This window comes from Cyclopterus lumpus, chromosome 17 (assembly GCF_009769545.1).
Source record: "Cyclopterus lumpus isolate fCycLum1 chromosome 17, fCycLum1.pri, whole genome shotgun sequence".
NCBI lineage: Eukaryota > Metazoa > Chordata > Actinopteri > Perciformes > Cyclopteridae > Cyclopterus > Cyclopterus lumpus.
The window spans coordinates 13,692,888-13,813,290 of NC_046982.1; the positions used below are offsets into that span (position 1 = coordinate 13,692,888).

The 120,403-nt window shown below is 41.0% G+C and overlaps 4 protein-coding genes across 8 annotated transcripts; 1 reads left to right on the top strand and 3 right to left on the bottom strand.

Annotated features, from left to right (window-relative positions):
• Window positions 1–10,110: 10,110 nt before the first annotated feature.
• On the top strand, window positions 10,111–21,987 carry LOC117746639 (noelin-3-like). The gene is made up of 6 exons (XM_034555906.1): window positions 10,111–10,179; window positions 12,914–13,057; window positions 14,249–14,404; window positions 15,912–16,131; window positions 20,071–20,177; window positions 21,310–21,987. The coding sequence occupies exons 1-6, from the start codon at window positions 10,111–10,113 to the stop codon at window positions 21,985–21,987; spliced, it is 1,374 nt and encodes a 457-aa protein (XP_034411797.1).
• An 18,166-nt stretch (window positions 21,988–40,153) lies between these two features.
• abca4b (ATP-binding cassette, sub-family A (ABC1), member 4b) lies at window positions 40,154–72,839 on the bottom strand. The gene is made up of 49 exons (XM_034556212.1): window positions 72,774–72,839; window positions 72,455–72,548; window positions 71,976–72,117; window positions 71,617–71,756; window positions 70,744–70,871; window positions 70,371–70,568; window positions 67,367–67,456; window positions 65,084–65,321; window positions 63,978–64,117; window positions 63,342–63,458; window positions 62,607–62,804; window positions 60,333–60,538; window positions 59,021–59,197; window positions 57,948–58,170; window positions 57,469–57,690; window positions 56,992–57,196; window positions 56,804–56,896; window positions 55,941–56,132; window positions 55,214–55,391; window positions 54,799–54,930; window positions 54,241–54,380; window positions 53,996–54,133; window positions 53,257–53,438; window positions 53,052–53,157; window positions 51,782–51,987; window positions 51,203–51,257; window positions 50,891–50,950; window positions 50,268–50,440; window positions 49,920–50,044; window positions 49,649–49,747; window positions 49,100–49,381; window positions 48,832–48,864; window positions 48,648–48,753; window positions 48,500–48,574; window positions 48,025–48,194; window positions 47,530–47,707; window positions 47,186–47,301; window positions 46,702–46,849; window positions 45,426–45,549; window positions 44,914–45,043; window positions 44,596–44,716; window positions 44,114–44,176; window positions 43,580–43,686; window positions 42,805–42,946; window positions 42,460–42,594; window positions 42,062–42,165; window positions 41,766–41,858; window positions 41,243–41,492; window positions 40,154–40,839 (listed from the first exon to the last, which is right to left on the bottom strand). The coding sequence occupies exons 1-49, from the start codon at window positions 72,837–72,839 to the stop codon at window positions 40,723–40,725; spliced, it is 6,957 nt and encodes a 2,318-aa protein (XP_034412103.1). The 3' UTR covers window positions 40,154–40,722.
• Window positions 72,840–75,464: 2,625 nt separating this feature from the next.
• Window positions 75,465–105,057, bottom strand: LOC117746163 (rho GTPase-activating protein 29-like). 5 transcript variants are annotated; one of them, XM_034555092.1, is made up of 22 exons: window positions 104,842–105,057; window positions 103,665–104,038; window positions 92,371–92,514; window positions 88,721–88,817; window positions 88,395–88,467; window positions 88,077–88,137; window positions 87,314–87,457; window positions 86,299–86,363; window positions 86,041–86,151; window positions 85,450–85,530; window positions 85,089–85,256; window positions 84,708–84,845; window positions 83,859–84,046; window positions 82,372–82,541; window positions 81,799–81,933; window positions 81,205–81,297; window positions 80,357–80,520; window positions 79,629–79,817; window positions 79,308–79,445; window positions 78,789–79,021; window positions 77,911–78,211; window positions 75,465–77,348 (listed from the first exon to the last, which is right to left on the bottom strand). In XM_034555092.1, exons 2-22 carry the CDS (start codon window positions 103,945–103,947, stop codon window positions 76,203–76,205), a joined length of 4,122 nt encoding a protein of 1,373 aa, XP_034410983.1. In that variant the 5' UTR covers window positions 103,948–104,038; window positions 104,842–105,057; the 3' UTR covers window positions 75,465–76,202. The 5 variants fall into 5 exon arrangements, with proteins under 5 accessions (XP_034410983.1, XP_034410987.1, XP_034410985.1 ...); XM_034555096.1 differs by lacking the exons at window positions 92,371–92,514; window positions 103,665–104,038; window positions 104,842–105,057 and adding an exon at window positions 91,331–91,349 and having other exon boundaries at window positions 75,984–77,348; XM_034555094.1 differs by lacking the exons at window positions 92,371–92,514; window positions 103,665–104,038; window positions 104,842–105,057 and adding an exon at window positions 89,453–89,787 and having other exon boundaries at window positions 75,984–77,348.
• Window positions 105,058–106,859: 1,802 nt separating this feature from the next.
• On the bottom strand, window positions 106,860–118,931 carry LOC117746634 (activin receptor type-2B-like). The gene is made up of 11 exons (XM_034555899.1): window positions 118,230–118,931; window positions 115,905–116,112; window positions 114,305–114,420; window positions 113,648–113,799; window positions 113,273–113,416; window positions 112,262–112,405; window positions 111,476–111,624; window positions 111,189–111,303; window positions 110,060–110,198; window positions 109,678–109,808; window positions 106,860–109,408 (listed from the first exon to the last, which is right to left on the bottom strand). The coding sequence occupies exons 1-11, from the start codon at window positions 118,279–118,281 to the stop codon at window positions 109,214–109,216; spliced, it is 1,545 nt and encodes a 514-aa protein (XP_034411790.1). The 5' UTR covers window positions 118,282–118,931; the 3' UTR covers window positions 106,860–109,213.
• Window positions 118,932–120,403: the final 1,472 nt, after the last annotated feature.

Here is a 120,403-nt window from a genome sequence, read left to right on the forward strand (position 1 = left end):
ATTCCTATTCTTCAAGTTGAGATGAGATACTTACAGGTGTCCAACATGGATTGATTCCAATATACTGTCCTCTGACCTTCTATGACATGTTTTTTGACTTCCAATACTATTACTTTTGTAGCACCTTTATTTGACATACTATACATATTGATTGGACATGCTATACTGATTTTTACCATGACATTTCACATTTTTTGACACATTTTTTTCAGACATTCTCTACTATGAATTAACACACTGTGCTATTACTTTTTTCAATATACTATGCTATGAATTTTGTCAACATACTATACTATGAAAATTCATAGTATAGTATGTTAATAGTATGTCAAATATCGTATGTTAATGTCATGGTATACCATGACATTAACATACGATATTTGACCATTTAGTACTGTACTCTGACTTTCTATGACATGTTATGCTATCACTTTTCATTTAAAAAACTACTTTTTCAGATTTTTCTTAACATTACTTTTTTTTTGCACCCTTTTTCGACATTTTTCATGAAATGTTTTAATATTCAATACAATGCTATTTTTTTACATAAAAGTATGTATGCTCTATGACTTTGTTATTGACATTTTTATGACATCTTCCAACAAACTGTACCCTGTACCGCGGTCTGGGTCCAGAGCCAGATGCCGTTGTATCTGGACCTATAACTGATAGATAATTGAGAATTTTTTCTAATTCTATTTTAACCGGTGCAGCTTTTCAAGCCTTTATGAGACTTGTTCAGCGACATTTTCACATTATATTTTTCGGCATACAGTACTTATACATTTGAGATAGTATACCATGACATTTTTAGGACATCTTCTTCAAACTGTACTAGATAACTATTTATGACATGTTATGCTTTCACTTTTCAAGACATTTATCGACATTCTTTACTATATTTTTCATGATAATTGTTTTGACTATGACTTCTTACGACTATTTTCATGACATCTTTCGACATACTATGCCTTTTTTGTCATACTATTCTATGACTGTTTATGAAATTTCTTGACATACTATACAATTACTTTGTTCGTGATATTTCTTGGCAATATCTGACCATTTACAACTTTTCCATATTTTTCTTGACATACAAATTTTTCATGGTGTTTTTTAACATACTTTACTATGACCTTTTTTCAACATGCTATACTATGGATAAGATAAGAGATACTCCTTTATTAGTCCCGGAGTGGAGAGATCTAGAGGATTACAGCAACATACAGAAAAGTGCAAACAAGAGACATAGTAAAAGAAATCAAAACAAGTATTATAAATAATTAATAAACAGTTAAGAATATTAACTAAGTAAAAAGGTAAAAGAAATTCCACAATATCTCAAATATAACTACAAATATTTTATGTACAGACAGAATTCTTTTTTTCATTGCACGGGGCATTGCGTATTTATATTGCACAGCTGGTCGTGCAGCCTGACAGCGGCAGGAAGGAAGGACCTGCGGTACCTCACCTTCACACACCGGGGGGGAAGCAGCCGGTGGCTGAAGGAGCTGCACGGAACGGGAGGTGTTGTTCATCAGGGGAGATAGCTTAACCATCATCCTCCTGTATCTTCCACCGCATCCAGTGGACACCCCGACACTCTGCTGGCCTTTACGACAAGTTTGTTCAGTCTCTTCCTGTCAGCTGACGAGATGCAGATGCTCCAGCAGACCACTCATAAAAGATGGCTGATGCAACCCCAGAGTCGAAAAAGGTCCTCAGTCTCCTCAGCAGATAGTCTGCTCTGTCCCTTTTCAGTATATTGGTCAAATGAACACCCAGGTACAGGTTTACAATCTCAATGTCCATTCCCTGGATGTTCACTGGTTCCAGAGGAGAGTGTTTACCCTGGCAGAAGTCCACCACCAGCTCTTTGGTTTTACAAGAGTTGATCTGAAGGCGGTTCTGCTGGCCACCATCCTATGAAGTCCTGGTTCAGTTCCTTGTATTCCTTGTCATCACCGGCGGAAATGAGGCCGACGATTGCAGAGTCGTCAGAGAACTTTTGCAGGTGGCAGTTAGCAGAGTTGTATTTGAAGTCTGAGGTGTATATGGAGAAGAGGAATGAAGCCATAACGGTTCCTTGTGGGCCCCCTTACCCTCATGCTGCAGGACACCAGGTCTGACCCACACTACCGTATCCGCACATACTGTGGACGGTTGGTGACGTGGATGGGGGGAGGGGTGGAAGGTTGATCAAATCTGTTGAAGAATAAGTTCAGATCATTCACCCACTTGTGGTCCCCCCATGTCGGTCGGGCCCCTTGTGACCAGACATTGCCGGCCTTGAGGCCCTTCCAGACCCCTGGTCTTCCTCCTCAGATCCCTCTGCACTCCTCCTTGTTTCCTGATCTAAAAACCCTCTTCTTCTCCTTGAGGAGGGTCTTTATTAGTGATTCAGAATTTGCAGTTTGAAAAACACATACAGTTCTGGGGGGTACGGTGTTCTCAACACAGACGTTTATGTAGATTCAGAAGTGTATGTGTATCTATAATTAACTAACAAAACCATTACTTTTTTCACTTCTTTTTTTAACACACTATACCGTTTTAGGACTTGAAAATAAAATAATTGACAATCTTCGACATACTGTTTTCGAAAACACAATACTATGACTATTTTAATTGTTTTAATTTTTGTAGATACTCTGCCATTACTTTTGTATGACATATTCCAACAAACTGTACTCTGACATTCTATATATAATATTTTTCAGGATAATTTTTTCCGATGCCTTTTTTGACATACTATGACATATATTTAATACTTTACTTACATACTATACCAAGACTTTTTACGACATTTTTGTATTACATTTTTTATTACATTTTTTATTACACAATGTATATTTTTTACATAGTATATTATGACTTTATTGTGATTTTTATACGATTAATTTCTATACGATTAATTTTTCATTCGATTTTTTGACACACTTTGTCGTGTGCACAGCTGAAGCACAGCTATTCGAACACAGCGATGGAAAACAACACTCCCCATATCATCGAGTAGCCCATCGTCAACGTCATGCTGAATGACTTTGGGGAATCCAACCACAGGTTAGGCTTTGACACACACTCCCCGCTGAAGGACAGGGGATCTCATGCTGAGATCCAACATCCTAACTAATCTCCCCGCCAAAACAAAAAAACAGTGTTTTCTTTTGTTGGTGAGAAGATCCACTCAAACCCGGAGAAGAAGAGTGCCTCTGGGCCCTCTCATGAAAGCACTAAGGGGAAATTACTCCTCGCCCTTGTAGGGCCAGAATCACATGACTTTAACTTACGTCTAGCAATTGGAGTGACAGGAAAAGGACATTTGATGCCGTGGTGTACAGTGGCACACTTTCAGCAAAAGAGAGTGGCTGTATATAGTAAAGTATACAGAAATAAAACCAATGAATACATTTGATGTGTGGTACATTTTTTTTACCAAGAACATGTCTTTTGAAAACAACCCAATTTGTAAGTTGTTATTTTTTTATGACACACCTGTTCGGATGTCCCTCAGGATATAGTAATGTAAATATTGTAAAAAGGGCCAGTTTTTCCTAACTTCATTTAACCAGATGTTATATTGTACCTCAATTTCTGTTTTTAAAAAGTGGAGATATTTGGCTCGTCTTTAACTGTGTTTATATTGAACACAATCAAGATTGAACAATATGTGTGGTGGCTGTGTCATGGTCCCTGCTGTGCCTCTCCCTCCTCCTAGTACCCTGCCTGTGTTTCCTTTAGTGTATGTCCTGTTGGTTCCCCGTTTGTCCTGTGTGTGTGTGTGTGTGTGTGTGTGTGTGTGTGTGTGTGTGTGTGTGTGTGTGTGTGTGTGTGTGTGTGTGTGTGTGTGTCTGCCTGTTCGTGGCCTTCCCTTCCTGCTGCCAATTAACCTGCACACATAAACCCATTCCTCATCGAGCCCCACAGTTTATCTACCCCAGTTCTCCCTCCACTCCTTGCCAGATTGTCAGTCTTCTCACACTGAACTACTTCCACGGCCAAACTTGATACCTGACAAATAGTTTGTTTCAACCTTCTGTCTAACCTGAGCTTCCCTCAGCCTCAGTCCCACTGCTTCCCCTTGGAAGCACCTGGTCTCAGCCTTGCCGACCCAGTGGACCACCAGGCCTCACGGATTATTCCTGTCCAGCCCGCATAGGACGCCAATCCCCGATCCCTTACCTTTTCCCAACTCTGGTTCAGTTAAATAAAGATAACTGAACTACTCTTGCTCTGTTGTTTTTGCTCTTGGGTCCAGCCCAGCAAAACCATGACAGGGAACAAAAAAGTTTAAATGTTACGTTAGTTAGTTCTTAATAGACAAGAAAGCCAGGTTTATATTCATATTTGAAACGATGAACAAAATGGTTCCATGTGCCTTGAATTCTTCATTCAAAAACATCAAAACTGGATTCTGCGATTTTGTGATTCTGCGCTGGCGTAAAAATATTATCTTCCTTCACCATGATAATTTAAAATTAAGAGGATTAGTGGCTCAAAGTGTTCATGTGATTTATTCTGCTGACCTCAGTTGCTATGAGCTCTTATAGTTTATTTCTCTCGCTCTTTATTCTGATATCCACTTCTTTAACTTGAAGCTATACACTTGAGAGCCACTTTCAAACCTGTGTACAGTATGTTGACAACCAATGTAGACATGAAATAAATACTCTGGTTTGTTAAATACACACTGCAATCTTTTGCATTCACTTACAGATTATCCTATATTTATTTATAGAAAATGTAGTCCGTAGGACCACTGTATCAAGACATGTGCTGAGATCTTATGTGACAAAAACATGTGACAAAAACAGTCCCGGGCTGTTTAGTCTTCCTAACTGCACCACTGTACACCACAATACCTATTCTTCACATTCAAATGAGTCGCTGCATCACGTGACATAACATAACCATATAATGTTGATTTAACTATGACTATGCGGTTTATGAGTCTACAGCCAATGCAAATTGACAGTAATTAATGTTCACTTTCCTCTCGATGTGTGGAGGGAAATGTAATAGTTTTGACAAAAACTAAAATATCTGGTTTAATTCTTGGATGTGTCTTATGTTTTATGATTAGGTTTTAATATTAAATAAAAATAAAGAAGCAAATCTATAAATTAAAGTTTGCATTTGTTAAGAACATATTCAGAATTATGATAAAAAGGCTTGTTCTAATGCTCAAACACCTTTTAAATGTTTATGACCATTATTGGATTTACAATGTCCGAGACACTCCTCTAGAAATCTCATAAACATGTCACGGCAGGCTTTAGTAATAAAGTGTCATTACAGTGACGAACATAACAACATACTGTTGCTGCCGACTATGAAATATGTCCCCTTGGTTAATGTGAAGTTGTTAGAACAGGTATCCTTACAACATTTTCAAACAATGCTATTTGGAAGCAGAGGCACAATAATGTCATAACCATACATGAATGGTGTTCATTTATGCAGTATTACACCATGACTTATTATACTTTGGATCAAATCAGTAAAGCATAAAAAAGGCTATATTGTGCTCTCAACATTCATGGTGAAAAACATCAAAATCTCAAATTATTTTCATAAGTACATCAGTGGATGCACATATGGCTCCGAGTGTGTTACACCTCACCTGTTTTTCATCTCTGAAGGCATAATGGCATGGTTTGCTGTTCGGTGAAAACGGATTCAGAATCCAACAAATTAAAGGATGTTTGCAATGTAAAATTGCTGCTTGCTTACTCTAAACGCTCCAAACTCACCCCTAAACCAAAGCTAGTCACAGCCGATCTGTTAGCACACCCAGTTTAGTCAACATGCCTAAATTTGCTCTATCAAAATTCCAGAGCAGTCGTGGTTTGTAAGTCGCATTTGATGAGTCCGTTTTTGAAGAAAGGAGAATCGTTATTCCATTATTCACATTCTTTCTACCCAATATTAAATGTCATGAAGAACTGGGCCCTACTACCACAGCATGAATTAAGCCGGGGGACAAGAAAGCACCCTGGAAAGTTGCATCTTTGTTTGAGGACTAACATGCAGAGACAGACAATCACATCTAAGGCAACGAACAATTCAGAGTTTCTGTTTCATCTTAGTTAAAGCGAGAGAAACGCCAAAAGAAGCCCACAAAACAAAACAAGAAACAAAACAAAGACTGAGCCACCACAGCTCACTTATTCTGTAAGTTATTGATTTTATTTAATGTCTCGAAAAACATCCATACTTTCCTGTGCTATCTTGATATACCTAATTTTCATTATTTTCATATGAATGCATTGCATGGTAAAGTGCCTCTTAATCACCTACTAAACCAATATTTTGGAATTTCAACATATGCAGTATTTTAGTAAATACTTTATATATTTTTTTTAACTTTCAGCCTAGTTGGTTTTGTTTGATAAAATATTAAAGTCTGAATCTGTAGCTATTAATAGCTAGAGGTGGTATTTGATAAGGTATGTAATCAAAAAGTAAAGGAATGTGGAGTGGTGATTATCGCTTTATAACATTCATAAATGGAGTAAACTAGTTAGGATGGCACGAGTCAGGACTTATCCATCAGTAGAGCTGATGTAAGGTGCAGGGACAATCCTATTATGTTAGCTAGAAGATGCCGCGAGCTTAGAGCACAGTATTGCAGCTCATCGAGAAAGTTGACTATTTGATATAAACACATTTTCATTACATAAAAAATGTTCTGCGTACTTGTCATTGGTCAAATCTCTGAGTCTTGGACATCGTAGTCGACCGAACAACAACAGATTTTCAAACTCATTGCTCATCAGCCGGTCAGAGGTGCGTCTTCTCACCACTGTTATACATTATACACCAAAGACTCCATTTCACACGGACACCGTAAAGATGACCACGTTTGCGGACATTACAACTCTGGTGGCACTGATTTCTTGGCATGTTGAGACATCTTTTAAGAATGAGCTCTCCTCTCCGGTCAACTGGTGCAAAACAAAGTGTGCTCACCTTCTCAATAACTGTGTGGTATGACAAGTCAGCATCCGCACAGCTTCTGCAATAATTGTCTGGTTACTCCCCAGCCTTTCTGGATTATACCACATTGTCAATTCAGCAAAAAGATTTGAACATTTTAAAAGGACTCCACACTCTAAAACCCCTCTATTCAGTCGACTACCTTCAGGTAAAATACCCAGTGTTAAGACGGAACATCTCACTTCCACAATCACGCTTATTCGTAAGCCATTGGTGTCTTAATTGCTTCCCTGGTTGTATCAATAAGCACATGCATTTTAAATTGTCACTGTAAGAGCATAGGCGATCTAGTTGGCCTACACTGCATTTATTGTATGGTTACTGTATTGTAATTGTGGCAGGATGGTTTTGTTGTGTTTAATGCACCCAAACTAATTACAAAATCACCTGTGGTGGATATGGCAATACATTATATAATCTTGTTCTAAATTACAAGAACAGGTCAAAAACAGCAATTTAGTAATTACAAATATAACATGAACTAAAAACCAGCACAATGGTGAAACTGAGGGAAAAGACAAGATCCAGATTGTATGGCAGTGATATTACTGATCAACAACATTTCTCTCTTAGTTGCCAATATTGGTACGGTAAATAATTTCCCCTTGTTATGAGAAATAGTGTTACATTTAACTCTTATTGTCAATTTTATTGTAAAAGATACCTCTGGCTCATCATATGTCATAACAAATTTAAATTGGATTGAGACACAAAGCAAGCAGCAGCCACTGTTATTGCTAGAGAGAATCTCATCAAGAATGCGAGCCATGGCTTATGAAAAAACCTTTTGTTCAAGTGCGCCAAGAAACTTCGGTCTCCTCCTGTCAGAGACACTTCTTGAGTTCAAGTGTTCTCTGTTCAAACAGTTTCACTGGGAAACACTCCAACAGTACTGTGAGTCATTGCCCAAACCATCACCTCATCCCAACCTGCTGCTGACGCCCTATTGGGAGACAGCCCTACTCCTCAGGTCTACAGTGTATCTGTTCTCACATTAGCATCGTTTGACGTGCCCAGAGAAGGCTAAAATGTCTGAAATCAAACGTGTGTCCCTAACCTGACAGAGCGTTACGTCCTCCTGTCTCATTTGCTGCCTTTCCACTGTCTAAACAAAGAAAAGATTAACAATGTGTCCATTTATTTAGAAAAGGGGAAACATTGATTGGCAAACCAAAGTGAAAAGGCTCCTAATCAGGGTGAAGGTGACTGCAGCCTGTGAGCACATCCTCGGAGGGGAAGGTATAAATGCCAATCAAAGTATATAGAAGCCATGGATCGAGTTCAAGTAGGTGAAGAATGTTCCAGGCATATATTAAAAGACTGGAAAAAAAGGATATATCTGTTTTTACTTGTCTATTTTAGCAGCATGCATGTCACAACTAATGATGAATGTTTTTAAGACTCTTAGTCGATGCAATGATGTTTTTACAGATGGGGTCATTTCATCCTCATGAAAGGTAAACATATACGACGCTGATGATTTGTTCCCTGTATAATCAAAGCCATTTCTTCAAATGCTGCTGAAAACATTCCTGAACAACTGTGGGGAAACTGGTAAGAAGAAACAAGATACATGTCAAACCAAAGTAGCCTGGAGCACTTTTTTTCCAAACATGTTTCCAGTCTTACTACAAAAAACAGAAAATATCTGAAGGTTTACGTTCAGACAAAACATTGCCAGTGGTCTATTATAGTAGGTCTTAACTGAAGTACACCTTGAGATCCAAAGCTGAATGAACAACTGTGCATCTTCCCCCTCCACAAACTGAACTCTATTTGAATGCATAATAAGCACTCCACGCATTATTTAATACCATGTCGCAATTATTTCATGCGCTGAAAATATTGTGCCATAGGAGTGTATGTGACTAATGGCTTTGGCCGGAGAGGAACATTATAGCAGCACTACGCCACAGAAACCTTTGTGTTATTTGTTTCAGTCATATGACAGATTTTAGATTCATATATGGAAATGAGGTCTGAGTAATCAGGAGTGTTTCCCCTGTTTAAATGGTTGGTTCATTCAAAATGCAAAAGGTATGTTGTTTGTTGTGGTCACAAATGTCACATAAAACATTAACTGCAAACTCTTGTTTCCAGACACAGTGTCCCTCTTACCCTGGACTAACCACATACCTTACTATAATAGAGCAGCTCCAATATAAACAAACAAAGTTGTTGTTATTTCATTGACTTACAGTATGTCTGACCGCCATTTCATGATTGCTTCAATTTAAAGCTGTAAGCATCCTTCTGCTTAAAAGTTAAAAATGAAATCCTACCCACAAAGAAAAAGAAGGAGCTCTGATTGGCCAGACTCTGGTTAACGCACGGCAGTTAGCCAATTGGAGCTCCAGCTGTGGTTTGGGTAAAACTACAATTGATTTTGACATAATACTAATGCATTTATTTTATCTATTTGTTTTTTGGTACATCATATACTTTTTTTAATTAATTCGTTTTGGCGTAATATAGCCTGCCATATAGTAGACCTACCATTAGTAAGTAAGCGTGACAATGTGTTGGGGTAACTTCGGTGAACTGAACCACATTTGCACTTTAACACTAAAGTAGTTTTATCAAAATGAAACAATAGCAATCATTGGCATACAAGAGTATATGTTACTATTTTGTTGCGATCATAGTATCCTCTCGCGCTCTCTCCCTTTGCGCGTGCATTCTTGTACAAAAACGCAGCAGCGGCTCTAAGCTCGCGTTTCTCTCTCCTATTCTGGTGAATACTGCCAGCTGCAACTTTTGTCACCACACAGCTGCGGGTGGTTCTTCCTCACGAGCACACACACGTTGGATTCATTAAAAGTCGAGAGAGAGGCAGCTGGATGATCTCATATCCGTGAAGAAGAGTCCCTGTAACCTAAACTTTTTGTTCACTTTCTTACAGTAAGGAGGTTTCTCCCCGCTGCACACATGGCACGCGTGACGGGGGCGAGTGGTTGGATGTGCCCCCCTCCTCCTCCTCAGGAAGCCGTGTTTTTTACCAGCGCGTAGTGGACGAGGTGACGCGAGCCCACGGTCAGAAACCTGCGAGAAAACTGCTGTACCCGTCGCGGAGGAGGGGAGGAGAGCAACGTTAAAGCATCCGACAGAATGTGGTCGCTGTCCGTGGTCCTGAACCCGCTGCTGTTTCTGCTGCTGATCGGATACTGCCCTTCAGTGGTGAGTTTCACTGCCTTCACATATTCTCTCAAAAAGAACTCCAACACGAGCTAATAATGCCACGTAAACTCCTCGTTTTAAAAGTTCCGTTGAATAATTAGGGTGGAGCATTGCACAATGGTTGGTGAATGACCAACAACAGAGAACATTAGTCAGCTCAGGTTCCTGGCATTTGTGCACGTTTGGCTGCTTCTTTGCTGCAGTCGCTGGTGCCTGTATGCACTCCAGCATTGGCAGTAATGAACAAGAACAAGCCAGAAATGTTTGGAAAATAAAAAATCTGAAATAACAAAGATCAAAATAAAGTGGTGGTAGAGGAAGATGCAGCCTCACAGCACTGATGTGTATTGCCTACATCAACCAAATAGCATTGATATTGATCCTGGAGTACTGCCAGGCATATAACTCACATTTAAGGGAGATTGTAAACGTAGATGCATAAATAAAACATATTGCTGCTATGAATTATCTCTAAATGTCCTCCCAGACAGAGGAAGCTGCACTAAACATCTTGATACAGGAATATTATTACTTTCACTGAAATGTGTGTGTTGTCTCATGTCATGTATGTTTTAGTGCTACCTTACTCTATTATTTTAAAACATCTTGCTTGATAGGGAAATGTATCCTGCTTTTTTTTTACGAAATGGAAATGCATTTGGGAGCATCATAACACATTAGGGAGAGCAGCTTGTAGATCACCAAGCCATTTGGGCGAGAACAATGGTCTATTCGGTTCATCCCACAGTGCAGAGTACACTCCCTGTGCCAGTGTGTCGATTGCAAAGCAGTGTCCTCACATACTATATCACCTTGCCATGATTGAAAGTGGTGAGCAGAATTAATGCTGCTCAATTGTTCACACAAACAGGAAACGTTTACAGATTACTGACAACTGAATAGAAGATCTGTCAGAAAGTCTAAATGAACAGAAAAAAGCAGAGAGAACCAGCTGTCTGAATAAGAAAAAAAACTCTTTGTGCAGAGTTATAGAGCGCATCTGGCGTGACTGAGCTACAGACTCATTTTAATATGAGGACATGCGTGTGGGATGTGCATCACTCGAGACAGTGGAGACATAGTAGTGAAACTGGCTTCTTTTTCAGAAAGTAAGGAAAAGAAGAGCCGAGTGAGTTTTTTCTATCCCTCTTTTATTCCATCCAGCTATGATGATATGAGCGAGGCAGATTGCAGCTACATTCATGGTGCACCAAGCCATCCAGCATCTCTCACACTACTGCAACATATCACACCTGACCTCCAGACATTTCAATGCAATATCACTATTGTTGAGCATGAGTTCAGAGGTGGCACATGTCAAAAATAATATTGTAATGGTGAGACTATGATATTCTACCTTCATGCCTTTTATCTCACAATCATAAAATGAGCTATTTATAAAAAAGGAATCATGAAAGGAGCAATCATTAGAATAAGCTTTAATTCCAAAATCATAAACTTTACCAGCAGCCAATAGCAAGGGGTACAAAGATCGTACCTCTAGTGTTCTGATAATACCTGCAACCATTTTCTTACAATCTGATTACAGTAACATAAGAGAGGTGAGCTCAGGAGATCGATAGTGCAGAAGGTATTTTTGTATTCTTTTTTTTTTTTGTTACTTCAAAATAAGAAAGCAAAAAGATGTGGCACAGGTGGTGTTAAAACCTAAATTAGAGAATAACATAAATTACCTATCCATGGCTTGATCATCCATTTCATTATTAAAAACACAGGACTTTTCCATGGCTTTAATACAATAGAACAACAAAGTGATCATGATGAATAAAATGCTGAGTTTTTTTCCTTTGTGTGACGTCTCTGCCTGCTCAGAGGGTCCATGAGCTTTCATGGCTGAAACCAAACGCTCTTTACATAGCTCAGACTGACAGGTAAGGGTGGATGGGAGAAGGAAAAGGACGCCTGATCTTTGAAAACAGGGCACTCCTCTTTTATATCCACAAGTTTCACATGTTATTCTCCAGCCAGACTGAGTTTTAGAAAGCAGAACAAAATCCAAATAATGTCTGTTTGTCTGCCAAAGATGCTAGTAGTGCAGACAAATGTACTATCCGTAGTCAAAGGGTGCCAATATTTGGCTGGAGGCTGTGTTAATTTCCCATGCCGACAATAAACAGCAGTATTGTTCAAATAATATTGATGCTGTTTGTGTGTTTGCTAGCCATCATCCTTTCCAACACTTCAGGACACTTTGATCAATATTTGGAGGTGAACTAATTTTTATTGTGTACACATTAGTTGATGGTGGTGCTTTTAAATATGTTCCATTGGCTGATAATACATACCTTGGTTTTTTAAGCTTTTTACTCTTGGAACATATTGAATGTAATGAATATATCCGAGTCTCTCAGCAGGACTTCCAGTTAAGGCCTGTTGGGGAGAAACAGAGGAATTTCCACACTTGGGTTATTCATCAAGGCCAAGAAACACTATTTATTGTTTAAGAGGAAATTCACTGGCGACCATATACTGTGGAGTGATATATTAAAACAAAAGCAATGGATTCCTGCAAAGCCCAGACTTTTTATAAGACTTCAGTGGAATCGGTTGCTGTTAAAGAAAAATGGATGACCCGAGAGAAAAAATAAGAAAACCTAATAGTTGTGTGCCATCATTTTATGACTAATATTCTCAGGGTTAAATCTCTTTAGTGCATCTGCCTGTAGATGTGTGTGCTGTGCATTTACAACTGTACCTGTGTTTCCGCATGCAGACCATCAGGCCAAAAGAGGGGTGGCAGGTGTACAGCTCAGCTCAAGATGCAGATGGGCGTTGCATCTGCACGGTGGTGGCACCTGAACAGAATCTGTGCTCCAGAGATGCCAAAGGCAGACAGCTCCGCCAGCTCCTGGAGAAGGTATGTGCACATGGCCACACACACGTCTGCGACAACGCACATTCTTTAAACACACATTTACTGTAAGCAACCAGCACACCTAACACATCACAAGAGGCTTTCTATCTTTATTCATGCTTCTTTGTTGCACTAATCCTCTGAGAGATTGCACCAGCCAGGACCATAACCCTGTTTTCCACTTCTGCATATATTACATGGAAGACATCAGCCGAATGGCTGCTCTCCATCCCACCTAGACAGAACAGGAATGTTCCCATTTGTTTTGCTAACATACATTGAAGGCTATTGGTTGATTAGTATCAGGCTTTAAGCTTTTGATTAGCAACATTATTTGTGGAAAAATGTGGAAAATCAGCCATTGGAAAGAGTTGAATTTGCAATGAATCACACAAAAGTAGCTCTGAATAACCAACATTGTGAATTGAATAGAAACATGACTTAAATTCAAATGAAATATTTTTTTTAATGTGTAATCTACAAACACACACACATTGTCTTTTCCTCAATCACTATGCATCATAAGGAAACATTGGCCTAGCCTACATTTTAATGTTGTAAGCCAAAGGGTGTTTTCTGTCATTCACTGGGCCCTTTGATACTAATGTACTAAGCTGCCTCAGGGCTTCAGTGAGGCCATTTCAGGATCCCTTTACCAGAGCCAGAAAAGTATGCAGAACACAATGTATGAGTGTAGTGCCACTTTGCTTGTGATGCGCTCCAGTAGTGTCGGTTAGTTAAAATTAGAGCCAAAGAGAAAAGAGAGAGAGGCCCACATTTATTCCTGTTCACATGCCCCAAAAACCAACTGAGCCTTTGTCAAACAAGAGAGACACTAACATTTTTCTGTGTCAAATATCTACTCTGAAATGTGTTATCATACCCAGCAGATTCAATAGTTTATCCATGACACTTAAAAAACAGACAATTGTAACTGAATATATGTTTAAAAGCTAAGAGAAAACAGAGCAAGAATATTGCCGTGTCACAGTTACAGGTCCCTGTAAAATCCATTTCAAAGCTCTAATCAGACTACACATGGATGGTTAAAAAAATAATCCTGTTGGAGGTTAAAATGTTGATTGGTTCCTTGGGAAGTTAGAGCATTGCAGGCTAACAGCTGAACATGGAGGACATTTTAATCTTGCAGTGGATGGAAAAATCAATGCTGCACTGTTTCATTCTTTTCAAAAGGTGCAGAACATGTCGCAGTCAATTGAGGTTCTGAACCTGCGGACGCAGAGGGACTTTCAGTATATCATGAGGATGGAAAACCAGATCAAAGGATTGCGGTCAAAGTTTCGACAGATCGAATCGGACAGGAAGACGCTCGTCAACAAAAACTTTCAGGTATATTTTTGTTTGAGGTTTAACTTTGTGAGAAACATCACAGGAGAGGCTTTGAAAGGATCTCTTCTGTATATAAACACCTCAGAAGCATCAGAATAGATTCACTTTAATTCCTGACTAGATCAATACATGTCTACCAATGCCCAGCAGAGGACACAATGGTCTTAAAACGTAGACAGGCTGGGAATAAAGCATCCAGTATGGATTTTTTTAAACTTGTTACAAGATCCTGATGGTTACATGAAGAATTTCCATTTTTTACAATGTGTTTAAAAACTTTTAAAATATATTGTTACATCCCCTTCTCGGTCTAGGGGATACGTGGGGAGACAAACACATGGCAGTCAAAGAATAAGTGAGAAGAGGTCAAAAGTAGGCGTAACGGTTTCAAATAACATTGATTATTTTGCGGTTAACACACAAACCAAAAGGTTCTATTAAGTGGGAGAGGTTGGGACAGTTGTGGTTGTGCCAAACAAAATAAATCAAGATAACAAAACTAGGCTAGGTTAACTACCTCAAGGAAAGAAACAAACAAAATGGCTTCACCCTAAACTTACCTCAACCTCCCACCACAAACCTGCACACCTAGCAGTGCCAGTGTATACATCACACAAAAAGACCCCCCTGATCTCTTCAGGCTTCCTCCCTTTTAAAACGAGGCCCACTCAGCTGATTGGCTATAGCTGGCCTTCTGGAAACCAGGTGCAGCCGGATTGGCCTTTACAGGTGGCAACTGATTGGCACCGGAAGGGAAAACAAGGAGGGAGGGGAAAACACACAACACTGACACGTACCATATATACTGTTTTAAAATACAATATTTTAGTTTTTCAGTGTAGTTTTCACTTTCATAAACTCATCTGTTGCATTATGTTATACATGCTGCTGCCGCCTCTTCCTGTGAACCTCTGAACACAATACTGTAAAAAAAAAATACATCAGGTTTTGAACAAGTAAGTAACAAGTTATACCAAGGTACAAATCACCAATACTGATGCCTCATGGAGAAGAACCTTTACCAGAAAAGAGAGCGGATGGCATTACAGTATACTATATAACTATAACTATAATGATTATTATCATCCATCAGTGAAATGTGTGTGGGTCTTACTAGAGTTTCCCCTTCCTCCTGATACAGACAATCTTTTCTGCAATAATTACAAAATTGTTTTTCATTTAAATTTTTATTTTTTTACAGTTTTCTGTAATAATTAATCTGTAAGAAGACTCTTTTGTGTAAAACAGAGGATGCAGTAGAAAATCATAGTACCAAATACATTTTGCAATAATATGTCTATCTTTAGATATCAAGTCTTAAACATCATAGTTTCTGAAACCAAAAAACAAGCGAAACAAAGGAAGTAGAAAATGTGCTTCATGTTTCTTGAATCATTTGTTCTGCCTTGGTTAAAGATGCATAAGAAACAAACTGAACTGTCTTTCGTGGATTGAGAGATTTGCAAAAACAGGTACTTTGCAGTGGTGTATTTTTGCTTTTTTCTAGGAGCTAAAGGGAAAGATGGAGTCCCTGCAACCGCTAATACCGGTCCTGGAGCAATACAAGACAGATGCCCAGCTCATCTCCCAGTTCAAAGAGGAGATCAGGAACCTGTCTGCTGTGTTGATGGGCATCCAGGAGGAAATGGGAGCGTACGACTACGAGGAGCTGCAACAGAGGGTCCTAAACCTGGAAAGTCGGCTCCGCAACTGCATGAGCAAACTCAGTAAGTCCATCGCAGAACAAGCAGATTTAGGCACGGTGAGCCCAGATTATTTGATGGCAAAGGAATCAGCACATTTCTTGCAGCAATCATCAGATTGGTATTTTAGATAAAGAGAAGGAGGAGTAGAACTGCTACTGGAGGCAGAAATAATCTCACAGAACAATTTCCCCAGACACAAGTAAACGGTGGTAGTTGCTAAATAACACTAGTGCAATCGAGGCTTATACAGGGCAAAATCCTGATTGCTAAGTAAATGTCTATGTTTTATTTTGAATCATTCTGGTTCCTTCTTTGTCGTTTGAAGTTTGGAACTGAAGCTGTAGTTCCTTTTGATGTGTAACTCAGCTACAATCAACCAGTAGGCTTTAGTGAGCCATCAAGGTTGCCGCAAAGGTAATGCCATCCATCCATCCATCCATTATCACCCGCTTATCCGGGGTCGGGTCGCGGTGGCAGCAGGTTCAGCAGGCCGACCCAGGCTTCCCTCTCACCCGCAGCACTTTCCAGCTCATTCTGGGGGATCCCGAGGCGTTCCAAGGCCAGCCGGGAGATATAATCCCTCCAGCGTGTCCTCGGTCTTCCCCGGGGCCTCCTACCAGTTGGACGTGCCCGGAAAACCTCTAATGGGAGGCGTCCAGGAGGCATCCTAACTAGATGCCCGAACCACCTCAGCTGACTCCTTTCGACACGAAGGAGCAGCGACTCGACTCCAAGCTCCCCCCTGATGTCCGAGCTCCTTACCCTATCTCTAAGGCTGAGCCCGGCCACCCTACGGAGGAAGCTCATTTCGGCCGCTTGTATCCGAGATCTCGTTCTTTCGGTCACGACCCAGAGTTCGTGACCATAGGTGAGGGTTGGAACGTAGACCGACCAGTAAATGGAGAGCTTTGCCTTCCGGCTCAGCTCCCTCTTCACTAAGACGGACCGGTACAGCGCCTGTTTTACTGCTGCAGCCGCACCGATCCGCCTATCGATCTCCCGCTCCACCTTACCCTCACTCGTGAACAAGACCCCGAGATACTTGAACTCCTTCGCTTGGGGTAGGCAGTTTGCCCCCACCTGGAGGGAGCAATCCGCCGGTTTCCGGCAGAGCACCATGGCCTCAGATTTGGAGGTGCTAACTCTCATCCCTGCCGCTTCGCACTCGGCTGCAAAACGCCCCAGTGAATGCTGGAGGTCACGGTCCGAGGAGGCAAACAGGACCACATCATCCGCAAACAGCAGAGAGGCGATCCCGAGACTCCCGAACCGGATCCTCTCCGCCCCCTGGCTGCGCCTAGATATCCTGTCCATGAAGGTCACGAACAGGACCGGTGATAAAGGGCAGCCCTGGCGGAGGCCAACACCCACCGGGAACGTGTCTGACTTACTACCGAGGAGACGAACACAGCTCCTACTGCAGGCATACAGAGACCGGATGGCCCGTGCCAACGGGTCCGGCACCCCATACTCCCGCAGCACCCCCCACAAAAACCCCCGAGGGACCCGGTCGAAAGCCTTCTCCAGGTCCACAAAGCACATGTAAACTGGTTGGGCAAACTCCCAGGACCCCTCCAGTAATCTTGCGAGGGTAAAGAGCTGGTCCACTGTTCCACGACCGGGACGGAATCCGCACTGTTCGTCCTGAATCTGAGGTTCGACAAGCGGTCGGAGCCTCCTCTCCAGCACCCTGGCATAAGCTTTTCCCGGGAGGCTGAGCAGTGTGATACCACGATAGTTCGAGCACACTCTCCGGTCCCCCTTCTTGAAGATGGGAACCACCACCCCGGTCTGCCAGTCCATGGGCACTGTTCCCGACCCCCATGCGACACTGAAAAGGCGTGTCAACCAAGACAGCCCAACAATGTCCAGCGCTTTCAGCATCTCAGGGCGGATCTCATCCACCCCTGGCGCCTTGCCACCAAGGAGCTTTTTGACTACCTTAGCGACCTCTGCCAGGGATATGGGTGAATCCACCCCAAAGTCTTCCGGCGCTGCCCCCTCTCCGGGGGACATGTTGGCCGGGTTTAGGAGTTCCTCAAAGTGCTCTTTCCACCGCCCGACGATGTCCCCAGTCCGGGTCAGCAGTTCCCCCCCCCTGCTGAGAACAGCCTGGGGTAGACCCTGCTTTCCCTTCCTGAGCCGTCGGATGGTTTGCCAGAACTTCCTTGAGGCCAACCGAAAGTCCTTCTCCATGGCCTCCCCGAACTCCTCCCATGCCCGAGTTTTAGCCTCCGCGACCATCGTCGCTGCAGCCCTTTTGGCCCGCCGGTACCCGTCAGCTGCTTCAGGAGACCCCTGGGCCAGCCAGGCCCGAAAGGCCTCCTTCTTCAGTTTGACGGCTTCCCTCAAACTGAAGAAGGAGGCAAAATTAAATGATTTGGTCATTTACAAATCTAGGATCAAAATGTGCTCCAGAATTCACATAAATAAAAAACAGGACATTCAAATCTATAACTTCAATGACCAGTTCCGTTTTGAGTATCACTAAGCCAATCATGACACGTCATCACTGTTAGCAGCGACACAATATGGATCGGATTTTAAAACGAAGAAGTGATGGAGGTTGGAGACCCTGCGACAGTAAAAGCACCAAAGCAAGTGGTGAGGAAACATATATGAACACATACATTTTGATTCATAATAACAGGCAGTGATGCTGAGCCTAAAACAGATTGTGAACATGTATAATTAAAAAACATCAGCAAAACATCAACAACATCAGCACCAACGCAACTGTCGGGCTCACGTGCACCAAATGCACCGCATGACGGGAGTCAAACAACGTCACTTTCATTGATTGAAAATTACATTTAACGTAACGTTTTACTGGGAGTCCCCACTAGCAGCGGCTCGCTAACCGTCCTTCACCTGGCTGACAGACATTTACTGGACCAATGTAGTTTTCAAATCAACAGTGTTTGCAGGCATTGATGAATTGATTTTAAATTGATTGGAAGAGAGACACCTTGTCCTAACAGCAAGCGTTACGTTATGTCATGTAAAGTATGACGCATGAGCTATGCGTAACCCACTTTTTAAAATATAAACACACGTATTTCTATTGTGATATTTACTAGAAATGACATACAGTCAACAGCAAGTAGGACATGTCCAGCTCCCCTGTCAACCTCTCTCAAGCTAGGAGGAGGTATCGTATAGATAACTCCTCATTTTAACGTTGTGCATTGCAGTGCTTTCAAATCGAGCAACAAGAGACAATAGAAACAGGACGTCAAAAACTATGATCAAAACCGGGCGTCGCCCAGAAAGTTGGTCCGTCGCTTGCAGCCATTTCGGACATGATGCCATGTACATAATGCGACAAAAAAAAGATATTAGAATTGTTCGAACCTTTGTGTTATATTCAAATTATTTCTTTGGCCAATTTTGACAACCCTGAAGCACAGTGTGTTGTCATTTAATTCTGCCTTCAGAGCAGCTTTGCCTCTGATAATGGTTTGCATAACTAAACCTTCAATTTGCCAACTGCCGTGTTTTCAACACTGATGGAGACTGTCAAAGTGTCAACGTGAATACTAACATGTGAAGTCAGATGATATGTGGCTGGAAATCTGCCTGAGCTCGAGATGATTACTTCCGCATTCATAATGCATGAAGCTTTGATTGATCTGGTAAAATAGTGGTTCAATACTAATAGGGAATACTTTCATTTCGTACAAGGACAGTGACTGGAAATATGAATTAAAATATTGAAGTATGTGTTTTTACAGTTGCTTTGTGGCAGTGTATCTGGTCATCCTCTTTGTTTCTATAATATGAGAGTCCAGATGCTGAACACGCAACAGTCCAGGTCTAGAACTTTGTTTATCCGTTAGTCACATATTGTATTTATTCCAGTATAACCATCATACCATCATACCATTGGCTGTAGTTTTATCTTGTGAAGCTGTAGAAGTTGGTGCTGTATGTGACCAAAGTTGTGTGATATGTCCCCAGCATGTGGCAAGTTAATGAAGATCACTGGGCCGCTAACGGTGAAAACTTCAGGGACCAGATTTGGAGCCTGGATGACCGACCCACAGGCTTCTCCCAAAAACAACAGAGTGAGCCGAGTTAATGGTTTTCACTATATTCAACACAATATTTAATAATCTACATACAACTGCTTCCCTCCTGTTGTTCACCGGGGAGAGGCGTTGTTGAATTGCAATATCATACTGACTTTAACTGCTGGGATCAAACATAAATCTTAATGTCCCTCTCTGGACATTTTGGGCATTCTTTTAAATTATAAAGACTTTTTACACACTTCATTCCCTATATGCATTTTGGCACAAAGCCTTCATCAGCGTGTTTACCAGAAGAGCTAAAAGCACAGTCTTTACTTACTTTGTCAATTATCCACTGAGCACTTGACACATTAATGGCCAGCTTTTGAAGGATGCCGCAACTTAAACCTAAACATTAAAAAAATTAAAGTACACAATACACTGTTACTTATGCAATCTAGCAGAATAGAGTCAGATATATGAGAGTGCAGAGAGAGCAATACCCTGTGGAGGTTTCATGAAGGGAAACAACTTTTTTTAACATTCAGTATTAATTGCCAACCGAAATTGTGTGCATCCTTGGGGCTTAAACTAACATGTAAATGCATTTTCTTCCTCATTAGCAAAACCTTTTTTTTTATTAAAAAGGACAGACAGGCTTAGTGTTTACTTTTGGTAATCAGGGTCAAGTTGCTCTTCAAGTTAAATAAGTGTCACAGAAAGGAAAACACCTTTTTTTAGTCAAAAAAACTTTTTTTACAATATAAAGGCATTTTATTATTTTCTTTGCTTGCTTTTTTTATTATTATTTGTCAACATCCATGTGTCTCACCAACTCTTACTTTTGATTAAACTTTAATAATAATCATAATAATTATTATGATTATTATTCTAATTTAAAAAAAGATATGAATACTAAAATCTTCATTCAGATGCAGTATTCTGAGATTATAAATCCAAAAAGCCTCTGTTTCCTAGGGTAGTTAATTTGACCTTATCAATACCAATTTAAATCATTGGACTTGGTCTTTTAATTTCCACTTTTATGGAGGGTCTGTATTCTTTCATCCTCTTTTTTTTAAAGGAAGCCCCATCTCGTATACTTTTTCATGCACGTATATAAGATAACAATTTTACAGGTGGTTATTATTTCACAGGAACATTGTCTGTACTTATTTGTCCTCAGGTCTGGTACATGGACAGCTACACCAACAACAAGATAGTGAAAGAGTTTAAATCCATAGATGATTTTGTGGCAGGAGTCGAGTCGAGAACCTACAACCTGCCTTTCAAATGGGCTGGAACCGACCATGTGGTGTACAACGGCTCTCTGTACTACAACAAGATGCAGAGCAACATCATAGTGAGGTACAGCTTCGAGACGGGCCGCGTGGTCACCCAGAGGGCACTCGAGTCAGCGGGGTTCCATAACGTTTACCCCTACACCTGGGGAGGCTTCTCTGACATCGACCTGATGGCGGACGAGCTGGGCCTGTGGGCCGTGTACGCCACCAACCAAAACGCCGGGAACATAGTGATCAGCCAGCTGAACCCGGACACGCTCCAGATCCTCAACACATGGAACACAGAATACTCGAAGAGGAATGCTGGCGAGTCTTTTATGATCTGTGGGACGCTCTACATCACGAACTCCCACCTGACCGGTGCTAAGGTGTACTATGCTTACTCCACTAAAACCTCCACATACGAGTATACAGACATTCCCTTTCATAACCAGTACTTCCACATGTCTATGTTGGACTACAATGCCAGGGATCGTGCACTCTACGGCTGGAACAATGGCCACCAGGTCCTTTTTAATGTTACACTTTTCCACATCATCAAAACTGAGGACGACTCTTAAGCCGTGAAAATAAGAAAACATGTAAAAAAAATTGATGGTTGCATCTGAATGTTCTAATTAATGTATTCATTTATTTATCTATATATTTATTTATGTAATTGTGTAATTTCCCAGATTATTTTATATAAATTTATTTACAGACATCCTACAATTTGCTACTTTCATACGAAGAGTTAACTAATTATGATCTTCCCCATGTGGAAACATAGAAGTTTCTATTAAAAACTTTAATCAGTAGAATGCATCTCCGCCAGGTGTGTCTGTAACAACCACTGTTGTATTTTGAATAAATATGAAACTCACAATTGGTTTACCCCCCCAGTCTAGACACCAATGGGCTGTATGGTGTCGTAAGACACACTGTATTCAAAATCAACAAGTGGCGATGTATGCAGGCGATCGGCAGTCATAGCAGTATAAAACAATAAATAAAAAGTCTTTTTAGAAACTGTGAGTCATTGTAACCATTAGAAACATGCAGCTATAACTGGTCACCCACAATATTATGCAGTTTGTTGTACCAAAATGCAAGATTAGCCGTGGACAGACACAGAGGTGCACACACACACCGACTCACTCACATGCATACTTGGGAAATGATGCACACAGGCACACACACTACTGATTGCATGATCCTCCTGGCGGAGAAAATAAATGTCCGCACAAAATGTGAATGTCCATTATGAAACATATTGCAGGTAACACATAATTTAATTATGGCATTTTTATTAAGAAACCTTTAGAAACACTAAACAATGAACATCCTGTAATGTCTACAGTTCCCCTTTCTCTCTAAAATCAAAGTTTCATATTAATAATGGTTTTCTCATTCAGTATTGCAAATGTTCATGCCCTTAATGTCGTCATATTTTGACTGTGTTCACTAATTGTACATTTTGTTTCCATTCATTCCTTACCATTTATTCATCATCAACTGCTAATTTATTCCTGCCTTTCACTTCCTTCATCTAGCTTTGAATTTATCATTGTACCATTCCTTTCAAAAGATGTTGCACTTGACCTTGTACAAGACAATGAGAAATGTGGTGAACGAATGCATCTGTATAGTTATTGTACTTGGCTTTTTTGTGTCTTTGAAGATTCTCAGTCATCCAGGTCAGAGGATGTCTTAAAGTACTAAGTCAAAGTATTTCAGCAAACAGCAAAACTGGTTGCCCTTAACTTAGAGAAATTAGCTTTTTTGTAACTTCAGCAACAGCTTGTATGCCTTATTCAGTGCAGTACGTTCTGTAAACCTACGGATAACAGCTCTCGTGCATGAATGTTGGCTATCCTAAAAGCATTTACTGTAGACCTGTGTATTTTGTATCTGCACACCATCCCATTCTCCTTTTATCCAGCTTTATTAATGGTCCATTTATACGGACAGCAGTAGATCTCTTTAATAAACATTCATTTGTGTAAATAAGAAGTTATACGTAAGCAAAATAAAAAATATTGTTTTCATTAAGTTCTGCGTATTTGTTCAAGAGACTTTTCTGGAACCAAAAGGGAACACTGAAATGCCTCTAACATGAAGTAGGACTGATTTAATCTGAAATCACTTTGAATTATAGACCTGCCAGTAACAATGCTTTTCTGCCAAAAATGTTATTTCATTGTCCTCTGAGAAGGACAAAGCGGCTGAGGTTATTTCTTATTTCCTTTCCTCACTACCTTTCTCATTTTACATCGCTGTAACTCTTTATCAGAGCTTTAATTACATTAAGAGATATTGTTCTCCTGGTTACTTTCAGTCCATGGCCGAAGAAGTACTCAGATATTTTACTTAGCAATACCATAATGTACAAATAATTTTACAAATATAAATCAAATAAATTCAAAGTACAAAATGATCAGCATCAACTACTTTAAGCTACTTGTCAAATAAATATATTACTAAATGTAAATGTAAGTGTACATAATTACACTACAAAAGAAAATGTACTTTATATATTTTCCACCACTTCTTTGATTGGGTTTTGAGGACTGATTGTAATTCTTTACTTGGCGAAAAACATATACATATACTGGCATGTACAGAGCCCCAATGCTATAGAGTATATATTATGTAGTAATAATATTGACAGTTGGCGATTCCCTCATATTTTATCAGTCAAAAAAAGTAAAATGTTGCAGCTGTTGATGAAGAAGGAAGGACAAATCCATCAAATGGTGCAGTAAAAACAAAATATTGCAGGTAAATATGTGTGCATGTACACAGAACAAAGTATTTGGAGCCCTGCTATTGGTGGCTGACTAGCCTCTTAACTCCCCACCTGAAATTTGAACAATAAAAACATTTATTTATTTTGTCACTTGATTCTATAAATGCTCAAGTCGAATCAAACAAGTGTGCTGTGCAGACAAGTGAAATTATCTCACACCATATATTGTTCTATCTGTTCTAAAATAAACATGATAATAATGTAAGATGAAGAGATAGGAAGATAAGATCTGAATACCAATATTGTGGTGAATATTGAGATTCTCAAATAACATTTTCTCAACTCTAAGAATAGAAGTTAATTATGAAACAAAAGCAATTCTCCGTTATCCAAATTTGATACAAGCATTTTGTAAGCTGAATGAAGGCGGCAGATCTTTTTACAGCGTAAAACATTTGCAAATGTCCAAGAAATGGAATGCAGTAATGACTCCTGAAATCTGTATGTTGACTCATTAGGAAGCCTTGCTATGACGAGGAACACAGAAGTAGTCACGCATTCACACACTTATATGGACACACTGACCTCCCACAGCTCAATCTCTGACAGGATCGGTGCTCTCCTCCAGGTCAGATCAATGCAGGTCAGACAGACAGGAAGCATCTTTAAAGGTCAGAAAAGCAGCCACAGTAACTCCAGACCTTTGGAAACACAGCATGGATCTCCTGATATATTTATCCCTGGATTGCACCAGTGTCAAAGACCTCCTCGTGTAGTAACTGATGCACATCTTACAACATTGAGAAGCATTGAATCTTGATGCTATAGTTGAATTACTACTAACTTCAAGTCTTGTGCAGCATGCTAGCTGTACAGTAAGATGTCAGGGTTCACTTAAATCCAGATAAAATACTGTACACACTTACAGCGCTACCCCCTATGAACAGCTCCATCTGGCTATGAACAGGTATCGAACGTGATCTGAATATATTTTAAGTAACTTGTATTACGTTATGCCAAGTGATGAAGCACAGTGAAGCACAGTAAAGATTTTAGAAGTATTAAACTTGTTTCGTATTTATAACTTTTTCTTGTCTCGATCGGGTCACTGAATTGAATCAAATCAAAGTTGTATGTAGCAGACTTTGTGATGTAAAAAAATAGCTTATTGCGAATTGATCAAATATCGTATTGTGATGGAACTTGGGATTTACTCGGAGAGTAGAAAAATGTCCAATATCATTTGTCTTTTTTCCCCATTTTCCAATCAGCTGAATTGGGAGGGCAGGTCATTGGTGGCTGCCGCCTAGCAACAACCACACAAAAAAGCAAGTCAGCAAGTTGCTTTTTTTTCTTCTTTAAAAGAAATAAATAGCTTTGTATGATCAGGGTCTTACCCACGATCATCCAATGAATATCTACTGGGAACCCTTACGAGTCATTGTTATAGTATAATACCTAACATCTGAGAACCAACAATGTGCATGACTTTGGCTGTCAGTTTCAGGATTCAAATAAAATCCTACATTCAGCACAATGGGAAATGGGAACCAACAATCATTTTGATTATAGCATGCTACAAATCATCCTGACAGCTAAAACTCAGAAATATCACCTCATCCATGTGTGTTAAAATGGGATTCAAACATTCTTTGCTGTACTTACACACCAAGGACAGCATGTTTACTTTAAAGAAAACATACTTTATACAACATTTAATTCCCTTTCTACCAAAAGATCCCCCTAAATGTAATACACTTTCTCTTTAATTGAGCATAGAGTTTGGCTCTATGTCCAGTTGTGTTGATATTATTTACAAAGGCCTACATCACTAAGTTTCATGAAGCACGTTTTTGAGTAGGATAACCTCACCAAGATTAATCTCATTTGGCATATTCCTTACTTGGGATAAAGGTTTATTGTGTATTTTACACAAACGTGAGACTCTACAGGAAATCTCACTGTACTTGTAGTTCCTCAGGTTTCTGAAAGGTGTTTGCAGTGGTTGTAAATTAAATGACCTTCGCCTACCTCTCCTGAGATTACTTCATCTTGACCGATATATCCTTGTGATTGGATTTTGGTTTGGGGGTTATAGCTGTTTCACAGAGACTTTCACACTGTAGCCAACTTTTATTTTTGTACGTATTTATTTCTAAACATGTCTCAGTTGATCTTGTTTACACTTTACACTCTGAGGAACATTGCTTTTTCAGCAATCCTTATTTTTGAATTGCATGCCCTTAATCCCTACAAACTGTTGATCACTCTTAATCGTCTTTTACAACCTCTAGAAATAGTGCTTTAAAATGGCAACACTTCTTTTATCACTGCAGGCCAAACAATGATAAGATTAAAAGGATACAAATGTGTTGTTTTATTATAGCAGTTGGAGACAGTTCTTTGAGAGAAAAATATACAACTTTAATGTATGGTTTGGCACAGTGGATATTAAATCACTAACCTGCCTCTAACGTTTGAGATATAGAATAGACATTTCTTTAACAAATAACAAACAAACATTAGAAAATGCATCACTTTCCCTCATGCACAACATTACTAACATTCCTTCAGAAATACAAAAACTTGACAAAAACCATGTACTGTACTGCAGCATAAATGTCACATCGCCTCAAACTGTTATAGATTATCGAAGCTACTTTCAAGTCCGGTCTGTGTGTCCACCAAACCAAATTACTGAACCCAGAGGCAAGAGTTATCGTCCGAGATTGTCTTAGATATTTCATGGTGGGGTAGTGAAAAGATAAACTAAAATACTTTATCTGACTTTATCAGGTTTTGCATAAAACAACATCTTTTGTTAGAAACTCCATCGTTGTCTGTCGATAGATAGAGATGGAGGCAGATAGCTAAAGAGATAGAGAGACATGTTTTTGTCCTTCCACGCCACTTGTGTTGATTTTGAATGTCATTTGTTCCCAAGTTTGCATTTCTGTATTTGGCTGCACTCCGCTGCAATCATCCCTTATCTGTGTGCACAACAGCCAAGGGTCTGTCTCCTTTGAATGAATGGGCTCAATAAACCTGTCACAGCCCAGACTTGTTGACTGCGTATTGACTCGGGTTACAGTGATCCATCCTTTTTATTAGCTCCAGTATGGCTACAGATTTACAATGTGATGTTCTTCCCACACATGACAATACCATTAAAACACAAAGTCACTTAATATAGTACATTTGTTATGCTCATTTGTTGTTGTTGTTGTTGTTGTTGTTGTTGCTCTCAGTACTTTAAAATGATGAATACAACAGTACCTTGCTGTATTAATTTCATTAAAAAAAGTCATTGTCTATTACTGCAGTGTTGTCATCTCATCATCAGCCACGCAACTACTGATACTTGAGACCAGTGTAATTGCAGGGGTTTATTTAAGAAAGGTAACCATGATCTAGATGTACTGGAAGCACAAGATTATTGAACAATGTTGTCACTCAAATCTATTTTCTTATCTGTTATACAAGATACATTAATACAATAGCTAAATCCTACAGATTCCTACTGTACTGTGTACTTTTTCGTACTGGCTTCCAGTTTTAAGATTTTTACATGCAAAACATAGAAGACCTTATACAATATGATGTGTTGTTATAGATTTAACTACTATACCTAACAATATATACAAGTAGAGTTGAAATGATTATTAGTTGATTAGGTCTTAAAAAAGAGAGATCACTAAATGGACAGGAAAGCAGGAAACAGATCAACCTGTTGAACTGGTGTAATATCATATGGGCAGACCCATAAGTAGTGTACCCCGAATGCTGTATATTCTGTAAATTGCTCAAGGATATGCGTGTAAACTAAATGCTTAAAACATGGTGAGGCAACCTGAGGTAACAATGGCACACTAGCAATACGTGTGCAAGATAGTTTTATTTATTTATTTTAATGTTGTGTCATAAATAAACTTATTAACCTACTGATTAACAAGAAAAAGTAAAAATGGAACAAGGTATCAAAAAGGTTGGCGGTCCCTGGCCTAAAATATAAATGTTAATTATTTTCAATTCAATTCAGTTTATTTTGTAAAGCCCAAAATCACAAATTTGCCTCAGAGGGCTTTACATTCTGTACACATACGACATCCCTGTCCCAGGACCTCACATCGAATCAGGAAAAAAAAAACAGAAAAAACCCTTTCACAGGGAAAAAAGGGAAGAAACCTTCAGGAGAGCGACAGAGGAGGAACCCTCTCGCCGGATGGACAGAAGCAATAGATGTCATGTGTACAGATGAACAGCGTTACAGCGTTACAGAGTTACAACACATTCAATGAATATGACAGAAATTATGAATAATGAGTAGTAGGCATGGACCACGATCCAGATTTCCACAATCCATATAAACAGAAGGATTGGTAGAGAGAGTAGAGGGGGGGGGCATCAGCAGGGCCATGGCAGGGCCACGGAGGCCGGACCAATGATGCCAGGCCCTTGAGGCAGGAGGCACAAAGACGGAGGCAGGGCCATTGGGAAGGAGGCCAGGCCCAGGCCAGGAAGCAGGGGAAAGGAGGCAGGACCCAGGAGCCAGGACCAGCTTCAGACACAGCCCGGTCCAACGGACCCTATGATGCGAGTAATGTGTTAGTAATGAGTTAGTAATGTGCAATGAAGAGATGTAAATTCGTCTATAAGGAGAGAGAGAAGAGGAGAGAGGAGCTCAGTGTATCCTAAAACGTCCCCCAGCAGCCTATAGCAGCATATCTAGGGGCTGGACCAGGGAAAACCTGAGCCAGCCCTAACTATAAGTGCTGTTAAAGAGGAAAGTCTTAAGTAAAATGGTGACTATGTCTGCCCCCAGGACTGAAAGTGGAAGCTGGTTGTTATGTGCAGCTCGACAGGAACACTGGACCCAAACGCCGTCAACGATGGAAAAGCAACTTTATTGCTAAACAGGATTCCAAAAACAGGCTTCAAAAAACCAGGATACAAAACATGCACACAAGATCTTCCACGATCTAGACAAGACGAACCGACCAAGGGGAATGACATGAACAGGACTTAAATACAGAGGGCTGGTGCAGGTGATTGGACACAGGAGGAAACAATCAGGAACAGAGCAGACAATCACAGGGACAGGAAGTGAAGAGAAACAGAGGACACGAGAGACAAGGACTTCAAAATAAGACAGGAAACACGAAACAACACTTCAGATCCTGACATAACCCCCCCCCCCCTCAAGGGGCGGATTCCAGACGACCCAACACAGTCCCCCAGGGTGGGTGGAGGGGAGCCGGAGGCGGGACCAAAAGCCTGGCAGAAGAAGTCCGGGGGACGGGCCGGAGGACGACCACCAGGAGGACTGACCTGCTCCGGAGGACGGCCACCAGGAGGACTGACCTGCTCCGGGGGATGGGCAGAAGGGCGACCACCAAACGGACGGAAGGGCTCTGGGGGACGGGCTGAAGGACGGCCACCAGGCGGACGGAAGGGCTCCGGGGGACGGGCAGAAGGAGGACGGGCAGAAGGGCGACCACCAGGCGGACGGAAGGGCTCCGGGGGACGGGCAGGAGGATGGCCACCAGGCACATAGACCTGCTCCGGGGAACGGGCAGAAGGGCGACCACCAGGCGGACGGGCTGAAGGACTGCCACCAGGCAGATAGACCTGCTCCGGGGGACGGGCAGAAGGGCGACCACCAGGTGAACAGACGGGCTCCGGGGGAACCCCAGGAACAGAAGCCGGAAGCGGCCAGGGTGGCGACCGAACACAGGGAGCCTGAGTCGGCCGGGGCGGCGACGTGACCCGGGGAACCGGGGGCGGCGACGTGACACGGGGAGCTGGGATCGGCCGGGGAGCTGGGATCGGCCGGGGCGCCGACGGGACACGGGGAGCTGGGGTCGGCCGGGGCGCCGACGGGACAGGAGGAGCTGGGGTCGGCCGGGGCGCCGACGGGACACGAGGAGTTGGGGTCGGCCGGGGCGCCGACGGGACAGGAGGAGCTGGGGTCGGCCGGGGCGCCGACGGGACACGAGGAGCTGGGATCGGCGGGGCGCCGACGGGACACGAGGAGCTGGGATCGGCCGGGGCGCCGACGGGACACGGGGAGCTGGGGTCGGCCGGGGCGCCGACGGGACACGAGGAGCTGGGGTCGGCCGGGGCGCCGACGGGACACGAGGAGCTGGGATCGGCCGGGGCGCCGACGGGACACGAGGAGCTGGGATCGGCCGGGGCGCCGACGGGACACGAGGAGCTGGGATCGGCCGGGGCGCCGACGGAACACAGGGAGCTGGGGTCGGCCGGGGCGCCGACGGAACACAGGGAGCTGGGATCGGCCGGGGCGCCGACGGGACACGGGGAGCTGGAGTCAGCCGGGGCGCCGACAGGACACGAGGAGCGGGGGTCGGCCGGGGAGCCGACAGGACACGAGGAGCGGGGGTCGGCCGGGGCGCCGACAGGACACGGGGAGCTGGGATCGGCCGAGGCGCCGACGGGACACGGGGAGCTGGAGTCGGCCGGGGCGACGACGGGACAGCATCGGCAGGAACTGCGGCCGAAGCAGGACCCTGTCTAACGCCTGGAGGGACTCCATCATGTCCCGGAAAGCGTCCTGGGACAAGGCAAAGGAAGCAAGGGCCGGCCGGAAGTCCAATAGGTCCCAGGAAGTTGGGGTTGGCCGGAACACGGAGGCGGCAACAGGAACAGGCGAGGGCTGCAGCACGGAGGCGACTGCGGGAACCGGAGTAGTCTGCGGCACAGAGGCGGCAGCCGGAACCCTCCACCGACGCGGTCCGGAGGTTTGCACCCCCCACTCCGGGGCTGGGCCTGGGTGACCTCTGCCCCTGGGGCTACGAGGCCCCCCATAAGCCAAACGGGGCCCGTTGAAGGGGTCTGGTGCCGAGACCCTATGGGGGTTGTAGTTCCCCTTCTGGAGGCTACGAGGGCCCCCATAGGCCAAGCAGGTCCCTTCGAAGGGGTTTGGTGCCGAGACCCTATGGGGGTTGTAGTTCCCCTTCTGGAGGCTACGAGGGCCCCCATAGGCCAAGCGGGTCCCTTCGAAGGGGTTGTAGGCTGGGTCCATTCTTGGTCGGTTCGTTCTGTTATGTGCAGCTCGACAGGAACACTGGACCCAAACGCCGTCAACGATGGAAAAGCAACTTTATTGCTAAACAGGATTCCAAAAACAGGCTTCAAAAAACCAGGATACAAAACATGCACACAAGATCTTCCACGATCTAGACAAGACGAACCGACCAAGGGGAATGACATGAACAGGACTTAAATACAGAGGGCTGGTGCAGGTGATTGGACACAGGAGGAAACAATCAGGAACAGAGCAGACAATCACAGGGACAGGAAGTGAAGAGAAACAGAGGACACGAGAGACAAGGACTTCAAAATAAGACAGGAAACACGAAACAACACTTCAGATCCTGACACTGGTTCCATAAAGAGGAGCTTGATAACCGAAGACTCTGGCTCCCATCCTACTTTATAGGACTCTTGGAACCACAAGTAGCTCTCTAGTGGGGCAATATGGTACTACAGCTCCTTAAGATATGATGGTGCATCACCAATCAAGGCTTTGTAGGTGAGGAGAAGAATTTTAAATGTGATTCTTGATTTTACAGGGAGCCAGTGCAGAGCAGCTAATACTAATTGTAAGATGCAGCATTCTGGATTAACTGGAGGGATTTAAGAGACCTATTAGAGCAGCCTGATAATAAGAAATTGCAGTAATCTAGTCCGGATGTAACAAACGCGTGAAACAGTTTTTCTGCATCGCTTTGAGACAAAATGTGGCTGATTTTTTTAATGTTACGTGTTATGATGAAAACAAACAACTTTCAGACTTTCTCAGTAATTGTGATAAAACGAGGTTGATAAATGATAAAGAGGTTGCGGTCGACAGGTCCTGGAAGGGCCATTAAGGATGTTAGCTTCCACAGCTGTCGGGACAGATGCACCGAGATCATTGACTGACAGCTAAACATGTCGAAGCATAAACAAACAGGCCCCTCTTGCAGATTAACTTTCTACGGCTCAAGCCTCAGAGATTGATCTGTTCCAAGGACTGGCGAGGCCGTGGTGTGGGTGTTGTTGGATGAAGGAAAGAGATCCCAGGATTGAGAGAGAAAGAGCACAATAAAATTATTATTATTAACTATTATTAAATCACTTTGTCAGGGATGTGCTCATACTCACACACACACACACACACACACACACACACATAGAGAGATATACATTGTTTAAAGGTCAGTATACTTTCATTTAATTTAGAAGTCAGTTTTCCTAAAAATGTAAACACACAAGAGAATATACTGAAGTCCAGCAACATTTAGACTTTGTAGAAATAGCAGATAGTGGAGGTATTATTGGCATTTCTTATGCAAATACAGTTTTAATGTTTAAGTGAGATCTTTTATAGTATTTTTTGTATTATAATTGTCTTTAATCATTGCTGTTTGAGTTTTGTTAACCAGGTGTTAAAGAAATATTTCAACATTTTAATTAAGAGGTGTTATTCACTTTCTCTGTGCACTATGCAGCTAAACCTGGCAGGGAAGAGTTTAGATTAGATAGCATAAAGACTGGAAGTAGGAACAAACAGCTATTCTGACTCTCTTAAAAATCATAAGTCCGCCTACCAACATCTCTAAAGCTCAATAATTAACATGATGGTAAATGGACTGTACTTGTACGGTGCTTTTCTAGTCCTCCAACCACTAAACGCACTTTAACACTATGTGTCATCATGCATACCCATGCATACCCATGCATACCCTGATGGCAGGGGCCCTAATCATTCATGCCCAATCATACACATTGGGTACAGCCTGCGGGAGCAATTTAGGGTTAAGTGTCTTGCCCTAGGACACATCAACATCGACGATTGGAGCTGGGGATCGAACCACCGATCCTCTGATTGAAGGTTGACCCTGATCTACCACTGAGCTACACTCAGTCTAAGCATCTTAGTTCTCTAATTCAGACATAAACAGAACTGTAGAAGCTAGAATTTGTAGTTTTAAACAATATTTTAGATTTTTGGACAGAACAAGCTGTTCCAACTATGTCTAATCTTTGTGCTAAGCTAAGCTAATGATTGCCTGGCTCAAGCTGTATAGGCTACTTCATAGATTTGAGAGTAGTTTTGATCTTCTTAGTTAAAGGTCTAGTAGATTGTAGGATTTGGTGACTGTGAATGGCCCTGTCTAGAGCCAGTGTTTTGTTTGTCCATTCAGGGCTACTGTAGAAACATGGAACTCTGCTCTGGGAATCGGTTCCATATGCAGATATACAACTCATTCTAATGTAACCAAAACCCAACGATTCTTATTTTCAGCTGATTATACTCTCAAGACGCGGTAATTAATACTGTGTAACTATTTTTTTTGCAGAGTAAACCGTGCAAGTTTTCTCTCCAGGCATACAGTTTTGTTTTCATCACGACTTGCTAGCATTGTAAAATCCAACCAGGAAAATATCCCTTATTAGTCACAGATGCAGTAGAAGTTGACAGGGACCTGAACACAATAAGGTTGACTGCCTGCAATAAACTGCAGGCAGTCAACCTTATTGTGTTCGACATTAAGGGCTAACCGTGTGGCACCACCTTTATTACCCTCAGCGACTGCAGCAGGTTAGGAGGGACATGTTTGCTGTCAGCTTGCTCTGCATTAGAACAGATTGAAGCAGGCTCTAGACGTGTAGATCAGCTGTTTATAACATCTGTTACTCAACAACTATCTATTGTCTCAACAACTGTTGCTAATCAACTCATGTGATTTAGTGCTTTTAAAAGTGCACATTTTCTTGTTTCGACTTTCTCATTTCTCATAGTCTAAAATTAAATCAATTAGACATTCATGAGATATGCATTTGCCAGGCAAATTATTCAATTATATTCCGCAAATGAGGTGTGACTGACCTTTAAAGGGGAACTATTCACAGTTTCCACAATTGTCTTCATGGTTCAGCTAATCTATTTTTCATTTCCTGATCAAATGGGGCTTACAATATTAGAACATTTCATACAGTGTCAGGTAACAACACAATCTAATTACCCTAACAACCCTAATTACTGTACTATAATCTTAAAACAGCATAGATAAATGTGTTAGGTAGCTAATTTCATCAACTAACCATCACTGTCTTGATTTGCTTGATGGGTAATATCTGATAGAAGATAGTGTGGCTGCTGCATTTCAATCAGGAGAGACAAGTCAGATGAAGAAAATATAATTCTGTATTATTAACAGATGATATGTGATGATAACGTCTTGACAGAGGGTTTTGCACTTGGGCTCTACCAGGAGATTTTTAATAGAGGGCTTCTGCCCTGAGCAGCAGCCAGATAAATGCCCCCTTGGAGTCCAGCCAGTGGTGGTGGCTGATGAGGCTGATGGAATGATGAGTTGATGAAGCTGATGAAGCTGATGAAGTTGATGAAGTTGATGAATCTGCAAAGACCTGGCGGTGATGGGGAGGTGGAGGGGCGCATAACAGCAACATGCACGTACTGAAGAGGAGATGGCAGCAAGATGTCAGGCTGACACTGTAATTGTGTCATTATTGGATAGAAGAATGTCATGATTGACAGCCCCAAACAATGACAGCCAGGAAATGAAGATGGAGCATGCTCGAGAGGTGTGACTGGCAGATGTTTAAGAAAAAACTACAGACATATCCTGACTGAACTTATGCCTCAGCGTGATTTGTTGCCTGATTAATGAATATGGAGCAATTAACTGATGGATCTGTCATCATCACAGTGCTGAAACACACAACACTATATTAAAAAAATTCTACTGGAGAACCCAAAGTTTCCAAAATAATATGTAGTGATGGATTGGGGGAAACCTGTATAAAAGTATACACTATGAGGAGTTGGAAGAAGCTGATGTAGAATATATGATATAGTTCTCGAGAGGTCAAATGTGTGTGATGTAACCACAGACTTTCAAAATCATAAACGTTTTCGTTTTCATGATGGTGCTTTCCAATAAATGGATCGCCCACACTAACTTAGACTTGTTATTAAATACAAACAGGTTCTTCGATGTATCAGGTTCTGTAATAACAGGTCTGGACCCAAATACAGATAAGGATGAGAAGGCAAGAGGCACAATACAATGATTTAATGGAAAAGCCGTCCAGAAAAGCAGTAGACTAGAACAAGAACATCAAAACACGAGGAGAAAAACGATCACAAGGGAAACAACGCAGGAAACATTACTAATAAAGAGCGACACTGACAATAAAACAGGGAAAACTCAGACTAAATACACAAGGAGAGCGGGGTAATTAGACACAAATGGAACATATGGGCAGGGCAGACAATCACAAAGATGGGAAAACACAAACGCAGGAAATTAAACAAAACTTGACAAATGGGGAGTGAATGTACGAAATAAAACAGGAAACAAACTAAATTAATAAAATGAGGCAACAAAAAAACACAACAAAAAACAGAAAACCCAGAAAACAAAGTCTCTAGAACTGATCAAATAGAAACAAAGACAGATAAAGTAAAAGAGTAGCTTTTGCAAAAGTCTGACTGTAGTTTACCGAGGCAACTTTGTAGACCTCAGGTAAAAAAATTTCAATCAATCATTCAATCAATCAATCTCTTAAGTATTATGTGTGAGCAGAGGAATACTGCATACAGAAGTTCTGAGCTGGCACAGGTTTCCATGACAATAGTCTTCACAGCTGTTCTTTATTTCCCTGACCTGTAGGTGAAACCAAAACAACCCTTTGCCTCTCACCCATTTTTCATAATCATAATCAATAGGCTAAGAATAGCAGTTGAAGGTGAGCCACGTCCATCAATCTTTCTCAATCATCTTTTCCTCCATTACCCCTGGGGTCGATAGCACGGCCTTTAGAGGCTACAAAGTTATCCTCACTTCCCCTCTGGGAGTAACAGCATGGAGCGAAGGTGCTGTGAGGAAGCTAATGAATGTATTTGTCATATCTCTAATGGCTCACTATATCACCACAGCACCTTGGCTTGGGATTTATAGCAATCATGACTGCAGAAAAGTTAATGCATTCAGTTTCTGTTCCTGATGAGACAGCTTGAGAGAACATTGAATTGAAGGAAGTTTTTTTCCGAGCCCAACTTGACAATGTGCCACGGTAAATGATAGCCTAAAAACACAGAGTTAGGAAGTTAGAATTCACACCAGCAAGTGTTCAGGAATAGCAAACTAATGATAAGTCAACTCTACAATTTATTAGAACCGGCTTGTTTTTAGTCCCTGAGGCCCACACGAGCCCACACACCCGGACCAACATCAACCTATACTCTGAAGTTATGGTGAGATGTCTTTACTCCAGAAAGTTTGTATTTTACTTTCCTTTTTTTTTTACTCACAAATCTATACCAGCAGCAGAACTTCATCTTCTTCCATTAAGTCCCAAGTGATTTATCTACAGTATTCACTCAAAATGCAAATGACCAAGTGTCTCGGATTCAGGAGAGTACAGAGCACAACCGAAGATGTCAAAGACATGTGTGCACATGCGATACGGTATATTAAGATTGGTAAAGAAATTAGAGTAATTAGTCCACAAATTGATATTTTACAATGCGCCCCTCTGTGATCAAATTCCCATGGGGCATATATGTTATTCTTGGCTTGCTGATCAACTCCAGTGGAATTCCTGAAGTGTGAAAAAGCCAGTAGCATATTTCTTTTATATGTTTTGGGAGTTTCAGGAGAACATTTTATGCAGCATGAATAATGGTGTGTGGGTGTGAGAAGGGAGAAAGAGAAATATTTGTTCGAGATTTCTCAAGGGCGGCTCCTGCTGCTTCAGTGGAGACAAAAACGCACACGTACGAGGCGAGAAGATGCTGGCCGGCTGCACGGTTCTGATGCACTTTAAAAGCACGCTGATCAGCAATTCCTCCTATGAGCCCACACATCCTTCAGACTTCAAACACACCTCCTGAAGGTTAGGGGCACAGAAGTGAGTAGACAACAGAAGAACCTTTGTAGAGATGCCTTACTTTGTTGACACAAGACATAACCGGGGTATTTTCATAAACCTGCTGCCCTCATGTGGTTGAAGCTGGGTCACAGGCAGGACAGAAATATTTTTACCAACAACATAAAACTTTGACGACAATCATGGATTTGTCAGAAATAATTCTCAGTGTGCTCATCATCTACTGGATCATGCAGAAAACATAATGATGGCCGTGCAGCTCTTTCACTGTGAACTATCTACATCCTTTGTTTTGGTCAGCGCAGTCCCTGATCAATTACCAACAAATTAATGACGATTTGTGCCTTCTCAGGGAAAACAGCATTATCGAGTTCATTTAGGAAACAGCTGAGCTTTGTACAGTGCAGACTTTATCGACGGACATGCCCCTCTCCAAGCTGATTCTACAGCTTTAAAGGGCTCGCTTCAAAGATTAGTCCATCTTAAAACATCCAGTAATCATACCAATACAAATGGTTTATTTACGAATAAAGCATGTGTTAAACTAACTTTTTTGCATCACGGTTTAAATGGATGAGTTGCATAAATAAAAAATAGTAAAAGAAATGAATTAGAGATTCCAGCTTTATGGTACATGACAGGTTTTGCAACAGTATGCTGGCACTGACTTTTTTCAGACTTTGCAATCCAGGATAAGAGGAAGAGGAAAAAAGGAAAAAGGAAAAACGAAAAGTATACTTTGCAGAGAACAAACTTTAAACACAAGCAATTCTAAGATTTTCCTTTCACGCTTTTCCTCTTGTCTCAAACAATACCACTGACCACAGACCAGCACGTACAGATACAGCTGTAGTCATCTATATGACACTGATTAGTACAGTGATTGAATGCTGAATGTGTATTCAGCTTGGTCAATGCAATCAAACTCTTTTATTATTCATCAATATCTCTCTTTCTCTGTCTCACTCTCTCACAGAACACACACGTCAACCTCAATGCACAATCTCCCCCATTTTGGCTCATAATTTGGACAGCAACTTTGTCTCTCATCCAAAACTTTATTCTTTGTCTGCTTCTTTGTCTGCTTGTGTGTGTACTTTCTGTGTACACACACACAAGTAACCTTTTTGGACTCCATCCCTCAACCATGGCCCCAATTAAACTTAAACCCAAAATATCCGCTGCACTGGCTTACAAGGTAAAAAAAGAAAAAAGAAAGTATTAAATTATGTGACTCTGGCATTTTCCGCCAACCCATCACTTTAACAACAGCATAAAGACTTCTATGCAAACTAAAAACATAAAGATGTCTAATGTATTCACTACATGAAATACACTAATTCACAATAATTCATAACACAATGGAACATTTAATATCATTGCAGCTCCCATTAACACCTGGCACCAACATTATCATAACTAACATTTAAACATTGTACTGATCTCTCCCAATGTTCATCCATTCTTTATAAAGCTGGATTTATGGGTCAATTTACAATCAGAAACCTTGTATTGCGTTACTCCAGCGGTTTATGGTTGTATTTCAATACATTTGGGGGACTTTTGAGAGATTCGTTTGAAAAGAATATTCTAAATCAAGGGAGCAGACGACGGTAAACGGGTTCAAGACCCTAAAACCCTGGTTCGTATACTTCTCATAATGCAACTTGCTAGCATTTTTTCTTCTAAATCCCTCCCTGACAAATACATGTCCTCTTCTTTCAACTCCACATCCCCGAACAAAACCCCCATTATACTGTTTTCTCATGTTAAAAGGTACTCCTTCTGACTAGTACATGTGTAATTGGTGCACCTTTAACATGTGTGTACCCCTCAGTCCATCATATCAAAAGGCTGATTATCTCTAGATGTTCTTTTATGGGATCTTAGTAATGCCTTTACAGACATTAATGTGGGTAAGTTATACATGAGGTTAACAATTAGCAGATATCAATACTGTATTATCTCATGTAAGTTATGTTTATACCTCACATTTAATACAGATTAAATGTGTTGAAGCCTAAACAATGGACCAAGGAAGAGAGGCGGGGACAATACCGTTTTATTCAGCAAGCACTGCTGTGTAGAATGGATTTAGCAATAAACACAGTTGATCAAATAGTTAACTTCATGTGTATTGATCTTAAGCAGGGCGTCATGGATGGATTAGCTGTATGTGATAAGGAGGTGGAGGTACTGTAGAGGCTGATTCTGAGGGTGAGCTGAGGCTGCAATGTTAATTAAGTCTGTGGTCCTGTCAAGTCCTTTGGGATCAGTCTTGTAGAAATTAACTCTTTCTTCTCTACACATCAAAGTACTTGCAGTGTAGTTTGTATACAACAAGAACTCTGATTCTGAAAGCAACATGCTGACTGAGAACTTTGTTATCGTCACAGTACTAACAGAAAAAAAACCTTTGATATTCTTCTCCTCAGAAGCCTGACTCATTTGCGCTCCCACAGCGGCACTATTCATGTTCATCAGCTTCATCCAGATGACCATATGGGCAGAGAGAGGAGCATGAGATCCACACCAGAGAATTCATTTGCAGCCATGAATTGCACCCTGCCATCATCTCTCTGTTTCTTTGAGGTGGCCAATGAAATTCAGGCTAGGGGGCTGCCTGAGGCAATGACACCATCACTTGTCGACTGTGTGTCAGAAAAATACAGGTTGTGACAAGCCACTCAATGTAAAGTCACTCCAATGACCTGCAGTAGTTTTATGAGCTTATCATTGAAGGTCAGTGGTATTATTTCCGAGAAAAAGTCATCTCACTAAATGCAGTACAATCCAGTATAAGAGAAGCAAAGGAGGGCTGAAGTATTTGAAGAATATGTTCAAGAAATACTGCACACATGCATATTACATTAGGAAACTGCAAACTGTTTTATTTGAGAATGATGATGCAGTAACAATCAGCTAGACAAGAACATAAAATAGGAAGCATGTTTAATTTGGTCAGATAGAAAATATAATTCCAGCTATGTATGTATGTATGTATGTATATATATATATATATATATATATATATATATATAGCTATACAGCTAAATTTATATAAATATCCCCCCACAAAATTGGATCCTTCAAGAGGAATATTTGAAGAATATGGAGAACAACATAACATGTCAATGTATGAAAGAGGGCATACAAAGTAAATGTGTTTAGGAAAAAAACAGACAAATTGAGGTGTGTGTTAATGTAAATAAATAAAAAATACTGCTTCTAAGGTGCTTAAGTATTAATTACACACATAATATGTACAAAGTTTTACAAGCCAGTCAATCTAAGAAAAACAATTCATATTCTTTCATATTTAACATGAAAAAGCTGCTGTGCTGTTAACAACTATGATCTCTGAAGTCTAAGTAACGTGTCAGACATACTTGGTTTTTTGATAGTATCGTGGAAGATGAATTCCTGTTGGCAGCCAAAGGCGTGTAAAGTTTGTCTGTGGTTGGAAACATGAATTGTTCTCCCAGTCACTTTGGCAGGTCAACAGGCCAGACTCTATTCTAAAATGCAATTCGGCTAGAGAATTATCAAAAGTGTCTTTGAATTGTGGAATGTAGAAAGTTATATCACTGCCCTGCATAGTAACACCACTACATCTGTGTTTCTTTACATTTACAGGACATGTTCATGTCTTCCTCTTCACTGGCGAAATCTTGATGTCTTTTCTTCCGCCTGCTGTTCGTCTGTGTAAAGTCATGTCTTCGTCCTCTCCTGTCTGTGTCTTGGCAAAGTTGACAAACACCTGCACAACAGACACAATAATTCAGTACAAAAATAAGAAATATATATACAGTAACTGCCTCAAGGCCAGTTCCTTTCTTTATTAGGATCCCTATTAGCACTAGGATAAGCACTGGCTATTATTCCTGGGGTCCACACACTTATATACACTATAGACACATAAACACAAAAAAACAACCCAGCTCATCTCAATAAATTAACAATCAAGTATGGCCGAGAAAACAAATTGTTATTATATTCACAAACCTTAAGCCAAACACAATAAATCACAACTGCTCAATAATTCAAAGCAAACTGCTCAGGTGGATTTCTACTTTACATGTTATATCTTATACCATTATTCATTGTAATAATGTTATCAGGACAAATTCCCCTACATGTGTGACACACGGGTTTATAAGTACCTGGTCCAGTGTTGTCTGGGAAACAGAGTAGTCTTCAATGCTGAGTCTCTCTTTATTGGCCACCACCAGTTGAAATATCCTGGCTAGGGAGGAGGAGGCGATCTCGTACTGCAGCGTGTTGTAGTGCTTCTCCCTCTGGACGCAGCTGGGAAAGCTGCTTTCTATGAAGCTCTCGACGGACTCCAGATCCGGGGACAAGCCCGCTTTAGCTGCCTTGATTTTCATGGTCACGACGTAGCCGTCACCAAATCTGGATCAGGGAAACAGTGTGAAGATGTAAGACCACATTTTTTAATACATTATATTCTCTTATACCTTTCTTCTACCTGTTTTAACATTATCCACAACATGTACTAGGTGTGTTTATCCCACAAAAGGTTTTGTGCAACTTCATATTGTCTGACTATCATCTTTTTCAAATAAAGGTTAAATTATTTACATTTTTGTTATAAATGGTATGCTTCCATGTTTTCTGCACCATGATACAGAGAAACCTTTATTGATTATGTATCAAACCGCTTACTTGTATTTGAGATGCTGGATGGTACCCAGACACTTGAAAGTCCCATTGACCATGATGGCTAGTCGAGTGCAGAGGGCCTCACACTCCTCCATGCTGGTGGAAAACAAACATAAGTCATCTTTATTTTTACTACTGCTATTTCATATTCATGAACAATAAATCATTATGGTCAACATTAAGCAAATGCCCATTTAATCAAGATTTCATCAACATTTTTTGGCCAAAGAGTTAACACTGTTTGGTCGTCTGTCGTAGCAGATGTATGTGTGGATTAATTTCATTATTGGATGTTGAACCTGTGTGATGTTAGCACCACGGCCCTCCCGTCCTGGATGACGCTCATGATGGCATTCCACAGGAAGCGTCGAGAATGGGGGTCCATCCCTGTCGTGGGCTCATCCTAAACACACACAGCCAACGCAAACAACAAACTTGACTTTCTGAGCACATCATTCCATATGAACAGAGACTACATCCTTATCTATCTCAGCATATGGCAAAGATCTCAGATTTATGCCAGTTTGAATTGAACTGCGCAGTTGTCTGCCAATATATAAAACATTTGAGGCCAGGCTTGATCGAACCCATATGGTTTCCCATCTGGATCCGTAGACTTTTTCATTGATGAATCCCTGCATAAAGCCGAGCACCCCAAACAATGGGCTCATGAGCTCCCCATCATTGGCTAACTCACCAGCAGCACCAGCGCTGGGCAACCAATCATTGCGATAGCCGTGGAGAGCTTGCGCTTGTTGCCTCCACTGTATGTCCCTGCACAGCGGCCGGCATACTCCGTCAGACCCAGCTTCTGGATGCCCCACTCTGCCACCTACAAGGGGGAAAGGGAAGTATGCCTTTGGTGGAAACATCCATCCACATGTCATGTTTAGGATGGGCAACCCTTACTGTTAACTTAGCCCTTCATAACAATAGAGCAAAATAAAAATGACAAATCCAACTGTAGAGAACACAGAGCAACAATACAGAGACAATGTAGAAAACAAACCATATATAAAGTTCTCTATGCAGTCCTACTCACTCTGGGGATCTCTGACTCAGGCACCCCTCTGAGACGAGCGTAGAGGTACAGATGCTCCCTGCCAGTGAGGAGCTCATCGATGGCATCAAACTGAGGGCAGTAACCCATATTCTGGTGCACGTCCAGAATCTCTGACAGGATGCTACAAAACAGGACACAAGGTGCCGCTTGTTGCAGTGAGCCAATAGAGCAAATAACATGAGGGAAACTAAAGAGTGAGCTTAGACTGGGAAATCATTACTGAAAAGATTTAATCAAGACCTGAGAGAAAGCTCAAACAAAACAATCATCCTGTTGTTGTTTTTATTCATTCATGCAATGGTCAAATTTGTTGTTATAAATTACTGCCATTTAATTTTACGGTCAATGATTCCCAACCTGGAGTCCCTCAATAAATATGTTGAATCACAAGATATTAAAAAGATTAGAATGCAGACATACTTATATATGTCTGCATTATATAATATTAGCACCAAAATCACTTTGCAGTAGTTCTCCGACAAAATAATTATTTGAGACTACACAAAAATAATGCCAGGTTAAGCCCTGGTTTCTAACTCTTTTCCCTACTTAAGAGTACCACACGTGTTGGTTTTAGAGTCAGATACAGTCATCAAACAGAACTCTGTAAGATTGACCTTCCCGTGTTTAAACTTTCTAACTCAATGGACCGTTACTTGTAACTGCCTACAGGATAGACCAAGAGCAAAGTTTTGTGAACACAGTTTGTGTGATATCGACCGGGGACATTTCTGACTGCTCTTTCTTTAAGTACCTGTAACCAGCCACAGTAGCCTCCCCGGAGCTGACATCACTGTCACCAGTAAGCATCTTGAAGGTCGTCGTCTTTCCAGCTCCATTAACTCCCAAGAGACCAAAGCACTAAAGGGACAAAAGACATCAGGCCCTTGATGCGAGGGCACATTCTGCTGAAATACTGACTATAAAGTGTTGAAATACACAAACTATTATAGAGAATGACTGCTGAAATCCTTTATAAACTTAAATATTATATTTGGCCTCGTTTGATGAGTAAAATTGTCACTTTACATGCATGTATTAATTAAGAACATGAGAACATTTGAACAGAAATATAACAAACGCTTCAAATAAAACCAGCGACACAGTAAATCTACTTCATTATGGTGGCTAATGACAATGGCAACTGCATATATTCTGCATATCTATCGGCATCTTCATCAGTATTTAGGTTTACTTGAACAAACACAAAAAGAGAAAACTGCAGTAACATAAATAAATAAATATTGAAAATAGTAACTTTCAATATATATGAACTCAGTGACTTTACCTCTCCTGCGGGGACACCCACACATATTCGGTCCACAGCTGCCCTCTTCCTGCCCACATACGTCTGTGCACAGAATGCATGGAAACAATTATAACTCACTCAATTTGTGTGTGTGTGTGTTTTTATTTTTTTACTATAGCAAAGTAAACTTTTTTTCAACAGCATTAATCTGCCTGTATGTTGATTTTAGCATGTAAGAATTTGTCTGCACTATAAATTAGTTAAAACCTTTGCTGTTACGGACTGTAGGAACATTATTGAAGAGAGGTTACATCGTATATTCTATTTTAAAATGTTATTGTTTTGATTTTTCAGCCTTGCACTAACTTAGAGAACTGCAATATCTTCCACACAATATATTCGAAAATAATGTTTTTCAAACCAATAACAAAAAAGCTCAAATACAGCCACTAGTTGTAGTTGGTTGAAATGCTGCTAATAACCTTAAAGTGCTTTGTTTGAGCCAGTGCTTTTCTTTTTACCTTAGAGAGATCTCTGATCTGCAGGATGTCTGTCTTGCTCCCTCCATTATAAATCCTCTGTCTCTCTGCTGCCACGTCATCGTCCTCATCTCTTACTGAAGTCTGCTTGTAGTCCGATAACCTGAAGGGTGCAAGAAAATCCTCTGTGGAGAAGCATCTAGTGCAAAACTTGTATCTCTTCAAAAGTACGTACGAATTCTGACCTTCGGTGAAAGATTTTTCCTGTTTATGTTTGTATGGTAAGGTAAAGACTTTGGTGTAATGGCTGAGGTGCTGTGTAGGAACACTTGTATGGTCTCTGTATGGGCAGTAACTTACCAGTGGGACAAGAAGAACCGGTACTGGATCAGTACATTGAGAGTAAAGTAGACAAAGCCTTCCACTGCCATGAAAGCAATATATTTCCCGACAAAGTCCCACCGGAAAAGGTCCTGTGTGTACTCTTCACCTGAAAATATATACATACATATACGGTATGCTGTTAATGAACCCTTTGTTCAGTACAAAGTGAGTATTTGTTATACGTCACAAGCTGTACATAGTTGTTCAGATTGCCGAGAGACGCCAATAACTAAGTAGTGGCTGGAAATATCTAGTGTGAAAGTATTAACAACTAGAGCTTTGATAAACAAAAAGGTACATATTTGTAAAACATTAAACAATTTCCATATGCAAAATGTAATATTCTCCCAAAAGGGGTTATATCGCCAATTAAAAGAACAATAATTCACATACAGGATTTGATTATATGGTTGACATTTTTTCAGTGCAATTGTGCAACATATCTTAAAATAATGATCTTAAACTGTATAAGTTGAAACAGTGCTTACCAAATCTGGCATAAACATCTGTAACAGCCTGGCTCATGGCCATGTCTATCAGTCCTCGGCCCAAGCAGAAGTGAGGGAGGACCAGCAGACCTTTCTTTAGCCACTCATTGAACATCAGCAATGACTGGCAAAGCACACAAACGCATACACATTTAATACACATTTCACTAGAGTGCAAGTATGATTTTATTACATTTTTTACATACCGTCTGCAGTATACACAAATATTCAGCTAAATTTGGTCAACCAATTTTTGTGCATTAATTCAATCTTACTAAACTAAACTTGTGACTCGTTTCTGAAGCATTGTGTTCTCATACAACATTTGCATTGTATCTTATGAAATTATCTTAATTGCCCTATACCTAGGCTTTATTTAGTTTTTGTTACCTGCAGTCTGCTTTTACATTAAGCTGATTTTTTCCTAACTATCATATATGTTTTCTACTTTTAGAATAATAGACTATTTTTACTATTTAGTGTGTCAAAGCCATTCCAGTGAGGATGCAGAATACCAGGGCCCTGGCCAACCTCAATGAAACAGGGTCAATTAATGATATTAATTACACCTGTGTTTTTCCCCGAATTGGTGAAAATGGCTGCTGTGAAAATGGCCTGCTGATGTTAACAGACATTAAATAGGTTTGTTCGAGATGAGCCAGTCCTGCGCAGAATCAATCAGAGCCAGGCGCCACAGTTGCTCTCTACCCACTGCGTGGCGCTGTGCATGATGGGAAAAGCCTGACCTCGCAGCTGATTGGCTCTTAGATTAGACAGTAAACACCACGTGTTGTAGAACATTCTTATTTTGTGTGTACTTGTAATACTTAATGCTCTATTGTTGATTATTAGTCTCAGGTTTAATCTAAAAACATATATTTTGTCGTTGATAATAATAAAGCTTATTAATATAACGCATATCAAAACAAGCAGCAAAGTGTTTCATAGGCAGACATTAAAATAGCAAATGATAGCATAACTGCAGGTACACGCACATTTCTACATAAATATATATTCACAAACACATATGGATAAATCTGAACGAGGTCTGTAAACTACAAGTAGCCTACAGATCGGAACTAACAGGAAGTAACTTTTTCTGTGACTTCCTGTGTATTCTTTGAAGGCAGCTGAAAACTGTCCGACTGATGATAGCGCCTGCTCTCGTCTACTTTCCAGGCGAGGCGCAGTTCATCTCGAACGAGCCTATTGTCTTAGCTGAGCATTGAAATGTGAGTTTTTTTCTTTCATCATTTTCTAGTCTATATGTTCTTACCCGATTGTTTTCAAAAAGCTCCAGGATGAAGGTGATGGCGCTGCTGTTGATGCCTATGAACAGGTTGATGCAGGACAGGGACACATACGCAGTACTTGGGATACTGAATATGTAGGACATGGGGTACATCATGGGCGTCACCGACCACCTATGAGCCAGAGAAAAGAAACATTTCAAGAGCAATTCCAGCCATAAAAATAATGATCTGGCTCTTGTTTTTTTTCACCTCCCTTTTGTGTCATTTATGCATTTTGTCCCCCACTATAAATTTCCTTGCTGTTTAATTGGGCTGTTATTCAGGTCCTCTTTGTTATTTGTTGAGAGGTGAGATATCCTAATAAGGCCCATTGGGTGCTCTCACACTATAACACTAACTCACCTGCATAATCTGCATTTCCTTTTCATGAGCTTTGTATTATATTATTTTTTATGTTTTTAAGTGAAACTATATTTGTGAACTATATTGAACTAAGCGAAGTCTTACCCATATAGTAGAAGCAGAGTTATTAGTGCTGGCAGGTTGGATGGTGATGTGTAGCACTTTTTGTCAAAAGCCATGAAAATGCCAACAACCATTGCGGTGCTGAGAACGTAGTTCAGCTAAGGAAGAAATGAAGCATTCACACAATAAGATAATGAACAGAAACATGTAAGATACAAATTCACTCAAAGGAACAATCCACAACATCTATCTTATGAGTTCATGTCCACTCAATAAGGTATGTAAATAATCTTTTTATCGCTTAAAATTATTTGAAAACCGGAAATTCTTTGAACATTGAGAGGATGCTTTACATTTGATATTGATTGCAACCCTGCTTGACTTACCATGTCCCAGAATAAATTGGCCACCCAGTACACTAAAGGGCTGACCCCACTGACAAACTGCAGGTGCTTGGACTTGGTCACACGCTCCTGGATGAGGTAGAGGACGAAGCTCGCAGGGATGAAGGACATGGCGAAAATAACACAGATAGCCACCACAGCGTCTATTGAAGTGGTCAACCTGAGGGATGAAATAGATAAAGTTTGTACTGTACATTCTGGTATGGGAATGTAATGTTAATGACAAACGTAATAATTTTCTAAAAGATATGGTTATTCTGAACTTGTTTCTAATAGTTTTCAAAATGTATTAAAATGTCAGAGTAAGAGTTCACAGTTGTAACTGCTCAAAATAATAATAATAATAATAATAAATATACATTTAAAAAATGTGTTATGTTAAGTGAATGTCTTTGTGCACGTATCATTTATGATAATTGTATTTTTTAATGTACAAACAAATAAATAAAATACACAAAAAATATGAGTAACACTCACACTGTGACTTCGGAAAGCTGCTCTTTGGTGAGGTTCAGGGGGTGGTTGATTGCGGTGATGCCAAACTCGACAGGTTTGGCTGATGGAGGTAGGAAGGCCCGCAGAATGGCGTTATTGCCCACATTCATGAAGGCCACCATGGCGTGCCAGCCTTTGTTATTATACCACACCTGACAGAGGAGAACAGAGTCAGGTGTGTCAGTGATAATTACACTCCTGATCTACAATATAGAGAGGGGCTTGCAAGATTGACCTTCTGAATATAAAAACCTTCGCTACTTAAATGGAAAGCAATGGAATAAAAGCAATCCTTTACAGCCAGTCAGTCAACGTCCTTGTGATACGACAGATATTTAAATTGTAATACAAAAGCAAAGCACCGGAGGGAGTCCAGCGCGTGTTTGCACCTAATTTCCACCACTTGCTGGTTTGCTATTTGCAGAAAACCCTGCTCCTGTCACCTTCACCCACCTACCTTTACATTGAATTCACTTTCCATGTATTGTAAGAAAGGACCAGTCTCCCTCAGTGCAAGTCCGGAATAGTAACCCTGTGAAAGAAAATGTTCATCATAAACTAGACTTTACACACACTCATGACTAAACAAAAAAAACAGTGAGTACCGCTGTGATGTTGAGCATTTTTCCCAGTTGATGGAAAACATTCTGGATGTCTTTGGGGTCGACGTTCAGGATGGGAAGCTGTCCTCCCACTGACAGACCCCCATATCTGAGGACAGAGAATAGTTACACATCCACTACGCAAGAGGGAGACTGTGACTGACAACAATAAAACACTAATTGTTACCTTTGTTCATTCACCCAGTATTTGCTCTTCAAACTGTGAAATTAAATACAGAATTATGTGTAAAAGTTGGTAACACTCAATTGACATCATTTTATATCATTTTTATAATATGTGTATTTTGTTTGCAGCATCATATATATATACAGAGTATAAAGACATATTTTTTTGTCCCCTTAAACAACTTTTTTATTTGTTTTTTTAAGCCCGTTGTGAGTTTTAAAACACTTGTAATCCCTCCTGTTTGTATCATTTGAATGCAGAAACCTACCTGGTTCTGATGAGACCGGGGTAGGTTTTAACCAGGTAGTCAGAGATGTTCCTGTCCGTCAGGTCCAGCATCGTGTCTCCCGTGGTCTCGATTCGTTGGCGGGGGGGCGGGCCTCCTGCTCCGATGGGACAGATGGGCATCATGGTGAGCTTCTTACTGCTGCTGCACTGGCAGGAAGGAGACGGGTTTCTCTGGTTCCACTCTGGACTCAGTAAGATGTTGCTAACCACAGGAGAGATGTCGGGATTCTTCCACTCTGATGTACTGTTACTACAGGGCATTCTGTGGAGAAATTAAAAAAATGATGTCACCAGTTATGTGATGCCTTCATGATAATGTGAACGTATACTGGAAACTGAAGCTTCAGTCTCATTTTCAGCTAATTTAAATTTTAGCAGAAAATAATTCTTTATTTCTACTGAAACATTCTCGGTCTGCATGAACTCCAAATGTTTGACTGCATGTTGCAGGATTTCTGCACCAGTCATTTTGAATCCTGGAAATGAGTTGTGTCTTTTGTCTTGTCCTCTCAATAGTCCTGATACTCACTCTAGTGGTTCTCCTGCCATGCAGCGTGTCCCCAGGCCTGGTCTGCTCAGTAAACGCTCTGTGAAGCGTTTCATTCTGGGGTCAAATGGTTGCTCATTACTAAATAGGGATGAAAAAATGTACGGAGGAAAATCAAGTTGAAGCCACTGAACTGGGGAAATCATAAGCAATAATCACCACCAATCTGTCAGGAGCTTCAGTGTGTATGTGATATATAACTGATGGTTTGTCTGAAGCTAGAGTCGTGGAGAACTGCCAATATAGGTCTGACCTGAAGAAGGTGAACTGTTGTCCGTACATCCAGGGGGTCAGAGTCAGGCTCGGATATTCTCCAAACGGAGGGACGATCATGGTGAAGATCAGAGCTATGAGGACAAAACTGGCAGGAAGGACGATCTGAAATACCCCAAAATATAAGTCTATCATAAATAAAATATACACAGCATGAATAATAACTAAAAGTACAATATGTATACTCACAAAGTTGCCTTTTGTATTGTGTTTTTTTACTAGATCTAATATTAAGAAAGCAATCCGTCCATACACCACGGAAGCCAACTGTCAACACTTCATGTCAACAACATTAACCATTAATCCACTCGTCACGGTCTCCCGGTACCTGTGCCAGGAAGTCTTTCTTGCTTCTTATGGCGTGGTGAAACCTCTTCACGAGCAGGCCATGGAACTGCTTCAGGACCAGAGACAACCCTTTGACCTGCCTGGAGCCCTTTCCTGCATTGCTGTCTGATGCACCATGGGTAATGCCGTTGGGCTGCATCACACCATTATGGTCTGTGACCAAAGAGAACATACAGCAAGTTCTGTACATACAATATCTTCATTGAACAAAGCTTTTGTCAGAGAGGTCGCGGCAGATTCCACTGAACGTATCTGAGGTTTTCGATTTGTTTCTGTATAGCAGACAAATCATAAATGTGAGTAAATGTAGGAATTTGAATGTAAAGCACTGCTGTACTATTAAAGAGCAAGCTAAAAAAGCTTTACTATTACATTACTATACAAGCAGAACATCTGCTCTACATTTCAGACCTAGATCACTTAAACTGCATAGAGCACAAGATACTTACTACACTTAATGTCATTCAATTAGTCACAGAGAAGCATACCTGGGCAAAAAAGTCATTTTCAATCTAAATAACAAATTATCCTTGCTTCTACCGATCCAGCCGATTTAATTAAAAAGAAATTGAATTGCCAGAATTCTCCTCTCGAGTCTCTGACCTTCATCTCCCTCTACATCAACTTTGCCGTCGTTTTTTCTCCGCTGTAACATCCACTGTTCTAGAGGTGAGAGTGCACGAGTGAGACACACAACACACACACACAAGAGGGTTACAACTGACAAAGGATGCACCACACCACATGTAAATACAAGACAAGAAGCTGGTGGTAAAGTAATGGAATCAACAACAACAACAGCAATAAAAACAGCTGTGAGACAATGCGATTAACAGCATGTGAGAGATAAAGGACAGCGGGTCAGAGATTCTCTTCCAGGAAAAGGCCATGTGGACTATCAGTAGTGGTATTTACCAGCAGTGCTGGCATTATTCACAGCTTCTCCATCTGCAGTGACCTTTATGAAGATCTGGGAAGAAAAAAAACAGAACTTCCTTAGACTTTCAAAACCTTTTTTACGCCTGAAATATAGAGTTCATCCTTTAAATTCAGAAGTAATATGATTCATTTTCACTTTATTACACTTGAAGATTCTGTTAAAAATGTATTATAAACTTATTTCATCAGCCTAAAGGTCCATTTTGACAATAGATGTGGGTCTAAAAACAAATATGTCAGTTTGGGAAGATAACTTAACGTGTTTTTAAAAAAATAAGCTTTTTTCAAGAATTTAAAGTATCTCATTTATAGGGAATGTATTTAGCAATTCAGAATTTATTTAACAAATTGATCTGTATTTGAAAAAACTTAAATAATCTTACTGTAGCAGCAGATTATTTTCACCTTTTGGTGTAAAGAAAACAAAGAAACTCAGAAATGGTTTCTATATAAAAGTTGTTATATAAAACGTACGTGTCTTTATTAAACCTGGCTATGGGTGTTTTCCTATTAATGATATCAGAATTCACAAAGCTGAACAATTGATGCCCGTACCTCTTCAAGTGACGTATCAGAGATGCCAAAGCTGCTGAGGCCCATGTCAGCAAGCGTCTCCTCCAGCTCCCTGAACAGGCTGGCATACGCTCGATGTTTGAAGCCCTTATTGGGGAGCAGATAGGTCAACTCCTGGCCAATCATCTCAATCAGCTTGGCTTCAGGAACGTGGTGGTGGATGAGGCTAGTGATGTTGTCTATATCCCCTGGGAAGAAGACAGAAAATCATTTTAGGTGGAGGGTAGTTCAGAGTAAAGTGTTCACAAAATAGCAGAAATCATGAAAGGGACAAAAGAAGAGAAACTGCTAACTATGCAGAAAACAAAAAACAAACACCCCTATTGAAGCACTAAAATAGATGAGTAAATTGCTTGAATCATTGCTTCTAAAATACAGTGTCCTCAAGCAGATGTAGGAGGAAAAGGCACATGGGTCAATATCACCACTGAATTATACATGTGAGAAAATAAAGTGCTCTGTTTCTGTGTCTGTTTTACAACTTGGATAAGTGGGCCAGTCATGAGACTCTCAACCAGTGCACACTGACACTCACACACGGGTTTGTACTGCTGTACTTGTGAGGACCTTCGTTGACTTAACGACCTTAAAAACATCCCCCTATGAGCGATAGGGGAAATGATTTTGGTTATTTCACTTTGGAGATTTATGTATTCATATTTAGGTCAGGGATCTTTTCGCTGGTTTTAAGTGGGCGAGTCCTCTGTTGGAAAACGCTGATTCTTCCAAGCACCAATGACGATTCATCGATATTTCATTCAAAATCTGACGTTAGCTGTGGGGTTGCTTGATTGTGTTGCCAGCACTCTTGATACATTTACATGAAAGCATACTCACATAGTCCTTAATAAGCATATTACGCTTTTTTCTAAAATGTAAAGGACCAGTTTGTAGGTTTTGGGGCATTTACTCCAGAGATGGAATATAATATTCATAACACATTGGTCCTTTACCTCAAGAAACAGCCTAGTTCCCTTGTTCCTACCCCTAACTGTAACCATGGCAACTACTTGCCTGACCCCAACCCTTTTCTTAATCTAAATCTGAATCTAACCATAACCTAAAAAACCTTGAAGAAGTCGGGTCAAGTCAAAATGTCCCCACTGTCCACAAAGGCCTCACTCAGTGGGTCTAAAAGTTGTTCCTCCATAAGAGAGAAGAACAAGAGTACACGTGTGCCCATAAACAGAGGAGAGAGGCGAAGCTCAGGAGTATGCACTTACAGTAAAACTAAAATGCAGCGTTCACTTACCATCCAGAGCTCTGTCTAGATGCTGGCACTGGTTCTGAGACTCATCTTTGTATTTGTTACAGATGGAGCAGGAACAGGAGCAGTCTGAGGCACAGTCGCAATCATTCTGATAGAAAGCAGCATTAAACAAGAACGCTTTTACAATTATGAAGAATAAAGAGACAGCTGGGTATCTGGCTGCTTTTGTGTAATGGGTCAAGTTTACCTCCTTGTTCTTGAGATCCTTCATCCGGCGAACAAGTGTCAAATAGAAACCAACTCCGAAACAGTTCTTGAGGAAGAGGGGGGATCCGCAGCAGTGGAGTTGTCCTTTGGAGATGATGGCGACGCGGTCACTCAGCAGATCAGCTTCGTCCATGTGATGAGTTGACAGGATCACTGTCCGGCCTGCACAGGGTCAAACCTTTGATTCAGTACTTTTTAGGTCATCTGAATCAAAAGGGCCCATTTTTATGGGGAGGAAAGTTTTCTCTGCTGTGTTTATGACTTAACTTAGAAAGAGAACGTTAGCAAAACCTTTTTTCTTGAGTCATAAACACAACAGAGAGAAATCGAAAACAGATAACCAGAATTTCTTTTCCCTCACTTGCCTCTCAGGGTTTTTGATCATCGCACTGAACAAAAAAGTACAAGTTACCATAACTTTAAATTGCTTTTGCCAACAGATTATTGATTTTGTGACTCCATTTTTTTTTTCTTTTAGTTGAATTTTTCCGTTTGATCAGTTCACTACTTAATTCAAGTGCCTCAGGAGAGCTGACAGCCTGTGAAAGGATTCACTTTCATTCTTCAGTGTCTCCAGAGTAGCATTAAAAAGTGGACCATAGGAGTGAGATGTGTCCTGGTTCGGGTAAAATCTGGATCCAACAGGATAAAGTGTTGACCTGGAGGGCTCAAATGTGGCGCTTAATTAAATTTGACTTTGCTGCAGTGAGATTTCTTACCAGCTCTGTATTTCAAGAGGAGGTCCCAGATGGATCTCCTGGAATAGGGGTCCACTCCCGAAGTGGGCTCGTCCAGGATCACGACCTTTGACCCTCCAACGAACGCCATGGCAACTGATAGTTTCCTTTGCATACCGCCTGTCGTGTGTGTGAGAGGCAACAGTTCAGAGCAGAAACAATGATGAAGGGATGAATGCAATTCTCACTCGCTTCCTCTCACAGACACAGAGAAACAAGTGGTCCACCTGAGAGATTCTGAGCCTCGTCGTCTCTCTTGTGAGGCAGCCCGAGGTCCACCAGCATGTCCTCAACCTCCCTCTCCGCCTCCTCCTGAGTCCGACCTTTCAGCAGTGAGTAGAACAGGATGTGCTCTTCCACTGTGAGACTGGGACACAAAGAGGGCAGCAATAATAAATAAAAAAGTACTTTACTGAGGAAAAGTGTAAAATTGTTGTTTTGACAGTTTTTGGACTGTGTGGTTGCTTTGAAAGATGGGAAAGTCTGGATGGGGAAGTGAATCAGTAACTTTCTGCCGGTTCTGTCTTTCAGAAACTGTGGTCAAAGCCAATGTGTGAAGAATGTATTGATTTTTAACAAGTTTGTTCCTCAAACAATTAAAAATGAAGACATTCTTTTAAAGTTAAATTACCGTGGCAACCTTTTAACTAAGAAAATGCAATTGACGGGTCATTTTAGTTTGTTCTTCAACATAAATACTTCCTTAATTATCATGGAAATACTATGCATGTAAATGTTTTTATACTGAAAATGTTCCAGTCCTGTCGGTCTGCAACGGGACTCACTGTTTGAAGAGGATGTTGTACTGCGGGCACATCCCCAAGGAGGAGCGAATTGTGTCCATGTCAGTCCTAATGTCGCTGCCATTAATGTAGGCTGTACCGGATGTAGGCGGGAACAGGCCAGTCAGGATGGACCTGGACAGAGCAGAAGCACCGACAACAGCAATACTATGACCAGGGGGTCAGCAACTTTGTGCTCGGACAGTCAGGAGATTATCACCTCGCAAGAATTCAAAATTGTTTAATAGACAAATGAGCAAGTCAACGTCTAAGCCTGCATTACGCTTCCTCTTTTGAACTTGTTTAAATAGCCTATTCAATCAGATTATTATTACATTATCTGAGTGTACATATTTTTTAGACTGAGCTTTTACGAGTAATTAAAGACGTTTGTAACTTGAAATTTAATTCTGCTTACAGAGTGGTGGTTTTTCCAGCCCCGTTGTGACCCAAAAAGGATGTGATCTGTCCTTCGTAGAAATTGATGTTGAGACAGTTGACAGCTGGACGAGAACTTCCATCAAACACCATGACCAGGTCCTCAATCTGCACCCCCAACACCAGGCCCAACGGGTCAGGCTCAAAGAACAACTGACCTGCATGGAAATACAAAAAGGCAGAGTCAACATTTTTTCTTTACATGCATTTTGATTATACAATGCTTAAAACAATAACCAATAGAAATGGAAAGATTGTGAAACAAAAACACGTAAAAATAAAAAATGTTTTAGTCCATACATTTAAGGGTATTTCACATAACTAAAATATCACACGCCATCAAATATTTCCTTCCCTTACTTTCACTGGCTTTTAACTGGGGCCTGAGTCAAGTAACAATAGAGAGGTTTGAAGATTTAATAACTTTTGACTAAATATTGCCCATTTAGATAGAAATGCCTATTTAAATCCTATTAGCAGTCCTCTTGTTTATCATTAGGAGAATGGGCTCAATCACCTTTATATTTGTTTTTCCCTATAGTATTTCATAGTCTTCTATCCAGTGTGTGATGTGCTACTCTTTGTGTCCACTAGATGTCCTCAGTGTGTTCTCCACATGCAGTTCGGTGTAATTTTCCCATCTCTAGCCAGTCTTTCTTTCCCTTTCAGCTTGCCTTTAGGCTTCAGCTCTGTTTCTGTGTCCTCACCTTCCTGACACTCCTCCTGGTTTGTAGTTTCCTCTGGTTGTCTTAGCAGCTCCCTCTCTCTCTCCAGTTGATCCCTCTTACGTTGGTGCTTACAGGCTTTCCTGCTCGCTGACCCATTACAGGTGTATGACTCCGGCGTTCCCCTGCTATCGACGTCCTTCTCCATATTTTCTGCTACAGGATTCTCTTGATCTGAAGAAGACAGATTGCAGAGCCATTTCTCAGTTTGTGTCTGGGGATGTTTTCTCTAGCACATGTGTAAAGTTCCCCTCTCACAGTTGACCACAATACGGCATGTACGTTTTTGGTAAAAAAAAGAAAAGAAAAGTTTTTCTTGCATTTTAATGCCATCGGTATGAAATGTTAACCAGAAAAGATTTGCAAAGACTTGCAATTACATGACTTGTAGGAGAGTTACATATAAACTTGTACCTTGCTTATGTTGTTTTTATTGATTTGCTTACTGCCTTCTATGAGATGGTTATGAAATATGCAACATTTGGATCAAAGGTCTAGCAAACTTGCTCTTTTCTTAATGCAAACATTATGTTAGCTGGGACGACTTGGTTTCAGACTGTGCTGGCCAGAGTGCAATAAACGGTCGTGTACCAAGATGCTGACTTATTTCCTGCTCTGGGAGTGCTGGAGGAGTTGAGGGAGAACATTTTTCTCGTGGGCGACTTTACTCATTACGAACCTTATATTGACCTTTCCAATACAATCACACTCTTCCAGATGGAATTAGAAGCTTGTGTGGGGAGCAATGTTTTTTTTTTGGCAAAGCTGAGCAACAAAGCTCCAGTCGCAGCGCTGCTTCTTCACTTGTGAGCCCTGGAAGAGATTTTAGAGTCAGTGACACTAACCTTGATCAGCCATTACTGTGTGTGAGGGTGCAGGTGTTTGCCAGTAGGAGGACTGGAATGGGAAGTAGAATGGTCGACCAATGCCGTACTGTCCTGTGGAAGAGAAATTTGATATAATCCTCAGTTTGATAAACTTGTCGTACCTATAAAGCGCTAAAGTAAACAATGCAGTCTATTAGCAGTCCAACCTGGGAAGACGTTATCCAGATACCAGGCCAGGACGGCGTAGAGGACAGCATCAAACCCCATCATGAAGATGGAAGTGAGGAAGGAGTAGGTGTCTTTCTCTAACGGGCTGGTCATGATGTTGTCCCACTGGAGACCCAAACCCTGCTCCTCATACCGCGACAGGTACTCTGTCCCGAAGCCAAAGGCCACTGGAGACAACAAGCTCTGGAGAAGCAGAAGGACGCATGAATCACAGAATATCTACGTAAAGAAATAATTAAATGTCTCAAGATTTTACATTTTCAACGTCTGTGATAATAACTGTGTGACAAATGTACACATATTATCATCTGTCGGCACTGTAAGAGCAGAGACTTTTGATGAAAGCTTGTTTTCTGATAATCTCCCTTAAAAACATGAAATTGGATTAAATACACTTGCAAATGCAGTTTTTTTTTCTGTATTTGTAAAATAAGTCACGCAAGGAAATTACATACAGCAGCCAACTTTATGTTCTTGGTGATGCGGTCTTGCCAGGCAAAGCAGAGAACGTGCGGCAGGTAGAGGGTGAAGTAGATGATGCCGCTGCAGGCGGCTGCCATGTTGGCCTTGTTGAAGAACACACTCATCAGGAAACACTGCATGATGGTGGCAATGGTGAAAGTCAGCAAGAAAAAGAAGACGAGGATTGGGTTGCTGTAATTCAGCACCTTTCCCCCCTGAGAAAAAAAAAAGTGTGTCTGATTATATTTCCCTTAAACATCCAAACACACCTGTAAACAAGCACAGAGCCACTGTAACGATTGGCTGCATGAGTAAAACAATCTCTCTCCAATAATAGAGCTTTTTAAAATCATCCACAAGAGGACACCGTTGCATGCTGAAAAATATTAAAACCCTCCGAAACAGCAAATAAAAGGTGACCCTAGTTTCTCCAGCATCCTCCTCCTTTCACCCGTCCACCCTGTTTTCTTACCATGATGATGGAGGTGAGCAGCGCCGTGCTTGCAGTCATCATGACGAAGGAGTCGATGAAACACGTGTACCAAATGACTCCGTTGTTGACCCCCATGGCTTTGAGAGTCTCCTTGAGGCGCAGCTCCTTCTCCAGCACGATGCTCTTCACAGTCATGGACACAGAGTAGATCCAGGCCAGCACCATGAACATGGGGAAGCAGCGGTTCAGTGTGATCATGAAGCTGGAGCAGAAGAGAGGTGTGAACACTTTGGCAGGCATCAATGTAAGCTGCTACCCCACCTCCCCAAGGAGTCTGACCCGGAGACACTGAGATGAATAGGCTGAAAATAATAACAAATATGTTGTTTGCCTGGTAACTTAAAGGTGGAATCAGTGATTTTGGAGAAAGATTGTTGATAATTGAACTCAAACCCAAAGAAACACCTCCCTCCAGTTGTACCATCCATCTTGCTGCCACTGCCTTTCTCTATATACATCCATGGGCTTCCCCCTCTCCTGTGCACAAGCCTGTTGCTGATTGGCTGGAATAGTGTTGTACAGTATGGCTCGGTCCGAGCGGGTTTTTCCGATTGAAAGAGCCAAGACACACATAACGAGGAGATATCTGCTGAATTTGACAACAAGTATATTGGATTTGAATTGCTGACTGCACCTTTAAGTTCTGTGAGAATACACTGATATGTCTTGATCAGGCTGGCATTTTGAGAGCGTGACACTGAAATATCAATCAACCAACACACCCGTCAACCGGTTGATCAGTGAGTTAAGAGAGTAAATCAAGACAGATATCACTGCATTACAGCTTCACATGCACAAAAGTTCTAAAGAATCCAGCTGTTGAAAGGATTATTTTCACATCTTTCACACCTTTCAAATTGCTCATTTTCTTTCTTTTTTCCCACCCTTGTAACTCACCATTGTCATAGCAATAAAAATTGCTAAATCTAGTAAATATTAATTTGGGGTCATGCTAAAAATGTTCTGTATGCTGTCATGGATGTATTTTCTTGGGGGTAACCCATCGACCGTGTGAACGATCTTCTGTTACATAAGGGGACCGGTTCACTCACAGGTCATCTACATAGCACGGATATGGCATCTGCTGTACGTAGACCCCGAGTGGCCAGTCTTGGCCTGTGTGAAGCTTGATGATGCCGTGTTCAATCATGTCCTGCAGGTAGGCGAAGCCTCCCCAGATGTACCTCTGATCCTCCATGGGGTCTGCTCTGGGGCCGGGGTCCCAGTACCTGAACACAGAGAGTGAATGACTAGGGAATCTTGGTCGTTAAAATTTAGCCACAATATCATTCAATTTATTTAAGCATTTCTTTGTTGTTAAACTAAAATAATCCCAATAAAATATTGTCATAATACAATATATTGAAGCCACAATACACACACACACACACACACACACACACACAGCTTCTACTTAAGCGGATAAGTCCGAGGCAAAGCCCTCTTACAATTTGATTATTCAATTGTATAGAGGCAGGGCTCCCACTGGGTCCATTACAGCCTGTTGGTGCGCGTAAACAGCTAAAACATTTTCCTCGCCCCGGGGGCTATTGACATACAGTCTGTTTATGAATGGAAGATCAAAGGGAAAGGAAAATGCATGTGAGAGCCTCACATGGGAGGATGAAAGGGCAGATATCGAGTTAATATGGAACCACCAAGAGACTTAGTAAAACACACTGAGGCCAGCTGGAGAGGCTTCTCTTTTCCTCCTTCGAGGAATGTGACATTAATGCAACAACGTGAAAAAAAAATTAGGGAACGGTGGGTTGTCGGGTTGATTTGGGAGTCTAAACTTTACTGGTTGGATCGTTCCCCTGTGTGTGTGAATACCAGTCAGCTACAATGAAATGTATAAGCCTTTTTTTCTTTGCTAATAAAATGTGTATACCCTAAATCTTTGTGCTATAATACCAATAGTTTGGAAACTACGTCCCTTAAAAGACTGGGGACTGGTATCTGGGGTCACAGCTCAATTGACTGGATAGGAAAAAAGAAAAAAAACACACAAAGTAAACCAATTGTTTTTATGCAACAGCTGTTGTCTGTGGTCAGTTTCTTAACGTCTAATATGGTCATTTAATCACTCCATTATGGTCAATCATTTAATCAATGAATTATAGTCAATCAATTATAGTCAAGCATTTAATCAATCAATTATGTCCAGGACAGGTAAACCTTCGAGTAGCTACCTTACAGAAAAGAACCCAACCACCCCACCATTAGACCTAGAGAGTGGTGGGGCGCTACATATATAAATAAATTTAACCTTTTCAGGTGTCAAACAATTTTTCAAATGAAACAATAATATACAGCGTGTGATACGGAGTCAAAAGTAGACACAAAAGTAAAGCTGTTACTGACCTGTCTTTGATCTTGTTGGTGCGCTCCACGGCGTCGATGTCCATGCGGATCTTGTACTTGACATGCGGCGGTACACTTATGGTCCAGGGATACATGTCCATGAAGACCACCCCGGCCCAAAACTTGTTCTCCTCCAGCAGGTGCAAGGCCTGATGGGTCATCTGGGACTCATCCGTGTAAGCCACAAACTTGTCCAGGTTGATGCACTATAATCAGGGGAGAAGAGAGCGTTGTGGATTTGATGTTGGGAAGATGTTGTATGCTAACGTATTTCGGAGAATGACTGTTAGCGCTGGCCACTTAACCACAATAACAAACACTTTTAAGTCCGGTTCTATTTACTTCTTCTTCTACGTACAGAAGAGATGGCATTGAATGCTTGGTCAGACTGTAAGTATTGTTTACTTATTTCACTAGATTTGATTTAGCAAAAGTTCTTATATGATTGTAGGTTCTTTTCTAGCCAATGATTCATAGTAATAATAATAATCGTACCAATACTCACTAAAATATACAAATATACATACAGTATATTAGTAGTGTACACTGTTAACTTAGACTTGCTGACACAGCTGCTATTAACCACACCATGGTCAATTTACCTTGTCCCTAAATGCTTTAATTTCTTTTTTTTATGTTATGGTTATGTTAGTTTGTTTTACCTCTTATTATTCATTAATTTGACTTGCTCAAATGTCTACTTATCTTTACTGGTGACTTGCAACAACAGAATTGTCCCCACTCGGGTTTAAATACATTTTAACTGGTCTAATTATTCAATGAAGCATTGCAATTAATATATGTATACATATAAAATTAATTTTTAGATCTGTAAGCTAGAACAAGTAATGAATGAAAAAAAGGTGTTGTGTTTAAATATGTAATGTAAATATGTTTATATTCCTGAAACTAGGGTATAATATATATATATATATACTGTATATATATATATACAGTATATGTATGCGTATTGTATTGGCACCAGAAACATTGGTATTGGTAATTTGATGTGTAGTTTTGTGAATTTCCATTCGCTCTTCACAGTACCATCTTTCACCGAGGCGATCTGGTGACATGGGAAAATCTGAGCGACTACATTCATTCGGCAGCAACAGACACAAACACACACACACACACACACACAGGAAAGCAAATACATGAACACGTGTATCTAAACGCACATGAGCACAACTCCATACACCTACACACTTACACACAAACAATTAGGGTCACTCTCTCACACGCTTTCTCCCCCCATGAAACATGCATAATTGCCATGTGAACTCCCACCCGACACACACACACACACACACACACACACACACACACACACACACACATAAACACACACACACTGTGCTCTCTAACCCCCACACCTTTGTGTACACCGTGTCTAATGTCTCCATTCACATTACTGTACAATACCCTGAGAGCGCTCAAAGAAAGAGAGACCACTTCCCATTCAACTTTAAGGGACCAAACATTCACAGCACAATAATGTTCCCTCAGAGATGGGCTGAGAAGAAAGACCATCACTGATACATATGTTCCAATGGGATTTCACTGTGAGAAACATACCGCTGATGGAGTGAGAGGACCCAATGCTAACTGCAGCAGTAGTTATCCTATGGCCTAATGCTGGCTGACAGCTATATCTAATTGGCTAAACCGGCTGGGTTTGTTTGTGGGGCTCTTAAGGATCTGGATGCTGAACTTGGAGACAAAAGGACAGATTGAGATGCGTGCACTGATAGCGCTCTCACCAAAACCGCAACCCCTGCCCCCTTTAAATCAGAGAGGGAAGGCGTGAAGGATGGATAGAGTGATTTGCCCTCTTTTATTTCGCAGGCGCAGGGGTCTGTTTCAATGTGGGGCCATACACTAAAACCACATTGAGCTCATAGGGGGGGGACTCACTGCCACCTACTCCCCACTTTATCACTGGCTCCACAATGAGAGCAGAGGAGGGGGGTGACAGCAGGCTTGTTCTCCCCACCTTTCAGCCTACAGGACGGGAGAGCGGCTCTATAGCGGTGCTAAGTGGCCTGCTCTGTTTCAAAGGGGCCTGGCTGCAATCTCCTGGGAGCAGACCTGGAAGACTGATGCACCTGTCTGGAGAGCTGAACACTTAGTCCTGGGAATGTGCAACATTTGGCAAACAGTGACTGGGGACAAAGGAGAAAAACAGACGAACAGACAGACAGACAGACAGACAGACAGACATACAGATACAGATACAGATATAGATTACAGAGACTAGCTTGTGTTTCTTACCTCTCCATACTTGTTGAACATGCGTATGATCTGGTCGGTGATGTTCAAAATATTCCTCCAGTCGAAGTTGGGCATGTCCGCCTCCCTGTATTGCTCGGGACCGTTGTACAGGAAATTAAGAATGTGTTTGGTGGTAAAGTTACTGTCCACCAGACTATTGTCCATGAAGTGCATCACTGTCGGGTTTCTCAACGTGTCCTGCAGCGATTGAGACAGAAAAAGAGTTAATGCGTGTAATATAGACAAATTACATATGCAAGAATAAGTGCCATTTAGTTAGCTGAATATGTATTAAGCAAAGTGTAAAATGCCTTTGGGTTATAAGTCATAAACATTATTCATTTTCAACTAATTTAATGCAATTTCAAAATGTCAGTTCCATGAGTATTGAATGCTCAAACTGAATGCTGATTGTCTGGAGGCTGCTGTTGATGAACTCTTGATTGGACGTGCTAAGTGCAACCAGTGTTCCCTGGATAGTTTGCCTTTATCTTTAAATAGCACTGCAGCAGGCAAGATTCTTCCAAGAATGTGTTACTCGAATTTGACATAAATCCATCTAAGCGTGATCTTTGTTCATGTGTTTACTATTGGTTGCGTCTAACACTGGTTATGTTATAAGTGAGGCTTATTCTACTTTGGTACTCGGATGATCTTTTTAATTGGAGCATCATACGGCATTTTAAATACTTTCAAAGGTATGATTGCATCTGTGTGTAGGTGCAGTATTCCTACCCTGATCATGTTCATCTGTAAACTGCTGTTGAAGAAAGTCCAGAGTTGAGGTCCCAGCTCCTCCCAGGCCTTGGCCATGTTCTGCAACCTCTCCAACTCCTCGAATGTTGTGTTGGCCTGCAACACACACACACACACACACACACACACACACACACACACACACACACACACACAAATGTACACTATATCAAGTCAATGTAGGTTGATGTAAAATAGAGTCAAACAGTTAACAGCAGTGAGATCCATGAAACCTGAGTTAAGCTCTAAACTGCAATACTCCACTAGAGGTAATAAACAAATAGAGAGTCATACAGTATTAGGTCAATTTCCTCTCGGGAGGAGGTCACTAAATTCTAATTTATTGTGTGTCAGGAACACTGAATGAGATGACTGAAAAACATTCACTGCACCCTCCATTAAGTTTATTGTTTAATTCTCCCCTCCTCTTCCCTTCCTTACATTGCAGCAGATCTCCCCACAATCCCCCCACCCTCCTCTGCCTCGGTAGTCAGCTCATTCCTAAGAAGGGTGGGGGCTTGGAATGGACGCATCAAAACAGATTCGTAGAGTGGTGGAAAAAGTGAGTGGAGAGACAGAGAGGTGAGGGGTCGGGCTGGAGGTGGTCTCTCTTACTCTCTTTAATATCTTGTGGACGGCAGGGGAGTCGGGGGTGTACAGGATCTTTCCCATCAGCAGGGGCTTAACTGAATTCCACACAATTTTTGTGACAGGGTTGGACTCCAGTGTCTGCATCAAGGCGTTGCAGGAGGGAGCTAATGGAAGAGTGATTGCAAAAACAACAAGATTAGAAGAAGATGAAAATAGATAAGAGAGATACTAAGAGGGATAAAGCATCATATTGAACTTTTATCCTGCAGGCTTGGGTAGCATTCAGATACTATCAATTAAATAACAGTCAAGGATGCTAAATTAATTACCCACAGCTGTATGGTGATTTCTAGACTTGTATATGTTTTTGTCAAATTTTAGATAGATTGCATTTTAAAGTATCACTTTAATCTTGAGAAATTAAGATCCCACACACTGATGTTGCGCAGAATTTATAATTTTTTATATATGTATAATCCCACAAAGAAACCACTTTTTGAAAACAATATTCTGTTTGATGGGTGAACATGGATGGACGACAATAACTTAGAAGACTGCTCAATGAAAAAAGCTTATTTCAGGCTTCTAACCAACAGACTTTGAGACGAGGGAACCCAAAGAGTAAATATGATAACTCATTCCTGCACCAAAAGCTATACAGGATATTTAATTAGCAAACGTTATCCCCTAAAGAATTGATGACATACATTCTTATTGTATGCTCGTGATCAAATCAATGCATATGATAATACAATTCTGAATGACTTATGAAAGCTGGCTGGCCGATGTTTTCAAATCTCAAATGCAATTTCTGGAAATATTATTGTAAATAGATTGAATTATCTGTTGTGGTATGTAGCTTGTTGGTTTTCATTCCATTTCATAAAAATGGATCCTCGTGTGGCAGATTGTACACATCCTGCTGTCAACTATTAACAGAATAATTGTCCAACCTGTGCACACAGAATGGGAGTGTAAAACACTCTTACAGAGGTTCAAATTGACTGAAACATTAGCATGATCAATACATTGTGATGCTGAGCAAGAGAAGTGTGCCTGATCTTCTTTTCCCGAGCACATACATATGCTATAGAATTGAGACGTTTACAGTTCAACACCTCTTCACTTACTGGCAGTGTCGTCATAGAAGTAGTTGTGGTTCTTGGTTGCATTGACCCCCAAAAACACCTTGTAGTTGTTGTCCTCATACCAGTTGAAGGACAGGACCCTGGAGCCGCCTCCCTCTGGGTATCCACAGAAGAGGCTCGACACACTGGACATCAGCTGTGTGAATGAGGAGGGACCCCCGTTTTGAAACAGAGACAAAACCGCCTTCAGGAGCTCCTGAGAACTCGGCCGGTCCATCAGCTGTAAAAAGTCAGAGATGGCTCGTTGAAAGAGAATCTCTCAGTGATCAATGTACCGTTTTAACCTTAATTTGATCCATCTATGGTCTATAACGATAGCAGTGTTTCTGTTTAGGTTATTAATAAGTGCCTTAGCTTGCCACCTTAACTTTCTTATTATTTCACTCATGTCTAGTCATCAACTTTGCCAACCAGGGCTAGACACATCCTATCTCCAACGGGATAAATACATGTTGAGTATTGCTATAAAGTATAAATAATTAGCTTCACAATATTTGACCTCTTGTCAGATAATTATCTACAGGTCAGGGATATTTATGTCCTTCATATTTGTTCATACTGTGTGAATAGCATAGCATAAACGATCACTAGAATACAATAGTTTGAAAGATAAGCAAACATGCTGGACGGAGGCCGCTCCTCTCACATGGACTAAATATCCTCCAATTGATTGAACAAGAATAGCTTCATCCAAGTGTATTTCTCCCCGGTATCATTTCCTCTCTAGAGAAAGAGCGAGGGGGCTGTCTGAGGAATGACCGTAAATCTTTAGATGATCTCATAAGGGGTCAGCTTTTAGGTGGAGTTGAGTTCTTCCAGTAATATTTGTTCATAAGCCTTCATCTTTATTAGACTAGCACTACAATCCCCTCACAATTTGAAACAAAGGTTATATTGTAACATTGATAATCAAAGTGGTTTCAGAGGTCAGTAATTAAAATGACTCATTGCTTTTCCAACCCTCAAAGCAAAGGAAACACACGCACACACACACACAGACACACACACACACACACACACACACACACACACACACACAGAGAGACACACACAGACACACACAAAATTGAAAGGAAGGAGAGGTGGGTAATGAGAGTATTTGGCTCGCCTTTCTGTCACCACGGTGATACAAAGGACCCACCTACAGGATGTGTCACCTCAGAGGAATTTCTCTCTCCCTTGACCCCTCCTCCCCCTCCCCTTCTCTCCCCCACACCCTGCTTAAGGTGATGATGGGATGCACTACCCCCTGGGACATACAGTGAACGTGCACAACACAATCGCAGTCACTCTGTCATTGTTCTTGTGGCTGTTTGTGTGCTCGACTTAGTACTAGTACTTAGTTACTAGTATGTAACTAAGTTGGTACAGTATAGTTACATAACTATTCCTACTGGTAGTGGTGCAATTTATAACAGCACATACCAAGATTTGTGCAAAATAAGATCTACCAGTATTCTATTCTATTTCTTTACACTGTCTATTCAGTTATATTCTATCTTGTTCTATAACATATGGTAGATTATATAATATCTATCATATTTCTTTGAAATATATGTTCAATTCTATAGACCTATAATATATTCAATTAGATTCTGTTATACATGTCTATTCAATTTTATTTTATTGATCTACAATATTTATTTTATTTACCTATATCAATTCTATTCCATTCATCTGCAATATATATTCGGTTCTATTCTGTTATTTTATGATGTATATTATATTTATCTATAATATCTACTAAACTCTATTTATCTATAACATCTATTGTATTATATTATATCAAATATACTTTATATTCTATTTATCTACAATCATTTGTACATGATATCAAATCCCTCTACAGTATCTACTGTATTCTCTTTTATCATATTGCTTTTCTGTTAAATTTGGTTCTGATTTGTATTACATGCATTAAATAGATACATGCTACATGCTAGCACACACACACACACACACACACACACAAATATGAATGGGTGTAAACATGATGCACAAACATGAGCGTACAATGACACATCAGCGCGTGTACAGTTCACATAAACACACGCACACACACAGACACACACACACACACACCCCACATTGTTGAGCCCATCACTCAGCCTCCTCTGTAAGCAATTCTCAAACTGGGAGCAGCGGAAGCGACGAGTTTCCTGCATGGCTAAAAATATTGGTGCCTCTGATCCTGCAGGACTGATGAGCAGAATAGAGGAGGAGGAGCCAGCAGTGAAAAGGGGTTGAGGGTCTTTGAGCACTTACAACTTGGATCTTCTCCGACGTCGCCTTAAGAACCTGACCCCAGAGGTGCAGGTCAATCCCCTCGGAGCTGTTGTCCATAACCTGAGGCATCTGGGCAAAGGTCACAAGGTCACAAGATGTATCAGTCAAGTGAACAATATTCATTCAGTGTTTTAATCAAATTAGATAAAAACAGATAAATAGAAGAGGTTGAACACAATATGTTCTCTGTTCTTTTGAATTATAACCATCACTGCTCTGTTTAAGTGACGTCCCATGATGACCTTAGCCGGATAAACATTCATACCTCTCAAGAAACCTGCGAAACAGCAACCATAAATTCCTAGAAACCTGAGTTTCAAGAAATGTTTGTCACAAAGAATCAATTTTTTGCACATTGTCTTGACCCAGATTGTCCAGCCTTCTTTTTTTGTCACACAATGTAGGTCTTGTCTGTATTCATGGAGGAAATGAACCCGTTTCAAACTTGAACTGTATCAGTTGTTCGATATCCAAACATGCTTCCGCTAAACCTCCTCCAATGATTTTATCTTGAGAGCCCATTAGCAGTAGGCGTTGGAAAAGGCCTGGTCAGAGCAGAGTGCTGAGGGCTACGGAAACCCCGAATGCAAAGACAAACACACACACATGTGATATCCTTCCTCCTGCATTCCTTGCGCTTGCATTTCAATGAACGGAGGAAGAAGGGCGGCGGTGTGGGGGGGATGGGGGGGGGGGGGGGGGGGGGGGGGGGGGAGAAAACGAGGGAATAGAAAGGGAGGGTGTTGAGAGGCGCAACAAGTTGTTTCAAGGCAGAGGTCACTGTGGTAATGGGCTTTAAACTTAAAAGAGCTAATGGGTTAAATACATAGATCCCCACTAAGATGCTACTTTAGTACAACATAACGAGTAAGATAAGATAAGATAAGATAAGATAAGATAAGATAAGGAATTCTTTTTGCAAAGTATTAGACAAAGTTTGCTATAAGAGTCAACAAACTTGTATACATTTTCATATTTCTCTGATATTCATTATAAATGTTACCAATATGTACACAGTAAATAAAAGATGGAATAACTATAACTCAATTTAATTAAAAAATATTGCAGCCTCAAAAACTGAGTTTAGGGTTAGGGTTAGGGGTTAGTATGGTATTGTTGCTTCATAGCTATTGAGCTTAATTTCGTTATATTCTGTTGGTGTTTTGTCCACATTGGTATATATTGCATACAAAGCCAAGATGTCCTAAACAAACCAGCAATTTTCTACCAAAGTTCCAGTTCAAAGAAACGGGATGTCACATAACTCACCAATCAAAGTGTAGCGACACAACTGAATGATAATCATTTGGTGGGTTGTTTGGAGGCTGTCAAACAAATATGATGGAACCATATCCACACAGTACCAATGGAGCTGTTTATGAGTAGTAAACCTAAAATTGATTTTTCATTTTCTTTTTAAACTGCTTTTTGTCATTAGAGGCTACGTTTTCAAAAGTGTTGGGCTTCTTTATATCAGTTGTGAAAGTCCAGTACTTTACTGGGGAAGTACTGTTTAACTGCAATAAAAAAAAGAAATGACCAAAAAGAGACGAGAAATAAAAATACTAAAAATACAGAACGAAAATTGATTAAATAACTTTACAGTCATTGTCATAAAATTGTCATTCAACGTTGATCATAGTAATTTAGTCTATTAGTCTATCAATCCAACATCCATCCAGACTGTGCCTCTTTTATGTAAGTCCTGCAACTGCTGAAGTCTATTTGCCTCCAAAAGAGGTAAAAAAGAAAACACTGCATTCCCGTCATGCTCTCACTCATTCAGTCAGGCTCTCTTACCACCAGATAACCAGGTGCGCTCTTCAGACAGGCACATGTTGGTAATGTATTTATACAAGAAGCAGCATCCCGTCTTACAGAATAACTCATAGGCTGTAGGCGGGGTCGAGCTAAGCCCATTAGAAAAACAGGCCAAGAGGGATAATGCCATGAGCCATCACCTGACTCACCTGACAGATATAGAAGAAATTAGAAGGTGTGAACAAGTTCAACATAGTACGGTTTAAAGATGTATCGCCTTATTATTATTATCATTATACTTCCAATAAATAAAAATAAAGATTTATTGAAGAATGATCTGTGACTTGTGGTCCTCCTCCTCCTCCTCTATGTTTCTTGCCTTTCGTAAATATATTTGTAAACAGTTTGGAACAACGCGTATGAGTTAGTCCCAAAGTGAAGCCAGTGACTGGATGAACAGGTCTGGCAGAGCACGCTAGAATCAGCCACTTGACCTCACATGCAGACCTGGCATCACCAGCCGCTCTCCAAAGAACAACGAGCTACCAACACACGGTCAAGAGGAAGTACACAATCCAGAGTGTTTGGTCGCGCTGCTACGGAAACAACTTTACGATACTATTTTGCTAGAGCAGTGGGGATCAACAGTGCTATGAAGGTGAGTGGGGAATGCAAATGTCTTGGGGACACAGTGTATGCATTTTTTTTTTTAAAAGGTGTGAAGGGAAACTTGATATTCTATTTTTCTTATAGTCAACAAATTCCATTAGAAAGACCGAAGCCAACAATGACTTCTCTGCGTATCCAAAGGCATATATCTTATATCTATGTGCAATGGAGCTTGATGGTTGTCCAAAAATGCTCCAAACCACTGGTGACATCTTCATTCATTACTGAACACACACACACTGAAGTGTATTCTTACTTAATCCCACACACGCCGTCCTGCTGCCAGGAATACGAGCTAGTGCACCAAATATGTATCAGTTTGAATTAAATGCATCCTTCAGAGAATAAATGACAACCATGTCAACAAAGAAAGTAGAAACAGTGAGGAGAGGATGTGTGGAAGGAACAACATCCACGTTACAACAGGAAGCAATGAAGGTCATCGGCAATACAGGATAATAAGTTATAATATGAATATATAATGAATGAATGACATACCACTGTTTATTTATTAATTTGACTGCGAAAATATTTAGTTCAAAGCACAACTTACCAGCCTGAAGAGTTTGAAGAAGTCCAGGTTAGAGTAAAGGATGTCCTCTATCTTCTGCAGCTTCTGCTGGCTGAGGGCACACATGGCGTTGCGAACCCCGTGGAGCCCCATGCGACTGGGGAAGATGATGAAGCGCTCCAGCAGGGCCTGGCTGCAGGCGATGTCCTTCAGCTGCAGGTCTGGGATACCAAAGGCAAACTAGGGAGCATGAAAACACAAGGAATGCTTGGTTTGTTGTGGGATATGTCTCAAATAATTCCTTATTTATTATTACAATCACCTCTTAATATTATTATATATGTTGTTCAATATTGTTTCCAAATAAGCCAAGATGATCTAATATCAGTCAAAGCTGAAACTGTTCAAATGGCACCTGTTCTAGTCGTATTTCTGCATTGACGAGCTGGTAGACGATCGATTCAGAGAGACCGGCGTTTCGCAGAAGGAAGGCCGTCAGAACCTCGTCATCCTTCAGAATATCATTTATCTTCAGCCCGTGGCCTACAAGGAACAGCAGAGAGAGTGAAAGGTTAGAACCACTGAAGACCACATTCACCAGAGCAGCATTGGACTGCACCGAGGAAATGACCCACAGAGAGAAAGATTGTTTCAGGGAAAGTGTTGAAAGGTTTAAGAGTGTACCTACACAAGGATGTGGGTTTGTACGCTAATTTGAATTTAAGTAATATTAAGAACAACCTTTTTAATGTGCGCCTTCAGGCCAAGTCTTGAACAATCATGTGCATGGGAATGACCGTAGTACCGTGAATATTACCAGGGACACCACTGTCCTGGATGAGTCTTTGTATAGCGCTCGCATGCTTTTAGTGGTTACCCAAACAATAATAGACATTTATAAAGTTTACATCCATTGGTTCATCCAGATCCAACTTCTGACAACTCAAATAATGGTGAAAGATTAATGCCAATGGACACAGACTAAATGATCTGAATGCTACATAGTGAGATGTTTAAAGTGATGCTCTGACCAACACACGACACACCAACAGAAAGAGGATGTGCAGAAAACAACCAGATATAAAGGTTAAAGTGCTGCTGTTGTTACCTGAGAGGGTATGCTCAGAGTTTATAAAAATCAGCGTTTTAAAAAGGAAAAGTATGTCAATCAAAGACAGCTGACTTGTGCCTCTTGTTCTCTTCTGATTACAGTGATGAGAGAAAAACTCGCCATTTTTAGTGAAGGGAAGTGCTGCTGTGTGAACCATTTCTCACACTTGCACTTTACCTGACATCACAGATGGGTTGTTGCGTAATGTCTCCATGAAGTTTGAGAAGGACGTCATATCACGCCAAAGATGGCTGAGCTGCTGGACCTCTGTCTCGTTGAGCAGAAGCTCCTGGACATCAACATAGAACCGGGCCAATCTGGAGCGAGCCAAGAAACACTGAATTAGTCTAATTTACTAAGTATTGTAGACAATGTCATTCTGTATTATCCAATTATTCCTTCACTTTAGCAAAAATGTCTCTTTAAATGTCTATTTATTATTAAACATAAACATAAGTACACATAAATGACCGTTTCCTGAGGTTGCTGGCACTGTGGAGGTTTACAGGGTTAGAGGGTGCTATAATTGGGCTTACACTGAGTTATTATAGTTGGAGACAACGCCCGGAGACTCCCCTCTGGTTGGATATCTGAAGCAGGGGTTGTTGACGTTGCAGAAGATGCCCTGGATCCAGGGCAGAATCCCTGCTGAAGGCATGGCCTTGTTGGGGAAATGACCTGAAGGAGTAGACATCACAATTATGTGAAGGCTGGTCTAGAAAAGCGCTATATATATTCAAAGTATTATTATTATTATATTATTAAATATTCATAAAATGACTATTTTTATTGGATTTCGGAATTTATGCTAATTTAAATATATTGTAAACAAACCTCACGTACCCCCTGGAGTGCCTTGACATACCCCGCCCCCCCCTCCCCAAGGGGTACACGTAGCCCCATTTGAGAACCACTGATCTAGGTGGCACTTTTCATCTCATTTTTTACAGAATTTCATGAAACAGATTAAATTAAAGACTAAAATAGCTTGATGTTGAGTTGTTACTCTTTTTACATTCATGTTGTTGGTACAGGGGATTGGTCTTCCTCAGCCACACCAGACCAATGAATAACAACACTGGCCAGCAGATCTCAACCAGGAAGCGGACCTGGACAGAAAGAAGTAAAGTGGGAGTTACTGCATGTACACAAAGAAACATTGGACCACCTGCACAATCTAATTGGACACAACGGCCCTGGAACCAATCCTACCAGTCTGAAGATGTTGTGTTGGGACTTTATTGATATACAGTATATGAAGGCTGCAGTTTGTGGTGTTACGATACTTATTTTGCATTATGCTGAATATTGTTTCTACGGTCAAATAATAATACCTTCTGCCTCTTGCGGAGGGTCCAGTTTTTCCACAGCAACAGGCGGATTTGAGAGCCTGTCTTCATTGCTCCGCAGCTTTACCCCTGAACGGGGTCATCAGACTGTGACAAACCTGCAGAGAGACAACTCCATCAGTGGCTCTCTCGGAGACACTGACCATCGACTGGAGGTACAAAATTATTGAGCCACAGTTATGGATCTGGTCTTGAGACCACTTGAATTATTCACGTGTTTGAATTGACTTTTGCTTCATTTTTCTGAAACATTTTCTGTAATATCTTCCCAAGGTCGACAATTGTTTTTTTGTGTGTCTGTTTTCATAGTCTCCAAAAAGAGATGCGCTTTTATGATTTTAATGTAACGGCATATCTATAAACCAAGCTTCTGATCTATGGAAAACTCTTATCGGACACATTTATCATTGTTGCTCTTAAAATGCACCGACGTTGATCTGGCTTTGACATGAGCTTGACTCAAAATTGACTGTACCTGGTCTCTGCATTAACTTGGATTTGTGGATTTACGTAAGGTGGTCTTGACTATAACCTCGGAAAGGTGGTCTTGAAACCACTAGACACCCAGCTGAAGAGCTCCTGAGCAAAACCCTTACAGCTTCAAGGTTTCTTGTGTAGGCATGTTGACAAAGGAGGGGATTTTTCTACAAATAAAACCATCACAAATATTAAAATGTATAATCTAATACCGTTCTGAACAACATATAAACATGAGTTGGTATGTGATTGATAAATCCCATTTCTACCTCCTCTCTCAGACAAGCACAATCCAAAAGACAAATTCATTTTGGAGCTGAACACTGCTTTAAAAAACAACAAAAATCACTCAAATGCCAATCACATAAACAGGTTATGTGCAGATGAGCTCAGAGAATGTTGGGACATGAACAGTAATTTGCTCAGAGTGACATGTCCAATAGATTACCCCCAGACTGGCAGACGGAGGATGCAGGGACATAAATACTTGTCTAGAAAAACAAGACCAATACTGAGAGACTACAGATGGGTGGAGGGTATCATTATGTCTGACTTCTCTGAAATCACCTCATTACTCAAACAGTAATTACACAGAAAAGGACTTCCTTGCACAAGATGGACAGAGACGTGAAGAAATGTCTTTCGCGTTGAAAAACTGCAGCATTTTGAAGTAACAGATACAAAAAGCCACGAGGGTACAAACATTTTAAATAGCATCCACCGGGATCTGTTTGTACACCTTTACATTACGTTTGACGGGAAGCATTCGGAGAAACAGTAATTAGCAACCGCACACCTGTCAGCTCTCGCATGATCTTACAACACGTCCTATTTCGTCAACAGAAGAACAAAGCAGTCCCTTACCTCTTATGGAATGATGTAAAAGTCGTACGACATTGAGAGAAACAGGTTCACAAACCAGCTGAAGTGGTGGGAGACATTGAGCAAGGTAGAGGAGCTCTGTGTGACTCCTCGCTGCCCACTCTCTCTCCCCCTCTCTCTCTCTCTCTCTCCCCTGCCTGCAGGTCAGCAGCACTCCTAATCTCATTGCTCTAATCTCCCAGCTCAACATGGGCAGGCAGAAAAAAAGACAACAGTCAACCATTTTAAGGCCGAATTAGGGGAATATCTGCTAGAAAGGAAAGGAGGGGTGTGCTGGTGGAGAGAAAAGCCCATCCTGTGGTGGAGAGGGGTCCCAAATTTGATCACAATAGGAGACAAAATTATTGTAAAATAGTGCATGAGCAGGATTTATCTGTTGTTGTCCCTATGAAACTACATTTTTGCGCACAACACCTACAAAGTAAATCAGAGTTTTGACTTCGTCACATGCGAGGACGTACGTACTGTCGTCGGGTGTCTGAAATGACTCACTCCTCTGAGCACCTCGACAAGGTGGAGCGGGAGCCATGGGTAATCAGGTTTGGGGATTTTGAAGCCTTGACAGTTGGACATTAAACCCACTTGAACCTGCTGTGACCCGTGTGTAGGACAGACACAGCTAGCTTATCCCAAAACGGAGGGAAATTCAAGGCTTAAACCTTCACAAACATGGTGGCTTATGTAGCTCGGCGGATACCATGGCACACAACGCCAATGTCCAAATGCATTGAAAAATATAGGATTCTGACAAAATAAATGACAAAATATCACAGGTTGTAAGTAACACACAAAATAAACCTGTGTCCAAGTGGCTACAGAATAATAAAAGTATCTAAAGGTTCTCTGACATGCTGACCAAACATTGGAATAGTTGATGGGCACAAACTTGTTGGCAAATATTCCATTTGTTCCAAGGCCGATGCTTGAATATGCCTATTTTTTATATTATTTAAAACATTTTATAATTGTGTTTTAGAGGTTGGCAAGACAAAACAAGTAATTTATATATCTTAGGCTCTAGGAAAATCTGAAGGATTATTTGGCTATTTTCTGTCATGAATCGATAATTAAGAAATTAATAATTGGAAGTGGCAGCCCAAAACGTCTTTCTCCAATGTGTCCTATGCAGCAACAAAACAGCCACAAATCCAATCACATTCATGTATGAAATACATAAAAAGGCTGCAATTTAAAAAAAGGGACACAGTGATTTCTTCGGTAGCATAAATAACACACATCAAGTAAACAAACATTTTAGGCCTTGTTCTATGAGGCACTGAACATATATCTAAAAAAGAAACTCAATTGGAACAGAAGTAAAAGTTTAAACTACATTTTTAATTTGCAGCAACCACGGTTGCATGTCATTTTTCTTCTGTATAGTCACAATAATGCGATGAGACAAAATTACTGCGACGAACATGCAGTATGTAGGAATGAGTATAAAAAACGTAAACAGATACATAAGGTTTACATACTGAGAAAAGATGTACCAATCACAGGCAACAAATTTAAAAAGGTAAAACTGTTGAACTCTTAAATTGAAAATCTTATGGTAAAAATACCTCCAGCCGTTCTTTTGAGTAAAATACAAAATTAAGCACATTTTAACTTTAAAGGCAACATTAGAATTTGAACCTGTGTTAAGTGCATTGTGTGATTACAATAAAGTATAATTTCATAACAAATCAAACATTGTACATGAACTTATAGGTTCAATTCAAACAAGGACAGGACGATTCTTTACGGACATATGTCAATTTGTGGTTGGCCAATGCCTGTTTATGATAATAAAACACATGACACTCAACATTTAAAGTTGGCTTTACACTGACACAGTATTTGTTCGTTTTTAATGCTTGCGAGACCAACCACTGTTGACATTTTGACTTGAACATGTAAAATACAATATATTAGTACTTATAACACTTTTATGGTTTAATTTCACAGGCCTACATTTTCTCCCACTCAGCTTGTATGATAAAAAAATGTTTCCACAGTATACACTATGGCACCGATACATTACTATTTACAGATATAATATGTTTTTTGGCATCAGACAAAATGGGCCTCTCTGTGCTCAAGCTCCTGCAGCCGCCGAGGTCGCAGTCTTTGGTAGACAGGTTTAGTCTCACTGGGGCTGAGATCTTCTGGGCTGCTCGGGGGTGGGGACTGTGGGGGCGAAAGGGTAGTGAAGGTCGAGACCCCGGGGTCAACGACACCGTCAGTGGAGTCCTGTGTCTGGAGCCGTGTCCGTGGGAGGCTTGTTATGGCAGGGGACAGGGTGACTACCTGGGCGGAGTCGGTGGGGGCGATCAATGAGGTGGTGGTGGTGGTGGGAACAGTTGTAGTCCAGTTTGGAATCGTCCTAGCTCTGCTGCTAATGGAAACAGGGGGCTTATAGAAGGTTCCCGGGGGAGGCTGCAGAGTTCTTGGCGCCCTAAGCGTTAACATGAGGTTTGGTGAGCTGCTAGACTTACTAACTGAATTATCTGCATAATTTTCCCTTTTGGAAGTCCAGCCAGGCTTGACTGACACTGTGTAGGGGTTGTTGGAGAAAACGGTGCTCACACTACATGTGGTGGGGACCACGGAAGCAGTGGTCGATGTGACCGGCGCTGTTGCCGTTACAGGTTGTACTCCAGAGCTGGCAGATGGCAGGTTGGCCACAATCATAGCAGTCCTGGGTGTAACATCATAGTGCTTGTACTTCCTGTCCCACGTTCGCCTCGGCATGGTCTGTGTGTCAATGAAAGGAGTGATGTAGTAGGTGCTAACCCTTGATGAGCCACTTTGGCGAGCCTTTTCTGGCTCCGGTATCTCCTGTATAGTTTCAGAGATTGTGTCCCGCTCAGCAGAGCTTTCGTCATCTTTCGCAGCATTGTTACGGTAATTCCTTTCGCTGATCTGGGCGGGGTTGGGCAGGCGTTCCAGCGGCATGCTGATCGGTCGAGACGCATGTCTGGTGCGCTGGGTGCGTAGCTGGACCTTTGGTGCCACACCGGTGGTGGAGGGAATGGTGGTGCTGGGGCGGCCAAACACTAAGGTCGACCTCTGGACTTCATTAGATGTCTGGATCCCGTTGAGTCTGTCCAGGGCTGAGACGTCTGTTCTGTCTGTTCCTGGCTGGACCTCCTGAAGCTCATCCATGATGTGCGAGGATGGGGTTACTGATGAGTATCTTTTGTACACTTTGGCATTCTGGAAGGACATAAACATTTAGATTACAATCTCTGGATAACATATCAAATTAGTATTAGCATCCAATGAATACATTGCTTTAATAATGAAATATACATTATATATTATAACAACACCGATAACAATTTCAATAACACTGTCGGACTCTCGATGGACACTTAAAAAAGAAAATAAAAAAGAAGAATCAAACTTAGTGCAACAGAACCAAAGATGAGGTATGTTTTATTCCGTGCAAACCCGCCTCGACCGCTAACGGTGTGTTATGCGAGTAGCGGCTAGTGTAGCCTCGAAAAGAGATAGAGAGCGGGCTCCAATCAAACTCCAAAACCCCCAGATTTGTTTTTCATTATTCTTTCACTTATTTATTCAGCCCCAACAAACACCAACTCAAGTGATTTCACTTTAGGCAATTTATTAGACTTCATCCAGCTCCCTGTGGAGCCACAAAAGGCTTTAAACTACTTTTTTTTTAACATGTATTTCCCACTTGGCTGCTCATACTCACATTCTGTACAATACGATATGAAAGCAGCATTTCTCTCACCCTTAAATCCTTCCTCACCTCTTTGATGTCCACCAGGGAGGTGGAGTGTCTGCTGAGCCGCTGCAGCTTCTCTAGGGGGGTGAGTCTGGGGGACGCCTGGCCAGTCGTGGTAATGTCAGAGCCGGACAAAAGCGATACATCAAAGACTGTTTGAAAGTATCGCACCAGCAACTCCACCATCAGGGCCTGGTAGGGGTAGTCCACCAGTGAGGAAAGGGACACCTCAGCGTCTGTCTGCCGTGGCTTGACCAGTGTGGGGCCAAAGATAATGCCCAGGTTACTCGCAGTCATCTTGTTCTCCTCTGCCTGCTCCGTCACTCTGTGGTATTAAAAAGTGATAATGAGTTTAATTAATAAAAGACATATTTCAGGTATTGTTAAAGTGTTTTATCTTCCTTCTAATGAACAGTGTATTAACTCAGACATAGGTTGAGATTCTACGGATCAATATTGACCCCTTTATAATAAAAGGTTTTAAAATTGGCCGCCAGGGGTTCCCAATGGTAAGATGAGAGTACAGGTTTCACTGAACAAGCTTCAGTGACAATAGTCTAAGAAGTGTAACCTGCCTCAAGACGCTGCTAATAAACGAAAACATTTCTCTGACATGATCTAAAGGTCTCTGCCATTTCCTTAAAAACAATTAAGAACACCAAATACTCGAAAACATAACATAAATAGCGGACAGAAGCAAAGAATACTCATTCTAAAAATATTAGTGTTGGTGTCACTGTGAATAGTTTTTTGTACTTTGTGCTACTTCCTCCGTGCTATAGGGAAGTCTCTGTTTCCCTTTGTGTCTCATGAGGAAGTTTGTGTATCAGTGTATTTGTGCACAGCAACAGACGGAAATCCATACAATGAACTAGCTCTGGGTGTTGGTTAAAAGCTCTTACCTGTTGAGGTGTGCAATAAGGAAACGCAGAGTCCTGTAATTGGCTGTAGGCAGCTGGCGGAGAAGGTCTCGGATCTTGAGAATGACTCTGTTGAGCTGAATGCTTGTCCCCCCCTTCTCTCCTGGCTGGGTGCTCTGAGGTTTATCGGCCTCCTCCACAATCACTCTCTGGCACTCTTTGGCCAAGCCAATAATGTCGTTGTAATATCGATACTGGATCAATGGCTCTGGTAACTGTACACAAAAAGGGAAACTTGTTGTTTGGTATTCTTAGCACTGGAAACTGTTCCAGTGTATGTTTACTGAATATAATGTTTATTTAAGGTACAAATAAAAAGAGTAAAAACCAAAACCTCACCAACTATTTCCCAAATTTAGGCATTAAGGACGACTTTGTTAATAATATAATAAAATAATAATAATAAAAAATGTAACTTGTAACTCTGCAAACTACAATACCGAACGATTCCTACATTAACATTAGTTACCCACTCATTTTCTATAAGAATTTAACCCCCACCTGTCTCAGGTAGAGTTTGAGGACATTGCTGATGTCGTGAGGCGAGAGGTCGGAGAGCTCCACCAAGTCCTTCCCATTTTCAAACGCCTGACAAAGCTTCTCCACACGTGATTTGGCACCATTCACACGATAAATCCCCTGTGAGAAAAAAAAGAAAAGAAAAAAAAGATCCACGGATTGGTAATTTCTTACTGTAACAGATAATTATAGCACATCACAGACGTAAGCCAAACTATTGTTATTAAGCTAAGTCTCCAAAGTGTATCCCTTGAAAAAGTACTGCAATCAAAGTTGCAACAATAAACATTAAATTAAGATTACCTTGATGTTGAGGGCGCGACTCTCAATCTCAGACGTGCACTTCTTGATGATAAAAGGGATTCCATCCGCGCTGTTCTTTGCTGCTTGGGCAAAGTCGATACCAAACAGCTGTAGTCTTCCTTGCAGCTTTTTATGGCCACACTGGATAGCAAGCGTCTCTAGACACTTCTTATGGCAGGCCAGGGAGCACTGGCAACGAAACGGAGACGGTTAAATAAAGAAAAAGCAAGTGGCCGATTAATTGTTACTTAAAAAACATTTCTTACTAATAAAACAACCGATTCAGTATCTTTTTGTCTCTTCTTGTTTTGGTTCTTAGCACCATATTTTACACTTGAAAAACAAGATGGCAGGCGTTTCATTTCTATCATATATTTCTGGAAGTTTGGTTATTTGCAATTGCGGCAGTGTATGAGACAATTGAGCTGTTATAGAATTAAACCAGATAATGAATCATGAAAAAATCTCTTTTTATGCTGATCTATATACTGTATATAAAAACACACAACACCATTATCATTTCTAAAGCCTAAAAATACACGTTGCAGATTTTCAACCCGACTTGGTATCGTCGTAATGTGGTGGTAAGTGCAGATGAAGGGTGGGTGAGCTTTGGGTGCAGGCAGCGGGGAGGGAGGTTGAGCGTTGGTCATTTGCATAACCGCAGTACAAAGCTGGCGGAAAAAATCAGCAACAATTTTGTCTCAGAAAGAATATATGTACTGTACCTCCTCACACTCAGCTCCATGGAAAACCACCAAACTGTCACACTCTCGGCACTTAGACGGGGCGCGTAGTTTCCTCAGCTTATGGGTTTGAGCAGCTTTGGACATCTGAGCATTTCGGAAGGGACCTGGAGAACTGGCGGTCTCTGTCACCATTTCTGCGAGACCTGAAAATCAGAGCCGCTGATGAGGCAACTTAAAAGACAGGTGATTTAATGCTGACTTCCTGTTAGTTCAAAGCTGAAAAAGTGTGACAAAAAGACAACAGAAAAGATTAAAATAAGATCTGATAATCACAACAACAGAATACATCTAGGCAAATAAAAGTCGTATTCTGCTCTTACAATACAGAGAGCTGATACTTTATACATAGTTATACTTTCTTATCACAAACACGATTAATAAACATAATCAATACATACATTTATGTCAAAAGAAATGAGTTTGCTGCTTCCATTCTTGATGAGAAAACCAACACACACTGTCTAGAAGAGCGCCGCGTAGATACAGGAAGTGCAAGCTTCGGCCGTACGCCTAAACTAACATAACCCCAATCTGTGCAGCTCTGGCAAGTGCAAACATATTTGATGAAAGCGAAACCCATCACAGAGTCCGGCCCATAAAAAAAAGCATGATATGAGGTGTGGTCTCTCTCTATTTCTCCCGTCTTTCCTTAACTTCCCTGTCAAATAAATGGACACGCTGCTTGGCTGTGTTACTGCAGATATAAACCCAAAATTGGTATACACAATAGCATCCATCTGCTTGAGGAGAAGTGGACGTATAAAACAGTCATAAAGACAACAGACAACAACCACGCACACACACACACACACACACACACACGTTACCATTGTCCGAGGGCGGCTCTCTCTCATCCAAGTCATCAGCAGAAGACATGGTCCCAGTGGAGGGAGTCCTTGGCAGTCGTCGTTTGAAGTCACCTGCACATATATGTACACAAGTCATGACTTTGGACATAACAATGTCCAGTGACAGTAATGGTAAAAGTAAGGTTTTACCACAGATTAGAACATGTACAATTTCCCAGTGCAGAACCATGAACATACAATAGTCCTCTACAGGTGTAGATTCTGTGTTTAATCGGTTGTAGCTTTAGAGCTTAGCTAACAGTGTGGTGAGTAGTTTCAGCTGTGAAGGGAAGTGCATTCACAGATGAGGAGTGCTTGGCTGTGGCGCACAATAAGGAAGTTACACTAAAACCAATATAATAAGAAGAAAGGAATCATGAGCACCTTCATCCTCCTTCAGTTTTATTGTGATTTTCAGTTTTCTATCTGACTTTATCACTTAAAATGTGTTTTATCATCTTTTAAGCCAAGTGATTTGGGTGTTTTTCCATTATGATTTCTTGATCTTATCTCAACAATTGTGCAAGACCTTTTACAAATTAAGAAAACAAGTTTAATGTAAAATCCTCCTACCTGGACTGGCAGTAGGGGAATCCATGGACCTTGACTCGCTGCTGCCTCCCGCACTCTCTGAGTCGCTGCACATCCCACCCTGGCTCCCCTGACTACTGGAGGCCCAGGCTCTCAGCGGGGCCTGGCTTCTCAGTGCTGCATGAAAGCATACAGACCACCAGTCACACACAACCAGAATAACAAGACACAAATATGTCTGAATGGCAGGCAGCTTCCCATTTGCTGATATTCTTAGTTGAATTTATTTCAGGGACATGTGGTCACACATATATTCTGGACTTATGACGAGTAGGCAGCACACAGCTGTTTGGATTTTAGTAATGAAAACATTTCCATGACTCAGAACACAGGGCAAGTCCCTGAAAGGCTCACATAAAAGATACAGGCAAGTTTGTCCAACCTTCAGCAACAATAATTTTGGGTTTGGGAATCACAAGGTTTCTAAAATACTGTACATTCATGTAGGGGAAAAAGCATTACCGAAGTAGGTATCAAATGGGATCTTTTCTAAAGTCTGCTGGTATTAATAAAACTTGTCAATACAGAAGCCATCATTGTCTGAGTTGTGAGCACCTTGTATGTCCGTGCTGCTGTTGGACCTCCGCTCACTGATCTTTGCTGGCCGCTGTAGGGGACTGTCCACCTCGTCTCCACTCAACACATCACAGGAAGTAATGGAGGCCTGAGACAGGTTGCCATGGGAGGAATGCGTGCTGCCCACTGACCTTTTGTTGAACACAAACCTGGGGAAATAAAGTCAGCATTTCAGGTTACGCGTGCTGAAGATTCATATTATCCTGTATTAATAATGTATACAGTGCTCTCTGTGAGGGTTTGATAAGACTATTGACCAGTAACTCAACCAATACTTTACCAGGCACTGAGACTTTTGGCTTTTAACTTTCTGGCATCTAAAACCCAATACCCAAAGCACCCAATTTGGAGAAGAGTGTAATTAATAAGCGAGGATGTTCTTAAGAGCATTATATAACCTCTTCACAACTCACCTGTATGATCTCTACTGTACTTAGTTAACAAATTCATTTAATTTGAAATTAAACGTGCCATGTAATAGGGTGTAGGTTTGTCCATTACAGGGTAACATCAACCGTTCTGGAGACCCAACAAAGTCCACTTCATTTGTTATGAGTAATTTCAAAGAATTTCCAATAATGGAAGTTGTGGTGCTTTAATTTGGCCCTGCCAGCAGACCACTGCAACATATAATGTTATGTCAAACCAACACGTTAGTGGCTTCACAATGATTATTCATCTCAACTAAGAAAGTGAAACTTTGCCTATTCTCTTTGTAGTAGTGTGTGCGTGTAGTAGTGTGTGTGTGTGTGTGTGTGTGTGTGTGTGTGGTTGTGTGTGTGTGTGTGTGTGTGTGTGTGTGTGTGTGTGTGCGTGCGTGTTTTGACAATCTAAGTAGAGTCTTAGGGTCAGCTCTAACCCAGAGCCAAACTCTCACGCTCACTATCTCCCCTGCTGCATTCAACCTACGCCACAGATATTTCCTGAGGAAGAGCAACAAATTAAATTTTCTCTCTCTCTCTCTCTCTCTCTCTCTCTCTCTCTCTCTCTCTCTCTCTCTCTCTCTCTCTCTCTCTCTCTCTCTCTCTCTCTCTCTCTCTCTCTCTCTCTCTCTCTCTCTCTCTCTCTCTCTCTCTCTCTCTCTCTCTCTCTCTCTCTCTCTCTCTCTCTCTCTCTCTCTCTCTCTCTCTCTCTCGCTCTCTCTCTCGCTCTCTCTCGCTCTCTCTCTCGCTCTCTCTCTCGCTCTCTCTCTCTCGCTTCCTCTAACTCACTGATAACTTTACTGAACAACTATGAACAACTTCTAACTGGGCAGGAGTAACTTCAAAATAGTTTTAAGAACTGACGGTCTCAGCTGGGCTCATTGAACATCAACTGTTTTATGTGATGGTCTCATGTGCAACAATCTGCCCTGTAATGACCGTTTAAACTACAATGTACGATTAAAAAACGGACTGTATCAAGATGATTTTATAAATACAGAGACCATTTTCACAATCTTAGTGTGCATCTACAGTATTTAGTACCTGGTATTGTCAGAGAAGGTGGAGTCTAAGTGCACACGTTCTTTAGGCAGAGTTTTGGGCAGATTCCGGACGAACTCAGCGTAGCATTCACCCGGTTCGTACAACTTGGTGCTCTCGCTCAGGGTCTGGTAGTGGGTGGGGAGCGACACCGACTGCACCTGCTGCATCTGAAACCAGTTCACTGTCACCTGGAGAATGACAGATCATTTAAGTTGAATGAGTGAGTCAATGACTCAATGACTGAGTGAATTAAAAGGCAAATGAGAACTCAAGTGATTGTGAATAGGCAGATAGACACGCATGCAGGTAAACAATCGTTCTTTCATGTTCAATGGTTTCTATTATTTCCAATCAATTTAAATAATTAAGTATTTGGTGCAAACTTTCAGTGCCTGACAGATTTCTAAAATCTCTTCCCTTAATAATTAATTATGAGGACTCAAGTGTATCAACCACTCCAATCTTAAAACTGCATACAGTGCCTGTGAAATGGCTCGGTTCATGATAGCATTGGTATGGGCTTTTTTCAGCCTACAAATGCCTCGAACTTGGATAAGACATTTTTTAACTTGACCTTCTATACAATCTTAAAAATTCAAGCAATCTAAAAATTCAAGCAATCTAAAAAACACAACATGAGAAGCAAAGCACAGAGTACAAGTAGCACATTAGGCTACCGACCCAACATTAGTCAAATTATTTTTTGATCATATAAATTGTATGTAAAGCTACTCATTTGTTTACCATTTATCGTGCTTTATACTTATAAGATATCCTAATACAAAACTATATACATTATTAGACAATCCAGTTTCCTCTCTCAGTTCACTGGCTTAGCTGTCTACTCACAGCTTTTAGTGTGAGGTCACACTGGAAGACCATCTCTCGGATTTGTGTGAGGAATAAGCTCTTGGCGTTGGCCAGATCCATTCTCCTGACGCCTGCGTCAGCCATACAGCTCTGGTACTGGTCCTGGGCCTCCTCCGCCTGACCGCAACAGTGGACACAGAATAGCGTGAGGATGAAATGCGAAAAAAAAGGCGAAGTACAATGAGTGCACTAACACATAGATAGATTTTGACAACAAGGTGACAGAAACACATGCCAATATGAATTGTCCTAGTGGAGTAAACCTCACCTATCAAGTGAGTAAGCTGAACATGTTTAGGAATCCTTAAAAGATGCTATTCATCATATACATTATTTGCCCATATCTTCTCCCTTGCCTACCTTCTGCAGAGCCTCTTCCTCTAGCTTCCTCTTCTTCTCCAGCTGTTTGTTACCAGCATTAGACTGCTCCTCCTGGGAGCGGCTGGTAGATGAGTGGGCTTTCTGGTACTCCTCTCTCCTCTGGGCCTTCAGCACTCGTGCCTTACGCAAGGTTGCATCTGCCTCTTGCTGCCAAAACCACACAGATTAACAAAAAAAGCCCTTATGATCAAAATGTGACATAAGTGAGCAATAGTTATCATAAATATAATTTGGCATGCCTTTTTGGTTTATAAACCTTGCATGTGAAATGAGTAAAATGTGCAAACAGCCGCATTGATATCAAGCTGATAGCGTGTATCCAGAAGTGGGCATTACATACCATTTTCTTTTGCTCCCTCTGCCACTGCTCCTTGATGTCTTTCCTCAACTTGTCAAGGTCATTTTTACGGGCCAGAAGAGGCTGAGAGCAGAGGGAAGGTCCACAATTACACTGAGGCACACAATTTCAAAATGCCTTTTCCCTGAAGGGGAATTTATTCTCAAAGGTTTGACATTAAAGATAAGACTTACATATGTTAACTATATCAGAGATGCTTGTTTCCTGATTAGCAAATACTGTTGCAAAATATTATTGAGACTTTCTAACTTAAATTGCTAGAAGTCTTGGAAGTGTGCAACAATTGAACACAATTTGAATCTGGCTTAATCATGTGCAATGTGTAAAAGCTCGTACTTTAAGAGTGCCACATTGTGCACGTATGGCACAAAGGTCTTTTGTCTTTTCTTGTATTTCACCAGTGGTCTTTTGTTGTTGTGCACTCTTTATGTGCGTATGGAAAGCTCTGCTACTCACACATTTTTTTATGATTATGCTGGGTGGGCCAGCTTGAGATTTAGGAGCCACATGCACAGCTGAACACACCCGTGGCTGCTATGTGGGCTACAGTCGTCTGAGTCGTCCTTCTCTTACCTGAATGAATTTATTCGTCTGAAGAGACATTGCAGTTTGAATAAGCAGCTGTTTGTATTCAATGTCGTTCTTGAATGAAGAAACGTAGACATCACTGAATGGCATAAAGACCTTAGACAAATGAAATAAAGAAATTAACGTCGGAAAAAGACTTTGTTATGAATGCAGAATGTTAATTTTAACAAAGACAGGAGGTAACAATTATACACTAATTACACATTACAAATTGATATTCATATGAAAAGGCTCTTCTGTTACCTGTTGACTGACCAGTGTCTTAGCAGACTCAGACATTTTTGCACAGCTTTTGGCATACTCAATATCTGAAAGAAAAAAGGTTTGACAAAACTAAAATAATTGATTTATGTCTATAACCACTGTCAACTAATGATTATCTAGGTTTTGGGGACTAAAGCATCAGCATAAGTGTATGTCATCTAATTATGTAATGCTTGCCCAACATTTCACACTCTGGTTTCATTATGGTTATCACATTTTACATAGACCTTTCCCTGAATAAAATGAAGAGGGAGGACTGAATGGATGTCAATATGAATGGAACAGCCAGTAAGGCAAACAGGCAAATTATTTCTGTTTTGAAGATTCTCAATAAAAATATATCATCAGGACCTGTGGGATCCAAACTATATAAAATAGAGGCTATGAAGCTCAATAGTTTCCATGTTGATATCGTCAAGTGAAGCATAAGAATACATTAACTCTATGATGTTGTGAGTATGCGTATGGTAGAAGCATGGCATATCCACAAACCGACTCATTTCGAAATTCCAGTTGTCTTGCACTGGTCGATTAGTTTTCTGTAATTACTTTGATAGTCATGAACATAGCAGCTGAATGTGTAGGAGAACACTGTCTCTGCATATTCAAGAAGTTTACCTTCTGGTATAAAGGAGTAAAGCCTTTATTCCTGACTGACTGAGCTGTAGGGTCTTCTTGAAGACCACATGTCACGACTAATTGGCTGTTAAGTGCCCAAAAACTGTTTTGCCACTTCTGAACTCTAACCTCAATTAGCAGTCAAAAGACTTATAATGATAGAGGGCTCCATTTACAAAATGTTGCTTCAGTCCTCCTGGGTCAAATACAATTCACAGATAACTGTCTTTTTTTAACTGCCCTACAAGACAGAATGGGGTGCATTTTTACTGCCGTTCAGAAGTTATCAATCACATTCTTTCCCATAATTACTTAGATAATGTCCTAATGCAGTAATCCTCTGTTTTGCAAACCCAGTGCACTGTCAATGTCTCACCCAGAGCCAATCGCTTCTCCATCCAGGCCAGAAGGTCTTTGATATACTTGGACCAGGCCTTCGCGTAGAGAAGAGCGGACTCCACACCGCTGTCATTCTTCAGCAGGGTCAAGTCAACTTCTTCCTCCCGTGTCAGCGGCACCTCTGGGATTGTAGAGTCAGCAGAGGAAACAGACATCTCAAAACAAAGTAAATCGAAACACATGGTATCAACAATATTGTAATGCGTTGGATTGATGCGTCTCAGATCTACTATCCCAACAGACAAGTGTGGGAGGTAAATGGAAAACACGTTCAGGTTCAAAGTTGACAGCGTAGGAGGATATGAAAGTGTATTTTCAAAATGGTCCAACAGCATTATTTTCTTTTACTGGTCACACTGTGATGCACATCCCAGCCACCCGCCATCTGATTTAACACAAACCCCATGTGTTTCCCATCCCACACGGAACTACTCCTAAACAGGAAAGGAATGTCAGATATGTGGCCAGAGAGGGGAAAACGAGCAGCTAGTATAAAAAAAAGCAGCAGAAATAACAGGGGTGGAAGCAGAGGCTTAGGGTGGGTCTACCTCAGGCATTCAAGAGTCCAGAGCCTAAATCACTCGGTCAAATCACAAGCTGACACTCTTGGCCGCCCTGTGCTACAAAGCAACAATTAAATGCTTTGTAAAGCAGCCATTAATAGCTATTACATTTCAAGATCCATTTATTTCACACCCAGGTTTCGCAGGGGTAATTAACAGAATGTGAATAACACTTACCCACAAGATCATTTTTCTCTGAAGCGTATCCCTCAGGATCCACAGAGAGATTGTCAAAAGACTGTGAAAAGGACATTTCAGATTATAAGGAAGCAATAGCAGACATGTAATCAAAGTCAGACATCAGAAGCAACAGGATTTTAAACACCCCAATTAAGTACAGAAAGAAAGTCTTTGAGGCTTTCTTAAATGGAGACGTGGTAAAATTGCTGCTTTAAAATGCACCCTTTTGAAAACTATCATGTTTGAAAACAAAGCTTTAAAAATAAAATAAAATGCTGGCCCCAAAGCTGGGAAAATAAAGATCTTGCATCTCACCCTGCTTCTCCTGGTCTGGGGGGTCCCCAACCCTGAGCCACTGTCCACATCTCCCATAAGGAAGTCAGAAACTCTGAGGGGAAGATGTGTAGAAGTAGATGCATGTTAAAAGTACAGCACGATATTGTTGAAATTGCAATCTAGTAACTAATGAAGGGCTTCAGGAAATGCAACTGTAAAGTATGTGGGTGTTCGCTCATTACAAAACATCGGACAGGAAGATGAAATAAATATTTAAGATCGTCTGAAGTCAGCCCTGCTTTTCTTACACAAAAAAGTAATACAAATCTAGTGGTGTTGTAAAGGTAAACAAACATTGTACTCACACATTGCCGAATGTGAATGCTAAGGTGTCAATGGATATGTGTATCTCGCCAAATATAGCTTTGATGTTTTCTTGGTTCTCTTCCTTGAAGTTAATGCCTGTGAGAGAGATAAAACAAGAACCTCAGCCAACATTTAATTAGATTACAAACCAGTCATACCCAATCATTCAACAAATGTATTAACAAGGCCTGTATGTGTATTGTCTCCATAAAGGGCTGAAGTTGTCTCAAGTAAGTGTTGACATTCTCCTCGATGACAGACAAAAAGTTACACAGGGTGTGGTTACACAGAGTCAAGCGTTTTAAAGACAACGCTATGAAAATAGCTTAAAAACCACAACCGTTAGTGCAGAAGTAGTCTAAGGGCAATGACATGGACACTCCATGTCTTCTTCTGGATAGCTTCAAGGATGGTTATTCAAGGAATATTAAGAAACAATCTCAAAGTTTCATCAAAATGGCCACATATTTTAGAACCAGGCCATCAAAGTTTGACAAATCTTCGAGAATGTGTGCACAGACCGTTGACTGTCGGGGAACAGTTCACCCAGCAAGACATTTGCAGAGAGCAATCTGAATACCAAAAGGCAAAGTGAAATCCAACTAAGCCGAGTACTTCCTGTCTGCCCGCAACAGGAAACACTCACACAGCTTGAGCGCTGTGACATTTAAAACTATACGTAACTGTCACAACGCTATACGTAACTGTCACAACGCTTCTCCCTCCGTCACCTGACATCGATGTCTTGAAACTGGGACCAGAAATAAAAAGCTCTAAGAAGTTCCATTTTCCAGGCTGCTTTCTAGCTTTTGTGCTTCCATTTTCTCTTCATGAGAGCCAATTCGATCCATGTCAGTGGTGGTTGGGTAATTGTAAATGTCCAACCGTCGACGAAGCATAGCAGGGTCATGGCATGCTGCGATGGGTAGGAAACCCCGCAATCCAGAGAGACTCCCGAGGACACGAAAAGAGGGGAGACAGTGAGGCACAAGCCTCCCTGCCGTGCACCTCCCTGGCCATGAATGCTAGCGTACAACTCTGCGCTGACTTCTTTCTTCCTCAGGACATCCTGTGGGTCTCATAACAATGATTCCAGAGCTCTGCCCCCCTTGTCACGCTTGAAATATGGAAACTGCATCATTCAAGTACAGGGGCCATTGTTTTCTCACGGTTGAACCATAACTGGGATAATTAGCTTCTGAAAAATGTCTTTAGTGAGTTAAAACTATATCTTATAATATTCCTTATAATTCTGGCTTGACATAACTCTCTGCTGTTATACAGTATGCTATTAAAAATACTAAAACATAACATATTTCTTATTAAAAGGCAAACTAAATATTATTGTATTTACATGCAGAAGAGTGTCCATTATGTATTATTATCATATAACAGCATGCTTTTCTTATAGTAATTAAATGAATGTACAATAGGTGTATCTGGTAGGGACAGAAAGATCCCTCTGACATACAGTAGTTCTGTAGGAGAAAATGAACACTCAGAACACCCAGGAAAATATATTTTGTCTGGGTCTGGTTTTGAACCTCAACGAGGGAAAGATCCCATCTTTGATGACGCAAAAACACAATTATGGGCAATACAACATTGCCCGTCTTTGTCACAAATTAAACCTGTTGCATCAAACAGCGAAGTGGAGCAGATCATGCTTCTTACATGTTCTGGTTAATTAAAAAGTTAGGTAAAAAAAGACCACAATAACGGTGAATAGTTTGAGTGGATAACATCTACCAGGGCTTGATATTAATGCTTGCCAAAGACGAACAAGTGGAGTGCCTCATGCAGTCGTCCGATCAGGCAGGTGAAAATAAAATTAGGGGCCAATACTCATTAAATAAATATGCGTCGGGAGACTGGCATTAATAATCAGTTGATATCAGTAAGAGTGAAGTTAGTCATCGTTAGCTGTTGGCATCACAGTCCCGCTTGGCTAAATAACGAAGCTATGAGCATAGCAGCATGTGGAACAACTAACTTAATCAGATACATAGACCAATTATAACGTAATACATTAAGACAGTCCTGCTTATAACAGAGCTAACAGCTGTTAACAGAGGTTGTATTGTGTTACATTATGAAGCATTCAGGCAAATTACAACGTTTACATCATGTGTTCAAATGTAATCTTGTCAAATCTAGGTTTTGGCGAGAAACTTGAATACATAAGGTTGTTTGAAGATGTTTTTAAAAGCAATATGAAATAGATGTTAGAGAAGGGAGTATAACCTTTTTAACTTCCTAACACTAGCGCTTTGTCCAATTCTCCGAATCGAAGTTGATATTATTATTTATATTTAATAGGCCTACAGTTTTAATGTTGGACAAGTAAATTCAGCTATTGTTAGTAAACTCATAAGTAAAACATCTCATAAAAAAAAACGTAAGCTTAATGACAAGCCCTGATGTATATATAAATGGCATTTAAAACTGGTTAGACAACCATATGTTTGGAGAAGGAGGGAGGTTTTCTTTCCAGTAAATTCTGGTAGCTCCACTTGCCCCAGGTGTCGCAAGCATCAAAGAGCAACATGAGTTAAGAGACGACACACTTTGAAGACACTGAGACCCACGAGGCCTGTTATCATCCAAACCTTTGAGTCCTCATCTCTGATGTCTCGCTGATTCATTCCTCTCCTCTTTCAGCCTCTCCTTTTCAGTCCCCTTCTGGCTCGCTGTCTGTATCAATATTGTGTTACCTACTAGCCATTAGGGAGAGTCCAGCCAGGATGTGTGTTGATGTAAGGCCCCCCTCTTGTGGACAGGCAAATGTCCAAGTTTCCACTTGTCAACTAGATATGCAACTACTGTATTTACTGCAAGACTACACAATAGGGCTTTCCTTGAAAATAGGAACAATGGCACACAGCACTGCCACACTGCACAGTAGCTGTGCTGTGGTGTCAGTTTTCCACCCCGTCACTGTCAGTCCTGTAATTAAAGTTAGTCTTAATAATGCCATTACCTCTTTGGCTGATCCAACACGGAATCTCTTTTGTTTCCTTTGTGCATTCTAAACATTGTCAAAGCACTCCTCAACGTACTGCAGATGCAGACATGCATTCTTAAGCATTCCTAAGTAGGTCACAACTTAGATGTTGAGATAGGGCAGGTTAGCTGTCAGGCAACCACACACACCTCATGAACCTTGGAAAAGAATGAAGACACATGGATGTACTTGACCAACAAGCAGCTTGCCAGGGGCCTCCGCGGTCGCTGAAATATGTAATGCAAATTACAGCCATGTAGTCTCTGCTGTAGAGATTCTTGTGTGCAAGTTAGGTGAAGAAATACCCTTGCCATGGATCACATTTCTAGCTGGAATTGTGGGTTTTGCTTCCTTTTCTGTTGTATTAATTCAGGAGACAGGATAGAGATGTGTTGCTGAAGGAGTAATAATTTATCATACTATGACTTTTCTGAAACAAACCTCTAAGCCGACTCTAACCAAGAACAGAGCAACAGAATACTACTATGCACCTCCCAACACTAATATGCAAAACTGACTTAGCCTGAACCAGTAATGCAACAATGAGATTTCATGCCAACATATTTGAGCATCATCTTGATGCTGCATGTTTTCACCTGTATGTCTGTGTGCGTCGTCCATGCATGCTAGTAAGTAAATACTGACCTTTCACCTTGGCAATGACCGTGCCTGCCGCTCCCAGGATGTCCACTGAGTTGAGGGTCTGGTGTTTGCTGATGATGGCCTTGAGGACGCGGAGTAACTCTGCCAAACATTCCTGCACCAGCCTCTGAAGACCTTCCGGATTCTCTGAAAAAACGATTTGCAATCACACATGACTCTATTAGTCAAAGACACCACCGTCACACTACATTTTGAGTCAGAGGTTAGCCAGTGTCGAGTTAATTCCTTACATTCCTTTTGTCTGAGCCACACGTGTCGCTCAGCAAATTGTCATTTTGCATTCATGAAACGTACATGTTGTTTTTTCTACTACCTAGACAGTACATTGTCTGTATGCCTGTTTGTGACTTGAGATATAAAGTGGAAGACGGTTGTGGTTGAGACCGTGACTAACTCAGTTGTTGCAGCACATAACTACTGTGATGAAACTTCTTTGTTGCTTCCTCCAGGCAGACAGTAACACCATGTACGACGGAAAAGGCACTTGTCTATGTAAACAGGTCACACTGTGTCAGTCACAGTTATAACATTCTCACACAGGTGGAGTTGATGAACACATAAATGATGACAGGCTTTTTGTGGTTTTGTGCGCCCAAGTGAGGCAGAGTCAAACGTGTGCTTTGGAGAAACATCCCAGTGAACATCAAAAGGCACATATTTTATCTGTGCAATAACCACGCCGTCTTTCAACATCCTTTGAATACTGGCAGAGTTACAGCTAAATGTGATCTTTATTTATTTGTTCCATGGTGCCTGAGTTTATGTATAAAACATTTAAGAGGCAACCATACGAAATTAGGATGAATAAATAACATTTTAGAGTTGACTGAAGTGGAACACATGATAGCGATGATGCGAGTACACTTTTTCTGCAATCAGGAGAAAGTGTTAAGAGGTTGAGAAAGCTCTTGCCTTTTTCTACGTTACCAGTGAGGTTTCTGTAGATGACACTTGAGAAATAACAGAATGTAAAGAATGCTTTTAGATTGCATCTATCCCTTTATTTCCATTCTGCCATGAAATGTATGCCTTTCCTATAGAACCAAGCAACACAGCGAGGGGTAGTCGCCATGTATCTGTATTTATGCAATTCAAAGAATGTTCTTCTTCACAACTTTATCGGTATTGATTTTTTTCCAGAGCACTCCTACAGCACTTTTCAATACAGTGTTACAGTGTGTTTTTAAGACAATTAAACTCTTTGGATAAAACAACAGGGGAGGAAGATGGTCTTTGTCCTGCTCTGATGCAGGCTAATAAGCGGAGGCTCTGCAAGTTGGTACCAGACAATAGGTGAGTTCATGTCTACCTCACTGTTTTGGAAGTAGCAGGAACACTGTCTGGAAGGTCTGTTTTTCATCAAGACAAGCCCACAAGGCAGTAGCATTAGATGAGAGATTGTAATTCCTTGCAACGTTCCAATAAATTCAGAGGGTGTGAAAATGAGAGCCTGTATGTGTATGTGTGTGTGTGTGTGTGTGTGTGTGTGTGTGTGTGTGTGTGTGTGTCTGTGTGTAAATTGCCCATTTGACTCAAAATTCAAAAAGCACACTCATTTGGCTGGTGTAAAACATGGTCGAAGAGACATAATCCGCAACAGGCCATCTGTGACACAATTTCAAATGACCAGCAGGAGAGATATACAACAATATAGACACAAGGCAAGAAAGGATTTGGAACATAACATAAAGAAGAGTTGAAGACACTCCAAATATACATACAATTAAAAGGACACAAGAACACCAGGGTCCATCTTGCTGATTAGAAACTAACCGATCTCTGTCCCTATAGGCCCCACCCCCCAGGATTAGAGAAAATGTGTCCTTTAGAGTAGGAGGAGAGGGGCTCACTTGCTCTCAAGCCCCAGGGCGAGAGGTCCCTGAACCTGCAACACACACTTCAGGGAACCCCTCCCTACTGACAATGACAATGGGCCTTCACTACGTACCCTCCCATTCCTTTTAACCTTGAGGTCATTGAGGTATTTTTGGTTAATCCAGAGACGTTTGAAGATGTTCCTATCAAAGACATGTGGGGGTTTGACCATTAGCATATGAGAGCCAGTCCTAACAAGGTCCACACCTGAGAATTTTCACCGAGCATGGGAGAATTAGAGCATTACTGGAGGTGCTACTGTGGAATCACAGCAGTAACATTTATTAGGATCACCCATTTCCCTTTCCTCTCAAAAGAGAAGGATTTAATTAGAATAATCTGTTCTTGCAAGCGATCGGCATGCAATTGTAAGGAAATATGAATAGCTGTGAGGTTGTGGCAACAAAGACAGAGCGGTGTTTGCTGGAAGCCAACTGAAGCCAATCAGGGCATTTCTTTAGGGATTGATATTGGCTGTATTCTTTGTTTACGGTCATCCACTGTAAAGATCCACTGGGCAGAGTTAAAACAATGGAGAGGCAAAAACAAACAAATAGCAGCCAGCAATTTAAATTAATGACATACTGCCTGTGAGCTTTCGCAGACAGAGAGCATGTCCATTATACTCATGCGAGCAAAGCTAAATGTGGGTGTTGAAATTGTCTATCATGCATCGACTATAGCAACATTTTGCTCAACACCTCAAAAGAACCGGAGGATGTTTGAATCCTGATTCCTGCAACAAGTTACACTTCAAGTATACTGTATTGTGGTTATGCAGTAGAGTTAAACATATTCTAGTTCTAATTTAGACTTACTAAAGGCTAATTGTGGACTTTGCTGCTTTTATATGAAAGAAAATATAAATGGACCATGATAAACATCAGCAGATGCTGAAATAAAATCAAGGATTCATAATGAAGTCAAATGGCAAAAAAACATATCAAAGAGCAGTAACGTTCTTATTATTTAAAAATAGTTGATTACCTTTTTGTCAAATACAAGTGTGCATGGCAACCTCCACATTGTGCATGTGAATGTCAGCACAGTCAATGTGCAATTAGGCTACTTAGATCCATGTTTATTTAATCACTCTATAAACCCATGTTTAAAAAATTGGGCAACGGAATTGTATTTAACAATCAGAAATGGGAATAAGTTGTCAAAACAAGGTCAAATTTTGTGTGACAGCTCATACTGATCACCACCATTGTCGCCCTTTGAATTGTGTGAGAGGATCTGTGCTCAGTGCAGCGTGCGACAGCTGAGAGAAAGCTGGTAAAAATCAGTGGCGAGTGGTTTTGTCACGACAATGGCATCAAAAAGCCCAATAGAAATTTGCAGCCAATTGTGGGGGCCAAGCCATTGTTTATGGTAGAGATAACAGCACTGAGGCAAAGAGACGGGCCATATTGTTTAAAGGAGGACCCCCTGCCAACGCCAACGCAGCTCAAGGCTGCCTTGGCTTTCTTTACAGTGGTGGGATGAGCTAGTGTCCCGGCCACGCTTCACGCTCGGTCTGCTTCATTTATTCCCTGCAACATCAAGACCTCTTTCCCTTATAGGAAATTAAAGTCACAATGAAAAATGTTTCTAGTTTTTAACGTTTGAGACTGCTGCCTAACGTCACAGAACAGTCAAACGATTGAGACTTAATTAATTAATTGACAAATCGTTCTTTTTTTTAATTCAACTCCATATCAAATGTTTCACCCGGTATGTTGCAGCAAATCCATCACATGTACCTGACATACGAGTCATGCTTCTAGACCCTTTTTTTAAACACAACTCGTTCTGAAAATACAATTATGTGGAATTAGCCCTAATTTTACACTTGTAGCGGTCTTTTTGTATATTTACTTTCTTTCATTAAAGTTTTTTTCAGTGTTCCATGACATAACTACAAGACCAATATATCATTAGACCTATAACCCTGGTCCTCTAAAATCTCTAGCCTAGTTTGCGATGCAGAATGCCTAAAACGACCAAAACGTTACGTTTACAACATCTCTGCTTCTGGGGTGCTTCACTTTAACTTCACCTGCCAACAAAACAAATGTGTTCTGCATGTCGCCAGAAGATGCATTTTCAAGTCAAACTCTCACCGTAAACCATAAAAAAAGAGTTTAAGAGTAATAAGGTTTCTTTAATAATACCAAATATTTTCATCAGTCAAAACCTATCAAGTGAACAGTTTCAACAAGAAAAGTAGGGATAATAACATCTCAAACAACAATCCAGAATTATTTAAACTCATAACCCATATTGCGTTTGGAGTGTCACTTTTAAGCACTTTTAAGTGGTGAGTCAATTTTAACACAACACAGAAGCTTAAACAATTGCCTTTTAAAATGAATGTCTCCCCTTTTATTGCTGTGTGTGGGGGGCTCATTGTGTCTAGCGAAGCTCATTGTGTGTCTGGTGCAGAGAATGACCAATATAATCCAAATCTTCAGGTGGCCTGACAGAGGTTACAGCCTTTACTCCCCCCACTGATAACAACAGGTAATCAACTGGGCTGTCACACGCGATCTGCACGACATGAAACAAGCCTGGGCAGCTCTGGCAACACAGTGCGGCTTGGGAAACAGCCGCAGGGCTTTACTGAAAGGCCAAGGAGGCCATGGTTCCCCATCAGCATCCCTCCTCCTCCTGAAGGAGGGAGGGTGACGGATTTACATCCACACCAGCAAATTATTTTCAGGTTTTTAGATGTGCATCCGTCTACCTCATTCCAGGATAGTGACACATTGCTCTCCATCATACTGTATTATCAATCATCACCCCAAATGCTCCCCTACAAAAGGAAACAGATGTGTTTTGTATATCCCAGAAACACCTGGGCTAAGTAAGCTCCACTCAGAATATCCACAAGTGTCTTCAATCACAATGCACAAGGGCAGAAATCATTAAAAGCTCACTGTAACAGACTCTGCCTGCCACCTGATCTGCAACAGGTGAAATAGTTTGGTCAGGAAACCATCTCCAAACTCTAATTCCCCCCCGCCTGTCCAAACAAACACAGCATTGCTGGTGCCTCTCTGTCTTTCCCCATGCCTTGTTTGGAGACAAAGTGGGCCCCAGACATCACACAGACAGTAAACAGCAGGCACTCCATAAACAGTTACCTGCTCTCAGCCCATTAGCCTACACTCTGTGAGGTCTGGGCTTCACTGGCAGGCTAACTCTTTGACACTTCATTACATGTTTGGAGGGGGACTATACAGCAGGTGCATGATACGACTGCATTCTTGAATCAACACACAGTCTATCACAGGTGTCAAGATCAAAGGGAGGTGAGACAAAGCAGAAAAGGAAAACAGGAAATAAAAGCTTGTGCACATTAACCTCTGCTTACAGATTACAGTCCAAATCATAGAGTATTAGACCTAATCTACGTTAAATGCTCATTTTACTCATACACAATAATAACAGTAATTAAGGCTGAAACTAATCATTATTATCATTATGATTAATCAGTCAATTAATTTTCCAAATATTTAATTAGTCAAACTAATTGTTTCAGTTGTAAATGTAGTGTTGGAATGGCACCGTAACAAAGAAAGGCTGGTGTCGTTAGCCAGTTGTATTCCACCAGTACCCAGAGGGCTCATGTGCATCTTGAGATGACTTCACAACGAGTTGTTTTCTGAGTGAATCTCCGCCTACCTGAAGGAATGATGTCACTTACTACAGCTCGGGAATGTGTGTTGGACACACAATTAAATGACTCCTTCTTTCAGACGTGTGAAATAAGGGATCTAAGAATTTGTCTGGTCAGACAATTTCGTTGTTGTGCGTCTCTCAATTCAAAGCTGAGCAAGCATAACATTGGCTGTTTTTGGTAGGCTACAAAAACAAGTCTGACTCACAAAACAGCACCACAAGCCTCCGCCCCCTCGCTGCTCGGTCCTGATTCACCGCTGTAAATATCAGCAGGTCGGCCCGAATCTCCAGCAGTGACTTCCCCCTGCTAGCAGGAGCTCCACTGGCCCATCCACCCCTCGCCATGACCAATTTCCTACACAAACATTCAGAGGCCATAACCATAAATCCCACCCCAGGAAACACACTCCAACCACAAACTTGCAAAAAACATCCTTCAGCATCACAGGAGAAAGTTACTGCCCAACAAATCTTTCCTTTCTTTCTCCTAAGAGCAGCAGGCCATTAAACTATTATGTGCTTGATTTTGTCTTTTCTTTCAATTGAAGGCACCACCCGCAAGTGTCCACTTCAGTTGGCAAAGGGGCACTTGTGTGAGAAGGGGAGATATTTGTGGTAGCTATTGCTGGATATGTTTTTAAGAGAGCGGTGGTGGCCAGTACATACGTTTTTAATTGGTTACATTTGGAAAATTGGCGATGTTCTTCAAGAAAAGGATAGACGGAAGCTAATGCCATGTGCAAACCTTTCTGAGCAGATAGACAAACAAGACCATGAATAAACAGCTGTATTATAATCAGCAGTGAGTTAACCGAGTCCCTGTAAGACAACACAGATACAACTGTTTCAGAACAATGCAGTCAAACTGGAGAAACAGCCAGATCTTATCAGTGTCATGATGACAACAACAGTTGGGAAAAAAAGCGTCAGTTTTCACAGTGAAACAAGGATTTATGAATCAGCTGTACATGTTGCTCTGCATTTTAAAGACATGTAATACCTCTTCTCACATGGCATTACACTGCATGCAGAACATTTTTATCTGGGGGAAAGAAGCTTTAAACCTAATGCTCTGCAACTATGCAATGAGCCGTTTGTTCAACCCTGAAGTGGAACTGTAAAAGACCTGGTGTGAAGCACTTTTGTTTTTTCTTTTCCTTCCGAGGCTGAACGGCTCAAATAAGTCACCCAAACTCTCTTGAGTAAACATTCAAGGAAATGTAAATTCAGTGTCCTGATCTGTTGTTGTAACAAAAGCCATTTAGTCAAACCTTTGTCCACTTGGCCTGTACACTATCCATAACTTCCTACAGACCTTATTCAATAGACATTCCTAAACATGTTTGGCTTGATAATGAAGAACACACATTTGGCTTTGTTTCAGCACATTTGTAAAACACAAGACATTTCTGAGAAATGTACACTTGTTCTGTTCTTGGTCACATAAATAAAAGTAAAACAAGGATGTCAAATGATGACAAAACAGGGCTTATGAGCTTATGCAACAGTAGCATTTTGTAAGTGACTTTCATAAACAGGATGCGATTGTCCCATTGAGTCAATACTCAGAAATATAATGCCATATTGAATCTGTTACAAGGACTGCAACTGCTGTCCTGAGATATTTATCTTGGATTGCATAACAATTTGTATCAAATCTCTACTTTTCCAAACTTGAAAATGTAAAATAAATAACAACCTTGACTGCGTTACCTCTGGCGAGTTGTATTTATGATGACAAAACTAAGCGGAATTATTTTTAGGAGAGTTTTCATAGTCAATCTGCCTCACACCTACCATTAGTCTATTGAAGGCACTAAAGCTACAAGTGAACATTTGTTCTAAAGGAATGCCGAGTATGCAGGAGAGTGGGGGGATGGGAGGGACCCAGCAGCTCGGCTGTGTGTAGAGGACTCCTTTTTCAACCTGATTAAAACCATTAACCAGGCTGTCTTCTGCAAAAGCAACACAGACGTAAATTAAAATTTTTTGAATTAAGAGAACATTCAGATGTGTTTCCATTGCTTTTCTTATTTATCACATTGGCCCCGAAGCTGTTCAAAATACTAGTCTTGTATTACTACCATGAAAAGTTTGTAATTTGGCCACAATGTGTGTGCTTGAGTTATAATAGAAGAAAAAGGTTTGACTACACTGTTGACAACAATTACATAATGATACCACATGAAGAGTGGTTTGATGCACCGCTACAGGAACGACTTTAGTTTCAGCTTTTGAAAAAGGGTTTGGGAAGCTGGAAAACGTTTCAGGTCCATTGTGTGACGACAAGCTGTTAAAACATTGACATGTTAACATTTTGTTATTTTCAATTTTGGCTAAATTAAAATGAAATGTTATGGATGAACAACCGATTAAAAAGATCGAGTGGGATCAACGGCGTGTGTTGTTATGGATGTATGAAGAGACCTGGATACAGCGTTGGAGGGAGCGCCCCATGAAAGTTGCACAGTGGGGTATGAAATAAAACAAAAAAAAGTAGATTACATTATCCAGATCTTCTTGCGAACTACCACATCCGTGGGCCCGCAGAGCATGCGCACCAGCGTTTCCTTTAATTCTGCCTTCCGTTCTCAGGCTCATTCCCGTGAACAGAGGAAGGACTATAACTCTGGATTTGGGTATAAGTGCATTTAGCAACTTTAAAGACCCAACAATTAAAATACAGATTATGTGTTTGTACTCTAAAGTTGTTTCACCGGATGGGGAAAAAGTATTTTAAGCCCCATGGCATCACGTGACATAATGTGGAAATATTGATTGCACAGTTTTGGTCATTTAAAGATTTGCTTCCTGGTGATGCTTGGTGCGCGTGGACTAAATTCATCTTGGGACAGCATGGAGACAAGGACAGAGGTCAACTACTCAGTCAAAAATCATTCAGCCTCACATTCCTTTCCTGGGTTACATTCTTTGACAGCTTGGCTATTGTTGGGCAACAACTCTGGCAAGCATAGTGGCTGAGGTCCCAGTTATGAGAAAAAGTGATCCAAATATGGGACAAATATGAAAAGAATAACACGAGATCTGGCATCCACTCTTCCCTAATTACCTTATTCCTGCAGCTTTCCTCAACCACATATAAAGACTTGTTGCTCATCTCCTTTTAGGAAGTACATTGTACATCTCTATTGTGTTACTATATAGTCATTAAAAGAGCTACAACCATTGTGGTAGTTACTTGTGTAAAATGCTGCATTTTTTTTTTTTTACAATTTTGTATACACCTAGGCTAAATGTAAGTATTTTTCATGTGAATTTGAGTTTTAACACCGCACTTTTATGCCACCCTTTTAAGTTAGTAATAAGGACAATGCAATGGAATGCTATGGATGATATCATCTAATGTGCTTTCACTAAAGTTGAGACAATAGAAAACAGACTTTGACTGTTGCTCCTCCCAGACTGTGTCACCTCCCCTGACCCATAGAAGAAAACAGTAAAATCATTAATTTAATCTAATTATGGATGTGCACACACCAAGATGTAGATGATCAAATCACCATTATGTAGAATGTCACATGAGACTCTAAATTTAAGCAAATACTTGATGGCAAAACAATGTAGGTTTTGGGAATAAGTTCTAAGGCTTTAAAGACTTGTGTCATGTGAACCTGGTAATAACAAAACTCCCTTTGAAAGAAAAAAACAAACACTCAAAGTAATAAGTGATAATCAGTGTATGTCTTTAAGAGAAAGCCAGGATTGCTCCAGTGTCAGCAAACAGGAGTCAGACTGATCACTAACAATGCTCAGGATGTTCAGCATATACTGGAACTCATGCTCAAACACTTTAAACTGTCAGTTTCTAAATCACATTTCAGGTCAGATTATAAAAACACACTTCCCTGCTTACTAGCCTCAGGAAAGCAGTTGACATTTGAAGTTAGGTTTGCTGTTGCAGATCACTGTATATTTAAAGTTAGGAGGGACGTTGACTTGGATTTGATTTAAACTGTGACCATCTTCCACCAGTCTTTGTTACACATTAGTAATGAAAATGACTCAATGTTTACTGACGACTGGACAGCAAACCACAATAGCAGCATCGTGCATGAGCTGTTCCACCAAGATGCTTGTGTCAGTGTCTCCAAGAAAAGAATAAGAAAAAACACTAATCCAAATGACCAATAGCTGAATGACATTATAGGGTAATATGGTTTGATTTCATCCCCACCTGCTCAATAAAAGCAGTTGTTTAAGGGGAGGCAAATATCCCAAATGTTTTTGTGATGGCTCAGAGCAACACTCAGCACGACGCAAGCCGAGACTCACTCACAGGGGCCAACTCCTCCAGCTAGAGGAATGGCTAAACAACTCCCTCCCACTACCAGACCTGGGGTGGGACCCCAGCATGTGTGAATATGTGTGTAGGTATGCGTCTTTTAGCATAATAGCAGAGTAGTAGCAGTTGTAGTGATAGTGGAAGTGTGCTACATCAGAGTTCTACTCACAATGACAACATTTAATAAATTGTTATTACACAATACATAAACATATTACATTAGTTTCCAAAAAGATCTTAAGGTTTCCAAGTGGACAAAACAAAAACTGGTCACAATCAATATCACTTTTGTTCTAGGATCCCTAAAAGAAAAACATATTTATGAATTAAAGAATGCACTGATTGTGTGATAACAGAACGCTACTATCGGTAAATGCATTTGTGGAGCCTTGTTAAACACTATCTGAGCATTTGTGTGTGTGGAGTTTTTGAGTGTGTCTGCAAACAAGACCAAAGCCAAGTGAGAAGAACAGAGAAAGTAAGAGTAACCTATGTCTGCTCTGGTGTCTGCTGTGCTATCGTCTAGCAGGGTGCGGGTTTGTGTAGTTGTTAAGAGGCCAACAACATTGCAAGTGCTGCAGCATGTTAGCGGTGAGGCCGTTATCACACTGTAAACTGACACTCCACAGGTGGTTCTGGCTGTTTGAGGTCATGATGGCAAACTTTGGGCTTTACTTATCTATCTGTAACATCACAAAAACCCACATAGCCTTCCTGGGAATGTAATCCTTTACACCATGATTGGAACTGTGTTTAGTGGGTGTTAGTTGAGAAGGCATCAAAGCAGAACAGCGATGGTGCGAAATACTACCGAGGAGTCAAAGAAAAATTTTCACTGTTACACTGTTTAAAAAGCTGTTGGTGAGTTTTGCAACTGTCCAAACAAAGACAACAAGAATTCTTGTCAATACATTCCCAGTGTATCTACAATGGAATTTACTGGCAGAGAATTTTAGCTATCTATAGCATCCTTGGCTCTTTTCTAGAAAAGAAATTCTGAAATTACATAAGAAGAAATTCATTATGGAAGAGACAGCAATGTGTCCACTAACAGTAGCCTCTCCTCTAAGTAAAGGACTCAAGTGGGAAAGGCCTTTCTCTTATCACAGTAAGAATATTGCTCTCTCAACCATCACATTAATTAATGCAGCATATTCCTCACACAATCTGGGGTTCAATGAAAGAATATCAAAGGTGTGTAAGAATTCCAGGTCTTAAGGAAAAGTAAGCTTGTGGAAAGTGACGCAAAACAATTCAATTATACTGTAACCAGTTTATAACTCCTGAATATGCACCATTAATTATGTCACAAGCATACGAAGTTGGATTTTCTTCCTTCAACTATGTAATTTTATGGTATTCTACTTCCCTGACCTCTACAGCTCCTGCACAAACACCTCCGCATTCCAGCTCCCCCTGAAGCTTGACTCACCTTTACACTGGAAAGCCTCCTTGAGGTTGAGCAACACATCAGCGAACCCCCGTACATCATTCACAAGATGCATTACGTACTCCGGATCCACTCCTGGTGCCCCCAACAGGTGAGACGTTAGCACCATGCTGCTCAGAGGATTTGGGTTCTTGGAGCTGCGGCCCATATCCCAGGTCTTGGTGGATCCAGCAGACAGAGATCCTATGTGAGGCTTGGAGATATGTCGTGGCAGACCCTGGGTATTCTCAGTCCCACTGTCACCACTACTGCTCTTCCGTAGCATCCCAATAGCCACTCCAGCTGCCACCCTTTACAAGGGGGACAGCAGGCCAGCTAGCCTCTGAATTTAACACGCTGCCCTGGTCCTTGGGTGGCTGAAAGACAGAGAAAGATGGGTGAAAATGATGTGTGCAGTTGTGTGTCTCGGGATCTCCTTTACAAACTCATGAATCTCTCTTAATCCATCTGAGGCAAATTTTGATTTGTGATTTTTGGCTATACAAAATAAATCGAATTGAATTGAATGAATCTACTGGATTGTTTAAGACCCGTTAACGTACACATAAAAGTAATAACAGAGGACCCAAAGTATATAAGTTACTCAAGATACAACAATCTAATCAACACATCAAATCATCAAATCCATTTGTCCTGAAACTGTTAGATCACTTCAACATTCGTACAGATTCACGTGTTTTTTGAGAGAAACTTTAGTGAAGTTCAGAGTTTACAACAAGCATTATTTGCTCTTGTACGTTCCGTGTTGTCATTCAGAGTCTTCAAATGTTATTTTGTGTCACGAATATGATCTACGTTGAAATACTACCGATCGTTTCAGTGGTTATAACGATGTGCAACGTTTCGCTGTTAACGTTAGCTAGCTTGTTTGTGAAATAACGTTATCTGTCAATGCTGACAAGTCGCTGACAAAAGCAGTGCCACGCGATGTAAAACGTAAATACTAATGAAAATAAAGACATTTAAAAAGATCAAAACAAAGAAAAGCCTCGGGAATTAATTACAAAACAAAAACAAGTTTTGAAAAACTAATTTAAAACAAAGGCGACCTCAACATTTCTTTTTCCGGAGACTTTAGCGACAGTGAAAAAGTGATGCTGTCGACCATAAACTGCTTTGCTGGCACAACAAAAAAAAAAAAAACGCTACTTAAACTCACCTGCTCTGCAGTTTTCTGACATAATGGCGCCGATATCCGAATAAAACTTTACTTAATGGAGACCCTGAAAACGCAGAAGCATTTCCGTTAGAAAAAATACAAGCTGCAGGAACCGTAACCCACTTTGAGTGACTGTACATTGGAGAGGGGCCGACAATCAGCAACTCTCAAGTCAATCGTAATTTACTAGTCGGTTTATCACGTGATGGCGCAGACGCGTTGGGATTGGCCAGCTCTTCTTAAAGGAATGGAGCTGTGATGCCTTCCGGTGCGGGCGGACGTTTGGGCCACTCATTTAAATGGATTAGTGAACATTAACTTGCCGATAACGTGTATTGACTGTTTATTCAATGTATTTTACATTTGAGTGGACACTAACTGTAATAGTTTGTCTCGTTTAAAAATAGGTGAGATTAAGAGGCCTGTAAGAATATTAGAAAACCATGTAAACTGAAATGTAATTGTTTGTAAATCACTCTTTTTGTGTAGTATGCAGTCAGACTTTTGCAAGAACATAGTGCAGCTAAATAAATCATCATTTCACATGTGTAACATTTGTGTGACAAATCTGCCACACCTTTCATTGATCTTGTAATATACAGACAGTAGTGTACAAATGGCTAATTATGTATTTTCCCCAACTTGGATTACCTTTTGTTTCAATGGTGCTTTGACACAAACAAAGAGCAGGTATGCTAAGCATTCACTATTTTTTAGCTTAAATAGATCCTTTCTCATCTCTGTTGTATTGGTTAAATACTCCAATGCTGTCGTACAGTAAATTATTGCCATTTTTAGTAGCTGAAACTACATAGGCTACTAATATAAATATATATTACCGTTGACATATCATTTCTGTATATTGAAACTTGGCCAAATTTGAATATATGGAATAGATTTGATTTGTTCTATTCATGTACTGCAATAATAGTGACATTTTTGACTCACATGCATACGTCTTGCCAAGTGAATAAAATCACTACTGATTAGAATAGAACAAAAATCAGATCATCATTAACGGTTAAGCAAATTTGTTATTTGTGTATGTTATTTAAAAAATACTAGGCTTTTTCCATGTCCAAGCATGATAATTATAGCCTCATTTGCAGTTTGGATTAATGGGTATTGCCCCAGACAAAAAAAATACTTTAACCAAACTACTGGCACCCATGCTGCCATCTAGTGTTCATATGTAACCATAGACCACTACTGTATACTACGAAACATGCCCTTACAGAAGTTGTACATTACAGAAACAGTAATGCCTCTAATTCAAGTCTTACTAATGGCATTAAAAAGCGTTTTGTATTTTTATTATTATTTTTGTATTAGGTTGAGGTGACGTGTCATGAAAGTGACCATGTAAACGTGGTGAAACTGAACAAAACAACTTCTATTTGCATGGTTAATCAGTGTTTGTCTTTATTTCAATATACAAAAAGATGGATGTATTCTCATCTAGTTTATATTTCTAAGCATTTCAACACACAGATAAAGTTACCATTCGTACTGTTTTAGTGAAACCAAACAACTTACACCACACACACGCCGCATACACACAGTTCACATAAACAGGGAAGGTCACACTATTCAGTCAAACACTCATTCACGCAATGAGAAATTAACAATATGTTTACTGTAAATAAAAAAAGGATTTTGTTTTTGATTCACACATGAAATGGAAGAAACCCTTTACATTTGTCAAGTTAATATATACAAGATACTTTCTTTATTTATTTTTTTCCTTTTCTTGTTTTGAATATGAGACTGACTCCATGTTAGTGTTACTAACGAGGTACTGCACGAGGTAACAGGTTCTTCTGTTCAGAAGAGCTGGGTGTAAGACAGCATCTGGAGGTAACGAACGGTCACGGCAGATTTTCCTTCGTGATCATTGTTTTTCTGGCACAATATGTGAAAGCACCTGGGTCACGTTCGGCTCTCACACAAAAATAAACCCACAGCATTTATTCTATTAAGAGGTTTTAACATGTGTCTTCATTAGAACATGATCCAGGTGAGATGAGATGCACTTTATTGAGCCACAAAAGAATACTGCTAAGTCACATCTGAGTTTAACTACTTAAACTACGATATTCAAGTGACTATTGCTGTATAATAAATATTGCTGGACCACATGCCACTGTTTACATGAACTGTAATGGGGATGCATGATCAATCAATCAATCATGTAGTTGATGATTCCTAAATACTTAAAACATTATTCAGTATGGATTGATGGTTTTTCTCCCCACACACGTTCTTTACCAAAACTGCACAGGAGCAAGCGTCACAGAGCACTGTTAAAATCACCATCTTTCACAACATCAATCAAAGCACAACAGATGAGCCTGTGTGTCGTCCAACGTGGTTTAACTATCACCAAACAGGTCTGAACATCACATCAGCGGGTTAATTATTGAGGTAATACTGTCAAAACTGGCATTTCTAGCAAGTGGCCAATCACAGAAGCCACCAGAACCTAACCATCAGGGATTTTTTGTTGTTGATGTTACACACATTAAGCTTTCTAATGCAAGTGCTACCTACACAGCTTCTGATTCAGAGGAACTGATACCATTATTAATAGAAATCAGTAACACAACCACCATTCTTGGAAAAAAAATAATAATAATATATATATATATATATATATATATATATATATATATATATATAAAATATCACAGGGCTGGTTGTCAAAATGACTTAAATATGTAGAAGTGGAACTGAGAAGTCCCTTTCCATTTTTGTGAAATGAAAACAATAATGCCCTGCTTTTGTATTTTTAAAAAACAGATTAGTGTTCGGCAACTGTGTGAACGGGTCTATTTACAAGAATCTGCCTCTCTTCTTTTTAGGTTTGTACAGCATTAACACCGTGACAACTGGTCAGGCTCTTTAAAAAAAAATAATAAAAAAAAAATAAAAAATAAATCTCCACAGACAAAGAGCAACCGGCAATAAAATATCTCAACTACTAAAACACAATAAAATACATAACACAACTTGATATACATGTAGAAAAAGCCTGAGGTACTTGTCAGAATATCTGAGGTCAGTCTGGAGGAGTAAGCAGCTGAGGGCTTACCCAGTCAAAATACACAAAAACAGAATATTAGCCTCACATAATATCATTAGCGTTATATCAACAAAGAATACATGTACATCTACAAATCCTTGAGTATCCTGGAATAGTCACAGCAGCATAACGGACATTCAATGTATGGTATTTATGTTATGGTACAACTATGGCATTGCATTTGAGACAAAGGCAACCATTTGAGCTCTCCTTGCATGATGTACAGTGACTTGAGGTATCTAGGGACTGGTGTTTGACTGAGTCTATTGAAGAAACACCCATAAAAATGAAAAACAGACATGTTGCTTACTCAAGCATGGCCCTCGCAAGGATAAACCCAGACAATCTGTCCATGCTTCTTACTTACAAACTCTATGCAACTAACATCATTTAGTCTTCAAATTCTCTCTCTCTCTCTCTCACACACACACACACAGTTAAAATCAAGAATGTGTAACATTGGAACTCCAGACGGCCTCCCCGGCACTAGCAAAGGAGTAACTCTGAATTTCTACAATTAAAAAAATAAAATAAAATCCAGGAATATGTCCATGATAGCGAGCTGGATAGCTTGGCTCTCAACTTAGAGAAAATGTTCCAAAGAAGCCTACTGGATACCTGAGAGGTAGTTCCTCGGGGACAAGAGGCATGTCCCAAATGTCCAATATAACTGCTCGGCTCTCATTTTAGCTCCTCCCTTGCGATAAACACATCTGTGCTCCGATTTTTTAAAATCCTTTTTCATTCTGAGGCATTCACAGGTTTAAAATAAGGGAGCACACTCGAGTTTAAAAGTCAAGAAGCTTCGACCCCTGAGGAAGATGAATATATTTTGTCTAACAGTCTCAAAACGGTTCCTCCGAGGTGTGCAGCACGTTGTCCGAGGTTTGGAGCAGAGATTCATTTAATTTGGCCGCAGACGATCCTCACCAAGACAGGAAATCGACCAAGATAACAACGTATGAGGTAATAAAAATATGCTAACACAAAAGAAATACATGAGGTAATGACGACATTTAAGATTCGACACATGGTTGCTATCAGATGTGCCCATCGCATAACTTATTACTACTTCAAAACTACAGCAGATGGATGCGTTAGTAAGATCTGACATTAAAAAAAAAAACACACACAAAAAAAACATTACCAGTGTGGGATAAAATAGCAGCTGCATTCAACTTGCTAGTTGTTGTTTTTTTTTAATGTTTTTAAATATTTCACGGAGATCCGCTGAGTTTGGATTTGAAAAATAACAAGTCAGGAGCTCAGGTGAAGGATGGTGTCACCCGTTCAGGTGCTGGACTCTTTGGGAGGTAGGTCCTCGTTGGTGAGAGACATCACGATGCAGACGGGGCTGTCTGAGGTAGTGCTGCTAATCGTCCTGGCGATCTGGCCGATGCGCTCCTCGACGCAACCGGCAGACAATCGCGCCTCTGCGTCGTGGTCCCAGCATTCTTCGATGGTCTCAGACATCTGGTTCAGACCCTGTAGCCACAAACCAGAAGTTTTAGGAGAGTACGCCTGTGGTTCTCATGTTCTTACTTTAGCAAAAAGGGCACTTCTTTCTGTCATAGGACGGAAATCGCCCACTTTTTCTGTGACCGTAAGGTGAAGATATAAAAGATACAAAAACAACAAAAGCATAAGTAATTCAGAGAACTGACTAAGACCTCAGATGACCGAGCTGTATTCACTGGAAAAAAGGATGCATGATATCCTGGTATTGCTGTTGCTATTCTTTTACTGTTACTCACAGGATGTTTGAGCCAGCAGTCCTTGATGGCTGGACGCATCTTCTTGTGCACGACCACATCCTGCAGATCCTCCAGGGAGGGATGCTGGCCTATTTCCTCCTCAAACGGCAGCATGTACTCGCCAACTGTACCTGTAGAGGGGCAGTAAGGGCACAGGATGGAAAGCATTACACAGAGAGGTTAAGAAAATAGCACAGCATCGGGATTTTAAAAAGCTGAAACTAGCACTCCGTTCAAACTCCCGACATTACGACTTTTAACCGAAATCAGACGGCTTTCCCAGGCAAAAAACGAAAAACTAAGCCTTTGTTTATCGGGTCAGCTTGAAGCGGTGACCTTTTCACCTGCGAGCGAAGCAGCATTCCTGCACCGTTTGACTCACCGTCTGCCTCCGTGCAGCGAGACACCAGCTCCCACAGCACCAGGCCCATCGCGTACATGTCTATCCTCAGGAAGGAGTCTCGCTGGAAGTTGATGGCTCCCTCCAGCACCTCTGGAGCCATGTACCGCCTCGTACCCACCTGGCAGGAGAAGGGATGCAAGTATACGTGAGCATGCGCATGAATGATGTTTCTGAAGAGTACTTATGCCACTTGGCTAATATGTGCCTTTTCACAACAACCAAAATTGGGAGTCCATGAGATCACGTGCCGTCACGCTTGCTGGTAACATTCCTAGAGATCTGTGCTCTACCCACTGGGGACGAGGACACGCCGCCTGATCCAACGCAGCATGTTTTAGCAGCCTGTGGTGGCGGGTTTTTTTGGAAAAGGAGAGCGAAACCTTCCGCGTGCTGCTTCTGCATTGCCTCACGTTTTTCCGCTCATGTCTTTTTTGCAGGAGCGCCCTGAATCCCTCAAAGTGAAATTTATTTTTAAACTCTTGACGTCATTAGAGGTGTTTTTCCTCCTGCAGCTATGTTACTATCAACCGTAGTTAGTGTGATCTGAACAGAAAACAGATCTAGCAGAGCTAAAAATAGAGATATTTGGTACGTTGTTTTCATTAATTGAGAATGGTGCGTTTAACTGTTAAGTAGCATGGAGCTCATGGTTTTACGGTCATGGTTCAGGGTGTTGAGCTAACGTTAGCACTATTTCAGGGTTTGCCTGGCAACAATAATAAATAAGCAAACTGCAAAAGACTCTGATCAGGCCTTTAATGTTGCCAGCCATGCCAGTTAAAGCAACACAAAACAATGCATCAGTATAAAACTGCAGCCTGCTTCGCTGCTGGGTAAAATGGCTCCACCTAAAAGGAGCACTCTCCAAACTTATCAAGTTATTCTGCAGCCAGAATAAACACTTGAATTACTTTTCAGATGACGTATTGCTCCCATTTCTCAACTTCAAACCCTTCGACAGGAAACTGCCTCTACGAGCTTTATTCTTAACTTCTACTAATCATAAAAACAGATTAATGTGTCACTTGTAATCACAGTGGGTTATTGAAGCTTTTTGGACACTGATCAACAAGAGAAATAAAGTGGAAATAGGATTAAATAGTCATACCTGGCCATGAGTGTCTCCTGGAGGTTTTCCTGGTTCAAATCGCACAGCGAGCCCAAAGTCTCCAATGATTGCACTCAGGTCATCCCGTACCATCACATTCTTACTCTTGAAGTCCCTGGAGAATTCATTTCAGGACAAACTTAAGTCTTACATATTACTCCATGGATTTCCAGGGAAAACAAATACTAAATTATGCACAACTAGAAGACAGCAATGCTAAAATAAAACATATGTTGTTTTAGTGTTTTCAAGGTTCAGGACAGCCGGGAACAGTGTGCGCTCTCTACCTGTGTGCAATGGTGGGTTTGGGCCCCTCCCCCTTGTAGCTCGGAATGTCCTCATGGAGGTAAGCCAGGCCGCGGGACATGGTCTCTGCTATGTGACACAGGTCATTCCAGGACACAGTGTTACCCTTCAGGTGGTCTGTCAATGAGCCCTGCACACACACACACAATTCAGGAACAAGGATTAATAACAGCACAAAAATCAAATTGAATCCATTTCTCAGAAGATCTACTGTTAGCGCCCAAAGAGTTAGACGAGCCGAACCCTGGAATAGATTGTTTCTGGTCCCGCGTTTCATTTCACTTGCCAGCCAAATGGCGTAGTCTGGAAGAATTACCAGAGGCGGCGAAATTTAAACAATATAGCTTCAATTATCATTAAAAATACGGACAAAAATGGAAACATTACACCAAACCGATGACGCACGCACAGATGGCACCGAGACAATTACCGGAACTAAATACGTTTGTGCCGCTGTCATGAATAGAAGAAGGTGCTTCGAGGACAAGCCTTGAATGTCATTACACAAATGTAATGCTACAGTTGTGGTTCTGGTAATTATTGTTTAATCCCGTTTTGATGTATTTAAACCTCTGTTGAGAAGACCAACGAAGAATATATTTTGGTAGCCTGGAGGCACACACAGACAGACACACACACACACAATAAAATCCACTTTAATAAAAAGCTGTGATGCTCTTCTGTTGTAAATTAAAATGCCCAGCAGATCTAGTAAACATCGTGAATGTGCTCCATGTGGGTTTATATATGGGAAGATGTGCACTCACCCTCTCATGAAACTCTGTGATAAGCCACAGCTCCGTCTCCAGGTTGCTGCCGTGCTTCTCTGAAGCGATGTAACGCAAGAGGTTTTCGTGACGCATCCCCGGAGTCAGGAATATGTCCCGCTCGTTATGCCATGACTGCTTGTCCTGTATGAACACACGCAGATCAGAAAGGGTTCAGGTCTTCATGATTTGTAGAAGCACTTTGGGAAAAAAAAAAAGGGGTCCTTTTCTTACGTGTTAAAACAAAGCCCACGTTAAAGACGGTGCTTCTCGTGCATTAACATTGCATTTGAGTCCCAATGCTAAGCATCCGATTTAAAAGATCTGTAATCTTTGAGCATAAGCAAAAAAAAAATTAAAATGTTTTTGACTTTTTATTTGTTACAGTTTAACCGCCTTGAGCACTGGTTTAAAACAAATGGGGCTGATGTCTTACTGGTCATTTTTCTAACATCTGACACACGTTGTGTGCACACAAAGCAACAACCGCCCCTTTGTGCATGCAGGCACTACACAAAGGGGAAATGTCAAGTGTGGTGGCTGCCTGACAAATGCATTGAAAGAAACAGGAAGCAGGGCTGTTCAAAGGGGGTTCCATTACAGTAGAGAAGCAATGGTAGTTGCACTTCTGTTCCCAGCAAAGAGGGTAGCTAGAAATTACAAAACTCCTATCACAATTTGTACAATTTTAACCAAAATTCAAATGTTATATGTGTATCTTGGATTTGTTGTCAAACCTGCAGCCAGAAAGTTGGGTGTGATATTTGGCTGCTACCTTTCTTTTGAAATTACAAACGTTGTTCAGTCATGTTTTTATTATTTAAGGGGAATCTTATAGATCAGTCCTTTCTCTCTGGACTCTCGAGATGGTCATCCATGCTGTTTTCTCTTCTCATTTAGGCTATTGTAAATATGAGTTATATTGAGCTAATGTAAATACACACACTGGAGCCACAAAGCAATATCTGCAATATAAAAACATACACAAATACTGTGAATTAATTGACATACCTGAACAGGGAAGACCTTTACAGCAACATATTCACTCATCAGCTGGGCCTTCCAAACACAACCAAAACGCCCCCTAGCTTTGATTTCCAGCAGCTGCAGTGGTTTCAGACCCACTGAGGGGGATGGAGGAGCTGCTCCCGGATCCTGAATGACAGACGAGTAAAGCCGGTTAAGGCGTGTTCTTCTGCTAAATCGATCGGAGAGATGTTGGCACTTCTCCTGCCCTTAGTGCAGAATATTACAGGAATATAACAGAAGACCTGGGCGATGAAGAGTAGCGGTGCAGAAGCAAACATGCAGGGAAAGAGTGATCGCTCAGCGGCACAGAGTAGCACTTTAAATGAGAGTCGGACTGGTGTATGTGGCCTCTCTCACCTCGCTCAGGTCCACGTGGCCGTAGGGAGGTTTGCGGTGGCGGTACATCCACAAGGCCAGAACGAGGGCCAGGGACAGCACACAGAGCGGCAGCAGGGAGTACACAAGCACGTTGAGCAGGGACGGCACTCGGGGCGGAGGCCGGATTTTCACTGTCAGGGTGGAACAGAATAATTACAGCAGGTCAGCTTTGTGACATTGTAGCTTGTATGCATTGTTACGGGCGTCCTTCACGGGGTCGTGAGGCCCGATTTTAAAAGAGACGGGGAACATCTTCTCCAGATTGTCCAGCCTTGATCATAACGGGCTGAGTCACTACACAGGCTGTGAATATACAGCCAAATAAGCTAGTTTCAATGTTTTTTTTGGGGTGAAAATCAGTATTGGTCTACACACACACAAAAAAAAAGAAGAAGATTAGTCTGTTGAAATGGCCTTTTTAAAGAAAACTAAAATATCAAGAAGGTAAATTAACACATTTCTTACAATTTAAGAAGGGGAAGAAAGATAATCTCAAAGGCTGTGAAACATGTGTGATATACATGATGCTGTTTTACTGCTAGATGCAGGGCTAGGCTTCACTCCCACTAATGGGAGGGGAAAAGCTAAAAACCTATTTTTTGCTCGCGCTATAAGTGGGATGCATTTGCGGCTCACCTCGGTTGCCACTGCCAATCATGTCAGGAAGGTGGGTGAATCGTTCATTGCAGTAGTTGCCCTCGCAGCAGCAGAAGAAGACCTGAGGGTTTTCCTCCATGGAGACACACTCTTGCCTAAAAAAAAAAGAAGAAAAACAGACGACACCCCTCTATTATTGCGCCGGAAACCAAACAAAGATGTCGAGCAGTTTTAATAATTAACAATAGGGACAAATCATGCCGATACTAAAATGTAAGTAGCATTTTGTGACTAAGCAGGTGAGCGTCTCACTCTTGTATCAAAAGAAAAAGATTTGTTTATTGTCAGGACTCTGGCTTTAACCCACGCATTCCTTGGTATTAGATACTGGTTATGTTGCCAGTGTTTGACACTTCTATTGGGTACTTGAATACGCAAAATCTCTTTTAATGGGACTCTATTGTCTTATTACCCTCATTAATTATGAACATACAGAACTGGCAGTCCCTTCTGCAATAACAGCCCTGAACAAAGTGCCTTGTTGACAGTCCTGAGCTGGGATGGATGAACGCATACATGAACATTTTCTATACTGCCGTCTTTATCCGACTGTTTCGGTGTTGAACTGGCTGTGAAAACAAATATCCAAATATCCCTCTGGGATAATAAACCTAGACTAATCAGAATGGAACAAAATGTGTTAGTCATTATATTCCCTTTATGGTTATACAGCAGCATTTCAGGCCGAAGCCATTTCCCCTGACAATGTCAGACTTTTAACTGCGTCAAATTTCTAATGTGCTTTTGGTTCAATGTGCTTATGAACTCATAATAGTGTCCATGTTTATCCTGACATTCTCAAAAACTGCAGGTCACTTGCAGAACTACGTGGGCAAATATAGAAAATAACACATGGCAAAAAGATTAACTATTCTATTGGCAGCTCGTGGTTAATTCTTTGAACACACAGATGTGTAATCTGTGGCAGATCATTAGGGTGACGTTTTCTCCAGTTCATGGGTTTCTCCTTCATGAACCACCAGAGGTCTCCAGCTTGTTTAATATTCAAGCCACAGCTTTTGAGACTAAAAAGTGTGGTCATGCTACACGGCTCTGCACTGGCTGCTGATAAAGCTAGTTTAAAATTCTCCTCCTGACTTATAAATCCCAGAGTGGCCCGGTGCCACCCTATCTATCCGCCATCATCGGGAGGTGGACACCGAGCTGTACTCTGCACCGTCGGTATACAGATGCAGACTATCTGGTTACTCCCAGAAAGAATTCATGTGAACTCTGCTGGTTGCAGAGCATTTACCAAACATCAATTTCCCCATCTAATAAGAGTCTGGTTCTATAGCAAGATCGGAAATGTAGTTTGCATACCTCGACCTCTTTGGCTGGAATTATGTGCAATGTTGTAAGATGTTTGTCTTGTTGACAAATAGTTTTGGCATCAGCCGTTTAATTTCTGTGGCTAAAAATGGGCCTGGGTCAAATAAATATAGATCTATTGAACTAGAGATGGGTACTAAGGCAGATATTTGTGCTGTACTCTCTGCCAGTCGCTCTGGGTACGAGCCAGGCGACAGAAATATCAATGGAAATGCACGGCGGCGATGATCTCGCTCAGTGATCTGACCTGTCATAGCAGTTGAAGTCATCCAGCCAGCAGCCTTTCTTCACCAGCTTGATGGTCCCTGAGGAGTTGAGCCAGGAGGCGTAACAGTGCAGTCGCTTGTCCTTCTCCCCCTCGCAGCGCTCGAAGCCGCTCTGGTTGGTCCTCTCCGTACGCCAGTTATCATTGTAGTACACACACTCCCGGGTCTCTGCTTCGCCCAGACTGTACCCTGCGATGGACAGAAGGCCTCAGTCAGCTCACATCGTAATGAATTGAAAATCAACAGCGGAAGCACAGGCATATGGCGAAGGATCCGCTCGATGCCACGGAAAAACATCTGAGCAAAGCCTCTATCATCACTCTGGCATACGGCCAGGTTTGGGAGCTCTCTGTAGTAAAAAAGGAGTTCCTCTGGGCTAAGAAATTGTTGCTGAATAGTAGTTCAGCATAATCCCATTCGCCAAAAGATCTTTTCAGCGAGTAACAACTAAAAAGGGAGGGGAAAATGACAGAATTTAATTAGCTGTAGAAAAACAATGGTATGCCCTTGTGTGATATGGAAGCACACCAGGCTTCTACTTCCATAGATAAAGATGCTTGTATCCTGCTGGAGTGCGACACATCTGGAAAGACAGATAAGACCTTCTTCTTTAAAGGGCTTTTACCTCGTTTAGCAGGAAACAGTTTCCCTCACCCAGCCTGAGATGTAACAATAGCTGTCAGTCTCCTGCTGTTGCACAATTGAAAAGTTTTTTTTTTTTATCATTACTGCTTTGTGGAGTTAATGTTGGACACTCAAGCAAGACGTGTTTTTGATGAATACTGAAGCAGATAGCACGCTGTACATGTCATTCACGGTATCGCTTGGACATTCATGCCTAATCTTTGTTCACAGAAAAAATAGTGCATGTCTCTTTAAATCCCTGCCTATAGGAGGCTGCCCATCCCCCAGTGTTACCCCACCAACCCATTACACATGCACACACACACACTCTCTCTCTCACTCTCAGGCACTCCACTTACACATACATGCCTTTAATTGTCCACAAGCATACAATGGATTTCATTATAACATATCGGGATGGATGCAATGACAAAACATCAGGCTCATTATTATTATTATTAAGGAAGGAAGGTGGTAAGGACGACACACACACACACACACAGACAGCAGTGATGTTCAATACTCCATTGAGGAGAGATGGCATTTCTGATATCTGTGGTCACATGATCCGGGAGGACTTTTACTACAAGATCATTCCCCAACCCCCTCCCTCGGTCACTTACCGAGGCTTACACCACAACAACATGAATTCTGGAGAAGCAGCTTACAATAGACTGCGAGCCCTAATCTATAACCCATAAAGGCAATAGCTACCGCGCTGGTTGGCACACATGAGACAGCTCTGCCTCAATTTAAAAAAGAAAAATGTATTGCAGTTCGTAGAAAAACTCAAAAGTTGATGGGTGAAAGGTGGCTATTGTTGTTGTCAATACAACTATCGGGAATATATAGCTGGGGGGGAGGTGAACGTGTTAGGGGCGCACAATAAAACCTCCCATATGAGTTGCAAACGCTGGCAAAAAAAGAAGAAGCAGCCAAACAAAAGAAAAAACAACCCTCATGCTCATTTCACGTGGTAGCAAGCCACTGGCTCTGGAAACGGAGCTGTTGTACCAGTAACCTCAATTCAGGGTAAAGACCTGCCTCCAGACAACAGCTGCCGTCTCATCAGATCCAACGCACATTGATTTATGAAAATCATTTTCAGACAAAGTGTGTGTGTGTGTGTGTGTTTTCCCAACGAGGCTGGAGGCACAAACAGGAGTGCAGACCTGAGATGCAGCCGATAAGGTTTCAGGATGTTGCTGCAGCTGCTGCCTTCTATTCCTGCCACCGTTAAGAAAGGCGAGGGGGGGGACGCAACAGTTTCATTTGGATATTTTCTTTTGGGGGCAAAACAACCAGTAGTAAAATACGTTATTCAAAATTTCATTCAATGTCTTTTTTTCTTAAAAAAAAAAGTCACAGCTAACGCCTTGATAATTCCCGTGTATGAAACATATGGATTTGTAAAAGGCAAACAGAGAAAAGGAGCATTATGTGTAAGAGAATAAAATCCCCCACACACAGCTGACCGATAGGATTCACTGCCAACTAAGTTTGAACAACCAACACGCGTAAACTCGACCCCCCCTCCCCCCTCCTCCCGGTCGACATTTTAAAACTACACAAACGCAAAAAAAAAAACTGTGTCTGCCTCCGAGAGCGAGAAAACAAAACACACACACACAAAAAACACACACACACAGTTGCAAAATTCGGAACCAACAATAGCAACTCACCTGCGCATAAAGTTCCCAGAAGAAGTGAACAAGTCAGCCACGAAAAAGACATGTTCCGTTTTGGAATACAGGAGCGATATTTCCCCGGCTTTCCGTCGCGAACATTAAAACTCAGGTTGTCCAAAACATCCGTCCAGGATCAAACCGACCACAGGCCTCCGAGTCCCTCCAGCACCACCACCACCACCACCACCACCACCACCACCAGTCGTGTCAATAGCCGCGGCGATGCAACAATGTTGCAAGAGAGACGATCAACTGACTGCCAGACGGTTCAGTCCTCGAATAGGTGCAGCATTTGGCATCGGAAGTGGATCCAAAAAGGCGAGACTGGAAGCCGCCGAACCGGCCTGGGGGGGCGAAAAAGCTCGGCGCTCTTTTTGTTGAGGTTATTCACGGGAATCGTAGCACCGCTGCGTCGGGAGGTCGGTCGGGGTTTACATGCATGTTACTGATCTGTGTCCAAAATGGCTTCTAAATGGGGAATGGGCTGCAAACAGGGAAACCCGGATGTGTAAACACAAAGAGGGGAATTCAGGCAGCCAGCGTGTGACCTTAACTCGACTCCGTAGATAGGCGCCTGGAATGACTTCCTTTTAGACTCGCGTGGATCACGATCGCGTATATATATATTTTATTTTTTATTTTTTTTAAACGCATGAAAATCGCCGGAATGACGGGACACGAGGCGTTTGTGAACGATGTTCGCCTTCCACGTTGGTTATTTGTCCCGGTTCCAGCTGATAGTAACACTTGCACTTTCTGTGGTCACAGTTGGTATTTCTTATCGTCCACTTTTCGGTTCTTATTATTTAAACTGGGTTTTAAATCCAATTGGCAGGAAAAGTCTACAGATTGTTGCCGTTCACATGTAAACGACCGTAAAGAAAAAGTGTTTGAATATGTCATCTTTGAAAGAACATGCAGCGCCAGATATAAAGTCAACCATAAACTAGGCACAGTCTTTATTTCAATTGTATTGACAGTAAACCAACACAAGTAGCGTGCACTTAGAAAATGAATTTGGAATATATATATATATATATATATATATATGTAATATGTACATTTATAGGGTATATTTTGTCAGTGTCAATATGAAAATATGTCTTTCAGCCCCGGAAATAATAGAATAAATTCTTAAGATTATTCTATCTGAATGATCTTTTATGCATTAGTTTGCAGTGCTAAAAATAGATGACCCAATTTGGAGTAACAAGATACAATAAATGCTATTTAAAATGTATTCGTCTGCCAGACAGTGTTACATATATAATATAGCTCACACAGCAAAACCAAAATAGAGCTAAACCATGGCTCATAATGAATCGCTAAGCCTTTTTTATTACTATCACAAAAGAGGAAGTGTGTGACAACAATCTTCCCCCATTTCCAAACATGATATTCTTTTAATAGCGTATCTTATATAATCACTTTATAAATTGTGGCATGATGTGTTTTGTGACAGAGGATTGGTCAGCCTGCCCACTCACCACGTCTCCCAGCCAACAGACAATCAATTTGATAAACATTTCCCTCAAAAAGGTTAAGTTTCAAGTCATTATCCTCTGACTAATAATTGGGTATGCTTCTCTTTTGTAATATCCCCACTTAAGAAGAAACACATCCATGAGAGCAAATAATCAAGGATTATTAATGAAGTATAATAATAATACAATATCACTACGCATAGTTTCCTTTGTTTAGCATTTAAGAAACGCTCTCTCAAAACGGAAATCCTTTGTGTACAATAATAAAAAAAAAAAAGAAAAAGAAAACCAGCAATGACATTGTTAAAATGCCATTAAGCCTGGCTCTCAGTTTCTCTTTCTCGTCTTTGACATCCAGATTAATGGCATGCTAGTGACACCCAGACAATTCATGCAGCAAATGGCCCAGGAATGAGGTTAGCCATAGGTAATCGCCCTCAAACTAGTGCCACACAGTAAAATCGGAAGTGTGAAATTAACTCGTATAGTGTTAAAATTAACACTATGTCAGTGTTTATATAATCCACTCGGGTTCAGAGTTAAATTTACACTTTGGATAGTGTTACTATGTTAACTCTTTCATAGTGTTAAATATCTAACACTCACGGTGTTGTATTATGACACATGAAAGTCTATTTTTTACACTAAATTGTGTTGTTTCTTTTCACTAAAAGTGTTAATATC

Excerpts from the sequence above, each read along its gene's own strand:
- abca4b (XM_034556212.1), bottom strand. The coding sequence starts at position 72,839 with ATGAAGACAGGCTCTCAAATCCGCCTGTTGCTGTGGAAAAACTGGACC. Across the intron at positions 49,748-49,919 it reads CAACAGTTCACCTTCTTCAG|TAATGAGCAACCATTTGACC; the intron begins GTCAGACCTATA and ends ATCCCTATTTAG. Across the intron at positions 48,195-48,499 it reads AAAGTGAATTCAATGTAAAG|GTGTGGTATAATAACAAAGG; the intron begins GTAGGTGGGTGA and ends CTCCTCTGTCAG.
- LOC117746634 (XM_034555899.1), bottom strand. The coding sequence starts at position 118,281 with ATGTCTTTTTCGTGGCTGACTTGTTCACTTCTTCTGGGAACTTTATGC. Across the intron at positions 116,113-118,229 it reads TCTGGGAACTTTATGCGCAG|GGTACAGTCTGGGCGAAGCA; the intron begins GTGAGTTGCTAT and ends TGTCCATCGCAG. Across the intron at positions 109,409-109,677 it reads ACTGCTGGCTCAAACATCCT|GGTCTGAACCAGATGTCTGA; the intron begins GTGAGTAACAGT and ends TTGTGGCTACAG.
- LOC117746639 (XM_034555906.1), top strand. The coding sequence starts at position 10,111 with ATGTGGTCGCTGTCCGTGGTCCTGAACCCGCTGCTGTTTCTGCTGCTG. Across the intron at positions 14,405-15,911 it reads TCGTCAACAAAAACTTTCAG|GAGCTAAAGGGAAAGATGGA; the intron begins GTATATTTTTGT and ends GCTTTTTTCTAG. Across the intron at positions 20,178-21,309 it reads CTTCTCCCAAAAACAACAGA|GTCTGGTACATGGACAGCTA; the intron begins GTGAGCCGAGTT and ends ATTTGTCCTCAG.
- LOC117746163 (XM_034555092.1), bottom strand. The coding sequence starts at position 103,947 with ATGCTACGGAAGAGCAGTAGTGGTGACAGTGGGACTGAGAATACCCAG. Across the intron at positions 81,934-82,371 it reads CAGCAGCACGGACATACAAG|CACTGAGAAGCCAGGCCCCG; the intron begins GTGCTCACAACT and ends GCTTTCATGCAG. Across the intron at positions 80,521-81,204 it reads AGAGCCGCCCTCGGACAATG|GTCTCGCAGAAATGGTGACA; the intron begins GTAACGTGTGTG and ends TCTGATTTTCAG.